This window comes from Pinus tabuliformis, chromosome 6, assembly GCF_031772625.1.
Source record: "Pinus tabuliformis cultivar Carrire ecotype Pingquan chromosome 6, CPIR1, whole genome shotgun sequence".
NCBI lineage: Eukaryota > Viridiplantae > Streptophyta > Pinopsida > Pinales > Pinaceae > Pinus > Pinus tabuliformis.
In genome coordinates, this window is record NC_142292.1 from 2,056,084,565 (window position 1) to 2,056,228,743 (window position 144,179).

Genomic DNA, 144,179 nt, shown 5'->3' on the forward strand with positions numbered 1-144,179 from the left:
AGAAGATTCCATGAGCATCCACTTAGCAAATTGTCTCGGACATTTGTCCATTCTCGTTCATCGCACCCCACAGAAGGCCTCTTTAGTATGCATCACACCTGGCTAGTGTAGGAGTCAGTGAGCATCGCACCCTAACAGTGGAGCAGTCAGTATAGTCTAGTTTTCGCCAGTTCTGAGTGGTTTTTCAGGTGGAACTTTTGGGGAATGATGTAATCAGTTGACCATGATCCTTTAGGGTATGAAACAACACTTTTAGGGGTTAAAGAGCCCTTGGTTTATCGACATATAGGATTGGGGTTGCAGTGCCCAAATATGTCTATAACAGTTGCCCCCTAAAGCATGAAGTCGTAAATCTTTTGATGTCGGGTGAAATGCTTTACCATGAGGATCTGAGGTATTCGAATTGGAAGGTGACCTATATAAGATACAATACAATACATCATCACAATATTATTTTCATGATCTAGCTAAGGCGGGCATTCCCATACTCAGCTTTATAATTCATTTTCATGTACATAGAATAGATAACCATTTGTAGTTGCAGACTGGTGATTCTTTATGTGTAGAGTCATCATCCCTAGCTTGGATGATCATCTGTGCAGCTTCTGTGTACATTTGATGTCTTTATATTCCTGAATATATCGCAGCCCAGATGGATGAAACTAGATCTGAGGTCTTCAAACTCATTCAATATTCGCCCGATGTACAATTCGATCAATGTGAAAAGATGTCCTGAAGTCGAACATGGAAAGACATCACCTGATTACCAGCCAATAATGTAAGTTGTTAACAGGCACAAGAGGAATCACCGATAATGATAATGACCCTCAAGGTACTATAGTACAATCCACGTGGTGTGAATATATGATCCGATGTCGAACACCATGCAAAATCTTTCGGTCGAAGGCCATTGATGTAAACCTATCACCAGAAGTGAGAAACTTGCCATTGAGGCATGCAAGCTTCAAAGTACTGAAAGGGTTGTTCCTAAGTCAACTTCTTGGATAATGAGCTGATGTCGATAAGAAGTGACCCGTTGTAGGAGGGCCTTAATGTATCCCACATATACGACACGAAACGAAGCAAATGATTTTCTTGAGGTGAAAACGATCTGATGATACAAGGTTTAGGAATGGCGGTCATGAAAAATGGAGGGTGAGGGTATTGTAGTGGATGAGGCATTAACAGGATGGTGAATTCTTTGAATGACTTCTCTTGAACATATCGGCGACACTGAGATGGATTGATAGCGTTAACCCCAAAAGATGGATGGTATGGAGGACCAATGGTGATATGACCGGTGAACGGAATAACCCAACCCGACTCAATGATGGTGATGGAGTGAAAGTGTCATGTTCAAGAGCGACCTGCTACCAATAAAATTCTTCAAGTTTTCTTCCCTTTTTTCCCAGTCATTTTTGACCAGTATCTCTTTATTTTTTTCAAGCTTAAGGAGGATAACATATGCTTGTTCTATAATTTGTCCTTTAGGCAAACCTGTCACTATGTTTTAGCGAGCCTGGCGAGAGTGAAACTCGTTCTTTTCTGGGTGGACAAGTTTGTCATTATTGTTTTAACAAGTTTAACGACAAGGATAACTCAGTCCTTTTCATGTTTAGAGAGCTTGAAAAGGGATGAAAAGGAAACTCCAGCAGTTCTTTTTCATAGCATAATCCCTTAAGTCCAAAAAAGGATAAAATAATACGAAAGGGATGAATTTTCCGATCACTTTAGTGAGCTGAAAAAGACAAGCACTCAAAATTTTTAGTGAGATAATCCCTCAAGTTCGAAAAAGATTAAAATATACAGGAGGGATGGCACTTCCAATCACTTTAACTAGCTGGAGAGGCCAATTTCTTGACAATCTTTTCATATTTAAAGAGTCTGAAAAGAGTTTAAAGGAGACTCATTTTTTAGGAACGAGTGGTGCTTTAGGGTAGCAACCAGTTCTAGGTAAGCTTGGAACTTCTCAAAACATGGTGATGTGAAGAGGGTGGCTAACAGGGCCACTCATCGTAGCTGTTCCTCAGAATGGTAAACAATCAAGTGGAAGTGTATGATCGGCCAAAAGAATGGAGGTGATGGAAGGAACACAACCAAGGCTCAAAAGGCTGATATAATGCAATCACGAAGGTTATTTACTGCAGGTGGGTTCATTTTTTAACGAGCTTGAACTCTGGGGGAACATATGCTCAGTGGTAGGTTTATTTTTTAATGAGCTTGAACCATACAATAACATTGCTCATAGTTTGGTTCATTTTTTAATGAGCTTGAACCATGCGACAACATATGCTTAATGCCTGGTTCATTTTTTAATGAGCTTGAACCATGTGACAACATATGCTCAGTGGTAGGTTACTGAGCTACTAACAGGGCATCTAGAATGCTTGTAAACCAGATGTTCAAATCATAAACTAAACAGGAGATTGACTGAAGCAACATTCATCTACTTTGCAATTGCAGAGCAAGAGCAGTTCGAAGGCTATATGGGTAACTTCAGGCTCCGTTTATAGTTTATAAAACAAAAAACAAAACAAACAAAACATCTATTCGATCCCCAATGAAGTCGCCATTTTCTTTCTGGGAAAACTAGTGTCTTTTCGATCTGCTAGTCCCACTAGGATTGGCAGCTATCCTAGAAACTAACAATCAAAGCAATTTGCAATTTCCTCTATGCATGATAGATAAGAGAGAAGCAAAGGGACCAACCTGGATCTTCCGCTTGACTCCTTGCTTGATTTCTCTCCCCCTTGATAGAGCTTGCAACTCCTCTCCTACTTGTCCCGATTAGAGAATACCTGTAGAAACAAAGTAACAAAACACCATCAAAGCATCTCTATCTATTATATCATAAACAATGCAAAATCAGAAATACATTGAACATACAATGGCATTCACAAATACAAGATTGTATGGAGGAAAACTCAAATAACTTTATTAAAATAGAAGGGAGAATTACAACCCAACTGTCTGATCCAACATCATCTTCCCAGCATCAAATCCCTCTTTACCAGATGAAAAGCAAGATCACCCAACAATACAATGCCCCTTATCAAATAAAACCTATCAACACTTCCTTACAAATTACAAAATTCCAGCCTCTAGATCTCTCAGATGAGGGATCCATTTATAGATGTCAACAAGGGTGTGAGTCATCTCTGGGTTTTTGATTAGTGTCATTCCACTTGTTGTTCTTGGTTCCACTTGGAGATTTCTTGGATCTCTTACTCTTCCCTAGTCGAGTTCAGAAAGGCAAGTGTCATAGGAGAAGTTTCTAGAAGATTCCATGAGCATCCACTTAGCAAACTTTCTCGGACATTTGTCCATTCTCGCTCATCGCACCCCACAGAAGGCCTCTTCAATATGCATCGCACCTAGCTAGTGTAGGAGTCAGTATGCATCGCGCCCTGGCAGTGCAGCAGTCAGTATGGTCCAGTTTTGGCCAGTTTTGAGTGGTTTTTCAGGTGGAACTTTTTGGGAACGATGTAATTAGTTTACCATGATCCTTTAGGGTATGAAACAACACTTTTAGGGGTTAAAGAGCCCTTGGTTTATCGACATATAAGATTGGGGTTGCAGTTGCAATGCCCAAATATGTCTATAAAAAATATATTAGTACCCGACCTTGTTAAAAAAAAAATGTTAATTTTCTTCATACTTCCTTCACTTATTTGACTTGGCTAATATTTTTCTTTTTTTTTTGTAGGCTAAGGTGTTGCTCTCTTTTTTCTATTACTTCAAATCAAAATACACAGCAAAATAAGGTTTCCTTCAACTCTCCCTCTTGGGGAAACCGAGTATTTACGCCACCTAAAGTTCTTAATAGCCGACCAAAAATAAAAGATACATAGTCTGGTTATCCAAGCTAAGTACACTAAACAGTCTTTCACTTGGCTCATATTTTTCATATAAGCATCTTTTCTAAATAATTTTCCTGCATCAAAAAAAGGACATGAATTAGTTTTAATATAGAATAAATAAAACCATAATAAATAAATATTCATCATAAATATACCATTTTTTATAAAATAATTTATTTACCTTTATAAAATGAATATTCATTTTTACCTCAAGTAAAATTTAGTAAACTATTTCCAGCTATATAAAAACATTGGGTTATAAAATATATCTAACGTGAATTTACTTTTCAAAACTTTTTGATGTTGTGTAAAATCAAGAATGCATTAAATTTTAAATTGTTTTTCTTTTAAAATATTGAATTCTTGCATTCCTATCAAATCTATAATAAAACCAATGATCAATTAGATTTCTCTTTAAATATTTAAAACTAGTTTAGATTTGATGGAAAAATGAATTGGATTTTGTAATGTGCGGGAAATAATTTAAAATTTATTTCATATATCTTTAGAATTATTGATCAATTCCCTTCAACACTCCTTGTCATAAATAATTTTTCTTATGCACTATTGGTCTATTCTACATTAAAAATTAAAAAACATTAAATTTAAAATAAATTAAATATAAATCAAATTTATTTCATATAACTTTAAAATTATTGATGAATTCCCTTCAACACTTCTTGTCATAAATATTTTTCTTGTATGCACAATCGGTCCATTCCAGCATTAGAAGTAAAAAAAAATCGAGTTTAAAATGAATTAAATATAAAATATATATCTGTTTTAAATTTTAAATATAAAATAAAAATTTACATATAAATTTCATATTTATATATTATTATAATTTTTAATTAATTTATTAAATATCTTAAAAGGTAAAATCTTAATAATATCTTAAATAATATAATATATATAAATATAAAATTTAAGTTTCCAATATATATAAGTTTATAATTTATATAGTTTATGTATATTATATAGTGAATACAGTTTCTATATATATATAAAAGCTCGCGATTTATATAATTTATATATATTGTACAGTGAATACAATTTATATATTAATGAATATATATATATTTCACGATTTATATATTTTATATATGTTATATAGTGAATACAATTCATATATATTTATATATGAACCTATAAAAAAACTTGAAATTCCCATTGGATGATTGGATGAGAGAGAAAACGCAGGTCAAGTCCGCTCTGATATGATCCTCGTAATTAAGAACAACTTGAGAAGGAATTCACCGAGGATTCTAAGAATCGTCCCACTTAAGGTAACAATGGTTGGTCTCGCTTTACCCCAAGGGGTATTTCTTGGTAGTAATGGTAAATAAAGAAATATTATGACTAAGCAAATAAATAAAGCTAGGCGAGTGACATGAAAAAATGAAAAGTTATTAAAAGTTTAATTTTTTGGATTTATGGAAAGGAACATATTTTCAAATAAAGGATCCATGATTAAGATAAATAATAAAGTACAAAATAAAAACAAATAACTCAAAACCATATTAAAAGTAATACAAATACAAGCAAGAAAATAAAATAAATAAAAATATCTTTATATCTTTATTATTGTGTTACTTATTTAAATGCAAACATGATTAATATTATGTATTAAATTATAATATAAATAATACATAAAATAAATAACTAACACATTTACTGAACTAATAATATATATTGGTAAATAAATGAGTTCAATTAGATATTACAATAGATCAATAAAGTTCATCCCTATTATCAACTTGTTAATAATTATCGAGGTAGAGATAAACCACAATAAATTATATAAGAACATAAAATAAACAAAATAAATAGAAACTCGTTTGAAAATTAATTAAACTAGATATGCAATTGAGACATGGATAACAAGTATTGTCATGACCTCAACCTACAACATTGCATTTAAATATGATTTTAAACTTTTTAAATCGCATGTATTTGAAAAGATCAAATCAATTTATGTGTACAAGATTATATGTATAATCAAGTTAGATAAAAAAATCTTATAGAATTAACGAGTAAACCCTAAGTAAAAAGAACATGTAAAAAAAAAGATAAAATGAATATTTTGATTAATATAATTGTCTTATGAATCATTGAAAGTAAATATTTAATGTCATGTATTATAAGATTTAATTTAAAATATAATAAATAAATGTCTCAACTTGATGGCTCCGTATGGTATGCATATTCTAAAGAGTAAACAAATCAAGTATTTACTAAGTAAAATACAAATTGATCAAACTATATTCATAAATCAACTTGATGGCTCCGTATGGTATGCATATTCTAAAGAGTAAACAAATCAAGTATTTACTAAGTAAAATACAAATTGATCAAACTATATTCATAAATCACCAAGTTAGATGAGAATATTCAAAATAAATCAAAAAGAACACATGCACTTAAATAAAGAAAATGAAAAATAATTATTTATTAAAAATTGTAAAAGTTTAGATTACAAACTCCTTATGAATCTAGTTTGTATAGCACATGTAGTCAATTCTCCAAAGCACAAATTATTTCCCCCAACAAATTATATGGAGTATTACCCTCACAAATGAGTTACGAGGGTTTTTTATACATAAATGTTCGATAATGAAAATATAATTGCTCGTATATTTAAAAACAAAAATACAAAAAATAGATTTAAATAAATATTCACCCTATGAATACCTCTCCTCATAAAATAATTTAGGTACCTTTATAAAATGAATATTTATTTTTGCCTTGAGTAAAACATAGTAAAATATTTCCAGCTATATAAAAACATTGTGTTATGAAAACTATTTAAAGTAAATTTACTGCTGCTAAAAATCCAAAAGGCATTAAATTTAAAATTGTTTTTCTTTTAAAATATTGAATTCTTACATTTCTATCGAATCTACAATAAAACCAATAATCAAATAAATATTTGTTTAAATATGTAAAACTAATTTAAATTTTATGAAAGAAACGAATTAAATTTTCTAATGTAATAGAAAAAGTTAAAATTTATTTCATATTTCTTTAAAATTATTGATCAATTCCCTTCAACACTCATATTTTTTTTTATAATATATTTATTCAGTCATTAAAAATAAAAAATTCTGAATTTAAAATAAAATATATTTTAATATTATATAAAGCCTTAATAACTTTTACATATATATATATATATATATATTAAATTTCAAATAACATTATAATTGTATATACAGTATATATTTATATATGAATTATAAAAAAACTGAAATTTTTTATGTCCGATGATTAGAGGAGAGAGAAAATGTAGGCGAAGTTAGGCCCTATACGATCCTAACCATTGATGCGTTGAGAATGTACATGGTCGAGTGGAAAGGTGATAGGTGCTTTAACCCAACTTGGACAGACCCGATGGTAGAGTGTAGAGTGTATTACTATTAAATAGGATGGGTGAGGTTATTTTAATTTATTGTATGTTTTTTATATTTTAATTTTAGTAGTTTTTAAATTTTTTTATTTTAAATTTTTTTATTTTAAATTTTTTTTTTAATATGTTTTATTCCATATTTTTCATTTAATTATTTTATCTTAATAATTTGTATTTTATTTTTACTTTTTATTTTATATTTTTTTTATTGAAAATTATAATTTATAATTTGGGCCTGTAGTATGTTTTAAAATTGTTTTTGTTTAGCTAAGAGCTCGTTTTCTCAGACGTAAGGAAACAGGTTAATGATCTAAGACCGAGATTCGGGCATCTGGTACCAGTGAAAGCCTACTCCCTTATGGACTACCAACAAGTTATTCAAAGTATCGTGGTTTTCCTTAAATAACGATAATGAGTCGACTTGCATTCACACATAATAGTGAGAGATGGTTATCCTTATTGTTGGTTTTCAATTGAGTTATGATAGGTTTTCCCACCCTCTGAAAAAAAAAAATATAACTTATAATTATAATGTTTTTTTATTGTTTCAACTACTACATCACTTAGGGTTTGGAAAAAAGTTCAAAAGAAAAAAGGCAAAAAATAAAAAACGAGTTTATATGTTTAAATGTAATTTTTATTTTTATTTTTTTGTAGCCTAGATACTATGAGTGCTTAAAGCATATACACTGGTCCCCGGGGACAATACCTGAATGCACGTGTGCATCTTCTCTATGTAAATTTTTACTTTTATTAATAGAAAGTTGTGATTTTTCCTCGGAAAAAAACTATAATGTTTTTTTATGAAAATATTGATTTAAGATTAGGATTTTAAAATTTTCATTTAATGCAATAATTATTTTTATAAGCTATGATGACCATTATAATGATAATCCTAATGCATGGCAAACATAAATATACTCTTCTGAAGATTTGAGGATGTGGTTTTGAACATAGGAATACAAAAATAGTCATATGATAAGGAAAATGTCCATGAAAACTTACAAAAATAGTCAGTCTCTAAGAGAGAGTCAATTCAAGCACCAAGAATGGCTAATTATGTTTCTCTTACATATGTATATTTTAAGTGTTTATATAAATATATTATGGATTTCATGTACTCAACTTAGTAGTATATTGTTCAAATATATTTATGGGGCATTTGGATTCTAGCGGAGATTCCTTATATGTTCACGCTAGATGTAGTGAAATAGAGGATTGTTAAAGAAGAAAATATGAAAAAAAATATAAAATTAATAAAGGAAACAATAAGCATAAGACATTAATTAGATGTACTTGCATAGTTTATGGCTTATATATAATATTGAAAAGTATGTAGCTATTTTATGAAAAATTTCATTAATAATTATAATTGTTACATACTATAATGTATTTTATTTTGTATAAAAAAACTTACAAAAAATATTACAACAGATCTAAAGAGTATAACAAAAGAAGTGAAGTGAGATGCCACCCTGATATGGGTTACTTGTATTCAATGTAGGAAGGAAAAGGTTCAAAAGGCCTTAGTCATAATATATTTGAACATTTTAATTAGCATAGGATTTATCTTATCATTTTGAGAGAAATTTAGAGTGATATTTAATCTACCATACTACCTTTTTCATGGAATTCTTTCGTAAATTGGGTTTATTTCTGTATAATTGATTAAAAAAAAACTTGTACAATTTTATGGCTATTGTTCTCCCACTAAGGAAACTAGATCAATAGCACACTGATATGTCATCACCCAAAAAAAAGTACTAAAATTTTGGTAATATTGTACTAATAAGTTGAGTCTATAACAGTTTAATGATATAGAGAATAAAGCAAAATAGAGGCTAACAATGAGGAAAGCTTTCCTAAAGTGTCTCTCAAATTATTGAAATGTCATAGAGAAGATCATCCTTAAGTTGTGGGAGTATCCACCTGGGTTGGAGATGTAACTTACTCCTCATCCTTGTTGTTAAGCTCCAAGTTGGCAAGCTTCCTAGATATGATAGAGACCTTGGTATAAAATTTGTTAAGATGTTGTTGTAAGGGAATGTAGACTAGAATTTATTTATGTTTCTTATTGTGCTCCATCAATACCTTCACTCAAATCAACTATCTACATATATTGGGTTTGGTGGACCTGACTACTCACTATATTAGCAATCGACTGATTCACATTTTCCACCACTTCCATGTTAGATATAAACATATACGCAACCCTAGCTTATTGACCAGTTGATTCAATTTCATCCTAATTTAATCATGAAGTGCATTTCCAATAACTACTAGCAGAGGTATTCATGTTAGCATGGGCCCTAGTACATGGATGAATCTTTTTTTTCTACCTCCGTAATTTAAACCTAAACAAACATGTCATAACTTAGAGGTCGTAAGGAGTGAAGGATGGAATAAGTTTGGGTCAAAAGAGAAGGATAAAGGGGGCCACTCAAATTAACTATCTAATAGTGGAGCAGAATGAAAATGAACACTATGAATACTATCATCACTCACTCATAGATGGTATACAAGCAGAAAATTCTCAAGACTAAGGATACTACATCATTCTTTTTATACAATTGATATGACTCTTTCCTAATAGACTCTATCCCCCTGTTGATGGGAGGCCTTTTTAATTAACACTCTAATTATAAATATGTATGATATTGATATGTAATTGTGTTGATGATCTGTTGGGGCATAAGTTGGTGAACGTATATAACCCTCTTTGTATATAGTGGGATGTATCTATAAACAACCATCCTCTCATGTCTTTTTTATAGTCATTGATATGTAATAGGACTTTGTAGCCCTATAGCTATGATCATTTTTTCTTTTTACTAGTCAGCTGTTAGTTAGAAAGCACTTTTTTGAATGCACTTGTGCATCTACAACATGTAGTTTTAACCATTATAATTGAAATTTTTTATTTTTCCTTAGGGAAAAAAAATGACACAAACTAATTTCAATCTAATAGAATAACAATGCTAAATAAATAATAACATTCAAAAAATGACACTAAAATGATACATTGATCCAGATTGGGTCATTCTATTATTTTTATTCTATCTTTATGCTTTCAAAGTGAAAAAAATTGGAGGAATATTATTACAAGGTCATTTTAATTGTGGGTCCGAGTTCAGAGAATTGAGGTTTCAAACCTTTTATAACCATTTTGAGCAATCAAATGGCTTTTTTAGGGTCAAACATTTCCCACTTTAGCATGAAGTGGATCCACACTTAAAGACCTTTCCAGTGGTGCAAGAATCACATTAATTAGAGTTTATATGAAAAAGTTGTGTCTCCCACATTTTAACCTACCGTGTTGACCATCATGGTACAAGAGGATGCCACATCAACCGCCATTACTCATGGAAATGGGGCTAGCCATATGTGGACTTTAAATGGGACCTTAGAAGGTCCAAAAGTGTAAGTCTAGTTGAGGGTTGATGGAGTCAATTCTTACCCATAATTGCCTATTGGGCTATGTTTAAATACAAAGATGCTATGAGGAGTAGGGATTCCATTCTATGTTATCATATTTGTTCTATAGTTGAGTAGATAAATTGGGAGTGGGAATCTAGAGAGAATAATAGAGAAGGTTACAGTTATATAGTAGCCTTTCTGATGTACGAGCATTAGGGCTTCCAAGCCATTAAGCCTTCAATGTGAAAAAGCTTAAAAATAGGGTCTTTATTTTTTAGAACAATTTGTATTATTCTATTTAAATACACTGTATTTTCCAAGTTGGTATATTTTATGAGTTTTAGAACTAATGAGTCATAGTTTCAGAAATTTTATGGATAAGAAACATTGTATGCATAAGGAAAAACAAAATCTTCCTTATAAAGCATGAGGGATTCTAGGGATAGATTGTGTGATTTTAGAATTTAGAAAATATGATTTATGGAGTGATTTTAGGATCTAGAAAAATCTATGATGTTTCTAAATTTTACTTATTGTAAGCTTATGGGAAATAAAAGAAGAGAGTACGTGTGAGGAAAGGAGAGAATTCCTAAATGAATTTAGAATGAGGCCAAGAGAGGAAGAAACTTTTTATTTGTGTGTGTGCAATTTTTAATTAGTGAAATAGAGTTTTCATATGTTTATCGTGTTCATGAATTGTCCATGTGTTTGTGTGAATGAAGAATTCTAGTTTGTCTATTCCATTTCAAATTCTAGCTAGATCGAGCTTGAATTTGGGTAGAATCCATAAAGATTCCAAATTTTGTAAAAGTGTTTATGACATAGAAGTGGAGCTTGCAAGAAAATTCAGAGTTTTCCTACATCAAAGTGGTATCAAAACATGATATTCTCTTTGGGAAACATATATCTAAGTGAGAAAGTTTTTTTACAGGAACATATCACATAAAAGCTTATGCAAAGGATGGAAGAGCATATTTATTGAGTATATTTAATGAGATCTGATAGGTTATTGGTTGTCTTTTCTACAATTAGTTAATGTTTAGGTAGTATCCATTACAATAATAAATTTATGACAAAGGGAGAAGGAGCATACAAAGCTCTCACATGAAGAAAATTGTGACAAAACCCTAGCCACAAATAAACATTATTGAAGAGGAAGAGGACAAGTGAATGTTCTCTATAAGTGAGTAAGGTATATGCAACAACCAAGAGAGAAAGGAGTGCTCAATAACAAGGTTCAAGTAAGGTTAACCATTGGCCAAGTTTGGAAGAGATAGCTTGGTGAGCTCTTGAATAGATTGCAGCTCAGAAGTGGACAAGGAGAGTTCATGAAAGAAGGAAGTGACAATGACTATTGATAGTCATGTCAGGGGTTTAGTGAGAAGTCACAATCAAATGAATGAAAATGCCAAAGTGATTGGCATGAGGAAGATGAGGGATGAGGAATTTGAGAAAGAGATGACTAAGATGAAGGCACAATTGAATGTGCTTATGGATATACTACAACAAAAAGATGAAGATCAAAGATGTAGGTGGACGTTATGGAAGAAAGTGAAATGGCACAAGTTGTAGGTGAAGCTAACACATAGGTTGAGCATTTAACATAGGGAAGAAGAGCACATTGTGGCAAAGATGGAGGTTTGGATTTGTGAACTAGAGAAAGGACAATTGCTTGGTGATAATGAAGATGAGGGATTTTCTGCAAGTCTCATGAACTACTTGGATAGTTCAGATCAACATCTAGCTGTGTTAATAGAGGAGATTAAAAAAAAAACTAATATTTTCTGTATGGTTGCGGGTTATTTTGTGGATGGTGATGGACAATCACTTAAAATTATCATGAATGTGAAGGAAGAAAAATAAATGCCTTCTCAATGAGTAGAAGGAAGGAAAACTCAGAATTTCATTCAAATAGAGGGTAAGCTAGCATTATGTCATGGAGAAAACCATGATGAAAACCATACATTAATGAAGAAATAGATTGTTGATAGATAGTTAAAGAAACCTATTGTTGTAGAGGACAAAGAAGAATTGGCTCATGGAGATAGTCAAAGGAAGCATAAAGAGGAAGAGAAACATTCAAACATGATGCTCACAAATTTTGAAGAAGAGCTAAGTATGTCGGAAGAACAGGTGATCAATCCAAGGATAGGTGGAGAATATTGCCTGAACATTGCAAACATAGAAGGAATGCTTCAGGCATGAAGAAAAGAGTAAGAATTTTGAATATATAAATGAAGGAATTTTATTTGATGACAATAATGAAGATGAAGTCAAAATTGACAAATATGAAGAAGGCAATACTTTATCATTTATGGAGCAGTAGGGTAGAAGAAATTCAAGTGTCCTAAACATATTGGAAAAGATGCATGATGATAAAGAGTGAGAGGAAAGACATTATGAAAATAATTAAATGACCACTGAGTTCATCAAATATTTTAAAATAGAGATTTAGTTACAAGTAAGTGGTTATAATATCATGTCCCAACAAAAGGAAAATTTGGACATGGAAATTGATACATTGAGAATACTAATGATGAAAGTGCATGAGAAATTGGACACTAATGTAAGAGGGGTAGCCAACTGCAGAAGTAAAATGAATGTCAAGAGTAAATCCATAAAGAGAGTGGACAACTATAACATAAAGTTTGGAAACATGGAAGGTTGAAGAAGACAATGACAATAAAAACAAAGAAATAACATAAGGAAGGAGGTGATCCATTATAGTACAATGTTTGGGATCCACAAGGATTTGAAAATTAATGACACATGACGAGGAGGTCATGAATTCTTTCTACTTTGGGTATCTGATGCGGGAGCATTAGAGCTTCCAATCCATTAAGTCTTCGATGGGATCTTGACTTTTTAGAAGAATTTATATTTTTCTATGTAAATAAATAATATTTTCCAAGTTGGTATATTTTATGAGTTTTATAACTAATGCGTCATAGTTTTAGAAAGGCTATTGATAGGAAATATTTTATCCAACAGTAAATCTTCCTTATAAAACATGAGGGATTTTAGGGATAGATTGAGTGATTTTAGAATTTAAAAAATATGATTTATGGAGTGATTTATGGAGTGATTTTAGGATCTAGAAAAACCTATGATGCTTCTAAATTTTATTTATTGTAAGCCTATGGGCAGTAAGAGAAGAGAGTAAGTGTGAGGAAAGGAGAGAATGACCAAATGAATATAGACTTGGGCCACGAGAGGAAGATATCTTTTGAATATTTGTGTATGTACATATTTTAATTAATGAAATATGGTTTTCATACATTTATTGTGTTCATGAATTTCCTATGTGTTTGTGTGAATGAAGAATTCTAGTTTGTGTGTGATATCTAGAATTAATATAACATGGAGTCTCTAAATGGGTGCATTTTTTAAACACAATTGAGTAGCATAGCTGTGTATAACTCCATTTGGAATTCCAATTAGATCAAGCTTGAATCTTGGTAGAATCCATAGAGATTCCAAATTTTGTAAAAGTATTTATGACATAGAAGTTGAGCTTGGAGGAAAAGTCATATTTTTCCTACATCACTTACAAGCCACATGTTTAATGGAACTTCGTAGAGTGTACCTCTTCCTTTGTACTTGAATACCTTCATACTAGATAAAGGAGAGTAGAGCAGCCTCACCTTTTAGCAAGGTTCTATCTCATAAGGGTTTCCCAAGGTAAAATTTATGTTTATTGTGGAAGGTGTGTGCATTTCATTTTGTTCTCTACTTCTTGCATTTTAATTATTTCATTCATTTAAGTAGAAAAACGTGTATTGAAGAATATGTGATCTAAAGGAAAAGTAATCATATTAGTATAGATTTTAGTTATTTTCTTAGATATGTTGTCATGAGATATTCCAATAAAATATCGACGATAGTTTGTAGATCATGCATAAATGAGGAATTATAATTCACAAAAGAAGGGAAAATGATGTAAAATTGTGTATTTCAATACTAATCAAATAAGCTACATTACTAAAAACAACGACTCATAATAACACTAATATTATAAATAATGAAAAAATATGTATTTGAGATAAAAATGATGCAATCATGACTCTACAAAATGTTTTTCAAAAAATTATTTTTGTAGCAAAAACACAAATTAAACAAATTCAAATTCTTTTATCATACTTTGCATTGTTCAGATGATGCCTAAAGGAGCATGAATCGAAAATAACACTCCACCATGCAAGTTTGCTAGAAAATGATGATGTCCCATGTGCATTGTGGTGTTGTATTTTGTGTTGTAAAAATTCTATTTTCTCACCAAAAAATTGCACAACGATGTAGTGTTAAATATAACATCACAACCCTATTTAAAGTAGTGTATGGATATTCTTAGGTTAATTGGAAGAAGTTATCCTAATTTCTAAGGATTTATTAGGTAGCTTATTCTATAATATCTCTCGTAGCTATATTTTATGCTCATATTGGGTGTATATTGCTACATTATGATTTATCATGTTATATGTATTACTTGATTCAAAATTCCATTTGCAAGTCATAATGATTTATTTGGATATATGCATACTTTGTTTTTTTTTTTTTATCAAGTAAGAGTAGGACCTTCTATTAAACTTAGCCAAAAATACATAATTTACAAGAAGCCTCACCTGCTCTGTGAGAGTTCAACAGTCAGCCGAGTAGGCCAAACCAAACCAATCACCCAAAACCGAGAGAAACCTAACCAGGAAAGCCGGGGATAACCGCCAGACAATTAAGGTACAAGGTCATTTGGTAGTGCTGCCATGCATCAAATGAGCCTAGAATTCCTTGGAGGGCTAGTCCATCAAACTGGAGGTCAAAAAAGGCCCCAAATGACTCACCGTGGGTCCACAATAGGTCCCACCACAAGCCAAGCTTAAAACTGTCAAACGGACTCAATGGAACTTAAAAGCATAACACTCAAATCGTTTATCGGGTCCGACCAACAACCACAAATAAATCGCCACCGTTGATCAACTGACTAAGATCCATTGGTCATCGTGAATATCGAAAGGACAAGAAGCGCGAGAGTTAACAGCTCGATGAGGGTGGTTTCCTCTCTCCTCGCTCCGCTACGTGTTGCTCGAAGAGTGGAATCGAAGCCAAATTCAGAAAAACCAGAAACCATTTGAATCCCACTTGATATACCACTTGTGGTATTTGAACGGTTGACTCGCGAAAAAAACAAACACGTCCATTCACCACGTGTTGTCCTTCAATTCCATCCAGCGGGTAGTTCTTGAGCCAATCTCGTCCACCTAGATTCTCTGTCAAACACCACCTAAGCCATATGAAGAAGGACACCTCATCCTATGGAGCTATCCGAGTCAATCCTTTCATCATTCAATCAAAAGGATTCCAGACTTTGGAAAATAGTCAAACCAAGGCGGGTTAGACTGTGTGGGGTTCTCCATCCTCCCGCCAGTCTTCTGGGTCCCTTTGATCCATTCTGTTAGTCCATAGTTCCATATCCTAGGTTTCCTGACAGAGACAGTCCTCCCACAATTTGCCTGGGGGTAACGAATCCCAAGCATACCTAGAATCCCTGTCCCTATTTGTGACTCCTTCATTCACCAATTAATCCACTAACATATTATCTTTCCTTTTCACATGAGCAAATCTGACAGTTTTAAGGGTTCGCAGGTGAGAATAGATGCGGTAAAACACCTACAAAATCTTCCAGTGTTTCGACACTTTATTTGGAGAGGTTCCAATTCTAATTTTCTTAGCCGCTCTAATAATTAATTCCGAATCTGCTTCAATTATAACATTGTGTGAACTTGAATTCACTAGGATTTCCAAGCATTGCTCTAATGCCATGAGCTCAACCATGTTATTAGTGGCCTTCCCCAAGTGGCCATGGAAGATTTTTTGTATTTGTCCCTGATCATCTCTTATGGCACCCCCAAAGCTCGTTAATCCTGGGTTTCCATTAGTTGATCCATCAATATTAACCTTTAAGAAACCATAACGAGGGGGCTTCCAAATGTTACACTCTTGTTTATAAGGCTCACTGCCTTTATTATTCCCAAAGGACTAATAGACTGGAGACCCAAGTGAAGTATAATTCTCTCCTCTTAGGCAGAGGAGGATCTTTAGGAAGGGTCCTCAACAAGCTTCTTACTGTATCTTTGAGCTGCCTTAGAATTTGCTCAATTATGTGTTGGGGCCTTCTTGTTTTGTTTTTTAAGATCCGACTGTTGTGTTCTTTCCACACATTCCAGATGACAAAACCTGGAACTAGAATCCAGGATTTATTAACTATCTCATTCCCTAAGAAGTTTTTCCTCCAGTTCTTTAGAGTGTTGGATATGTTGAGACTATCCCTATCAGTTTGTCTAAAAATAGAGGCCACCCAGTCCCACACCTTTGAAGTGAAAGGACAGAGGTTGAGAAGGTGTTCAGTCATCTCCTCATGAGCGCCACATTGGTAACACTTGGAAGGACTAGTGAAGCCCTTCTTAAGGAGATTCTCCCAAGTTAAGTTCTTCCTTTGATGCACTAGCCAGATGAATAACTTTATTTTCATCCAATGTGGACTTTGCCAAAGTTTCTTCCAAACTTGATGAGGATTCACAAAGTTAAATCCTGTGACTTCCTGTTTAGCCTCTTTGAGGTTCAAGTTACCTTCAGTGTTCTTTCCCCATCTTAATTGATCTGTTGAGGAAGAAACTAGAATTCTTCTATGCTCTAACTCCTGGGTAAGAGCTTTTGCCTTGGTCTTCAGCGGGTTTTCATCACTGTATCCTAGATCCTTCGACTTCCTCCATTTTCCATTATTCCTTCCCTGATCCCAGAAGTCTTTTACCAAAACCGTATCTTTGCTATCTATGTCACCTTTGAGAGCTGCAAGTTCATCCTTATAAAGGTTGGGTTCCTATTTCTAGTTGTCCTTCCAAAATCGAGCAAGGTACCCCGCTTGAATTTACCAAAAACAATGTTGTTGAACAATATTTTTATTATCCCAGGCAAGGTTCCAAATATGGGAGCCCTTGATTTACCCTAACATTCTAATTTGATCCTTCTCTTGCCAGTACTTGGCATACTTTTGTTTCCAAAGCTTAGCCCATGGGGCATTCTATTCCTTAATCCATCTCAACCAAAGCTTGGCTCCTGAAACTCTGCTGAGGGTCTCAGGATCATGAAGCACCAATCCACCATGGCTCTTGGGCTTGCAGAGCTTGTCCCAGGCTACTAAAGCCCACTTCTTTTTCTCTTCCCCTTTGCCAAACAGAAAGTCCCTTTGTATGCTTCTTATCTGCTGCTTAATACCTTGAGGAGCAGGAAGAGCTGAAAACATGAAAATGGGAATGGCCTGCAAGACCGCCTATGTGAGCACAAGGTGTCTTGCCAAATTTAATGACCTGCATGTCCATTTTCTGACCTTGTCTTGAAGTTTATTTAATATTGGCTCCCACACTTTCTTGCTTAGAGGTTTGTCAGTAAGAGGAATACCAAGATATTTGGAAGGTAGTTGTTCCCTTTGAAATCCAAGAATTCTGGTAATGTTTCGCTGAATAGCAATATTAGTGTTAAAGAAAAAAACTTTGGACTTGTTAAGGCTTACCTCTGTGCCTGCTGCCATAGCAAAGTCATTTAAGATGTTTTTGATTGCTCTAGCTTCCCTGACTGTGGGTATGCCCTACAACATTGTATCACGCACAAATTGTTGATGAGCGTTTGCCTCTCCATCCGTGGTAAGTTTGATACCCTGAATTCATCCTTCAGCATTTTCAATTTTAAATGCTCTACCTAGCCCTTCCATCATGAGGACGAAGAGGAATGGTGAGAGCGGATCTCATTGATTGAGCCCTCTGGAGGGTGTGAAGGTCCTTGATGGAGCTCCATTAAGCAATATGGAAAAACCGGTTGAGGTAACTAATGCCATGACCCACCTTATCCAATTTTGGTCAAAACCATAGGCTTTTAGAATTGCTCTTATGTAAGACCAGCTCAATTTGTCATAGGCTTTCGCTAGGTCCAACTGAATGATCATACCAGCTTGTTTGTTTCTTTTGAGAGAGTGTACCACCTCATGAGCTTGGATGATATTGTTGAGGATTTGTCTTCCCTCCACATAGCCTGTTTTCTCCTCCAAGATGAGAGAGGGTAGAAGTGGTTTGAGTCGATTGGCTATTACTTTGGAGATAATTTTATACACCACATTACATAAGGCTATGGGCCAAAAACCATCTGGAGTCATGGCATTTTCTTGCTTTGGAATCAGAGCTATGAAGGATGCATTCAGAGCCTTCAGTACCTTTTTGGATCTTCTTGAGTCTTCCACAACCTCGAGGATATCATGTTTGACAGTTTCCCAGCAGGCTTTGAAGAAGTCTACATTGAATCCATCCGGGCCTAGTGCTTTTCCATTCTGCATTTCATTAATCACTTCACTGACCTCCTCTTCTGATACTGGCCTGTTGAGATTGTGGTTGTCCTCTCTGGTAACCAGCTAAGGGATATACTGAGTGAAATGGTCAATGAACCTAGATCTATCCTCCAGTGGCTCCTTTGCAATATTGCAGAAGTGTTGTACAAGGACTGATTCCATATCATTGTGAGAGACAAGCTCAATACCTTGAGAATATTTGATCTTTGTGATTCTGTTGTGTGCCCTGTGAGCCATGGTAGATTTATGGAAGAATTTTGTGTTTCTTTCTCCCTCTCTAATCCATTGTATCCTTGATTTCTGCCTCCAGAAAATTTCTTCTTGTAAGCATCGATCCTCCCATTCTTCCTGCAGAGAGTCAGTTAGTTTTTGTCGCTCTTTGGTGAAGCCATCTGTGATGTTGATCTGATTGATCTCCTGGAGCTTCTGCTCAGTTTCTCTTTTGGCTTTGAAGATATCTCCAAATTCCTTTTTGTTCCAAGCTTTAAGACGAGATTTGATATGTTTAAGTTTCTGCTGGAGCATGTACATTTTTGTGCCCTAAATATTCAACTCCTCTCTCCACCATTTATCAATGTTATTAGTGAAATTAGGGTGTGAGAGCCAGGCATTTTCAAACCTGAAAGGTCTGTTTCTCGGTGTGCCCATAAAGGTGGCTTCTAGCTGTACAGGCCAGTGATCTGATCCTCCAAAGGGTAGAATGGAAGCTGTCATGGCGGTTGTTGTGACAAGGAGGTCCTCTGAAATAATGAATCTATCAAGTTTGGAAGCAACTTGATGAGCCCCTCCCCTTTTGTTGTTCCAAGTGTAGGTTCCATTAATTGTTTCAATATCCACTAGACCCATGTTCATAATGACATTCTAGAAGGCCATGGAGTCTCTGCCTAGCTGTCTAGTGCCTCCTTTTTTTTCTAAAAGAGATCTTCTCATATTGAAATCTCCTGCAACAATCCAGGGAAAAATGGGATGTCTTGCTCTTAGATCCTCCAAGGAGGTGAGAAGCTTGAGTTTGTCTGCTTGCTTTTGAGGTCCATAAACATTTGTAATCATGTATATCTCATTATCCCCTACAGGTTGACATATCAAGGAGAGATAGTTCCTGGATGCTTCAGCATCCAAAATTCCAAATTTTTGTGGGTCCCACAAAGTGAGAATCCCCCATCCCCCCCGCTGAGTTATTTTCCTTAACCTCTAAATACTCATATTTGAATAACCACTTATTATGAATATCTCTTATCTTTTCCATCGAACATTTTGTCTCCTAAAAAAAAATCATGTCTGGTTTTTCTTCTTTCATTCTATTACTAAGATTTCTTCATTTCCTCCTATTCCCTATGCCTCTAATGTTCCAGGTTGTGAGTTTCATTAAGAAAGGTTAGTAAAGGAATAATTGGTAAGATCTTTCATCTAACCTGAGTTGATCAACAGTTTTCCACATTCATTTAGCAATTCATTCTGTCTCTTTCTTCCCTTTTTCCTACCTGAGTTATTTGTAGATTGTGCCTGTGAATTCTCCATCATATTGACCCCACTTGGCTCCTGGCTTTCATGATTTCTTTTGACTCCAGCTCCCTTCACTTGTGACCTCCAAAGAAAGAGTTGTTGTACTCTGTCATAGTCCTCTTTTGGCAGGAAGTCCACTCCTATGTTTTTTCCTTGTTCCAGAAATTTCTCTAGATCTAGATTTTACCTATCCATAATCTCCTATGGTTCATGGTCCTCTGTTCTTGCTTCACTTGGAGTCATCTCCTGGTCCCTACTGATCTCCATCAAGCTTGGTAGATCATCCTTTTGTTAGTTGTTTATTGTGATATCCTCCATGTCAGCTACCTTATCGTGCTCCTTTGTTACATTCTCCATGTCCTGGAGTGTCTCCTTGTTCCCCTCTTCTTCCTCCAAGATCTTGAAGCTGTTGTGTCTTGTATGTCTTTCCTCATTTACCTTCTTGTGCAGAAGCTTTCCCCCTTTCCCTCTGCTCCCAACCTTAGTGAAACCCTCGTGATCTCTCTCCATAGTGGTTTTCTGGTTACCTCCCCTGTTGATTTTGGGGCAGTCTCTATATAGATGCCCATGTTCATGGCATTTGCGGCACCTAAATGGTATGTGCTCATAGTCCACAATCTGCACCCATTCTTCATCATATACTTCTAAAATTATCGCTTCTGGAAGGGCTCCAGATAGGTCCATTTCCACACATATTCGAGCAAAGGAGGTATACCTTCCTTTCAGAGTTTCCTCTCAGATCTTTAGAAAATGTCCCAGCTTGTTGCCTATGGTTTTCAAAGATTCTGGTAGCCAATAATGCAGAGGAAGGGAATATATTTTGATCCAAACCAGTACTAATGTGAATGTTTCACACTCCTGGATAAAGTTCATCATCCATGGCCGCATGTAGAGTTCTCTCACAACATAGAAATAGGGCCCCCCTTCAAACACTATGTTAGGTTCCTATACCAATAGGTGTCATATATCATGATTGACTTAGTTGTTTCTGAAATATGTACATACCTTTGCTTTTTGCAAATTTTTTCCATATTTGTAAAAAATTAAAAAATGTAAAGAGGGTATACCCTAAAAGAAGAATAAAAGATCGTCAAAAAATGAAAGAAAATGAACCCCAACAAAAGAAAGACCAGGAAAGTGTCCAAGTTTAAATGCCACTACTTTTTCACTTTGTGTAATAAACAATTGTGTGCAGCTTGTCACTATGCCACAATTCATGAATAGTCAAACCGTTTAAACTTGGCTAATTCATTTTTCAATTTTATGTTGTAGAAATAGAGAATAAATATCTGACCAAACAGTGTAATCTTGGCAGATAAGTAGATAGGTAGAGTAAATAAAAGGAGCTCAACAGTTTAATCTGAGCCCTTGGATGTAATAAGTGCAGACTTAGATAGGCTTTGCCATGTAAAGAAAAGGAAGATTTGATAAGGGTTTGCTAGTCTAAGTGCACCCTAATAAAGAAGAAAAAATGCTAGGTTAAAGTAGGTAGGGTAGGTAGTTGATGTTGCAGAATCATATGTGATGAATGATGTCTCTAAATGTGTTTATCTTTCACTTTCATCACAAGGCCAAGGCATACAGTACATTGAAAGCATCTCAAGTAAAGCAAAGTTAGAATAATTAACTCCCCTTCTCATTTTCCCTAATTATTCACTAATTTCCCCCAAGTACTAAGGTATTTGCTAAATTGGAGGGGCTCAAAGCATTTCTCTGACTTCTGGAGGGACCGAACCCTCGGCCCAATAATTTAGAAGCCTAAGTACTTTAAATCATTCATTCACTTTCATAACTCTTTTCCCAAGTAAAATACTATTTTACTTAGGAAAATTACATAATTTCTCATAAAACCCTTTTCACTTAAGCCTAAGTTAAATACACAAATCAACTATTTTATACTTAGCACTTTTCATTTCATTGTCATATTAATTTTTAACTTATATTATATAAATCCCTGATAATGTTTACCCTTTCCCGTATTATATAAATAGGAAAAACCCCAAATTTCTATATATCCCGCCCTTGGTTAATTATAGCCATAATACATCCTAAATGGGATTAATTAGTTAAACAGTAACTAATTAATAGCCCTTAATCCACCGCCGCATTAATAAGGGATTAATTAACCCTCACGGTTAATTAATAGCCTCCCCGTCCAGTCCCATCAACCCCGATATAATTAATTAATCCTTAAATATATCGGGCCTGCCTCCATTATATCCCCATCACTTCAAAGCCCCGATAGTCGTCTAATCAGGTCCCCGAGATCTAACGGTTAATATGAATTTCGCATGACCCTTTGTGACCATGCGTTAGCGCGTGATCACAAAGTAGTTTTTGCACAGTGCTCTGCCACGCGTCGAAAGATCTATGGAATCACTGGCTCTCGGCTTATACTGCCCCCCTCTAAAAGCGGTGTGATATATCCCGCTTACTGCTTGCCTGCTACACGACAAACCATCTACTGTTCAGTTCACGCCATATTTCAAAAGCTTGCCCGTTAAAGTTCAAACCCCAAGAACTAGGTTTTCTCACCCTATGCCCATTCTACTATGTAAAATTATGTAACCCATCTGTGCCACCTGCCTCTGTTAACCGATTCGAGCATGGTTTGCCTCCCGAAAAGTATTCTGGACTCACTCCATAGACCTTTCAAGCTCAAATGAAACCTTTTCGACCTCCCCTGCAAACCAATGCTTTCTTAACAATTTGTTTTGTTTTACAGGTGATCAGAATACCACATCCTTGGATAAACAGTCTTAATACTAGTCATAAGACCTGTTTACTCTGAGATTGTTATCAAAATATATTCAAACAGAAATGGAAAGTAAAAGGACACAGTAAAGAATAGTCAAAGTGTATCAGGGTTAAAGAGTATCAGATTGAATACCAAGTCAAGTAAATCAGCTAGCATGAAGATAAACAACAAAGAAGACAATTACAAATTCATGTCAAAGTGAAGACAGATGAAAAAACAGAGCGGTAAAAGTAAAAAGTAAACAGTAAAAAGTAAAAGTAAACATGAAGACATTAAGGGTTAAACCAAGATGAAAACACTTTCACCAGCTACAATGAAGTTTATCCAAAGTAAAAGTGGAAAATAGTCAAAAGAAGTTTAAGGTTAAAAGATGAAATTAGAGCAAAAATGGTACATTCTTCAGAAATTTCCTGTTTTAGTCATAGTTTTGCAGAAACTATTTTGGCCAATCCAAGAAGTATTTTGAGAAATGGGACAATTTTTTTGTTCCTAACAGGACAATACACAAAAACCTATCTCACTCTTTACAGAGGTATTACCAAGAGGGAGATAAGTGCATGTCTTCACAACCTATTTTTCAGTTTGTGCAATGTCCTGTTTTTGACATCCTTTTGCAGAGAATATTGTGAACAGCTGGAGATGAATTTTAGGAAAATGAGAGAGTTTTATCTCGGAAACATTCTTATCTACAAAAACCTCTTTCACTGTTTACATATCTATCACGGATTGAGATATACAAGCGTATCATTGGACCCTAAGTTTGCAGAATTTCTGGGGCAGAATGCACAAAGGAAGAATGTAGTTAGTGACTGGGATGCCTCATCATTAACTAAGAGTTGCTATCAAATTCGACTTTCTCTTCTTCATCACCATAAATCCAAGGAAATAGTGCCAAATAGATTCATTAGTTTTGAATGTCCTTTATTTAAGTTCTATTAATGTAAACAATTGGAGATATTTGTGAAACTAATCTTGATATTTTTTCAAGATATTTCAGCTTAAAATTAGTATAAATAGTACTTCATTTGAAGTATTTTGGGGGGATTCTTTGACATTGCTGTAAAACTGATTATTTTGGCATAAAAGGTGTTGTTGGACAAATTTTTCATGGCTAGCTGGATGAAGGATTGATGTAAAGGACTTTTCACAGGATTCATGTGTTGGGCATCAAACAAATAAGTATCTTATATCTCATGTGTGAATGTTTTCTGGTTTATTATATTCATTATGTTCCATATCTGAATATTAAAACAAAAAAGAATAATTCAGAAAGTGCTTAAGTGCAATCTGTCTTCAATTGTTTTTGTTCTCAATGTTTTCTTCTAAACTAGCATAAACAGTGAATTCTTAATTGCTCCTGTTTCCTAGTTTATTCATTTTAATCATTTAGTAAAGAATTATTAATTGTTCTTTATTAATGATTAGTCATGTTCTACTCTCTTAAAGCATGTTGAAGGATTCTTAGTTGCCTTTTAACCCTTTAAGTCCATCCCATCCTTTTAAGTCTCTATTTGCTCCCTGTTCAGCTATCTTGCCCTGTAAAGCCGTCCTTTATGGAGAAACCAAATCTAGTTGAGCCATTTTCCCTAACTCCATTAGCCCAATAGACTAAACTATTTAGTTCTACCCCTTTGCTATTGAACTTCACCAACAAATTCAAACAAAACCCCAAGCTCTAATAACTAGCCTAAAACCTTATCAAACAAAGCTAAAACTTAAAGAGAGAGCCCTCTCTGGATACAGATTGGCTAGATTATATATCTAAAAGATTGGTTTGTGGTTACCTCAGACCCCTTTCCCCTTCTTACAACTTCTGGGAAAATTTGAGTGATAACACACTCTATCTTTGTCCTCTAGGCTTGTGAACACTACTGTGAAAAAGCCCTTAGAACCCAGATGTAAATGTATTTCTCCCTTTGGCTTCCAATGGCTCCTTATCCAGACATGTAATGCCCTTTCCGTCGGCCATAACCCCATGAACTTGCATATGATTGTATGTTCCTTCATATGATCCCTATGTGCTTGTATCGCTAGGTCGCTCAATATGACCCACGGAATAATGCCTGACTTGGGCTTGCAGACCCTAGTTGTCTTTATGGAAGCCGGTCTTTCACTATTGCCTCCATTCTCATTTTCTTTGCTAGTTTCCTGTTGATTCCCTTCCTAATCCTGATCTCCGCTTCTTCCAGATGTCCCATGACTTCATGCTTCTGAAATCTTCTCCAGAGGTTTTTTGAAATGTTTCTTTCCCGTGTCCTTACTTCCTTCTATGACTTCTCGACTGTAGGAGGCCGCAACACTCCCCCTTACGCTCCCCGCCATGGTACCCTGAATAAAAAACCTTGTCTTCAACTCCAACCCTCACTTCTTCTTACCAGTTTCACTTGTCATTTTCCCTTAACCATGAATATTTATCCCTACCGATATATGCATAATTTGTTATTCAATAAATAGATGTGTTATTTTTTTTATAGATGTAATTGAGATATTTTGTTTGAAGAACTAGAATAGAATAAAATAAAAATAAATAAATTTAGGTTTTTAATAAATTTAAGGAGTTTGAAGAGTTTGTATAAAAATATATAGAGAAGAGGCTAAATATGTTAATGAGAAGTAATGGGGATTTTTTTGCTCAAAATAATTCTAGTGGTATACTATAGAAAGACAAATGGAAGCTTCATATACACCTCAATATAATGGAGTTTCAAATAGAATGAATTAGGTGTTTATATAAAATAGATAGAGAAGAACATAAAGTTGTTGATGACAAATATTGGTCAATTGTTTTACTCAAATTAATTCTAGTAATATACTATAGTAAGACAAATGAAAAATCCATATACACCTCAATATAATGGAGTTGCAATTAGAATGAATATGGAATTGATGGAAAAGGAAAGAAGTATGCTCAAGGGTGCAAGCTTATAGTAAGAATTATGCACAAAGGAATCAAGGAGTGTATGTTACTTAATTAATCAATCACCTACATACAATCTTATTAATAAAATGTGAAAATGAGGCATGTACTAGAATGCAAACCTCTATTGAGCATGTTAGGTTTTTTTGGTTTTGATGATTATATGCATGACCTAAAGGAAAATGTCTAAATTGAACTATAACATAAATCAACTTATGTTTATTGAATATAAAATTAGTGTACAAAGTTACAAGCTAAGCTATAGAACCAGAATATATATATTTTTTATAGGTATGATGTAATGTTGGGAGAGGTTAAGAAGCCTCCAATGTAGATAAAGCAACCAAGAGAGGTAAAACCATCAAAGTTTCATTTTGAGTTGGAAGATGATGAGCCACACTTAATAGAAGCACATGAATTAGATGAATAAGAAATTCAAACCCTAATATTCAGAAGATCAATTTGATAAAGAAGAAAAACATAAAGTTTTAGTCTACCTAGTTTTCATTTTTCTTTTGTTTCATATATTTTTTATGATAATCCTATAAATGTAAGGGATGTACATGATTCAGAGGAAAGTAAATATTGTGAAAATGGCACAAATAAAGAAATGGAGGCCTTAGACAAAATTGGGACATGGGATTTTGTTAAGTTATCCACTAAGAAAACCAATGGGTAGAAAATGGGTGTTCGAGAAAAAGTTAATCCAAAATGTAAGGTGAAGATGTACAAAGTTCTTTGGTAGAAAAGGGATTTTTCCATGTGAACTGAATTGATTTTGGTGATACTTTTTGTCATTTTTATAAGTTAATTTCTAATAAATTTCTTTTTGTGTTGTCATTTCTTTTGATCTTAGAACAAAACAAGTGGGTATGAATACAATTTTCCTATGTAGGGATATCAAAGGAAAAATATCTATGTCACATGAATAATGTTTTACAATTAAGGGAGGACCTCAGTTTCAAGGTGAAGAAGTACCTCTATGCTCTAAAATGATTGTCAAGGATATGGTGTTAAATGTTTGATATTTATGTATTGGGACTTTGATATCCATGAAGCAAGTATAATGATTCTATTGCAATATTATATATTGATAATATGTTTTTAATTGGATCCAATAAGGAAATTACTAAGTTTGTTAAGTTAATCATGGCCTTAGTTTGACATGAAGGATTTAGATGTGACACATTTTAGTTTTCCCATAGAAATTCAAGAAGTTCATTTAAATATGAAAATTTGGTTGAATCAAAGGAACTATGCAGAGACAATATTTCAATGACTTAGCATCGTAAACATGATAATAGTTATCTATAGAACAAATTTGTCAGACACAAGAAAATGTTGAGGACATGACTTAGATTGCTTGTCCACAAATTATTGTTGGGAGTCAAATGTATGATATTGTTTGTACAATTTCCGATGTAGTAGAATTTCTAAATAGATACATGCTTAAATAAAGGAAGGAACATTGAGATATTGTAAAGAGAGTTTTAATATGTTGCATGGCACTTCAATTTATACAATTTACGAAAAAAGTATTGAGCCAAAGAATATTGAATCTAGAAAATTTTGTTGATACAAACAAAGATAGAGTTTTTAATATAAAAAAATCTACGAGTGGTTACATGCTCAACCTGTTTAGAGAAACAATGACCGGAAGAAGATAAACTATAGTTACATATTATACAAGCTCATGATTACAAAAATTGTGTTTAAATATTAGTTTTCTAAAAGATAAATTTATATATTAAGGTAGCTAAAATATAATCTACAATGGAGCATATTAATGTCCAATATCATTTCGTTCAAACTCATATAAATATTGAAAAATTCTCTTGGTGCATGAATGAATGAGCATAGCTAAACCAAGACATTCATTTTATTTATATGTATGTCCCGTCAATGCAAAGTATTCACCAAATACCAAATTATTCTATATGCGTTGTACCTTTGCATGCACTTAACCTCTGTATTTCAACAAGTTAATACAATTGGGATTGTAAACTAGTGAGAATGAGAAGCAAAGACAATTTCAAAAAGGAGAACCCTAAAAACAAAAAAGTCTGATCTATCATGAATCCTTTTATAAACTTTGGGTTGTTTTCCACGCATAATTTCAAAATCACGATAATTTAGTATCACGTAGCATATTATGGTTGAATGACATCAAGATAATTTAATAGAATTTAATTGAATAATATTGCTAAATACATTTTATATATTTATTTATTTTTTAATATATTTCGTTGGTTAATACTTAAATGAAAAAAAATCAAGGAAAAAGGCATAAATTTCTTTGTATGTCTTCTTGAACTCTCTTCACTTTTCATAAAATCTGATAAAGTTTATTATTATATTAAATTTAATTATAGTAATAAAATAAATAAATATTTGTTTTAGTATAGTTTTTTTAAAAATAACTTTTCATAAAATTTGATAAAGTATATTATTATATTAAATTTAATTATACTAATAATAGAAATAAATATTTATTTTACTATAGTTTTTTAAAAATTAAAATAATATGATTCAATATTTATTTATTGATATGTTTATTAAAAAATGGTTTTTTAACATTTTAATTTAATTATTAATAATTTTTGGTGAATGGTAAAATTTATTTTTTTTGAAATATTTCTAATAATAATATTTATGATAAAAGGTTGATATTCAACTCAAAACTACTTTTGTCAATTTTTTTTCTTTTTATTTTTATATTGTCACCATAAAACTAAAAATACATCAATTAACTTATCCTAACGAGCCTTCTAACTTATACCAACAATTTATACAACCCCAAGTGAGTGGCATTTATCGTAGAGATAGTCTACTCTTTGGGGTAGCTAGACATGTCCATTGGAATTTAACACTAGGATGACAAAATGAATTATGCTCTTAACCATTCTAATTATTAACCTCATATATTTTTTTCTTCTCAACTTAATTTAAAAAAAATGTGTATGCACAAGTGTCATTAAACTCTTATTAGTACCTCTTAATCCCCTTCCAAAAGCACAAGTATAATAATCTATTCATCATTACTTTATATTACTTATTCTTCCATCATAAATACTTTCTTCTTCCATTATAAATACTTTCTATTTACTAATATGAAAATTATATAAATATTTTATTTTATTTTTGTCATATATTAAAAATAGAAAGAAAAAAAAAGAGAAAAAATTAAAAATTACAAAAAATAAAAGACAATAAATCAAAAAAGAAAAAACCGAAAAAAACTTGTGACTCACAGAAAAAGCTAAAAAGTTTTTTACTTTAAAACTCTTAATCTTGTAGAATTATTTTTAACAATATTATATACATTACTATATACCATATAAATATAATAATATTATATATCTTTATTATTAACTTCATATATGATATATACTTATTTTTATTTTTTATTAGTTATTAATATACTTATTTTACTTTTTATTAGTTACTAATATTAATAACTTTTAATATTAATAACTTTTTATATATAGGAGAGTATGAATATATTATCTTATAATACATTTGATTAACAAATTATATAAATTTCCAAAAAAAAGTTAAATTAAAATAAACTATACGAATTTTATAAAAATATTTTTCTGATTTTAATTAACGCTTTTTACGTGTCTATTTCATAATAAATTTAAATACCCATTATATATTTTGAAATTTTATAAAATAAAAAATAATACCGTTTACTATTTGTTATTTATCATTGTTTTATTATATTTTTTTAAATATATAATTCATTTCATAAGTATTAATATCTATTAATATCTATATTCATTTAATTTATATTTATAACGATTTAATTTGTATCCCTACATTTTTCAGATAGATAGATTACAGATGTACATTGATGGCTTGAAATTATGAGGAAATAGAAAATTAAACTTACAAAAAGATAAATAAATAAATGAAAACAAAATACTTTGCAAAATGTTTTCTTTTTTATGAACAAAATTACCAGTTTAATGACAATTGCACCAAGTTGTATTTTTTAGAGGACACAAAAATTCATGATTGTTATGATGGTTTTGAAAAGTGTTGATGCAGCATCAACTTTTCGGTACTTTTTTGACACCTTAAATTTTCTGAAGTATTAAGTATAAACATTTCTTTTTAAATCTTGGTGAGTTTCAAGCCGATTTTGAAAAGTGTTGATCTTGCATCAACTTTTTTTTGGCCTTGTTATTTTTTACATTTTAAAATTTCTTATGTATTTTCTTTAAATGAAATGAGTAGAGATTTTTATTATTAAAAAAAATCTCAATTACAAGGGTAGAACCATTAAAATTTCAATATTTCTTTAAGGTTTAACATTGAGCACAAAGTCATAATACAAACCCTCAAACAATTTCCCCGTGACACAAAAATTTCAATCCCTTACCAACTACATAGATTCCAAAAAACCCCAAAAATATAGACACATTTACATTCCATTTTTCACTATAATTTTATTTTGACCTAGTTTGACTTCTAGTTTTCCTTGCTTAATTTTTTTTCCCCTCTTCCCAACTTGAAGCCAATGCACATTTTCTGCAAATTATAGTGGATCATTCTCTAACATCCGAATGATAATATAAACTTTAAATCTTCCTCATCTTCTTGATGTGCCCAAGAAGTCTTCTTTTCAATGATATTCCTTGTGGTTTCTGGAGGAGATCCATTTTCCACAAGGGTTCGTTGCTTTTCTACTAACACTACAACTCGGGTATCCTTACTAGCGACCAAAGGATCCACATTAGCAAGCTATAAATAATTAATGAGTCCAATTAGCAAGCTTTAATAGTAGTGAGTCCCATTAATTAATGCTATAAATTAAATAATTTTATTTTTAAACTAAACATTTATTTTGGTTATTATATCTTTTTTACTCTACTCCTTGTTTGAATTTGACTTTGAATATTTTTTATTTCAAACCTTTATCTATTTCATAATTTTATTTAATATATTTGATGCTTTAAATTAATTAATATTTTTATAAACTAGTTGTTTATTATAGTCATTATTTGAATGAAGGGTCTCTACATTGATCTTTATTTAAGTGTGTGCCAAGATCTGCTTCTTCATCTTGTCCTGATGATGAACCACACTGGATGGTTCAACACACGTCGACAAAAATTCTTTGATGTGATTTCTACCGAAAAATTTGTTTTCTTAATTCAATATGGATCACAAAATCCTTAATTTAGAAATTGGTACCCTACATGGAAGGGACACTACTGCTAAAGTTCATCATTTTGAACGGTATCACTTAAGGTTTTCCAAGTTGAAGACAGATCTAGCATTTCTAAAGTGATCTAGAGATTCATCACTTATTCCTTCCTTCTCTTGGATTAAGCACCCTCTTAATAATTCTAGTTACCTTCGTATATTTTTTAATGCTAGTATGGGGCTTGTTCATTTGGAGATTGGCAGGATGAGAAAGGTTCTTGATTTTATTCTACGTGATTTACTTCCATTGCATTTGGAGCTTTCTAATGAGATAAATACTCCCCTTTTGTCTCGGATTGAGGCATGCTCAACATTAAAATCCAATCGCATGGAAGAAATCTGGAAATTGAAGCAGTCTAGGAAGTTTATCAAGCTCTCTGAGAAATATTTTTCACATCCTAGTGTCTCCAGCTTCTTTCATGGTTCTTCCATGAGAAAACTTAGTATTAATCAAATTTCTGCTCTCTGATCTTGTGATGGTTGTCCCTTAGTGATAAGAATGACGTTGGCATTGTCCCTTGTAGTGGTTGTAATAGCCCTGTGTTTTCCCTGATTCAGATTCCTCCCCTCTCCATTGTTGCACCCTTGTGTCCCGAACAACTTGTTGTTTCCGACAATTCCCAGGTTGAATCTACCGGTGTGACCTCTTATGGTAGGTTTTTGAGTGATTTAGTTGATCCTGGTTGTTCATTAGACTCGTGTTTTTGTCCTACTCCTTATTATGTTTTCCCCCATCAACTGTCATCTGCAGTCATTCATTAATGGTCGATATGATTTGGGTCTTCGTTGTTGTAAAAGACCTAGTGAAAATTCCATGTAATGAAAGTAAATAAAGGAAAAATAATAACCACAGATGATTGGACACTTATTCCAAGTTGAATATTAGGTAGAATCCTAGTGATGGGGATCACTTTTGATTGTTTATGTCTAACAAAATTGGGAAAGGCAATGGCTAAGGCTTTGGAAAGGAAAAATGGAATTTATAAAAATAATAGAAATTAGGAGAAAAGGGAGATGAAGAGTCACAGGTTGCATGCTAGGAGGAAATTGAAGGAAAATAATGGAAAATGAAGAAAATAGATGCCTTGTTCATAAAAAGGCTTCAGAGGATCAAATGGTAACCTTTTGTCAGTTCATTTTTGGAGCTCTCTCATATTCTCTCTCTCTCTCATACTCTTGGAGCAATTGGAATTCTTGGAGCAATTGGAATTTTGGAGCAAGGAGGCAAAGGAAGAGTAGGAAAGCGCAAGAAGGCATCGGGATCAACAACTACATCATATTTTCTTGCAAGTACCAAGTTGCATCTATGTTTCCTTCACTAGTTTTGGCATGCATGACACATGCATGTGGTTTCTTGGTTGCGATCTATCATTGGCATGGAAGATTACCTGGATTAACAGTTGATTTCCTAGCCTTGAGATTTCCTAGATAGCCATGGTGGTTGTGGGTTTACTTTCATTTCTTTTTCCTGGAAGCTAGAAGCCCTGGAAAGCTTGCATGGAGATTAATCTGATAATGTTTTTGTTATGTCCAACTGTGAGGTGGAATCAGTCTTTTATGGGTTGAGGTGGATGGCCTCTGGAAGCCCTGGATGAGTTTCGATTGATGTGTTTTATGAGATCCCACATTCATGCTTGGAATATGGCAGGGGGTGAATGGCTAAAGAGAGATTTCGCTCAGCCATTCAATCGTAGGGTGGAACATGTAAGTATCATCCTGGGTGTGGATTTTGCATCATTATTGAAATGAATTTATCCTTGTATTCCTATGAGAATTTTGATGGATTGTATGTGGTCTATATGGTTGTACTTTCATGAGTATTTTTACCCCTATTATGTTGGTTATGTATGTGTTTTATGACAGCAACCATGTGTGGTTATCATCATGCTTTTACTTTTAATTGAATGATCAATGTATCTATGACCTAATGGATGGAATGCCAGTTGATGTGTTGAGGCATCAATGGTTTTGAGTGATTCTCAGCTAAGTACGAAACCCCTATGCTCAGAACTGTTAATTACACATGTAGTTACACATTTGCAATATGTTTGACGATATGCCTATCATGGATGACAAGGGTCTAGTCAAGATCTTGAACAAGTATTTTCTTTAGAAATATTATTTCCATGGTAATTTACTGAACTAAAGAGATGGTTCAATTCTAGGCAGTAACCTGGGCTCTCATCCTGAAAAAGTGGCTCAAAACTCGGAGTCGTTGGCATAGCACTAATAGTTTTGGTCTCTAGTCATTGGCAGGCAAGCCTGTGAGAGTGACTTTGGGTTGTTGGTCGCAGTCATGCCTATAGCATGCGAGAGACTGAACCTTAAATTGTCCGAAACCTCAGTGGGACCTAAAGGCAAGTTGTCTAAAGTATTGGATTGGTTCCTAAGGGTCCTATAGCTAATGAATAATGTATGTATGGTGTGTTTCCATTAGTTCCACTTACTTAACGTCACTTAGGAGGTCGGGTCATATCATAGTGGCCTCTTGTCGCATGTTTACCCTGGTTGGATGGTTAATTAGGTAGATGTGGGAGGAGGGTGTTATAGAGTGGTATCAGAGCATGGTTCACCCAATGGACTAGATGGGATATGTGGTGGTCATGCATGCATGTCAGTTGCATGTGTGTCTCTCACACTTGCATTCCATGCACTTGTTGCATTTTCATGATGTTGTTCATGGTTGTAGTGATGTCATCATGTGAAATTTGAGGTGTTAATGTGGAATTCATCGTTGTGAGTGTAAGACTGGTTACGTGTTAATTTATGTCACTTACATGTATCATTGTAGTATTCTTGGTTACATTCTTGAATTCTTGGTTACATCCTCGTATGCTTAGTTGCATGTATCATTCTTGCAGCTTTGATTTCAAGTATTGTTCATTCATGCTTGGTATTATGTGTTTATGCATATGTGTAGATGGTTATGCATGGCTTATGCATGTTCATGGTTGCATGTGGTCAAGTGTGTAGTGACGTAATGATGGTGGTTGTCATGCATGAGGTCGTGGTGTGTGTTGTTATTAAGGTCATGCATTGATGACTGGGCCCTAGCTAGAATGACAGTTGCATGGTCATATGATTATGTTTTATGTTTCTATATGTTTTCATGATTATGTTCTACATGTATCACATTGATTTGTTGATCTTGCATACTATGTATCCTCCCCGAGTTATAATAAGGTATATTGGTTTATTTTGATTTGGTTTAGCTAACATGATATACCTTACAGGAAGAAATATCAAATGGCTAGCAAGATGGTTGACTATAAAGCCACCCCCCCATGAATCCGAAGATCAGTATGGTGTTGGGAACCCTTCCGATTTGGGAGTTACACTGTGAATCTTAATGAAAGAAATAAGGAGTTGTAAGCAAGAAAAGGAAAGAATCATACAAGCACAGGAGAGACGAGCAGAGGTAAATGCAGTAATACTTCAGAGTTTGTCAAATTTGCAATGACAAGGACCACATCAGATCAACGCTGAGTAGGAGGATAGAACTATTGGGGCATATGGTAATTGGTCATATGGCAGTCAGAGGTCAGATAGAGATAGCACAATTAGAGACAACAATTTTTTGGACACTCTGGATAGGAGAGGTGATAGACATAGGTATAATTATAGTTCTGATTTGAATAGGCATCATGATCGTCATCACTATCATCCTTACAGGAGGAGTGAGAGGGGATATTTTCTGGATGAGTTTAAGAAAGTGAAGCCACCAACATTTGACGAAGATATGAAGAAAACATAGGAGTCAAAGGCATGGTTGCTTGGCATGCAGAAACTCTTTAGGTTGCATGACTATTCAGAGAACATGAAAGCTAGAGTGGCTACATTCAGTCTCAAAGGTAAAGCAGACATTTGGTGGGAAGATGTGAAGAATGTCAGATGCATTCATGAGGAGGATTTGAATTGGAGTGAGTTTGAGTGACTATTCAAGAAGAAGTACCTTTTAGAGAGATACTTTGATGACAGGGAAAAATAATTTTATGGGCTAAAGATGGGTTCCATGACACATGATGAGTACACTGCAGGTTCTTGGAGTTATGGAGGTATGTACCTTATCTCACAAAGGAAAAGGCCAAGATTCAAAGGTTCATTAATGGGCTAGCAGTTGCATTTAAAGATAGAATTGAGTTTGATGAGACTCGATCATTGGAGGAGGCCATTGGAAGCTAAGGAATTTCTATGAACAATCGAAGCGCAAAATCAAGACTAAGTGAGACTGGAAAGGTAATGCAAAGAACAAAGGAAAATGGGGTAGAAAGAGAGCAAGACCTCAGAATACAGGTATCAAGGAGAATGTCAAACCACTTAAGAAGTTCAATACATCAGATAGAGGACATGGATTCCAAACAGGAGAACAGAACAAGGACATAGGTTGGAAGCCTATAGAGTGTTGGATTTGTGGCAAGGATCATCGCATCAGAGATTTCCCATAGAATCAAGGTGGTAGACCTCAGATATATAGTGCACAGGAGGCAGAGACTATTGGGGATGTTGGTCAGAGTATTCTGTGTATCTATGCAGCATTGGATAACAAACAGGGAGATCATCAGACATCTATCATTGAGATGGATGGTAATCTTTGTGCTCAAGTTATTTCTATTTTGATTGAACCTAGATCTAATTATAGCTATGTTATTCTAACTTGGTGGAAAAGTGTGGTTTGACTAGGGAATTGCATGCAAAGTCCTGGTTAGTACAATTTCCTACAGGTACAAAGAAATGAGTTCATCATTGGTTAAGATCTTGTTCATTTGATTTGAATGGTATGCCTACCGCAACACATTTGAATATATTACGGTTGGGTTCATACAGTATGTTGTTGGGCATGGACTAGTTATATCTTCATAGAAACAAGGTAGACTATTATGATAAATCCATTGAGTTTGTTGATGAAAATGGAGAACTAAGAGTCTTACAAGGTAAGAAGAAATATACATCAGATAGGATGGTGAAAGTTATGCAAGGAAAGCGTAGTTGTAGGAAAGGGTGCAAGTTATTTGCAGTGCACATTTCTAGTGATAAGGGTAAGGAAGTTGAGGGTACAGATGTGTTGAGTAGGTAACCAACTTTACAGCAGTTTAAGGATGTATTTCTTGAGGACATTATAGTGTTTCCACCCCACAGGGAGGTATAATTTTCTATTGAGTTAGTGCCAAGGGAAACTCTAGGATCAAAAGCACCTTACAAGATGAGCAAACCTCAGTTGGCTAAGCTAAAATTGCAGCTGAATGAAATGTTGGAAAAGGGATACATTAGGCCAAGTGTATCAGCACGGGGTGCACTGGTATTGTTCATAAAGAAGAAAGATGGAACACTCAGATTATGCATTGATTACACGGAGTTGAACAAAGTGACTATCGAGAGCATGTACCCTTTGCCGAGGATTGATGACCTATTCAATTAGTTGAAGGGAGCAGCAGTGTTCTTGAAGATCAACTTGAGATCCAGATACCATCAGGTACACATCAAAGAGGAGGACATTTACAATACTGCATTCTAGACTAGGTATGGGCATTATGAGTTTGTTGTTGTTCCATTTGGCTTCACTAATGCTTATTCATGTGCTTGATGAATAGTGTGTTGCGTCCATATTTGGATAAGTTCGTTATTGTGTTGATTGATGATATACTGGTATATTATAAAAATGAAGAAGAACATGTCGATCGTTTAGCAATAGTGTTGAGGGTGTTGAGATAGAATCAGTTGTATTATAAGCTCAGCAAGTGTAGCTTCTTTCAAACTGAGGTACACTACCTTGTCTCCAAGGAGGGAATTGCAGTAGATCCAGAGAAGATAAGGGCCATCATAGAGTGGGTAGCTCCTGAGAGTTTGGATGAGGTGAGAACTTTCATGGGTTTCACAGGTTACTATAGGAGGTTCATCAGGAACTTCTCACAGATTTCTTATCCTATCACAACATTGCAAAGGAAAAGTAGGAAGTTTGAATAGAACTAGGAGTGTGAGGCTATATTTGAGAAACATAAGAAGATGTTGATGCATGCATCAGTGCTACATATTTCATATCTGGAAAAATAATTTGTGGTATGCAGATATGCTTGCAAGAGAGGACTTGGTGGAGTCCTTATGTAGTATGGGCAAGTGGTATGATATGAGTCCCAGAAACTAAATGAGCACGAGAAAAAATACCCGACACACGATTTGAAGTTAGTAGCGATTGTACATGCATTGAATATGTGGAGACACTATCTTCTTGGAATAAGGTTTGTACTTATGAGTGATCACATTAGGTTGAGGTATTTGTTTGACCAGCTGAATCTCAACTCTAGGTAGGCCAGATGGTTGGCCATGATCAACGAGTATGATTTCTAAATTAGGTACATCAAAGGTAAAGCGAACAGGGTGGTAGATGCTCTCAGCAGATGGGTACAGGTACATCACTTGGCAGCTATGAGCTCCTATGGGACAAACTTACAAGATAGTATCTTGCAGGCAAGTTAACAAGATGTCAGGTATATGGAGATTGTGCGCAGGTTACAACAGGATGTTGGTACAGTCGCAGGTACATGTATAGGTATAGATGAAGATACATGTACATGTAGTGTTACATGTACATGTGGTAGTACAGGTACATTCACAGTTACAATTGTAGGTGCACAGGGTATGGATTATTGTCTTACAATAGATGGACTAGTCAAGTTATGAGATAGGATATATGTACCGGATAATAGTGAGCTCAAGAAGGTGATCTTGAGGGATTTTCTTGTGAAACCATATTCAGGTCACCCAAGTTATCAAAAGACATTGACAGCAGTGAATACATTTTATAATTGCTTGAATTTGAAGAGGGATGTATCAAAGTTTGTGGCTAGATGTTTTTATTGCCAACACATGAAAGAAGAATGTGAACATTTAGGTGGATTGCTACAACCATTTGCGATTACAGAGTGGAAATGGGAAGTCATTTCCATGGAATTCATCATAGGGTTTTTGAACATAGTTAGACAACATGATTCCATTACGGTTATTGTGGACAAGTTGATGAAGGTTGCACATTTCATTCCAGTTATGTTTACATTCTCAGTTAGCAATGTAGCACAGGTATTCATCTAAGATGTGGTTAGACTGCATGGTTTTCTAAAGAAGATTGTGTCAGATACGAATGTGAAGTTCACTTCCAAGTTTTGGAAGGAGTTATTTGTAGGTTTGGGCACAAATTTGGCCTTCAGCACAACTTATCATCCGCAGGCAGATGTATAGATAGAGAGGGTCAACAAGATATTAGAGGAAATGTTGAGGATGTATGTGATGCATCAGTAGAGGAAGTGGGAAGAGTATTCCCTTTGGTAGGGTTCACATACAACAATGGTTATTAGGAGTCATTAAGGATGAGTCCTTTTGAGGCATTGTATGGGTGGAGTTGCAACACTCCCATTGTAGAATTTTCTCTACAAATTAGCTAGCTCACTAATATCATGTAGAAATTTCACCTACAGATAAAAATGATGTATGCAATGTACTAAAGCATAATACTAGATCTACATAAACCATAAACTTTGTAGAAGCTTAATTGAACATGAGCAACATCAAGCATGAAGACATATAATTGATAAGAAGGAATCAATCATACATAACATAGAATATATCACTGGGGAAAGCACCAGCATAAAACCCCAACACTGTATTATCAATCAAGTGGAGATCCTCAACAACATACAAAAAGAATCAGCTCAAAAGCTATCCAGCTCTCTCTGTACTCTGATGATGAAAATCATGGACTACCTAGGCCTCAATATATAGGCTGTAAGTTGGCCTAATCATACCTACTGTCACCTCAGGTCCAACTATGTAGTCATAGAAGAAAATAGATTCCTTCCTCATGCAAGGAATACTTACTAGAAATATCCTAGCATCTGATAGTACACTGTCCCTCATCTGATCTTAATTGGGTCTTTGTCTAAACTGCAATGCATCAGTTATTCATGAGAGAGTACTCAGTTATCTAAAAATAATAGTTGTCACATGCATGCAAGCATCAACAAAATATATCTCATTAATTTAACAACTTAGTAAATTTATCTACTTCGACTTGACTAAGTTAAACTAAGTCAACTAATCCTCTCAATATAGAACTGAACCTTATCTCCTTTAATTAAGGGAGAAAATCCTAAATCAAGAGAGAAAATAATTTCATGATCTCACAAAGACTTCAAGTTTAATTTTCCATAACTAATTAACTCATGGAGATTAATTAATTAATATTTTAAACTACTGGTAAGACCAAATTCGTTTTTACTTCGTATAGTTAGATCAAGGACTGCTAAAAATAGGAAGGGACCCAGAAATGCTATTTTTAGAAGTTTCTATTTTTAGCAGTTTCACCTCTCAACCAAGGTGGCCAAAATGCTTATTGGCCAAACTACTATTTTTAGAAGTGCTATTTTTAGTAGTTCTATTTTTAGCACTTCCTAAATTTAGCATTTCTTGTTGCACATTTTTCAACACTCCCTCTCAACAAGAAAGGCTTCCTCTCGAACCCGATCCTGTAACTCTGGAATTTTCTGCATGCAACACATCTACCAAATGTGGTTGCTCCAGCAACACTCGGAACAAAAAAAACTCCCAACTGACCACTCTATTGGGCTAGAAAGATACTTTGATGTTGAAGCTCTACCTACTGCTGACAAGTGCTCCCTCTCTGACATCTGCGCTACTGCAACATCTCCACGCATCTCGCACCATTGCACACCTCTCTGTGCCACCTAGCACTGTGCAACACACTTGTGCCTCTCGCATTGCTGCAGCTTGCATGCTTTGCGCTGTCTTGGGATTCCCTGCATTGTAGCTCTCTCTGCCGCTCCATCCACATCTATCTCTACCCAATCAGTCATTTCCTACTACTCCACATCGGAGCTCCCATAGCAAGGTCTCATCCAAGAGGTTGGGTACCTTAAGGATCCTGCCCCTCCTCTTTGGGAAAATCACTCTATATTGCCCCACCTCCTACCTAGAGGTATGGTTGCATGTGATCCGTCTGCCCACCTGGCTTGAAGTTTCCCCCTAGTGGAGGTCTCTACATGAGTAGATGTCTCTACTCGATCTCCACTCAACTTCCCTTGTTGTGGCTGCTCCACAACCTCCCGAAGCTGCTGCACCAATTGTGGCTCCTCCACAATCATCTGAGACTTCTTCTGGTGCTAGATGTTGGGAGGTAATATACCCTCCCTCTCAACCACCAAGTCTCCATCAGTTGCCTTGTTTCTCAAGGCTTTGCATGCATCTTGAACCTCAAGAGCATACAGGTTCTTGACCCGTGAACCAATCTGCTTCACCTGTCTAGTGATGATGTGTCTAAGGTAAACCTTTCCCTTACTGAAGACAACATCATAGCCTCTGTCTTCCAACATTACAATTGACACCAAGTTTCTCTTTAGTCCTGGTACATACTTGACATCGGTCAAGATAAGGCGAGCTCCATACTCCCTCTTGAAAAATAATCGTGCCTACACCTGAGACACTATACTTCTCACCATTACCCATCGCTATGAGTATTTGGAGATCTTTCTCCTTCAAAGTACTGAACAAACTCTTGTCGCCAATAATGTGGAAAGAAGTTCCACTGTTAAGAAATCAACCACTTCCCACCATGGATGAAACCATGCATGCGAAGAGTGTGAAATCCAACTCAAACTGTGAAGCAAGTGCCTCACCTTCAGATCCTTCCCTGGATCCCTTCTTGGATTTCCTCTATGGACAATTTGTAGTGTAATGGACCACCTCATGACAATGAAAGCATCGCACTTTCGATTTGTCAACCTTCTTCCCACCATTGGAAGAACTGGATTCGGAAAGAGAAACCTTCTCCTTCCCCTTCTTTGCCTTACTCACTAAGGCACAGTTCTCCTCATCCTCCATGGATGAAGAACCGTCTCTGGTGCTCCGTCTAATATCCTCCTACATCAAATCTGACCATAGTCGTTCCCAATCTGGCAGTTTCTCCCTTCCATTAATCGAGTCCTGGTAGCTATGCCAGCTCTTAGGAAGGGCAAGGAGTGATAGATTCACCATATCATCATCAGCTGTCATGACCCCTACACTTGCAAGCTCATCCTTGCATGTGATGAGCTTGGTGAGATACATAGAGATCACCTCATCCTTTTCACACTTGATCTTTTGAAGTTTTTCCTTCAGTTGCAGCTTCCTTTGATCACTATTATTCTGATATAAATCTTTCAATGTTTTCCACATTGCATGCGGAGTCTCCTTCCCATGGAAGCTCGAGACAATGTGATCTCACAATCCCTCCAAGAGAATTCTCCTAGCTCTAGCCACACACTTCTTCCATTCCGCCAGTTGAGTAGCATTAGTAGGCTTAGGGACTTCTTGATCAATGAAGTCCTTAAGGCCATTATCTTCCAATACTACCTCCATGCAATCCTTCCAAGCTATATAGTTTGAGCTGCCATCAAGGGCATACTCAAGCCTCAAACCATAGAATGCCATCGGTGAAATAGATGTGATAAGAACTTGAGATCTATATCCCGAATAATAAACTTTGAATTCCTTCTTGTATACTATTCTTCCTTGATCACCTGTGCTCTGATATCATGTAGAATTTTCTCTACAAATCAGCTAGCTCACTAATATAGTGTAGAAATTTCACTTGCAGATCAAACTGATATATGCAATGTACTAAAGCATAATACTAGATCTACATCTACCATAAACTTTGTGGAAGCTTAATTGAACATGAGCAACATCAAGCATGAACACATATAACTGATAAGAAGGAATCAATCACACATAACACAAAATATATCACTAGGGAAAGCACCAACATAAAACCCCAACACTGTATTATCAATCAAGTGGAGATCCTCAACAACATACAAAAAGAATCAGCTCAAAAGCTATCCTGCTCTCTCTGTACTCTGATGATGAAAATCATGGACTACCTAGGCCTCAATATATAGGCTGTAAGTTGGCCTAATCATACCTGCTGTCACCTCAGGTCCAACTATGTAGTCATAGAAGAAAATAGATTCCTTCCTCATGCAAGGAATACTTACTAGAAATATCCTAGCATCTGATAGTACACTGTCCCTCATCTGATCTCAACTGGGTCTTTGTCTAAACTGCCATGCATCAGTTATTCATGAGAGAATACTCAATTATTTGAAAATAATAGTTGTCACATGCATGAAAGCATCAACAAACTATATCTCATTAACTTAACAACTTGTTAAATTAATCTAACTGGACTTGACTAAGTTAAACTAAGTCAACTAATCCTCTCAATATAGAACTGAACCTTATCTCCTTTAATCAAGGGGTAAATTCCTTATCAAGAGAGAAAATAATTGCATGATCTCACCAAGACTTCAAGTTTAATTTTCCATAGCTAATTAACTCATGGAGATTAATTAATTAATTTTTTAAACTGTTGTTAAGACCAAATTCGTTTTTACTTCCTATAGTTAGATCAGGGGCTACTAAAAATAGGAAGGGACCCAGAAATGCTATGTTTAGAAGTTTCTATTTTTAGCAGTTTCACCTCTCACCCAAGGTGGCCAAAATTCTCATTGGCCAAACTGCTATTTTTAGAAGTGTTATTTTTAGCAGTTCTATTTTTAGCACTTCCTAAATTTAGCATTTCTTGTTGCACATTTTTCAACACCCATCAGTTGGAGTGATCGGGTTAGCAGATATGTTGGTGGACATGGAACAAGAAATGCAGGTGATCAAGAAGAATATAAAGAAAACAAAAGATAGACATAAGAGTTATGTAGATAATAACATGTTGTTTATGGAGTTCCAGGTTGGGGAACATGTATACTTACACATCAAACCGAAGAAGATCTCCTTGCGGATTGGATCTTGTGTCAAGCTGGCACCATGGTTTTGTCAACCCTTCAGTATCATTGAGAGGATTAGGTCAGTAGCCTATCGACTTGTAGTTCCTCTGTCAGTGAAAGGCCATGATGTTTTCCATGTCTCTTTTCTTAAGAAGTATGTTAAGGATGTTGATCATGTGATTGACTAGTATGTATTGCAGGTGTAACCAGGTGGAGAATTCCAACTAGAGCCTCAGTGTATATTTCAGAAAAAGGTATGCATGCTCCGGAACCGAGAAATAAAGGAACTTGAGGTGTAGTGGAAATGATTTGGGCATGATGAAACTACATCAAAGATGGCATATCAGATGCGGGCTATGTATCCTTCCTTGTTTGTTGGTTGAGGCAAAGCAATTTTGGCTTGGTGTTTTGGTGTGATTTTGGTATATGTTGTGGTATATGTTTTGATGATGTTGGTTTATGTACATATAAATACGGATATAAATACCCCATGAGCTATGTTATAAAGCTACACTATGCGGGATGTTGTTATGATGTCATGTTATTATGCAGTTATGTTGGTTTTCTTTCCAACAAGGTGATCATTATAAATATTTCATCAAGCTAAGTTATAAATCTCCATCGGTAGTATATATCTTTCTTACAACTGTTTTATGGTTATAGGTATTATTGAACACCGAGGACAATGTTCCCCCAAGGGGGATGGTTTTGTAACAACCTTGGTGAAAATTCCATGCAATAAAAGTAAATAAAGGCAAAATAATAACCACGAATGATGGGACACTTATTCCAAGCTAAATGTTGTGCATAATCCTAATGATGTGGATCACTCGTGATTGTTTATGGCTAAGTAAATTAGCAAAGGAAATGGCTAAGGCTTTGGAAAGACAAAATGGAATTTTTGGCACAATTATTTATGAAAATAATGGAAATTAGGAGAGAAAGGAGGTGAGAGGTCACATGTTGCATGTGAGGAGGAAATTTAAGGAAAATAATGGAAAATGAAGAAAATATAAGCCTCATTCATAAAAAGGCTCCAGAGGATCATTTGGTAACCTTTTGTCAATTCTGTTTTGCAGCTCTCTCATTATTCTCTCTCTCTCTCTCATACTCTTGGAGACTTAGAGTTTTCCTGGATAACTCTTGTTGGGTGTGGCATACTTGGATTTTTTTAGCAAGAAGGCAGAGGAAGAGAAGGAAATCACAAGAAGGCATTGGGATCGGTAGCTACATCATATTTTCTTACCGATTCCGATGCCTTCTTGTGATTTCCTTCTCTGGTAGATGTGGGAGGAGGGTGTTACAATTGTCTCTGATTTCTCCTCAATGTTCTCTATGAATCGGTGATATTCCCTCCCCTATCCCCTTGGCGGTGGTTGGTCTTCCTTCCTCGTTGGTCAACGATGAGCTAGTGGTGCTACCCTCTTCTCTGTTCCATCGATCTACAAGTTCCATCTTCAATCTCATTTCACCATATGCGGCCTTGATGGACTCATCATTAAACACATTGTTGGTTTACTTTCAAGTGAAGGCACTCTGCCCTTCGACCCTCTCTTTGTCCTATTTTTCTAGTTATGGCTAAATTCTCTAAGCATGATCGCTTTTATGTGTAGGATTCGTTGACTCGGTCTCCAAGTTTGGTAATACTTAGCCAATGCATCTTAATAGGGCGAGTTCCATTGGGTCAGATATGATGAGAAGTGTGAAAAAATATGGTCACAACATTTTTTTTTTTTCTAAGTTATGCTAATTCTATTAAGGTAAGAAAACTATCATACACAGAGGCCGAAGCCTATACTTAGCTATGCCAAAGGAAAGGCATCAACCAGCAAAAAAGCTAGATTTGAACTGCCCAGAAGGGAAACCAGTTCTTAACTAAAGTTTCTCAAAAATATGATCTTGCTACCCACGCAAGGGAAACCAACAAATTAACAAGTTTTGCATCATTGTATCTGAGGAGACTAAAAAGGTAAACCCAATTGAAGAGCCTAAAATTTTAGTGTTCCACAAGAAAAAAACCATTAAAAAACAAAAATTGAAGAACAAAGTCCCAATGAACCTGAGATACGTGGCAGCTAAGTGGCAGTTTACTAGGCAGGCGTGTGGCACACTAAATGGTAGCAAGGTGGTAGACAAAGCGACGAACATATGGCATCGAGGCGGCGGCTAGGGATGTGGCAGTGACGGAGGATGCTCCTCCACAATGAAGCATCTATACTCATCCATGGCACCACTTGCTAGTGGCGTAGTCTCTGTGTTGCCCATCTCCAGCTCCGATTGCTATTCCTCGATGATGCAGCAATATTCATCGATGGCCCAATTCATTTGTGGAGCCATTTCCACTTCCTTCCCTGCGCGTCTGGTTGGTAGCTCTATGCTTCGCTCCCCTGCACCTTGAAGACTCGACTGTGCCAGTTCTATTTTGGCCTTGGGTTGGCTGCTCCCTGCAATGCTACATCCTCCCACAGCAATGCCTGAGAGCCTCAATGCTTCAATGCGGCCATCACCCATTGCTCTGTGTTCCTCAGCTACTGTGATTCGATGGCCAACCTCAGAGTCTTGTGCCTCCACATTTCACTTCTCCTCATGAAAACTAATGGTAATAGTGGCAGTGATGAGGGGCTGGTTTAGGGCAGAGCGAAAGGTAAATTGAGCGTTTTGGGAGTGTGGCTAAGGAGCTGGTGGAGTGCTTCTAGGAGAAGGGCCAGAAGTGGAGGGAGGCGTAGCAGAGGCCCCTGAGTGGAAACAACCTCTGCCACTACGTGTGTTGGGGTAGCAGCCAGTGTTCTACTCAGCCAGAGAGGATGTGGTCTTCGAAGCAGAAGAGTGCCTGGAGCGAGTCATGCTCCCTCGGTTCCCACCTTTGCAGCTACACATCCTATGGTGCACCATGCTTTCTGCAATTGGAGGTGAGTTTTGGTCTGAATTAGGCGTAGTGGGCTGCAGCGTTGTAGCAAGGCTAACAATTCTACAGAGGGATGAGCTACCAGAGCCGAGGGGATGAGAATTTGCAAATTCAAGCTGTGGGTGAAATGGATGCCCGAGTCAAAATCGATGCAGCAATAAAGATTACAATGTCTCCCAGTGGTTGTGTAGGAACTGGGCACCGCTAATACATGAGGGTAGAGGCATTGCAGGGGCTGAGGTTGCAGAGGAGGAATGGCAGGAGTAGAAGTGGTATTTTCCCAAGAGCCCATCGTTGCTTTGAGCTGAGGTTGAAGTCAGTTATCAGAGTGGTGGCAGTGTTCATTCAAGGCGCATTTATGGCGATGGTTAATGCCATATTTGGATCTCTGTGCCGCCCTGTGGGAGGCCATGTGCTCTCTCCACACACCAACCCAGTTGGCAGCCACCTCAGCGTCCGCTATTTCCACCCACATCCGAAAATGTTCACAACATTATTAAGAATGTTGGTAATATTAATATTATTCCTTTTATTAATACTAATAATATTAGAAATAATAATAAACGTTTTTATAATAATAATACTCATTATTTTAATAATAATAATAATAATAATTTGCAGAATCTGAGATGGAGGATTGGGAATACTTGTTACCAGACCCTGGAAATACCAGAGGTCGTATGTCCCTGTATAAACAGGCCTTACATGTGTATTGGGTCATGAAGCGATTGTTAGCTAAGGCTATGGAGCAGGTGGCCATGGAGATGGATGAACTAGCCTAAGGCATTCCTAATCTAAAGAAAGAGATAAACGACCTTCAGATAACCATTATGATGCAATATGGCAAGTTCGACGAGATACAGCAGCAGCTAAAGAAGTTCACTCAGGAGGTTAAAGAGGAGGAGCATCAGCCGAGCACAATGGAAGAATGATTCTGTCAAGATATGTCTATTTCTTCTTTAGTTAGGAAGTTGAAAAGTATGCCACCCTCTGTTATTTTTCATAATGCAGCTTATTAGTTTTTTTGAATGGTTAGTATATATAGCATGGACAAACAAACTAGTTAAATTTTGTTTTTGGATGGCCATTAAGAACTTCAGATGGCCAACAGACCCGGTTTCCCTTCGGGGTGGGTTGAGGCCATCGTATGTATGCACTGGTTTTAACCCGTTATAATAGAAATGGTTCCATCTTAGCTTAAAATAATAATAATAATTTGAATAATAATAATAATAATTTGAATAATAATAGTAATAATTCTAATAATATTATTAAGAAAATATTTAATAATTATAATAGTAACTTTAAAAAAGACGGTTCTCTTTGTAATGGTAATAATACTATGAGCAATAGTAATCGTGGGACTTTATGGTCATTTAATAATGTTAGTTCTAATTCCCCTCCCCCCCTAGTAATAGGGTTGTCAACCTCTCTAGCTTCTTGTTTGATCATCTAGTATCTCGCCTTTTGGAGAAAGGTTTAAATTTTTCCCTCACTCCTAGAAAGATCCCTATCGATGAAATTATTTGTGACATTGAGTATGGTATTAGAGACTTACCGAAGGTCACTAAATATATCATTAGACATGACTTTTTTGTTCCCCTTAGGAAGGCTAAGCCCCCCAAGAAAAAAATCAACAAGCTTGAGTTTGATGCTCTCAAGTCATTAAATAATAACAAGGATGTTGTTGTTCTCATGATCGACAAGGGTGATGTTGTGGTTATTTTTTATAAAGATGATTACCGAAAGAAGATATTAGACCACCTGTGCAATAGCACGAGCTATAGGAAACTTAATAAGGATCCTTTGAAGAAGATTTCCAAAATTTTGGCTCTTGCTATAAAATCCAATAGCTCATCCAACTTGTTTAGTCATAAGCATATTGAAAGTAGCCCTATTACCCCTAGAATCTATGACCTTCCTAAGATTCATAAGGAAGGGGCTTTGCTGAGATCCATTGTCAACACGATAGGGGGACCGACCTATCTTCTTGCTAAATATTTAGCATTGAAGCTTAGGCCCCTTATTGGCTGTACAGATTCCTTTGTCAAGAACTTCACATCCTTTGTCAATGAGTTAAAGAGTATTACTCTTGATCTTGATGACAAGCTTGTGAGTTTCAATGTGGTCACCCTCTACACTAACATCCCTATAAATGAATCCATTGAAGTCATTAAGCATATTACGGATCGTGACACGGATAGTTTAGTTGATATCTCTCTCACCTCTAATTTCTTGTCTTTTGATGGGGAATTCTATGAGAAAACTTGTGGAGTTGCCTTGGGTTGCCCCCTCTCCCTGTAGTGGCTAATATTTTTATGGAAGAATTTTAATCTAAAGCCTTAACCTCTTCTCGTCTTCTGCCTAAGATGTGGAAGAGGTCTGTGGATGATACTTGTGTCATCTGGTCCGATGGTAAGGAAGAGTTGGACCTCTTTTTCCTTCATCTTAATAATGAGTCCAATCCATAAATTTCACCATGGAATTCCAAAGAAATGGTAGTATGCCCCTCCTTGACCTCCTCCTATGAAGGAATGAGGATGACTCTTTTTCACATCAAGTCTTTCGGAAGAAAAATCACGTGGAGCAATATCATCATGCTAGTTCTTATCATTTCCTGGCTCAAAAGATTGGTGTTCTCAACACTTTGGAGATTAGAGCTTTAAGAGTTTCTGATGAAAACCATCTTAATGATGAGAAAGCGCACCTCGTGAGTGTTTTCTTGAATAATGGGTACAGTAGGCACCAATATTTTGAGGCTTTCCTTAAAGATGAAAAAGGTCCAAAGGATAATATTGGACCCAAGGATAGATTTTTAGGCATTCATCTCCCTTTTATCAAAGCGACCACTGATAGGATTGCAAAGATCCTAAGAAAAAATAAGGTTCCTTCAACCCTTAGACCTCTAAATACCCTCTGAAGCTCCCTAAGATCAGTAAAGGATCTCGTGGACCCTAAAAATATGAAAGGGGTTTACATTATCCCTTACTTTTGTGCGACTCCCTACATAGGTGAGACAGGTTGCTCTATTAATGAGAGGATTCGTGAACATACCCCTAACATCATACATGGTAGGACCCTCTCCTCTGCCCTCGCAAAACATTCACAAAAATCTAAGCATCACATTTGCATTGAAGAGGACCAAGCCATTGCCAAGATTAGTCATTTCCATCATTGAAAATTCATGGAGGCCTTAGAAATCGAGAAAAGGCCTACTAATTTAAATAGAGACGATGGTTGGAATATTAGAAGAAGTTGGGTTATGCTTTATCCTCTTGACCATTGTGAGCTCTTTTCATTATTTTTATTTTCTTTATGTATGTTTTCTTCATTATACTTTGGTTATTTTTCATTTTTCGGCTCCTTGATTTATTTATGGTGCCTTAACCCTTTAATTTGTAGTTGACAATGATTCTTTGTCTTTCTTAATTTGTTTTGATTTTTTTCATTAATTTATTTTGTGAATAATAGGGTATTGACTCCATTTTTTAGGTCTTGACTCCTTTGATTTTATTTTTTGCCACCGCTCCTTGCTTCTAATTGTTTTTTGTTAGTCCATATATATTTAGTAGCTAAAAGAAAATTAAGATATTATAAGGAGGTCATCAACCCCACCCTAGAAGATCAAAGTATCTCTCTTTTTTAACTAGCTCAAAGAAGAAAATTAATATAGCCAAGATTAGAATGAACTCTCATGATCTCCATAGTGAAACGGGTCGTTGGGAAATTTCTAAAACACCATGGATAGAAAGGATCTGCCATCTCTCTGAGAATATGAACATCGAGGATGAAAATCACTTTCTCTTAGAGTGCCCTATGTACAACCACATTAGATCTCATTTTCATAATCTTTGTTGCAATACTGACCTTCCTAGCCTCCTTTTATGATGTCAGAATTATAGTGAGCTCGGGAGTGTTACAAGGAAAAGTGTCTATTTAGAACTGCTCTATCCCACTAAGGTGTGACAGCTGCCTTAGAAACAAATAGAGAAAAGCTACTTTTGTTTTTCCTTTATGAATTATAGATAGAGAGGAATAGAAAGACCAACCTCTGTCTTGCGCTAATCCCTTGATTCAATCCTTCTCTTCTTTGATAGTCCTCAGCTACCTGCTCCCTTGCACGCCCAGCTTCACAAAGTATCTGTAAGATCACAGAAGCATAGCACTATACAAAGACATGGATCTATAATCATAAACAATCTAGGATCAGATGTAAATTGACCATACAAATGTAACAAGCATCAATGATACAAAAGCATGTAGGAAAACTCAAATAGCTTTTATTGATAAACAAGAAAAGAGCTAGTGGAGTTACAACCAGTTGTTCCGACCCAGCATCAACCTCCGAGCAAAGAAGCCCTTCTTCACCTGAAACAAAGCTTAGATCACCCAACAATTTGATGTTTGTCTTAAGAAACCAACAGCAATTCCTTACAATATGCAAAATTCCAGCCTCCGGATCTCTGGGATGAGGGATCCATATATAGATATCTGTAAGTGGGATGAGTCAGCTTGTGATTTGATTAGTGTCTTCTCTCTGATATTTCTTGCTTCCACTTGGAGACTGATGGCCTCTTACTCATCTTTGGTCGAATTCAGTGAGGCAAGTGTCACAGGAGAAGATTCTGGAAGCTTCCATTGCCTCTCCACCTCGCGGAATGACACTGCCATTTGTCATTTCTCGCCCATCGCACCCCACAGAAGGGACTTTTGAAATGAAACGCACCCTCATAGTGTATTTGGGTGAGATGCAACGCACTTAGCCAGTGGAGCAGCTGCAATGATCCTGTTTTGACCAATTCTGAGCAGTTTCTCATGGAGAACTTCTGGGAGAAGCTGTAATCTGTTGACCTTGTTCCTTTAGGGGTTAGAACAACACTTTTAGAGACTTAGGAGCCCTTTATTTATGGACATTTCATGCTTGGGGTTGTAGGGCCCAAAAATGTCTATAACAGTTGCCCCCTAAAGTATGAAGCCGTTAACCTTTTGGCGTCGGGTGAAATGCTTTATTATGAGGATCCGAAGTTCTTTCAATGCTGGGAGGAGACCTGTAATAAGATACAATACAATACATTATCTTCATACTATTTTCATGATCTAGCTGAGGCGGGCATTCCCATGCTTAGCTTTATAAATTCATTTTCATGTACATAGGACAAACAATCGTCTGAGTGTAGACTGATGATTCTAATAGAGCCATCATCCTTTTGAGTGGATGATTATCTGTGCAGCAATGATGTACATTTAATGTCTTTATTTCCCTGAATATATATCGCAGCTTGGATGGATGAAACTAGATCTGGGGTCTTCAATCTCATCCGATCTTCACTCGAAGTAGAAGTCGATCCATGTGAGAAGTGTTCTGAAGTCGAACATGGAAAGACATCGCTTGATTACCAGTCAATGATGTAAACTGTTAACAAGCACGAGAGGAATCACCGATAATGATAATGACCCTCAAGCTACTGCAGTACAATTCACGTGGTGTGAATAAAGGACTTGGCGTCGAACACCACGCAAAATATTTCGGTCGAAGGCCATTGATGTAAACTTGTCGCCGGAAGTGAGAAACTTGCCATTGAGGCATGCAAGCTTCAAAGTACTGAATGGGGTGTTCCTAGATCAACTTCTTGGATAATGAGCTGATGTCGACAAGAAGTGATCCATCACAGGAGGGCCTTAATGAATCCCACATCAATGACACGGAACGGAGCAAATGATTTTAATGGAGGTGAAAACGATCTGGTGATATAAGGTTCAGGGTGGCGGTCATGAAAGAATGGAGTATAATGTATGGTAGTGGGTGAGACACAGGTGAATTCTCTGAATGACTTCTCTTGAACATATCAGCGACACTGATGTGATGGATTGGTAGCATTAACCCCAAATGTGGATGGTATGGCGTGACCATGGTGATGTGACCGGTGAATGAAACAACCCAACCCGACTTGGACACGGAGTGGAAGTGTCATGTTCAAGAGCGACTTGCTACCAATAAAGTTTCTTTAAGTTTTCTTCCCAATTTTCCCCAGTCATTGCTGACCAGTACCTCTTTATTTTTGTCAAGCTTGAGGAGGATAACATATGCTTGTTCTATAATTTGCCCTTCGGGCAAACCCATCGCTATGTTTTAACGAGCCTAGCGATAATGAAACTCATTCTCATCTAGAGACAAGTTTGTCGCTATTAATCTTTTTAATGAGTTTAACGACAAAGATAACTCGGTCCTTTTCAATTTTATAGAGTCTGAAAAGGAACGTAAAGGTAACTCCAAAATTCCTTTTTCGTCATCTAATCCCTTAAGTCCGAAAAATTATAAAACAATACAGAAGGGATGAATTTTCGATACTTTTAACGAGCCGAACAAAACAAGCGCTCGATCTTTTTGTGTAATAATCCCTCAGGTCCAAAAAGATTAAAATCTAGAGGAGGGATAGCACTTCCTATCCCTTTAACAAGCTGGAGAGGCCAATGGCTCGGCAATCTTTTCATATTTTACGAGTCAGTTGAAAAGAGCTTAAAGGAGACTCGTCTTTTGAGGAACGAGTGATAAAACGGGTAGCAGCTGATTCCAGGTAAGGTTTGGAATTTTCCAATCATGGCAGTGTCACAAGGATGGCTAGTGAAATCACTCTTCACAGCTGTTCCTCAAAATGGGTAAACAATCAAATGGAGGTGAATGATCGGCCAATGAAAAAGTGGAGGTGACGGTGCAAACACGACCAAGGCTTTAACGGCTGAAGTACTACATTCACGATGGTTATTTACTGGGGAATAGTTCATTTTTTAACGAGCTTAAACGCGGGGGGAAACATTTGCTCGTGTTTATTTTTTAACGAGCTTGAACTATGTGCTAAAACTGCTCGATTAATCCAGTCTTGTGATAAGAATGTCTCATAAAAACGGCAACTTTTAGAGTTTTGCCCCATATCCTTTCTTTATGCAAGTTAGGAAACGACCAATCCTACGAGTTTAAAGGGTTAGAGGTCCTATAAATTTAAAAAATAAATAGTTGCTCTTCGCTTGCACGCCAAAAGGCTTGCATGCCCCCAGGTATAAAATAGAGTTTCAAGGTTACCTTCTATTCAAGCTGACAAAACATTTGTTTTATCAGGAAAGGTATACCTCTTTCAGGCTACCCAAAGATTGTTCTATTTAGCGCGTAAACAAAACACTTCTTTGGCAATGTCTACCGAAATAAACAAAGGTGGGCGGCGATGCCCGCCAACTCACATAACTTTGACAAGAGTATCTTATTCCAATCCAACTCCCTCTTCCAATCACGGACGGGAGTATGGAGGTCATATTCTCTCGCGGAAACCTACTCTATACCCGAAGTTTTCCTGCCGAAGCAGACCAGGGTGCATGCCCCCTGGGTTTCAGTCATGTCCCCCCGAATCACTCACGCTCATCGGGTGGACGGACTGGAGATTGAGACATTTCTTGCATGAAAAGACCATTTAGGGATGGTATATGACTATTTGCTATGCGTGATTCAGGAAATGAAAGCTGGTCTACGAGCTTGACCACTCTTCCTTTGTGCGGAAAACACATCACTCTAAAGAGTGATGAGACAATGGCTCTCATGCAATAAATATAGTCTCGTCCAAGGAGTAGATTGTAATCCAGGGGTCCTTGAACTACCATAACGTTCATCTGAACGGTTTTCCCTCTCAATGTTATGGGCACATTGGGAAGGATCCCTAACGGTCGACTGGTTCCTTTATCAAAACTTGTCAGATTTCTCATCTTAGGCAAAAGCGATGGCGAACCAAGTGCTCTCCAAGAAGTTGAGGAAAGGATACTCACAGAAGCCCCTTCATCTATGATGGTACCAGCCATAACCATTCTATATATTTGAACAATGATTCGGAATGGTACACTAGCTGGTAAACAGGGTCTGCCTAGTTGATTCCAGTCGAAGGAGACAACTAGGTTGCTTGGAGGTGGGACCAAATAGACGACCGGGTACGACTCTGACGAACTTCCTTCCTGCGGTAAAGGAACGGGTAAATTGCCCCCATGTTCGTCGAAGTCTGTGCTTATGAAAAGAATTTGGACGGTGTCATCCTTGTTCTCTTCAGTGACTGTATCATCTGAAGATGGAACCTCTGAAGGCAAGACCGGGTCAACTGCCACCTCGACCTTTTGACTTTCATCTGGTATGGATTCAGATGGTTTATCTTCAATGATAGGTGCTTCAGCCGACCACCTGAGCGGGCCAGCCGGATTTTCAACTAGTGACGGACTCAGCAAGAGTTTTTTATATCTAGGAGGAAGTCGTAACGGTGAAACTGGACGATCATCCAAAACTCTTTTAGCTTCGTCTAAGAAGGGACAACGGTGGACGACATGATTGCCTTTGCACAGTTTACAAGGAAATCTATATTTTCCTTTTTGTCCTGGGGCTTCACTACTAGTTGACGGTGTGTTTTCAACATGATCATCAGAGGTTGACGACACCGGGTTGTGCAAACGAGGAGACCAGTCCCTTAAGATCCGAGGGATGTAAGGACAATCTCTGTGATAGTGGTCTCCTTTGCAAATGACACATGGAGATTTAGGCCTCGTCAGTGCAGTGTGTGGATTTTCGCTACACGACACTCGTTTGCCCCCAGTCGCTTTTGGCTCCTTCTTCTTCTTCTCTTTCTTCTTCTTTTCCTTCTTCTCCTTAGGTACTTGACTTTTGGCTTTACCAGCCCCATCAAGCGAAGAGGAAGGAGGAGAGGAAGAATTAAAGGAAGTAGAAGGTTGGTAGGTAACTCTGGACTTGTCTAGTTGCTGATTCGATTGTTCAGGAATTGTGGTGTTCCGAACGACAGAGGCTGAGAAGAGCCATACAGGCAAACCAATTGTCAGTCCTGGAAGCGACATTGTGGCCATATGGGGTGCACCAACATCTCCCCAAGAGGAGAAAGGACTAGGATTTCCTTCAAGGGGAATTCCTTGGTTGGTGGATTCCATTTTCTCAACCCAAGATCAACGTAGGAAAGGGGTAATGAATATTCCGTTTAAAATAAATTTTAGACGCTTTGACATAACTTGTTTTTTCAGTTTTTAAGAGTCGAGAAAAAACAAAAGATGACTCTAGTCTCCTTCAATTTTTAATGAGCCTGAAGTGACAAGTGCTCAGATGGACCTTTTTCGTTAAGGAGTCTGAAAAGGAACGAAAGGGACTGCTCGGCAATTCTAGGTAGAGAGTTACCAAACCAATCGCAAAACTGCATAATACTTTTTACGGTATGACAGTCAATCTTCCCGAATGTTGTGTTCAGTGCATTGCGATTGATAGGGCGGCATACACGGCTTCCTATGGATAAAGGATTAAGCCTATTGGGGTCTCCCAAAATATACTCGACGGTACGTGGGAGCACAAGTCCGTACTAGCACTTATCGTCTCAAAGTGGAGGAATCACCCAACCATCAGTGAGAACAATAGTTACCAGGCTTTACGACGCCGGAATACGTCTCTAGCCTAGACTTCTAAATGTTGTGCGTTAAGTTCCAAAGCGTTGTTAGATTCATTGAATTTATTTTAAGTTGATATTTTTTATGAAGTTTGCCTTTCGGATTCACCACGAGATGTAGATGTAATTCCTAAAATGCAATCTAAGATGATAAACAAACTTTTTATCTCCTTTATGCAATGAAAATCCTAGCTACTAGGGAAAAGAAAGACAAAATCTTTTCACAAAGAGCAAAGAGCACACTCTAAATGCACTTTCCTAAATCAAGTCAATCAGACTGTCTATATGCAAATGCACATGCATGTATTTGTTTTCGACTTTCTTAGTATATGGATGCTAAAAAGAAAGTTGATGCACAAATCTGAATTTCTTTTCAAGTGACAAATATCAACAAGTTTCTTTTCAAAATCAAAAAATGGAGACGATCACAACACCTTACGATTTTGAAATGAATACTTGTTTTTGACACTAGAAAATTACAAATTCAAACCAAAAGCAATAGTAACAGGATAATCAACCATCAACAGCAATAAAACGTTTTCCTACGATTGAAATCGACACTCGCGACAGTTTCAAATCAAAGGACGACAGTACGATTACGCTACTTTTGCAAAGGAGAACTGTAAATGACTCAACAAACACACAAAAACATCTACAATTCTTTTGTACAAAGGAGGCGGAATAACAGTAAGGGAAAGGGGTTTCAAACAGACATACACTGATCACAGGCAGCAAAATTCAAGAATAGAATTGGAAAGAATGAGCCACAGAAGCCACAACTGCACAGAGCTAGTCTGATCAGCGCACCTGTAACACAGAGAATCTGAAATGCAGTGCAGGTTGTCCACTCGGGAAGTGCACTGAAATTCAGAATCTCTGAACAGTACCTGCGCTGGGCCAGAAACGAGACTCTGTTCGGGTTTCAGGTCACAGTTTGCAGTTCAGTTCTTGGGTTTTGGCCGAGCAAAAAGCAATCAGTAATGCAACAATCAGAGGTAGATCTAAGGAGGATCTAAGAGCCATCACAAGGGCAATCAGATAGTTTGTGAATCAGTTGTTTAAATCATAAACAGATCCAGTAGATGGATTGAAATAGCAGTTTTCTACTTTGCATTCGTTATGGCAAATGCAGTTCGAATGCTACTTATAAGTTTATGAAACAAACAACAAAGAATGATAAACAAACAAACTAATTACTTCCCCAGTGGAGTCGCCATTTTGTTACAGGGAAAAGTGTCTATTTAGAACTGCTCTATCCCACTAAGGTGTGACAGCTGCCTTAGAAACAAACAGAGAAAAGCTACTTTTGTTTTTCCTTTATGAATTATAGATAGAGAGGAATAGAAAGACCAACCTCTGTCTTGCGCTAATCCCTTGATTCGATCCTTCTCTTCTTTGATAGTCCTCAGCTACCTGCTCCCTTGCATGCCCAGCTTCACAAAGTACCTGTAAGATCACTGAAGCATAGCACTATACAAAGACATGGATCTATAATCATAAACAATCTAGGATTAGATGTAAATTGACCATACAAATGTAACAAGCATCAATGATACAAAAGCATGGAGGAAAACTCAAATAGCTTTTATTGATAAACAAGAAAAGAGCCAGGAGGAGTTACAACCAGTTGTTCCGACCCAGCATCAACCTCCCAGCAAAGAAGGCCTTCTTCACCTCAAACAAAGCTTAGATCACCCAACAATCTGATGTTTGTCTCAAGAAACCAACAGCAATTCCTTACAATATGCAAAATTCTAGCCTCCGGATCTCTGGGATGAGGGATCCATATATAGATATCTTTAAGGGGGATGAGTCAGCTTGTGATTTGATTAGTGTCTTCTCTCTGATAGTTCTTGCTTCCACTTGGAGACTGATGGCCTCTTACTCATCTTTGGTTGAATTCAGTGAGGCAAGTGTCACAGGAGAAGATTCTGGAAGCTTCCATTGCCTCTCCGCCTCGCGGAATAACACTGCCATTTGTCATTTCTCGCCCATCGCACCCCACAGAAAGGACTTTTGAAATGCAACGCACCCTCACAGTGTATTTGGGTGAGATGCAACGCACTTAGCCAGTGGAGCAGCTACAATGATCCTGTTTTGACCAATTCTGAGCAGTTTCTCATGGAGAATTTCTGGGAGAAGTTGTAATCTGTTGACCTTGTTCCTTTAGGGGTTAGAACAACACTTTTAGGGACTTAGGAGCCCTTGATTTATGGAATTTTCATGCTTGGGGTTGTAGGGCCCAAAAATGTCTATAACAGGAAGGTTTTTCTCCCATATTTTTGAGCATAGGAACAAAATCTTAAATCAAACTAAATAATTCATTTCTTTAGGTCCGATAGACCAAATTTTTGTCTCAATGGACGTTAACCATCATCATCATCATCATCATTTATCTTTTCATTTTATTCAACCTTAGTGAATCCCATTAATTATTGCTATAATTAAATAATTTTATTTTCAACTAACCATTTATTTTGGTTATTATATCTTAGTGAGTCCCATTAATTAGTGCTACAATTAAATAATTTTATTTTCTCTTTATTTTGGTTATTATATTTTTTACTTGCTCTTTGTTTGACTTTGACTTTGAGTATTCGTTATTTCCAACCTTTACCTATTTCATAATTCTATTTAATATATTTGATGCTTTAAATTAATTAATATTTTCATAAAGTAACCGTTATAGCTGTTATTTAAATGAAGGGTCTATTGATCTCTATTTAAAAGTGTGCCAAGATCTACCACACTAAATGGTTCAAAAAGCTTAGGCAAAAATTATTTGATGTGATTTCTACCTAAAAGATTGTTTTCTTAAGTAATAATAATATAATTTAATTAATTCCTAGGATATTTTTCAAGTTTAGCAAATTGAAATGTCTAATGAAATAAATGTTTTGATGTTTATTTGGATTGATGCCTACCATTACTAATATGTTTGTCCTAGTTTTTATGAGAAGGACTAATTTACAATGCAGCACTTAAACTTGATTTATCATGTTCTTTTAATTACACTCACTTATTCATATCACTGTTTAACCAATGAGAAAATTTATGATTACACAATTGTCAAGTGAGTAGTTGGGACAGTCATTACTAGCTGTTATCACTAACGCAGGTTGACTCATCATTATTATTCATGGAATATCAAGTCACTTCACATCAATGGTGGTGGATAAAGGATTAGGTTTTGGCTCCTGCTAAATACTTCTACATCTTGGGAAGTTAAACTATTTTTTAAATTGAAAAAAAACTCTTAACCAAACAAAAACAATTTTAAACAGCTTGTATATATATATATATAAATAAATTCATCCCTTTCCAAATCCCAAAAGAGAAATCAATACTTGAAGACCTCTATAATGGATCTGGAAAAACAACGACTATATAAAAGTCCACAGACCTCCGAGATACAACTGTGACTCTACCGTGGTGGGAATGGTTTCGAACAGCTCTTCGTTAGGCCTATGGAATAAACCACGATCAAGACAAATCAGTTATGAATTCAGAACGTCAATCGGTTTCAGTAGTGACCAACAAAACTATTCCTACTAACTTTATCAACAATTGAAAGTCACGGTATTTAAAAGAATTAAAACTATCCCTACTAAAAGTATTTTAAACAATTAAAACAATTGAAAGTCGCAGTGTATTTAAATGCATTCTAAACGATCAAAATTCACAAGAAAAAGTAAGATAGGTCCAAATATTGAATATTTTGATCATCATCCACAGCCTCTGATGTGCACAGATCAACAAACGGTTTTGTAGGGTTTTAATCGAGAAGCTTAAACCCCTTTCTCTTTATTTCTTTTCTGAAACCCCTTTCTCTTTATTTCTGACTCCGAAGTCTACAGACCTGTCTAAAATCTAGGTGATCATTCATGGAGATATTGTAATTAAAGATATGTATATGGGCAACAGCTACACCTTTGCAGAGATTTCTATTGATATTAAGAGCTAGCCTCAGTTCAGCCATTAATTCATAAAGGCGCAATGGTACTGGAAAAAATTATTACGGAAACTTCCGAGTCCCATTGAATTCGATCTTGCAAGCAGCTCTTCCCTATCGTACGGTTAGATTTCTCCAAAAGGCATGAAGTACAGAGTCCAGCAGATTCCCCTATCAATATATATATGTATGGAGTTATAGTTTTATTAATGCAATACATGTTATATATTGGATTTATCTTAGTATTAAATCTAATAATTGGTATATACTTTCAATTAATGAAGATATAGTTTTCCAAATATTTGTTGCCGGCAGATTTAGCAAACACTATTGAAATCAAAGTGCTAAGAAAGCTAGTTAACTAATTCTAAGGAGACCACAAATTCCCTCAGAAAATAGTGGAAATTTGGGCATGATTTTTGTCAAAATCTGGCAGAAATTTTGGGAAATCTAGTCACAGCCCTCAAACTTCAGCTTTTTGGATGGCTAAAGAGTTTGTGAGAGTGCTCCATAATTTCTACCATTAAAAAAACAATTCAAACTAAAAATTCACATGTATTCTATAGATATAACTTTTCAAACTAAAAACTATATAAAATATAAATAATATTATTAAAAATCAACCTATATAAATCTTAAATACCGATTCATGTAATTTTTTGTCATTTAAAAAAGAGTTTATATATTGAGAAATTTGATGCCAAAATTTGATAGATTGGAAATTAATTTAGATTTAAAATATGTAAATTAAATACCGATTCATGTAATTTTTTGTCATTTAAAAAAGAGTTTATATATTGAGAAATTTGATGCCAAAATTTGATAGATTGGAAATTAATTTAGATTTAAAATATGTAAATTAAAATATAAATGGGTGAAAAATAAAATAATATTTATGTTTTATGGATGCTATAAACATTTTGATTATTAATAAATACATAAATATTTTTATGAAGAAAATTTAATAGAAACTAATTAAAAAAAAAAACTAAAATATGGTTTCCTTCTTTGATGTGAAAAATTGGAATAAACAAATCAAACTCCTCAATTGAGGTGGAGAGCTAGACGGAGGAGGATGTTGGGGCGCAAGCCTGCCACCCCATTGCCTCATGCAACTTTTAAGATGGGTTAGTCTATTTGGTTATGGCAACTTCTTTTCTTCACCTACCTTTTCCTACCAAAAAGATGAGCTTGAGTGCTACCTCTTGTGAGGTAATTCCCTCTGTGGCACACGTGGATCTATATCAAGGGACTTACACCTTCAAATTTTTGTTGCAAGGATATTATACTTCTTTTCCTTCAAATCCTTCCCCACATTCTCGATGTTGTTTTAGGTTGTTGAAAATCAATACATTTCGATTGAGGAAATTTGTATTTTAAGCACTCGTGGGATTGTTCTTCCTATGGTTGAGACTTTACAAGGTAGGTGTAACGAGGGTCTTAGGAATGCAATCAGACCTCGGCCTGTTAGTGGCTTTGTTGCGACTTTGATTTTTTTTCTCACTACTGCAATGGTGTCCTAAGCCATCCCACAATGTGGCTGAGACTTTACAAGGTAGGTGTAACCAGGGTCTTAGGAATGCAATCATACCTCGGCTTGTTAGTGGCTTTGGTGGGACTTTGCTTCTTCTTCTCACCACTGTAGTGGTGTCCTTAGCCATTCCACAACCCTCAACCCGTAGGGCTAGGAAAGCAACTCGTCTAACTATATTCTTTAGGACCACCATCTCCACTCCTTTTCCATTTTGTAGCTTATTCTTTAGGGCCTTTTCTAAGATAGGTGTTCTATTATTGTTGAATTGCAGTTTTGTGAAGGCAGGCATGTTTCATAATAGTTTGAAGTTTTTCCTAGAAACCTCTCTCTTTTCTTTATCTGAAGCCCTGTCTTTAGTCCCTCTCTTCACAAAACTTTGTTTAATTTTTACTTCTATTTCTAGCCCTCTAGTTTTCCTATCATCATGTTGAATTACTAGTAGAATTCCATTACGAGCTCCCAACCTCGATAGAGTATGTACAGTTGTCAAGGAAAGTGGGGTGGACGTGAATGAGAGGGTAGCCATGACTCATAGATTAGAACCCATGCCCAAGCATAGAAACATAAGGTCACATATATTTACTACTTTGTTGTTTCACACAATAGTTGAATTGAGATTCAGTGCCTTGAATCTCTACTTGTCCATTAAGGTCTTGTATTTTCTAACTCATACATTATTGAAGATGTTTCTCACTCGGTTATTGACCCTTGTCACTCTAGGGGAAGACAAAAAAAAATATAGTAATTCAATCACTCTTGAAGGCGAAGCAAAAGGAATAATATGATATTTTTTTATGCCTTGAGTGACATCAAGCAAGCTTAAAGACATCAATGCTCATGCCTGGAATCTCTCAATGCCCTCTTAATGTCTAAGTGCGAGATTAAACTTCTTACTCCTTTAAGTTATAGTGCCAAATATCCTACACCAATGATTTCCTCTGACTCGTGCAATTTGTTTTATTATGTATTCTAATGACCTTTTCCTTTTCAGTGCTCTAGTTGATGCAATGATACGCTTTTGTGCTCTAGTTGATGGAATGATAGACTTTCTTAGTTAATTTTGTAGTGGTATGAATTTTTACTCATAAGGTTGTCAACATATCTAGTTTCTCTGCACTTGAAAGAAGGAGTTTTCTTTCGATAAACTTAGTAAATCATGGCTAGATTATAGATGTACATTGATGGCTTGAAATTATGAGACAATAGAAAATTAAATTTACAAATAATTAAATAATTAAATAAATAAAAATAAAATATTCTACAAAAGGTTTTTTTTTTATGAACAAAGTTACCAACTTAATGAGAATTGTACTAAGTTCTATTTTTTAGAGGTCACAAAAATTCATTAATTTTAGGACTATTTTGAAAAGTGTCAATGAAGCACCAACATTTTTTTTGGCCACATCTTTGACACCTTAAATTTTCTTATGTATTAAGTATGAACATTTTTTTTAAATGTTGGTGATTTTGATGTCGATTTTGAAAAGTGTTAGCATTAACCTTTTATTTGGGGGTTTATATTTTACATTTTAATTTTTTTTTTATATAATTTCTTTAAATGAAATGTGTAGAGATTTTATTATAAAAAAAATCTGTATTACAATGGTAGAACCTTTAAAATTTCAATCTTTCTTACACTTTTAATATTGAGCACAAAGGCTCAATCCAAACCCTCAAGCAAGTTCTTCATGACACAAAAAATTCAATCCCTTACCAGCTATGAAGTTTCCAAAAAAACCCCAAAAGTATGGATACATTTACATTCCATTTTTCACTATAATTTTATTTTGACCTAATTTGGCTTCTTGTTTTGCTTGCTGATTTTTTTTTCCTTTCTTCCCAACATGAAGCCAACCCTCATTTTCTGAAAATTACAATGGATCATTCTTTCACAAACAGATCATAATATAAATGTGAAATCTTGCTCATCTGCTTGATCTGCCCAAGAAATCTCCTTTTCAATGATATTCCTTGTGGTTTCCAAAGGGGATCCAATTTCCATAAGGGTTTGTTGTTTTTTCACTAACACTACATCTGGGGAATCCTTACTCGTGACCAAAGGATCCACATTAGCAAGTGATTTTTCCTGTTTAGATTTTGTTATTGTGGATGCAATTTCTTTAATTGTATTTTCTTCATTGTTGTCTTCTCGATCTTTCTGGTCCTAAATTTGTTCCTCTTTGAATATTATATTGTGATCGCCTTGTGCTCCTTCCCACCATTTGGGCATTCACATTTCTTTTCGGTCTTTGTTATTTTGAGAATTACCGAAGAAATTTGTAATCACATGTCCCATTTCATAGCATGCTCTAGACTGAAATGAAATATTGTCATAGTCAATATCTTGGACCCAAACTTTGTTCCGAGCCATCAAATTAATCTTCGTATGAAAACCCTTGTTGAAGTTCATCACCATACAAATGTGAAAATAAGTGGACTTGTAAACAAAAAATTCAAGACAATGACCATATAATTTTTCTTGTGCATTCACAATGGACGAAACCTACGTGTGATTCCATAAATTCAAGGGAAGGTTCAAAATCCTTACCCAAACTGGTTCTCTGGAGATTAATTTTGTTAGCAGGTCAAAAGTGGGAGTCTAGGGTTGCATGAAGAGGCTAGCACTCTCCGAAAACCACTACCCAACTTCACATATGGCCTTCTTGTCCTCAATATTATAACAAATAATACTGAAGAAACCTTGTGCCATAGGGTAAATATTTAAAGAGACTTCCATGATTTAGAGATCACTTTACGCACATGAATCAACTGCGACTAATATCCATTAAAACTGCAAACCAATCCATTCCGTGAAAAATATTTATCACAATAAAAACTTTCTCATCCACAAGAACGTTAAGGGAGGAAATTTCTTGTACCACCGAAATACCAAAATCAAATTTTAACTTGTACAAAACTGAAGAAGAGCAAGATTGACCTGCAATGATACGTGCAAAAGAAATAGATTTTTTCTCCAAATAACAAGGATTCAATCTTGAATGATGTACAAAAGATATCTATAGAAAATTCATGCAAACAAACCAAAAATTAATAACTTGTACAAAACTGAAGAAGAGCAAGATTGACCTGCAACGATATCTGCAAAAGAAATGGATTTTTTCTCCAAATAACAAGGATTCACCCTTGAACGATGTACAAAAGATATCGATAGAAAATTCATGCAAACAAACCAAAAATTAAATGATTAGAGTGAAACCCTAGCCACCATAAGGGTTTCGAGAGATCCTTCCCTCTCGCGAAATGGTTTTATTAATTAAAATTTTAATACTAAATTTTCTTGTATATTAAGTATGGATAAATTCGTTTAGATGTTGGTAACTTTGATGTTGATTTTCAAAAGTGTAGATGCAACACAAAGTTTTTTTTGGAGGGGGCATATTTTTGACATTTTAAATTTTCTTATCCTTTAAGTATGCATATTTTTTTAAATGTTGCATATTTAACTATTTTTCAAGTTGTCATTTTTTTTCTTCTTCTTTTTTCATGAGATGTTTGTTTTTTAAGGGTTTCCCAATTTTTTTATTTTTGTTTTTCTTTGCAATGTTTTTTTAATAAAATATTAATTTTTTTGCAAAGTTAAAAAAAATAAAAAAAAAATAATTTGAAGTTAGTTTTTTTTTTTTATATATATTTATGTATTGTTAATTAATACTTCAATACACATAAAATAATTGTCACCAAAATTAATAATTTTAAATACTTGACAAAATACACATGTTTGGGAGAGATTTTTCGGCGAAAATCACATGGAATATCATTTGTCGATGCGTTTCGAACCAACTAGTGTGGTTCATCGTCAGGACAAGTTGAAGAAACAGATCTAGCCTAGCAAATTAAATAGTCTGAGCAGAGCCTCCAACGGCTAACTTGACCAACGGCTAGTTTGACTCTAGGACCGGGATCAAAATTATTTTATTAATTTAATAATAATCTCTGGGATAAATATATAAAATTCTAATGGGTATTTAGTTAAAAATTATAAAAAATTTATAAGTTAATTAGTATTTAAAGGAAATCTAGTTAAATAAAGGACCTTATAATATATGAATAAATTGAATAAATGTAAAATAATTTTACTTAAAAGAATTATTATAATTTAATTAGTTATATAAAGGGCATTATAATATCATAATAAAATAAAATAATATCAAAAGGATGCTAGGTTAGTTAGAAAAATATTTAAAAAGTATAAGTTGATTAGAATTTAATTGGAAAATTAGTTATGTGAAGGACCTTATAATAAAATAAATATATAAAACTAATTGTAAAGGGGGGAATATTTATAAAATTAAAAGAAAGTTAGTACCAAAAGATCTATAACTTAAAAGAAATGAGAAAATTAACACTATTATATATATATAGTGATAAAAATAAAAATAAAATAAATAAATAAAAATAAAACTAAAAATAAAACAAAAATAAAGATAAAAATAAAAAATAAAATAAAAATAAATAAATAAATAAATAAGTAAATAAATGAGTAAAAAACAATCAAGGAGGAGAGCGGAAAAAACGACTAGGTAGGGAGTGCTAGGACCCAACACCTACTGATCACAGAAGCCTGAACTCTATAAAATACACATGTACCATATAAATATAATTACAAAATACACATTTCAGATCCTTTTAGCTAAAAATGACATAAATAAACAATTTTTAGGGAAAATTTTGAAAAAAAATATTTTCTTATGAATTTTATGTTTAAAGATTATAATATTTGAAGTTGTTTTTCAAAAATAATCACTTACATAGAATTTGAAGTTTTTTGCCAAAAATAATGATTTACATAAAATTTTAAGTAAAAATAACAAAAGAAAAATTATTGTTTAATTTTAAAAAAAAGGCTTTGATACAAAAAAATCAAATAGCAAAATAAAAATAAATTTTATATATATCTATATATATATATATATATATAAAAGTATTTAAAACAAAAGTTTGAAAAAAAAATAATTAAATAAAAAGTTAAAACATTATAAACTAGCTAAAATTAGATATTATTAAAAAAATGCAACAGGAAAAAAATACTCAACAATTATTAAAAAAAGGCCCTTCTTGATGTGAAGCCATAGGTTGAATTCTGTGCCCGATACGGGTTCTATATCGAACATGATGTAGTGCCACCCAAACTTACAAAAAAAACAAAACATTTTGAAAATGAAAAAAAAATATATAAAACATAATCAAAACATTACTACAAATTTTAAAATAAAAAAGAAAAAGAAACAAAGTAAAAAAAAATAAAAGTATTTAAAGCACAAAAGATTGAAAGAAAATGAAATAGTAAAAACAAAAATATTGTAAATAAAAAAGAAAGTATTAAAATATAAATTCCAAAAAACCTAAATTAAATATATATATTTTTATAAAAATATATTAAAAAAAATATTAAAAAAACAACAATAAAATAAAAAATAAGAAAAGGGTGTAGATCTTGGGTGTTGGGGCTAATGTTAGATCTATTCCTAGAATCGAACAATGCCCCATAGCTAATACATAGAAGTTGGTTGATTTTGCGAATCGACTCGCCTGAGGTCGTGTCACCCAAGGGGCGCCCACAGGGTGGTTGAAGCCTACAACTGTAGGATGGCTCCAGCCACTCTATAGGCATCCCTTAGGTGTCTTGACCAGGGGTGGTTCTATTCCAAAAATCAACCAATGCCCCACACATCGTCCATTGTAGCCACCATGTGGGAGGCTCTTTGGTGTCACAGCCAAGGGCAGGTTAATTCCTGAATCGACCAACCCCCAACACACGACCACTCTAGCCACCTTGCATACAGCCCTTGGGTAACTCACGGAATCAACCAACGTCACACAATTTGGTCGCTCCAACCACCCTGCATGTGGCCCTTGGGCATCACCACCGAGGTTAGGTCGATTCCTAGAATCGACCAACACCCCGCAACTAATGTGCAAGAGTTGGCCGATTCCAAAAATTGACTCAGCCTCTTACCTAAGCCACCAAAGCCCACCCCTTTTCTTTTTTTTAATATTTTTTTTTCATCTTTTTAAATTTATATTAATAGCTTCTTTTTTAAATTTTCTTTATTAATTTACATTTTATTTTATATTTTTTTTATAATTTATATTTCAATAATTTTTTAAATATTTTTTTACAAATTTCTATAATGTTTTTATTTTTTAATTAATTTTATTTTAATATTTTTATTTAAATTTATATATATTTTTGAAATTATATATATATATATATATATATATATATATATATATATATATATATTTACGTTTTGAATTTTTGGTTTTGTGCCTTATTTTTTTTTATCGTTTTATATTTGTATAGTTGTTTTTGTTTATGATTCTCTAATTCTTAAAAAAAAAAAAAAAAATGTTTTATTTTATTGTATCTTATTTTTTATTTATTTAGTTTTTTTAACTTTATTTTTTTTGGTTCATTTTATTTATTTATTTATTATATTTTTTGTGGTGTAGCAACCTAACTCTAGGTTGCCATAGACTATGATTTAAAAGATCTATACCTTTAACATTTGGTTTAATGACTCTTTTATTTAGGTATTCATTTTTAAGGTATTTTTTTTCGTCATGATATCTAGACTCTAAATATCTTTAAAATTTAATGTTTTCTAAATTGGTAATATTTGTTTTTAACTTCATGGCTGAAAAATGTTGAAATTTTAAGGTTTTTGGATTCGTAATGTTTTATCGTTAATGCCATGGTTGAAAAAGATTCTAAAGATTTTCATACTCATCATATTTATCTTTAACCCCATGGTTGGAATTTTTAGATTTTTTGAATGTTTGATATTTTATTTTAACATATGGTGGAAATCTATTTGAATTTTCATGTCATTGCTAAAATATGTTTGAATTTAAACCAAGAAAATAAAGAAAGGTTGATGAAGGATTAATGCTTTTTGAATTCCTAGAGTTTTTTCATGCTTTTTTGGGTATTGACCCATGTTATTGTATTGATAAAGTGGGGTAAAATCTCTATGGTTAAGAATCTTGTTACATGTCTTTATAAAATGTATATATCTTTTAGCCTTGATGGTTAGCTCACTTGGTTGAGTCCATGTGGTTAAAAGCACCTTTGCTATTGAAAGACCATGTGTTCAATTTTGTCTACACCTTAAGGGTTAAGCTTCATCTTTGAACTAGAAAGAAGCGAAGTGAAATGTCTAATGAAATAAATGTTTTGATGCTTATTATGGATTGATGTCCACCATTACTAATATTTTTGTATTATGTTCAATGCAACACTTAATATTGTTTTATTATGTTCTTTTTATTACACACAAGTATACATATAACTGTTTAAACAATGCCAAAATTTATCATATCACATTTGTCTAGTGAGTAGTTAGAATAGTCATTATTAGTTGTTATCACAATGTAAGTTGACCCATCAATACTATTCATGGACAATTAGGCCACTTCACTTGTGGTCGGTAAAATAATAAGTTTTGGTACATGCAGTTAACTGAGAAATAACACTAAACCAATCAAAAATAGTTTTAAACACTATATGTATTTCTTTTATTTAAATAAAGTCCTCACTTTCCAAATCCCAAAAGAGGAACCAATACTTGGAGATGACCTCTATAATGGATCTTGGAAAACAACGACTATATAATCATTTACAGACCTCCAAGATACAACGGTGACTCTACTGTGGGGAATGGCTTCGTACAACTCTTCGTTAGGCTTGTTGAATAATCCACAACCTAGGCAAATGAGTTATGAATTGAGAACGTCAATTGGTTTTGGTAGCGACCAACAAAACTATTCCTACCAACTTTTTATCAAAATTCCATAAAGAAATCTATATTTTATTAATGAGATATGAAATTACATATATATGAGTATTGTCACAAGATAGGGAAACTATATTGGACACACAAACTATTGGTTGAGAGAATATCTGAACCGCAAACCAAACTAGGGAAACCACTCCTATAGAATAGGAACCGACTCTTTACATCGAAAGTTATAACTGAGACAAGTAGGAATTAATATTCCAACACACCCCCTTAATGAGTACTTGTCTCGATATCAATCTGCAAAGTCTAGTTGTGGTCAAACATAAAATAATATGTTGATGTCCATATAAAGGAGCAACCATCCACCAGAATGCATGGGTACTAACCGCTACAACCACCAGTCTTGTAGGATGTCCTTCGCATACATGGTTCTTTCAACCATTATAATTGCACACATGTACCTGTACCTGTAAATCCCCCTCCAATATCATCATGGGTTTTATCGGATTACCCGTAACCATGCTCTGGGTTTTATTGGATCACCCTCAACCATGCCACCAAGGGCTCTCAGCCACCAAGGCTAAACACAACCACTAAGGCTCAACTCAGCCATGAAGGCTCAACACAGCCACGAAGGCTCAACTCAGCCACGAAGGCTCAACAAAGCCACGAAGGCTCAACTCAGCCACGAAGGCTCAACACAGCCACGAAGGCGCAACACAGTGACGAAGGCTCACCACTACCACTCTGGGCTACAAATTTGCCACTAAGGCAGTCGAGCCACTCTAGGCCACAAACCTGCCATTAGGGCACTCTAGCCATTGTGGGCTACAAACCTACAACTAGGGCTCTCCAACCACTAAGGCTCACCAAAGACCCAACTCAACCAGACCAAGGGTTTTCTCGGCTAACCCTAAACCATGCCAACAGGAATCTCTATCCCACTTCACTCTTACATGTCATTTCTGGTTTACCACAAATCGACACTGCAAATACAAAGTGGTTTTTAGATTACCATGAATTGTATGGGGATACACATGCCTTACAAGGCTTACAACACAACTCCAACTCTTGGAGTTACCAGGTACATACATTACAAAGACCACTACAAAACATCCTAGACTTGCTTACATTACAACATAATAGAGTCTATTCCACAAACTCACACTTTCACCTCACTGTCCATCATCGTTTAATCGTTGTTTCTACTCATTTCACATCTTGGGCATCTTTTTCTTTGTCAATTAAATCTTGGAACTCCATGCTTAACCTGTCATCATTTGTTAGAGTTGTGAATTCTAACAAAATAACTTTACCTAAATTGAGTTAGCTAGGCTCAATAAGGCACAATAATTTTATCATGACTCCAAGAAATAAAAAATAAACTTTCAGATTAATAATTGATCAAATTTCTCTATCTCTGCCCAACATGACTTTAGATCACTATTTGAAAAACAGTCACAACACAGTTAGCTCTCCACTTAGATGAATCTATGCGCTCACCACACCAAAGTCAGCGCTCCATCGTCAGTCGATCGAGGTCGCATGGCCAACGCAGAGTGCTTGGGTGTTCAGTCAGACTCCACGCATAGAACAAAAAGTTGAGGGAGAAACAGACAAGTGGGTCTCAAACTAAGGTCATGTGATCACTGACCCAATTGCCATCTGGGTATCTGGCACACAAGCCCAAACAACCGGATTTCATCACCGCAAAACAGAGAGAGTGATATAAAGGAATCCTTCGCTTTCCTTCTCTGGCTTTGCTTCTCTTGAATATTGAAGATTCTAAAAGGCCTCGAACAGCGATAGAATTCCCTCCATCCTGCGATCTTGAAACACTCTTGATAGTAGCTACATGAAACGAAATCATAACACCATATATTGGCACCAATACTGCATCATTTTTCGTATCAACCTGAATCATAAGATCCCTTGTAGAAGGATATCATCTACATTTTTGTAGGAAATCATCTCACTAGATGGCTTAGAAGAACTATGCCCATTCCCTGAACCAATACCCCTTGTATCCAATCTCTTTGTAGTCTCCTCATTCTTTTGCCGTGCGAGTTCTGCTTGGTGTTGCCGCCTGGTAAGTTCCGTCTGGAGGTTAAAGTAGAAAGGACACGTCGACAGCTTTGCCTGGTAATCGACACGGGCATAGGAGTTTAGTATGGCGCGGCAAGACCTCCAAAGGAGAGGGTCGTATGGGAGAAGTGGGATTGGGAGTGGGTGTGGTTGAGTCTCCTCTGCCTACACCACCATCAGGGCTCTATAGTGGGTGTGGTTGAGTCTCCTCTGCCTGCACCACCATCAGGGGCGTGCACAGGACACCCAACGGGATCACCATTCGTGCTGCTTCAATCCGGGAGGTTGGCCATGTGTTCCATGCCCACTTGTCCATCCCCTCTAGCTCATTGAAATCCATGAGTCCCCTGCTTATAGAGATCAAACTAGATTTAACAACAATAACAAATTCCCTCTTTTCTACCTATTTGTCTCCTCTCCTCCCCGAATAGATTTCATTGGATTCACCACTCTTGTGTTCTGCCCCATTTTAAACAATTGAATTCGAACCCTAAATTACAAAGCAGATATTCTTGGACAAACAAGCGAAGGGAAAAAACAAACAAAACACTAATCAAATTCTTTATTTCCTTCTGCCCAGGTGTTACAGGGAAAACTGTGTATTTAGAACTGCTCTATCCCACTAAGGTGTGACAGCTGCCTTAGAAACAAACAGAGAAAAACTACTTTTGTTTTTCCTTTATGAATTATAGATAGAGAGGAACAGAAAGACCAACCTCTGTCTTGTGCTAATCCTTCGATTCGATCCCTCTCTTCTTTGATAGTCCTCAGCTACCTGCTCCCTTGCACGCCCAGCTTCACAATGTACCTGTAAGATCACAAAAGCATAGCACTATACAAAGACATGGATCTATAATCATAAACAATCTAGGATCAGATGTAAATTGACCATACAAATGTAACAAACATCAATGATACAAAAGCATGGAGGAAAACTCAAATAGCTTTTATTGATAAACAAGAAAAGATCTAGGAGGAGTTACAACTAGTTGTTCCGACCCAGCATCAACCTCCCAGCAAAGAAGCCCCTCTTCACCTCAAACAAAGCTTAGATCACCCAACAATCTGATGTTTGTCTCTAGAAACCAACAGCAATTCCTTACAATATGCAAAATTCCAGCCTCTGGATCTCTAGGATGAGGGATCCATATATAGATATCTGTAAGTGGGATGAGTCAGCTTGTGATTTGATTAGTGTCTTCTCTCTGACAGTTCTTTCTTCCACTTGGAGACTGAGGGCCTCTTACTCATCCTTGGTCGAATTCAGTGAGGCAAGTGTCACAGGAGAAGATTCTGGAAGCTTCCATTGCCTCTCCACCTCGCATAATGACACTGCCATTTGTCATTTCTCACCCATCGCACCCCACAGAAGGGACTTTTGAAATGCAATGCACCCTCACAGTGTATTTAGGTGAGATGCAATGCACTTAGCCAGTGGAGCAGCTGCAATGATCCTGTTTTGACCAATTCTGAGTAGTTTCTCATGGAGAACTTCTGGGAGAAGCTGTAATCTGTTGACCTTGTTCCTTTAGGGGTTAGAACAACACTTTTAGGGACTTAGGAGCCCTTGGTTTATGGACATTTCATGCTTGGGGTTGTAGGGCACAAAAATGTCTATAACACCAGGGCAGATCAAGCTTACTCAGCCGAGGACGGACCAAGCCCATGAAGGGAATTTCATAAAGAAATCTATGTTTTATTAATCAGATATGTAATTACATATATACACGAGTATTGTCTCAAGATAGGGAAACTATCTTGGACACACAATCTGTTGGGAGAATATCTCAACAACACACCAAGCTAGCGAAACCACTCCTATAGAATAGGAATAGACTCTTTACATAAAAAGCTATAACTGAGACAAGTGGGAATTAATATTCCAACAAATTTTTCAACATATTTAAATATATTTTAAACAATTAAAACAACTAAAAATCAGTGTATTTAAATGCATTCTAAAATATTAAAATTCACAAGAAAAAATAAGATATGTCAAAAAATTGAATATTTTGATCGTCATCCACAGCCTCTGATGGGCTAATTGTGTTGCAATGGGTATCCTTTTTCAGATCAACAAATGGTTTTGTAGGGTTTTAATCGAGAAGCTCGATGCTCGTAAATACAACCGATTTCTTGTCTGAAAACTCTCTCTTTATTTCTGACTCTGAAGTCTGCAAATCTGTTTAAAATCTAGGTGATCGTTCATGGAGATATTGTAATTAAAGATATGTAGATGGGAAATAGCTGCACCATTTTGCAAAGATTTCTATTGATATTAAGAGCTAGGGGAGGGACGCCATTACTTGTGCACCCTCCCCTCCACCTTGCCTACACCCACATGAACAGCAGTTTTCGTCATACGACACGTGTCCAACGTGGACTGCCACATGTTGGGCAGCGTGTCAAGGTTTCAAAACTTGTTTGGGCACCTTTCGCAGTGTTGTTTCCGCCTCATTTCCGTGATGTGTGGTTTGCCTCTTGTTTTTCTGTTTGGGTCCAGTTGTTGGGTGAAGCCCTTCGCCAATGATGGCACGAGACGGCTCCAGTATCTCTGTGCTTTGTCTACCATGGTTGAGCTGATATCCGCCATTGTTTGCCGATACGCATCGATGGTTGGAACAGGGTTTCTGTTGTTCTTGTGGTTTTCCGCCTACAATTGTTGGTCATTCTGGACCATCTGTGGTTTAGGGTTTCCTTGGTGGTTGTTTAATTCACACTATTTTTTGTTTGGAGAGGAGCCAGTACCAATTTCAGCCAGTTCGAGGTCGAAGGTTGCATTTACAGGTAATTGCAGTTTTTTGTGGTTTTTGTTTGGTTTTTTTGGTTTTTTGTTCTCCATTTGCTAATTTCCAACTTGTTGCAGTGGTGGTGAGCTCTGGAGAAGGTCTGGGGAAGGTGTGGCGAGCTCTGGACTTGGACATGGCTTCTATCTGGTAGGATTTTAATCCTACCAGCCGTTTCTATTGTATTTTCAACACAAAACACCTTATTGGAATTTTTGTTAATTTTGCACTTGGAGTTAATTGCAGGGTTTGGGTTTTATAGGTTAGGGGTTTTGTTTTGAGGGTTTAGGGTTCTACAGGTTAGGGGTTTAGGGTTCTGCAGGTTAGGGGTTTAGGGTTTTGCAGGTTTCCCATCACGTCTCGTCACTCTCATTTACACACTCTACATTTCCAAGTGAGCTCTGCAACCCTCTTTGTTTCCTGATTTGCCTTCCACTTTTCATGCTCTAAGCATTGGTCTCTATTTGAGTAGGCTTTTAGATTTATGATTGTTTCCAAGTATTTTACACAGGTAAAGTTTACCTCAATTTTATTTTGTTCACCTCAGAACCTTTCCAGTAAGTTTTATTTTAACAATCTCTATTTTGGGGGTCTTTAGGTTCGAATCTTTATCTTTCGAAGTGTTCTCTCGATAAGGGTTCATTTAGCAAGGAGGGTTTCTTTTCCATTTTCGATCTCGGTTAGCATTCAGGTTTTTGTTCATTATCATCTACTATTTAAAGCAAAGACACTCCATCTTACAATGCTTTAAGATGGATTTTTTTCGGAAAAGCATCCCTAGTTTGGAGGGTTCTTACGTGGAGCCATCATTTCTGAATATCAACGTAATGAAACTTTACTATGGTTATTGTTAATTATCTACCGGTTTCTATCTAAATGTTGTTATTCTTAATTTTCTACCGGTTTTTATATGAATGTTGTTATAATATAAAGGAGTTTTTATCATGAGGGTGAAAGATGTTCTTTCTTGGGATTTGAAATTAAGCGACTGAAATCCAGTGGAGTGGATAACACTTTATTGTGAATTCACATATCTCGGTTAGCATTCAGCTTTTTGTTCATTCTCTTCTACTATTTACGGGTTCTTTTGAAAACAGATATGTGAATTCTTGCACTTCTAGTCACAACTAGGTTAATAACACTTCTAGATGGTGTGGGATTAAATTATATCTATAGTTATATACAACCTTACAACCTTATCACCTTATGGAGTCAGGGTTATCACCTTATGGATGTGTTTGATAGTTAAGATATTTTATAGAAGTATGTGCTTGTAGGTAAGCTTACTTAGATCTAGGTTATTCTTTCAAAGTTGAAAAACTGCTTACAGTGTCCTGCTTTCTATCATCCTTCTTGACTGCAATGAATAATTAGATTTGAAGCATATTGCTATTGTGACTTAATAAATACCATAAGACAATAATAATAAGCCTAAGACCATTGCACATTGACCATAAGAGGCTAATAAAGTCATATGTTTTTCTGTTGGTGACTTTCCAATTGTTTTACTAAGGTCTGGTATATGTTTTCTGATATCTGAAATATTCTTTTCGAGATCTGGTGTACTTGTTTCAGTAGGAAGAAATCAATTTGCTAAGGTTTAATATCCATAAGAAATCACTTATCAGTCTTGGGAGCATCATTTTGAAGCTAATGGTGAAGTATTAATTGATTTATTTTGTGAAATATTGTTCATCTTTGCAGTGGAAAAAGAAGCCCCAAGACATAATATGAGTTGACATAACAATTTCAAAAGGGGAATAAGTATCTAAGTTATCATTGTAGCATCTTTTGTGGACTCATGTCATCTCTCTTAAATCTTTCAGAGGTTGTTGTATCTTTTGAGCCATTGGTTTCAGGTCTAACTATTATGTTTGCATCCATTGGGTGGAAGACTTCATTGGTTTCTCTTTTTGTCTTTCTTATTCGAGCATTGCATGTTTGCATCTCATCTCATTGCAAAACATTACATTGACATTCTGATTTGTATTTTTCATATAACACAACATGTTCTAGCTACTCTTCGGGAATATTAACTCTTGCATAATATATCCTTCCTATACTTATCATCGTTCCTTACAAAATTGTTGCATTATTAAAGTAGAGAAGGAATCTTATAGAAGTCAGATCTAAAATTAACATAAAGGTGACTTTTGTGCATGGCTTTTAGTTTCTAAATTAGCTACTTTCAGTTGAGGGTTGCTAACATTTACTTTTCCTTCCACACCATCGTCTTGGAGATAGGCTTGTGGATGTGAATGAACTTAGTAAGCATGTCGATTAGTGATTTTGAGATTGTGTGGATGTGGATGATTGCTTCAGATTTCCTCATCATTTGAAAATTTTTATAGATCCCAAGCAGTTCAGTAGGTATTTGTCCTCTTTAATCTGTCTTTTGTCAGGGCAGAGTTCAATTATAGTAAGGGACCTAGCAGGATATGAGACATGGAACCTAACTGGATGGTTTCTTCTTGTTGATGATTACTTCCTCATCATCTAAAATAACTGCTAGATCCGAAGCATTTCAGGCATCATCCTACTCTCAGGCATCGTCACTCCTAGCTTCCTTTTCAGTTTCCCTTGATGTTTTTGCAATGGGCCATGGCACTATCCATGTGTATGAAGGATCACATCCACATATCCTCCCTCTCATTCTCTTAGCTCTAGATGGTGAATTTATTATGCCATGTCCTTCCTCAAAGCAATAAAATAGCCTAGGTTAAATCATTTCTTCCACTTTAATAAATAGTCTTTCAATGTTAATAATCAATTTTTTATAAACATTTGTGCTTAGCTCGCAAATAAAACTGCTTTACAACCAACCAAGCTATTGTTGGCTTTTCAATGTAGTGAATGCATAGAACCATAATGTTGTTAGCGTTTCAAAGCAATAAAACAACCTAGGTTGTAAGCCAAAATGTTTCTGTGACAAGAAAAAGACATAATCCATCCAAAATCCACATCATAATGTGGTTACAACCAAAAACATATGACACCCCTATTCTTTATGACCCTGAGAATCTTGTAAAATTTCTATGTTATAATAGACTATAGATGTTCCTTCTAAAATGGATTTTGGCTACAATGTCACACACATTATGAAATAAAACAACCTATGTTGTAAGCCAAAATGTTTCTGTGACAAGAAAAAGATACAATCCATCCAAAATCCACATCATAATGTGGTTACAACCAAAAACATATGACACCCCTATTCTTTATGGCCTTGAGAATTTTGAGTGCCAAAACTCCCCAAGTTACCTTCTTGAGCTAGGTAGGTTGGCCTACTGTCAGGCGGAAAGAGTCAATAGTGCGGACACAACCAACCTCCCTAGGAGCCTAAGACTCTCTAGTGATAAACAAGACAAACAAGAGCAATCCTTCTCTAAACATGCATTTACTATATAAGAAATCAAGTGTTTAGATCCTACCTGTAATCCAACGCTGTTGTAGCAGTCTAGCCTCACTGATCTGGATGAGCTCCTCCTTCACTTTGAAACCTGCATCCACTAACAATCAAACGATTAAATAGCACTTGATAATTTCATAGAATAAAACATATTTAACACATAGACCAAGGAGTACATGAAACAACTCATAAATAACAAGTTATTGAGAAGAATGGACTCATTTGCATTAATAGGAAACAAAAGGAACAATTACAACCTGAGCCTTGGTGTTGTGCAAGTCCCTCCCAGGGTCCATCAAGAGTTCTCCTGTACTTTGACAAAGCTCACCCACTTCCAAAATAGAACAAGCAAAGATGACAATCTCTCCTCACAAGCTTCTAAATGGGAGTTCTAATTCCTGCAGCATCTACCCTTAGAAATGTTTATCTTTCCACCTCTCCTCCTTCTGGCCCAATGCCTGTATTTATAGTGCTCAAGAGGAAGTTAATCAGGTCCACCATCAATGGGATAATCCCCTCTTTGGATGGGATAGCTCCTCTCTTGATGGGATAAGTTCCTCTTCCATAGGGGTACATGAACCATCCGGAGGCGCTCAATACACATCGAACAACCTTCTAGAATGTTCTAGAAATGACCACAAGTAACTTTTTAAAGATGAAACTTGCGCATTTTGACCTTTACAGGGGTACGCACCTGCCCCTTTACATACAGAGCGTACAAGTACGCAGCTTTTGTGAACATTAGGTGCGTATCCGCAGGTAAGGTTGAGAGAACCTGCGTACCCAGAGATAAATACATTTATAAAGACTTTCTCTCTTTTTGGAGTTTGACATGGAGAGCAGAGGCATAAGACTTGCCTAAGAGGATAGCATGACTGTTGATAGAGCCATACTAACTGTAAATAGTCATGGTGACATTCTTTAGTGTAACAGATTGCCCCCTAAAGTGCGAAGCCTGTAATAGATTAGGGTTTTGTTTTATCTAGGAAGGGTGAAGCGCTTTATCATTTCAAGGATTATCTCGTGGAGAGCCTGGTCAGACCCTGCAATTTTCAACACAAAATACATGTATAAGATTATATCGTCGCTGAGGTAGGCATTCCCATACTGAGATCAAAACTTTAACTAACAGACTAACTATTCTGATACAGGAATCATCTTGCAGTACATCATAATCATAGACTTTTGTAGACACAGTATGGACACAGCCATCTGTTTATAATTGGTCTACTATATAATGAATACAAAACTCCTCGTAGCCTGGATGGTGGGAACTAGATCCAGGGTCTTCATTTCTACTTCCCGAATTGGTACGATTCTAGCCATGCGAATAAATGAGTTGATGTCGAACATGGTAGAAACCACTTGATTACCAGTCGATGATGTAAACTGTTAACAAGTGTGAGAGAGACCACCAGTAATGTCAATGGTTCTCAAAGTACCCAGTACAATCCATGAGATGTGAATGAATGAGTTGATGTCGAACATTTCACGGAATCCTTCGATCGAAAGTCAATGATGTAAACTGTCGTCCAAGGCGAGAAACCTGCCATTGATGCATGCAGATTTCAAGGTACTGACGATTTCTAAGTCATCTCTCTAGATAATGTGCTGATGTCGATAGAAAGCGACCTGTTGCAGGCAGGCCCACAACACGAAATCATAGTTCAAGTTGAAGAAATATTGCTGTAAGGACTGACTCAGGGATGGTCAAAATGGATGACAAGTATTTTGCAGATGAAAGTTTTATTTGCAGACCTCTTGAACACATAACGACACAACAGATGGCTTGGTAACGAATGACTCAAAGTTAATCCCCGGAACCCGGCTGAAGACTTTCAATGTGGTTTGATCAACTGTGAGGCAAAGGATTTCCCAACCCAGGTGAATGAAAAGTGTCGTGTTCAAGAGTGGTAATAAGGTTTCTTCTAAGACAAAGGATAACAAATAGGCTCATTCTTCTCTCTTTTCCCCCACCATTTCTGGCAAGTACCTCTTTATTTTTTACAAGCTTGAGGAGGATAACATATGCTTGATTATAAGCTCATCCTTTAGATGAGTCCAACCTAGTTTTGATTCGAACCCTAGGAAGGAGTGGTTCGTTCCTGTTTGTAATTGAACAGGCCCTTTACTGTGAAATTTTAACGAGCCCAGTATAAGAGAAACTCGGCGTTTTTCAATTTTAGAGAGTCTGAAAAACTTAAGAAGACTCCAAGGTTGAACTTTTTCGTAAATTTGTGTCTCCCAAGCCCGAAAAAGTATAAAATAATACTTGACAGAACCGCTTGGTTTTTTACGACCAAGGAGTACTTTCATAATTAGTGTCTCTGACCTGAAAAGTAAAAAGCGACCAAAGACACGTCGTTTTATTACCAATATCGAATTTGAAACGACAAAAATCCGGCAATCTTTTCGTGTTTTTACGGTCAGAAAAGGGCTATAAGAGGACCGTCTTTTAATTCCGTTTTAACGAGTGTAAAAGAAACACTCGGCAATCTTTTCATGTTTTAGGAGTCAGAAAAGGGCTTAAAAGAGAACTCTAAGCTTTCACTTTTTCGTAAGTTTTAACGAGTTCGAAAAAATGATAAAAATGTACTCATGGTTTTCAATTTTTCATAAGTTTTAATGAGTTCGAAAAAATGATAAAAAATGTACTCATTTGGCCGACTTTCAATCTAATTTACGAGCAGGAAAAGACGGAAAGAACTCGGCATTTTCATTTTTTTTACGAGAATGAAAGATAGCAAAATAATCTCGGGATTTTCATGAGTTTAACGAGTCTTGAAAATGACTGAAATTGACTCGAGATAGGTTTCATTTTTACGAAAGCTTGAAACAGAGAAAAACTATGCTTCAAAGTAGTTTCATTTTTGCACAAGCTTGAAACAGAGAGAAAACTGTGCTTGATGCCCCCTAAGCATACTAGAGCGCATGCCCCCCAGCTTCATTTCATTCAACTAAGTACAAGCTGGATGGAATGAAGGTTCATGTACGAGATCATTTGAAAGACTCGACCTAAAACTGTAAGAAAATTATGCAAAACACTGAAAAAAACTAACCTAGATATACAACTAAACATTTATGAGATCTAGTCAAACTCTCGACTCAAGTAGAGGAGGATTTGTTTCATTTTTTAACGAGCTTGACACAGGAAAAGAACTATGCTCGGATTCGGTTTCATGTTTACGCAAGCTTGAAACGAAAAACTATGCTTGTTATAAGTTCGCATGCCCCCAACATAATGACGCAAATCGAGGTACATGCCCCCCAAGCTTCATTGCATTCAATGAGGTGGATGGAATGAAGCTTTACTTTCAAGATCTTGGAAAGACTTGTGGGAGTTGTTTCATTTTTTAGTGAGGTTGACACAGGAAAATAACTATCCTCAAACGCTTGTTTCATTTTTTAAATGAGCTTGACACAAGATAAGGAACTATGCTCGTAACTACTCTCTACCTAACCAAAAAACTTTACTCTAAAAACCTTGATTCATTTTTTAACGAGCTTGACACAAGACAAGGAACTATGCTCTAAAATCCTTGATTCATTTTTTAATGAGCTTGACACAAGACAAGGAACTATGCTCTAAAATCCTTGATTCATTTTTTAATGAGTTGGACACAAGACAAGGAACTATGCTCATGACTACTCTCTATAATCTACCTACTTAACCTACCCTTGTTTCATTTTTTAACGAGCTTGACACAAGACAATGAACTATGCCCAAAAAGTTCGCATGCCCCCAGTATAATGACGCAAAACGAGGTACATGCCCCCTAGGCTTCATTACATTCAACCAGATGGATGGAATGAAGGTTTACTTTCAATATTTAACTTGAAAAGGGAGTTGTTTCATTTTTAAGGAGGTTGACACAAGAAAAGAACTATCCTCATACCCGAATCATTTTTTAACGAGGTTGACTCAGTAACAGGAAATGTCCTCGCAAAATCCTATTTTCTACAATCTACCTACATATCCTAAAATCTACCTGATTCATTTTTTAATGAGGTTGACTCAGTAAAAGAACTATCCTCATGCTAGCCTGTTTCATTTTTTAACGAGGTTGATACAGGAAAAAACTATCCTCGTCACACTCACTGATCATGGGTTCCAATTGGAAGAAAGACATGTCAATGGACACACCTTGATCATGGCTTCCAAGTGGTCTTCATCAGAAGGAAGAATACTTCTCTGGAAGGAACACATGTCAAGGGACTCAAAAGGGATAAGAACATCGTGTTCAAGTAATCCCATAGAGTTTTCCATGTCAATTACCGGATCTAAATCAAAGGAAGATGAGCAAATAGTGAGAGGCTCACTTACATCGGTAACTGAAAATATGGGACCAGTTGCCACATAATTAACCCGTGGCAGGGTAGATACCACTTTAGAATCAGGAACATTTAGGGGTGTCATATTATTGGTAGTTGAAACAAGACTAGGGAACGAAAGCTGGTCTACAGTCACAATACTGCCATTGTGAGGGAAAGACATCACGCGAAAGAGTGTCGATACGACAGCTTTCATTGCATAAACATAGTCTCGCCCAAGGAGTAAATTGAAATCTAAGGGACCTCGAACTACCATAAGATCAATACAGACAGTTTTACCTTCCAAGGTAATAGAAAACTTAGGAAGGATCCCTAAAGGTTCGCTAATGGTTCTGTTTAAAGCTTTCAGATTCTGCGTAATAGGCGCAAGCTGAGGGGAACCCAAAGCTTTCCAAACAGTTGAGGATAAAATACTAACAGAAGCACCTTCATCTACCTGAGTACGATGTATGTCCCTACCACCAGCCTTGACAATGACTTAGAAAGGGATGGAGGAAGGAAGACGAGGTTCTGTCAGTCTACTCCAATCAAAGGAAAACACCTCAGTACTTGGAGGGGGTTCTGTAGATACAGGTGAAATGCCCCCCGGCATAGAAGAATCTGATGTAACAAGAAGAACCTGAGCGGTATGAAGTTCACTCTCTAAAGAGAAAGTGGGATCGACCGAATGTGAAATTGAATTGACCACTTGATCAACTAATGGATCATCAACCTGAGTGACATGAGTTTCACTCTCCAATCGAAGAGTGTGATCGACTGTACTTGAAATTAGAGCAATCACTCCGTCAGTTGATGGTAGGTTGGGAGAAAGTTTACGGTAACCAGCTGGAAATTCTTGTTGTGGAACAGTAAGGTTTTCCAACAATGTTGAGGCTTCATCCATGTGAGGGCAAATGTGAGTTTGATGACTCCCTTTGCATAACTTACAAGGAAACCTAACTTTACCCTTTTTCCCAGGAACCTGACTATCACTAGTTGATGGATCAATGGAAAGTTGATGAGATTTTTCTGACCATACTTCCAAGACCTTTGGAATACCAGGACAATTGACAAGGAAGTGGTCACCCTTACAAAGCCTGCAAGGGTATTTGGGTTTACGATGCATGTTGGAGTTTTCCTCAACACAACCAACACTTACAGTCGTGGTTGGTTGGTTGACTTCTTTCTTATCTTGCTTCTTCTTCTTCTTCTTCTTCTTCCCTTTCTTCTTCTTCTTAGCCTCCTGGTTACTAGCATCAAGGCTTTTACCAGGCGAATAGGAAGAAATGGAGGAAGAAAAATTAGGCGAAGAAGGTAAAGGGTCAACAGAAGGTTGGTGATGTTGAGATGGTGAACTCTGTTGAGGTGAAGCATCCGGTTGAGATGGAACAATTGGAGAATTTTGGGCCAACGAAGTTGAAAATAACCATATCGGTAAACCTATTGTAAATCCAGGTAATGACAAAGTAGCCATATAAGGAGGACCAACATTTCCAAAGTAAGGAAAAGTACTAGGATTCTCATTAGGAGGGGTTCCTAGGTTGGTAAATTCTGGAACATTTGCCATTATATTCAACTTCAGTGAATTTTATTAACAATTTAAAACTAAAATTAACAATTCACAATTCACACTTAACAATTAAAATTCACAATTCACACCTATGGTCTCTAAAAGTAAAAACAAGCAAATTAACATGTGCTATCAAATCTAGGAGTCAAACCATACACAAACAGTAACCTTCCGGACTGAAAACACTAGTTGGTGATGAAATCCAACATCGCAGAATTCAGTACAAAAGTGGCGGGTGGAACAGTTACCCCGGCAACCTGCTTAATGAATAGACTGGACCGAGTTCCTCCACTTTAACCGTCTCGAGTGAAGTGAACCCCCCAGAAAATCCAAGTGAGTCTAGCCGACGTCTGCTCCAGGTACAGTGGGATCTTCCCTCCACCGTCACCTTGGGTAGAACCCTAAAGATAATGGTCACTAAGGTTACCAACAGTAACAAATATACCTGGGGGAACAGTCTACGACCCGATAGCACGCAAGGGCAGAGTAACAAGCTCAATTCCCTTGTCGGCTCCTTGACAATAATCCAAGGTTTACCGACAAGTGACCCCAGGCTCCTCGACAATAATCTAAGGTTTACCGTTTGTAGTACGTGCGTATCTGGCATCTTTCCCAATGAAGGAGGATTGATCCCCTCACTGGTTCGGACACGGTCTCGTGCTTCTCCTTTAAGAGGAGCTTTCCCAGAGTACAAATGAAACAGTTGGATTTATCCTACCACAAGATGAGCTACTTGTTTGGTTTTGCTATCTTGGAGAGTTAATTACTCTCCTACTCCAAGACACTAGCCTGATCTATATTGGTGTTTCAGAGCCCTAGAAATGTAAAAATTACTAGATGAATTTTAATTAAGCGCTGTGTTATTAAGGCTGTTATTACTCAAATGGGTAAATGGATATGAAACCAATGGTGTTATGACCCGACTCAACTGAATGCAATCGAATATGATAATGTAATCTTTTCAATTCGATGAATCCTAACTAAAGTAAGGAGAGAGTTTCCATTCACTTCCAACAATGAAAAAAATTGATCACGAAGAGAAAATATAACAAATTCTTTAATGCACTAATTTCATCAAGAAAAACTAATGCAAATCAATTCCAAACCATTTATTTTTATTTTTATTTTTTGTGTAAATTCAAATCAAAGAAAGCTGATCTAAATCTACGATTGATTTTTCAGAATGTAAACTGTGCAATGGTAATCTAAGCATAATTCACTTGAAAAGTATGCAAATGTAATCTATGCGCATTTTCCATTCATAATCTGAAAATGAGAATTCTAATTATGCAAATGTGATCTATGCAAGAGAATTCTCAAACACAAGATGATTCTAATGTAATCTAAGAACCAATCAAGTGCAAGTCGAGAAAATTGGGTGAGAGTTCCAAAGATAAAAAAATAAAAACACTCAAAGGCGATTAACACTCATACACAATTTAGCCCCCCCTGGCGAATGAGGGGGAATTTTTTTTGCAAAAACAAAAGCAAAAAGATGCAAAATTGTGAAAGGACTGAGAGAAACCTCCAAGTAATGACCAAAGGAAATCAAATCAAGAATTTCTCAAAAAAGAGACTCAAAACACCCAATTGATGAAAGCTTAGAGCAGAAATGCCAGTGAAACAAGCTTAGGTGAAGATTTCTGATAGTAAACCAATGGATCTGGGTAGTAAAAACAAATTAAAAACAAAAACTAAAGAGCAAAAAAGCAAAAATTAAAATTTTCTCAAAATTGACAGGGGTACGCAGGTCATCTGTTCACACAGGCACGGGTACGCACTGTGCACAAAGACGCAGTGCGTACAAGTCCGCACTGTGTTAAACCCAGAGACTGCGTACTTCTGGCAAAGCTAAGAAAAATAAAAAACTAAATTGACTCTAAGCTAACCCACCCAAATACACAGCTAGACAACCAAAAATCATAAAACAAGCAATTTTTCTCAGACCAAAATATCAAATCAAAAAGAATTCAAACACATTCATGGAGTCCCCAGCGGAGTCGCCATTTTGTCAGGCGGAAAGAGTCGATAGTGCGGACACAACCAACCTCCCTAGGAGCCTAAGACTCTCTAGTGACAAACAAGACAAACAAGAGCAATCCTTCTCTAAACATGCATTTACTATATAAGAAATCAAGTGTTTAGATCCTACCTGTAATCCAACGTTGTTGTAGCAGTCTAGCCTCACTGATCCGGATGAGCTCCTCCTTCACTTTGAAACCTGCATCCACTAACAATCAAACGATTAAATAGCACTTGATAATCTCATAGAATAAAACATATTTAACACATAGACCAAGGAGTACATGAAACAACTCATAAATAACAAGTTATTGAGAAGAATGGACTCATTTGCATTAATAGGAAACAAAAGGAACAATTACAACCTGAGCCTTGGTGTTGTGCAAGTCCCTCCCAGGGTCCATCAAGAGTTCTCCTTTACTTTGACAAAGCTCACCCACTTCCAAAATAGAACAAGCAAAGATGACAATCTCTCCTCATAAGCTTCTAAATGGGAGTTCTAATTCCTGCAGCATCTACCCTTAGAAATGTTTAGCTTTCAACCTCTCCTCCTTCTGGCCCAATGCCTGTATTTATAGTGCTCAAGAGGAAGTTAATCAGGTCCACCATCAATGGGATAATCCCCTCTTTGGATGGGATAGCTCCTCTCTTGATGGGATAAGTTCCTCTTCCATAGGGGTACATGAACCATCTGGAGGCGCTCAATACACATCGAACAACCTTCTAGAATGTTCTAGAAATGACCACAAGTAACTTTTTAAAGATGAAACTTGCACATTTTGACCTTTACAGGGGTACGCACCTGTCCCTTTACATACAGAGCGTACAAGTACGCAGCTTTTGTGAACATTAGGTGCGTATCCGCAAGTAAGGTTGAGAGAACCTACGTACCCAGAGATAAATACATTTATAAAGACTTTCTCTCTTTTTGGAGTTTGACATGGAGAGCAGAGGCATAAGACTTGCCTAAGAGGATAACATGACTGTTGATAGAGCCATACTAACTGTAAATAGTCATGGTGACATTTTTTAGTGTAACACCTACCTATCAAGGGTTGATTAGGAAATGGTTGATTGCTGCCATATGATTGACTCCAATTTGCAGCTTCCAACCATGGAGGTATTGAGTACCCATATCTCACATTTGCACTACTGACCCCTGCATTAAGTGGAGGTGTGTAATGAGCATACATAGAATTGACACCAACTCTGGTAGGAATAAGGCAAGTGGGTAAACCCTCAGTTTGATAGTGAGGCACTTGAATGTTTATGAGATCTTGGAATAATGGTGTATTATCTGCAATGGAGTCTAATGAGTTTGAAATAATCCTGGTTTTATCAGCTATTCTTATATCATTGTCAACCATATTGATCATCCCTTGTTCCTTTTCAAGCATTTGTTGTGCCTTTCTTTTTTCCTTTTCCTATCTTGCCATTTGTTTTTGTTGGTCCTTAACTTGCCTTGCTTTATCTCTTTCAATCCTTTCATCTGCTCGACATTGCGCTGCAACAATCCTTGCTGCCTTCTTCTCCTTGACTAGATCCTTCTTTTTCTGTTTTAATTCTTGCATTTCAAATTTCCTTTTTTTTAGACTCAACTAATAGGGTTATATAGTCCTCTGAGGTGAGTAACTTTGAGCTTCGGCCCAGACGAATACTACCCGGTGCACCTTGCTTTTTTTTCGTTGATACTCTCTCTACTGGTAGCTTTAGGAACCGTCCAAGTGTCTTCTCCACCCCTCCCACCTGCATGTCATTGCTTGGTATTTCCCTTTCAGTATCTAATGGAACTAATTGAACTATATCATTATCTTCATTTGATGCCTCATTATGTGCTTCATCTTCTTCCATTGATCTATTATCCACAAGAAAAGGAACAATTTCACTGTTCAATTTTTCTAGTTGTGAGGGCATGTTCATGCTTTCTTCATTGGTTGTTGAGACACTATGTGCATTCATATTAATCATTGCTTCTGCTAGCCATGAAGGTGGGCTTACTTGGCTTGGAAATGTCAATTGGTCATTGTCAACTACATGTTCAACAATGTTATTAACGATATTAGCAATAGGAGTTTCATGTTCTTGAGTTGGTGGAATGATCTCCATGTTATTGCGAATTTGTTCATGGTTATATTGTGTTTCACATATAGTTTCATCATCTTCAGCATATAAGTGTCCTTGAGATAGGGAAATCATATTACTAGCTTCAACAACATCATCTTGGTCATCTACTTCTTGCACTTCAACACCTGTTTGGGCATTCCCTTCTTCCTGACCATCCACATGAAACACTAGGCTACAACCAGTATCATGCATAAGAGCATCATAGTTCAATGGCCAGATTCTTTTCCGCCTAAAGCCAGCCTTGATATTTGATGGTGTCAAAGCCCTTTTAAAAGATTTACTTGCAAGCTCTGCTAGCTTGGACCTTTTCACCTCAACCCCTGGATTCTTTGCCATCCATGCAGCGCGCTCCAACTTGAAATAGTTCTCGAAAGGGCCAAACACACTAACATCAAGAGGTTGCAGTCTATGAGTGGCATGAGCGGGCAATGTTAACAGGTCGATGCCTAAATTGTTTGCTTCCTCAATTCTTTGTATAGCCATGTGGCTCCCATGGCCATCTAATATCAATAGGTATCTGTTATTAGGCAAGACGCCACCTGGTGCCGATGCAACAAAGTGAAAAAGCCAACTTAAAAAAAGTTCTTTAGTCATCCATGCATGGGGATGTGTAGCCATTCATGCACCTGGTTCATAGTTGTGTATATAGTTTTTCAGTCGATTTTTACCTTTGAATAGATAAAATCCTGGGATTGAAGTACCAATTACATTGACACAACATAAAATAGTTATCCACTCCCTACTCTTAGGCAAAATCTTTGGCACATTTCGGCTCCCTCTCTTGGCAATTACCCGCATGCCACAATTCCTCCCTACCTGTAAACTTGTTTCATCACAGTTCCATATATGGTTTGCTCCATAAGAATGTTTATCATAAGCACTAGAAAGTGTGTCATAGAACTTTGCACAACTGCAGGGCACAAATTTAATGCTCTGTCTCTGTCAAGGCCCTCAACAGTATGCAATACAAGTTCTGGATGCCTTTTTTTAAACCCAAACCACCATGATTTACCAGGAAACCCATCTTTGAATGGGTTTGGCCTCCCTTGACAGATTTGAGCAACTGTGGATTTGAGTTGTATCAACTCTAGCCCATGTCCCAATTGGGCCATCTCTTTACACCACTCAACCACCTCGACCTCCTCCTCCTCAATCATAACTGTAAGAGGCCCTCTACATTTTGTATGAGTCAGTCCATTTATCCAATAATGTATTTATGAGGGAGGAATACCATGTTTTTTTGCAGATGCCCGAACTGAGTATCCATTAAACTCTATGTTGTCAATTGCAACTAACATTTGTTCTTTTGTCCATCCTCTTATAGCAGTGATCTTTTTAGTTGAACTTTCCCCTTGGACTGTTGTTGATGGTGGTTCTGTGGTTGATGGTGTGTTAACATCAGCTGTCGTCACATGGTCATCCTCAACAATGTTCCCTGGGGCATTGTTGACATTGACATCAGTTGTCCTGTCCTCATCAGACGATGTGCATCGCAACTACGCACCCCTTGTCACTCTCCTGCCACTTCTCCTTGTACGAGTAGCATAACTTCCTTTTGCCATAGATGCAACAACCTGTAAAATTATTGCATGCATTTAGACATTAGAATATTTGTAAATTATGCTTTCATACAAGGCAAAAATACTTCTGCTTTATTACAGGAAATTATCAACATGTATGTTAGTATCCTTGAAAAATCAAATATACAGAATCATTTTGTTGTATGTCTTCAAAATTATCAGTGATTTTTGTTTTGATAACTTGTCTTTACACTTAAAATACCATGACTGTATTGATTGGTTTTGTTATGCATTTCCCAACAGAGCTCTTGTTCGGTTTGACTACTTAAAATATTGTTTTGTTGTTTTGTTGTTTTCTGTAAGGATGCACTTCTCCAGAAATGGATCTCTGGCTATCAAGGAGTTATCATTGGCCAAACCAAGCATGGTATTTAATTTGACCAAGGCTCCAACTCGAGACCCCCTGAAGCACTCTTGATCACAACTTTGCCACCATAACAAATTTTTTCCTCATGTCACTTACAGTTGAAGTTTCTAGTCATGTAAACATTCATTTCAACTACAACTCTTATTTGCATCCTATCTACATATATAAGAGGCTAGTTGTGCCTTCTTTGTGATCCTTCATTCTAATAGGTTTCCCCTTGTGTACAACAACCTTCCAATAGGGCCCTTCCACTGCTTCTTTTTTATGCTACCATTAGTCTTGATGATGTTTATTGCTGGCCTCATACAAGGTTTTCGGTTATAGAAACAAGCCCGAGATTTGCTTGGTAACTTCAATTTTATTTTCCTGATCGACATATTTATGGGATCTCGCTAAGTAGTAGTCATTTGATTATGCTTTTCAAGTAATCTCTCTTAGGAATTGAAGGAGGGATAGACCTATAACTATCAATGAATGGAATGAATGAAGCACATCTATGCTATGTACACTGCTATCATGGGATGGATGGAAGGAGGGAGATACTATCACTATAAACGAATGAGGGATATACGAATGGTTACACAGCTACAGAGTGGGGATGGATTCTCACCCCCTCCCGAACAAATGAGAGGATACATTGTTGGTGGTCACAACTCCTATGAGTGGAGGTCCATATCTGTGTGTTGGGATACTAATTCGTATGCAAGGAATGCATTTCATAGTGATAGCCCGAGTGATAGCTGCATCTGATGAGGTGAGGGGCCTCGATTCTTATTGATTATGATCATTCATAATACCAATCATAGATTCTGATGACTAGTGCGTCGGGATGGATCATCATTATAAATGTTGTTCTGGGGACTCTATTTTGAATTAGAACATAGTAATGTACCTCAATTATAGCAAGGAAATACTTACACCACTAATTTTACTTTACCCATAATGTAAAATTCAATTCACATACCTTACGCAACTTATGCATACAACAGTATTTTCGTTACTGTATGTTTTCATCTTATAATTCGGTTCCCCTTAACAGTCTTTTCGTTACTGTCTATTTTTGTCATATCCTTGTGGTTATATCTCGGTGCTCCTTAATAGTATTTTCCTTACAGTTTGTTTTCATCTGATCCTCCTAGTTATATGTCAGCTCTTCTTAAGTAGTAGTCATTTGATTATGCTTTTCAATAAAATCTTGTCGGGCACATCAATACGTCTATAAGTCTGAACATAGAAATAGAAATAGGTGAATTGTGAAATAGAATTGTAGGCTGTGTGTTTATTTTTGTTGGACACCTAATCCTCAATGGGTTAGTGTGGAAGTCGAATGGACAAAAGGAGTCCAAGAGACCTTGGGATGTGAAACCCAACGGTCACATAATGTACTATAAATGTATATCTCTTGTTAATAAAAATTGTACTCTCATGATTTATCATTCATATTGTTCTTGCTCCCATGTGTGTTTAACATGGTATCAGAGCAGGTGTATTCCTGCCCTACATAACTAATTTGAGCCATTGGTTTTATGGCCTTTCTGTGCAGTTTATTTCCACCATGAAATTCATGAATATTTTCTCATGAATATTTCTTCAGCTCAATTTTAGCTGCAACCTGATTATACTGCTGCTGGTGTCTGCTCTCCATATAGAAGCGCCTCCATACCCCTGACAATGCCTGCGCTGCTCCTCCATATAATTAGCTGCTCCTAACACTGCATGTGCTCTGTCCTGGCCTCTGCCTCTGCCTTATTCCCCTCTGTCCTGAAATAACCTACCTCTGCCAGCACTGCACATCTGTCCATACTGTCAATTTTTATAGCACTGTCATTTCCTGTTTTAGCACTGAGGCTGACATGGAATCAAAGTAAAGCAGAGATACGCCACCATCGATGAAGGTCCAGCTCCTGGTATGCGGTATTGAATCATATTAACACTTGGAATCATGTGTTGAATGCATTTTGAATATTAACGCTGTGGTATTGAATGCGTTATTGAATAACTGTTGAAATGCTGTGCGCTGTGGAATATTAACGCTGTGCGTTAGAATAGTATATGCGTTGAAACTGACTTTGGTATATGCGTTGTTCAAATGTCATGTTGAATGCATTTGAATTGTTGTGTGGTATCAACATTTTAACACAACGTTTGAATATGTTGAATGCGGTATGTATAGAATGGTATTAACGCTGTGTTTCCTACCATGGTAACTGTTGAATGTGGTATGGAAGTGGTATCGACATTTGAATGGTGTTGAACTATACAACGCATGCGTTGAACTATACAACGCTCTGTTGGTGTTGAATAATATTAACGTTGTGCGTTATATCAGAGTTTGTCTTTGCGTTGAACTACAATGGTATATGCGTTGAATGGTCTAGCGTATATATTGAATGGTATATATTGAATGGTTTCCATTTGAATGCGTTGAATGGTCCAGTGTATATATTGAATATGAACTGAGTTTGTAGAATGGTCTAGCGTATATATTGAATGATGTCTCTGCGTCCGATTGGTATATGGTACTTAAATCATATTTAAATCTCAATTTTAAATTCATCCTACAGCAGCTCTGCAGTTTTATTTTGGTATACACCACTTTTGTATATGCGTTGAACTGACATGGCGCCCACTTGATATATGTTATCTCATATGTATATGCAATCTTTGTTAGCTTCCATCTAAATACCAGGAGGAAGGACCGCTCATCGTGCACCAGTCTACAGTCCTCCTCAGCGAGTTGTGCATGCTCCTCCTCTAGCACTCACTTGATGTGAAATATCTCGAATATGAAACATAAGCATTGCATGTCCTATGGTCTTTATGTGCATTCGCTTACTTTTGTTCGAGTATTGGATTCCTACGTTGGTTTGAAAAATGGTCGAAGGGAAAACAGTTGGTGTTGTATTAAACTGATGCTGGAACGTGTGTTTGAAATCATGTTTTCAATGCAACGTAGAAGAATTGAAAGCAAATGTGTTGTTTTGGTCTCCGTTCACAGAGGAAGGTACCTTTCCTTGTTCATTTGATTCTTTGATTTTGGCGGTGTTCTGCCTCTGAAGAGTGAAGCAATTGCGTCCAACTGATCAGGACTCCATTTGAGTTACAAATCAAAGTTGCATATTTTTTCTCCGACTTTAAGACTTCAGCTTCTTGTTCTATTTCTGCCAAGCAGAGGAAACCGTGATATTTTGCGGCATTTGCATCGGTTAAATTCTCTGAAACCCAATTTGTTTTTGAAAAAAAAATTCATCTGGGCATTCAAGGTCGCATGGTCTGGAATATGTGAAAGATGCCCAACGTGCAAAAAATATGCAAATCATTCCTTTTTCCAACTATTATTCAGCTTTCTGAAGAAATTTAAAACACCGAGCTGCCTGCAATTTTTTGTTTGTATTTTAAATATGATTTAAAACATCCATGCCCTATAAGAAGGTGTGTGAATCTTCAGCAGTTCGTTTGTCTCCTGACTTGGATATATCTGAAGAAGTGTTGGTGTAGGTACTTCAAATAATTATTTTATTAATTTCGATACTTGCATTCGAAAGGAAGATAATCCACAAGGGTATTGCCTTTTGATAGCCATCATTTCTACTTTGAAAGTGATTATGCTGGGGGATTTTTGGGAATGACAGAGTTCAATGTTCATAAGAATTGGGGACTGTTTATATTCTTTAAAGTTGCAGCAATTTGGCATTATTTAGGAGTTCAGTGGAAATTGTTTCAAGCCAAGACTATCCTTTGTAGATCGAATTGGTGTATTTTCTTAAAGGTTGTTCATATCAGAGATTGTTATTGAACTAGATTGAAGTTGTTGCCAGGACAAGTTCCCTTGGATTCAACGCTGGTACAGGAAAATATATTTTTGAGGCCTAACTTGCTTGTATCTTTGTTGGAAGTTAAATTCTCAGGTGAATTGAAGAAAAATCATTTTTTGAATGAAGAGTCTGTTTTCCAGATATCACCATTCTTTGTGTGTTGAATCTATTGCAAGCTGATTGATTTGAAGTTGTTGCCATAAGTTTATATAAAAGAGCAATTGGTGTCCATCTTTTCCTCATTGTTTTACTATTTTTTGAGGTTAAAAATGGCTCCAATTGGTGCAATATTAGAGTTAGTGGAAAATCTAATACTCTCTACTATGGATAATACAGTCAAAATCAGCAAGGATTTTCTCTCAGAAATTCAGACATGTCTACAAAATGCACAGGAAAAGATTGATTTTTTGCAGCTTGAATCTCAGCTACAACAAGAAGAATTACAACAGTGGAGTCATCATTCTGAATCTGTTTCTGTTCAGAACATTGAGACAACCACCCATCAGCAGCAAGTCAATAATGTTACTGTTCAATCAAATAAAGTAGCAGTTGTATATGCAGATGCAGAAACTCAGTCTGCTCTTCCCAAGCCCATCATCAAACCTTGGGAACAGCTTGTCCACAACAAGCACAGAACTGGTCTTGGATATGACAAGGACTTGTCCTTTCATATTCCAGACTACTCCAAGCCCATTCAGTTTCAGAGTGTTGGATTTATTCATGACAGTTCACCTGCTCCTCATGACAGTTCACCTCCAGCTGTTCCAGATTCTACTCCTCTTCCACCACCACAACAATAACAAATTGTAAAATGCCAACATTGTGACCGAGTTGGCCATCTAAAAGATCACTGTTTTGATCTTCATCCATGTAAGCACTGTCATAAAACTAGTCATTCTTCACATAGATGCTTCAGAAATAAACGTCCTGCAAGAACAAAAATTCATCTTGGATGGATCGCCTCTTGGCAATGGGCATCAACAGCCAAGAAGATATTCTAGTCACATGTCAGAACTTGTTCCAGAGTATTGAACAGTCTTGCAATTGAGTTTTCTCCATCATCTCACCTTGTATCTGACAGGGGGGGAAATGATGGTCATATACAAGCTTCAAAGCCACATTAAGCGAGCCTGAGCCACAACCTGCCACACCAGTTTCAGAGTTGTAGCCAGAAGCAAAGATGCCCCTAAACATGCCTTCAGTTGGAAATCTGGGACACTTCCTCTAGCAGAAGACTCCAGCTTCTTGCTAGTTTTGGAAGAGTTCCAGGAATTGCATTAAGCATTCCAGAGTTGTTGGTCATCCTTAAACCATCACAGGTTGAGACTTCCCTTTTCAGGTTGAAGTTTTCCTTTTTATGTGGGGTGAGACCTCCCTCTATTGGTTGAAGGTCTCCCTCTTCAAATCAATAGGAGCACTTCCTCTAGCAGAAGACTTCAGTTTCTTGCCAGTTTTGGAAGAGTTCCGGGAACTGCACTAAGCATTTCAGTGTTGGTGGTTATCCTTAAACCACCGCCCTTTATACCAACATTTTAGAGAGCACATTCAGCCTAGTGCTGCCATGCATATTTTCACATTTTGTATTACAGCTCTCTTCTTGGACTCATACATAACCCTTCGGATTAAGGGGGGGAATGTTGGACACCTAATTCTCAATGGGTTAGTGTGGAAGCCGAATGGACAAAAGGATTCCAAGAGACCTTGGGATGTGAAACCCAACGGTCACATAATGTACTATAAATGTATATCTCTTGTTAATAAAAATTGTACTCTCATGATTTATCATTCATATTGTTCTTGCTCCCATGTGTGTTTAGCAATTTTCATGAAAGTGAAACTGAATTTGTAAGAAGGTGAATTGTGAAATAGAACTATAGGTTGTGTGTTGATTTTCATGAAAGTGAAACTGAATCTGTAAGAACTGAAACTGTAAGAACTCTGATAAATGAAAACATAACTTTAAGAAAAATGTGTTGTAATTGATATAACTAACCTAGATAAACTGGCAACTATTTTGTGATGTTCTGTCTTCAAAGTTGCTGAATAGTTTGAAAGCATAACATGCAACTTCAACAGTGGTTGAACTTCTTTTATAGTTTTTGGCACTTGAATTTAATTGGTAGACATGGATGGACTTGGATTGTAATGGCTTCATTTTGAATGTGTGGTCTGGATTTAATTTGATGTGATCTAATGGTTGGAAATTTGTTATTTGTTGATCCATGTGCTTTGATTTGTTTTAATGAGAAATATAGTGAGTTGGGTGTCATTTATTGCAGTTATTGGGTTGGGTGTCATTTATTGAACAAAGTGGGTTAAAATATTATTGGGTTGGATGTCATTTATTGAACATAGGGGGTTTAGTTGTTGAACAACACGGCAGTTATGGCTGACATACATTCCCTTTTATTATGTGCAGGTATGGATATTTATTTGGGATACAGAGCTTCAGTTTTGATGAGTGGGGGTTGAAGTGACTGTTACTTTGTACTTCTGGAATAGACCATTTTGGAAGCATTTATGGTTTTATCTGTTTTCTAGTTGGGTCAATATGGTTTGCACTCTTAAGTATTAAGATACTATTTATGGACAATTGTGGGCCCACTCAATGTATTGGGAAATTTTGGACATAAATTAATACTTATTTATACTTAATGTTATTTATCTTTGTTTAAATATTGGTTGCAAAAGTCTCAATTTCTGGTGGTTTGGTGAGACCAGTACTATATCAATTACTAATCCCTGCACAACATTAGGAATCTCTCCCTACCTCAGTTTAGCCTTTAATTCATAAATGTGCAATGGTACAGGAAAAAATATTAATGATAGTCCCGTTGAATTTGGTCTTGCAAGCAGCGCTTGCCTATCATACTGTTAGATTTCTCTAAAAGTTAGATTTCATCAGATTTTGTGATCAATATATATGGAGCTAAAGTTGTATTTAGTATTAATGAAAGGAGGCAGTATATGTTATTGGTTTAATAGAGTTAGATTTTTCCAAAAATTCATCAGATTTTGTGATTAATATATATGGTGTTATAGTTGTTATATTAATACAAGGGTAGTATATGTCATTTATTCAATTTAAGTAAGTATGAAATTTAATTGGTGGCATATATTGCCCTTTTGCATTAATGGAGTTATAGTTTGAGAAATATTTATTGTCAATAGATTCAGTGTGTCATTGAAATCAAAGTGCTTGAAAAAGCTAGTTAACTAATTTTACCTAGGTTACAAATTCTGCATGATTTTTGCCAAAATCTAATAGAAATTTTGGAAAATCTAAACTACAACAGTCAATTTTCAAAAATTTTGAACAACTAAATTTTTTGATGACACTGAATTATTTCTACTATAAAAAATAATTCAAACACTCCTATATCAATTTTTTTTTTTAAATATTACCCACAAAAATTTCGTCCTCTGGAAAGAGACTCCGTCCTCCCACTTCTATAAACCTAAAATCAGTGAGTGAGTCCTCTCGTTCCGGACACGAAACCTCAACTGCAGATCCTCGACTGTCAGCATCAGCGGAATATAAATATATATGTCCTTTCAAACGACAATGAAGTGAACGGTAACTCAATTTTATTTCTTTGCCATTATGGACCTATAAAACCCTGAAGTATGGGGGCGAATGTTGTGGTACATTGAGTATATTAAAGTTTATAAAGGGATAGATGTTACATTTTATGAACTGCTTAAAACTTTTTTAGCAGCAAGTCCAAATTATATATATCTATATATATAAAAGAAATTAAATTATAGAGCATTTAAAGGAAAAATATCCATTATATTTTTTATTATTAAGGTTTGGGTTTTTTTTTTTTTTTTCAAAAGGTGGAAAAACCTATCAAACTCAGTTTGTCCCATCTCTGGCTGCTATCCGCGAATGTCAGTTGGCACATCACTTTATCAAGGAAAACCACGCCACCTCAAATAACCCGCTGGTGGTCCGTAAGGGAGCAGGCTTTCACTCCTGCCAGATGCCTCTGGGTCTTGGGCCGTTAACCTGTTTCCTTACGTCCGAGGAAGACGAGCTCTTAGCCAAGCAGAAGCAGTTTTAGGGCATAATTTATTATTAAGGTTTTAATAAAATAAAAATATTTTTATAGTCAAATAGAAATATTTTTATAATAAAATAAAATATTTTTATAAATAGAAATATAATAGTTTAGACTATTTCCTGTCATGAAATTTGGTTAGTTGATATTTTTGAATATTTTTTTTTTTAAATAAAAATAAAAAAATACAAAATAAAAATTATTGGTTTGTTTAATTAAAATTTATTCATTAAAAATTTAGAGATAGTAAATTAAACGTTTATATAAAATATAAATATCATTATTAAGAATCCATATATATATCTGTCTTTACCATAGGTGTTTCAAACTTATATAGGAATTAAATTTCTCCCTATAAAAATTTCTTTTTTTTCTTTTAATTTAAAAAAAAAATTACATATAAAGAAATTTGATGTTATTAAAACTTGATTTAATTCTACATCTATAAATTAAAATATAATGGATGACAAAATTTAAGGAAAAAAATTATATATGGAGAAACTTGATCTTATTAAAACTTGATATATTTGGAATTAATTTAATTCTACATATATGAATTAAAATATAATGGATGACAAATAAAATAATAATGATATTTCATTTCTACTATAAATATTTTAAATATTTTGACTGTTGATAAATATATCAATATTTTTATAAAAGAAATTTAATGAAAAATAATTTAAAAAAACAAAAAAAAATCTTCCTTATATTAAAAATAAATAAAAGACCCTGCAAAATGGAATGCTTTTTCTAGTGAGGAGTGGAATTCCTTTTCTACTTAATTTTTTCTTAAACAATCAATAATTTGATAGTTAATTATTAATAAAATGATTTAATTGAAACTATTATTTCCAACTTTAAACATGTAGGCCAATTCAAAAAAAATGTTAAGTCAAAATTGAAGGTGTGTTGGTAAAGGTATGGTGCAAACAATGTGAAGCACATTCATCACATTAACGATAAGGGTTGATATAGCTAAATAGAACTTGCAAGTGGGAATAAAAGTATTTGAGTAGTTATAGTATAAGTTATTGTTAGGGTCAGGAAACTGAGAACAGTGGTGGTCTCTAAAGAATGTAATAGTCAATTGAGCAGCAAGAAGCCAAGCAAAAATCTCAAACCAGTTCAAGCACAAAGAAGGCAAGCCAAGAATGCCAAGAAGGAAGAGAAGGAAGATCAAGCTAAAGGCCAAGGAAGCCAAGAGGGCCAAGGAAGTCGAGGAGAACGAGAAGGCCAACAAGAAGGTAAGACCCCAATCATCACCCTTGGTCCCTAAGGTCGAGCAACCAAGGGCACAAAGACTAAGAGCCCATCAGACCTTGAGAACACTGACCTTATTGCGAAGGCACTAAGAACCTCTAACATCCTAATATCCCAAATTCCCATGTTTATGTGGCAGGATAGAATGTGTGAATGGTGTGGAAGCTAGATAATAGAACAAATGACGTAGGTGCATGAGGTGGTGTCGTGTGGCAAGCAAAAATGACACTTTTAGACATCCAAATAAATAAATAGAAGGTGACATGTGGCAATACAGGTCAATGCTAGGACACAGGGAAAAATTTGAATGGATACAATTGATAATGTGGCAAGCATAATGGCGATTGATGTGGTGGATGATGTGACCAAGTGGGTCTCATATTGGCACATCAGGTCTTTAAAGAAATGGGGTGTCAAAAATGGAATGATAGTGGATCAACCAGGGCGATGAAGCCCTGTCAAGTATAATTTGTCTAATGGGCCAATATAGAAAGGTAATGATTCCACCTGTCAAGGTTTCAACAAAGGATTTGAACGTCCAATAAGAACCTCGGTCTTGAAATTTCGATTCAATGGTATATTAGTGTGGAGGAAGCAAGGAGTGAACATAATGTACCCTATATTTAATTCTTTGGTTAGTGCACAATCATGACATAAGGTCATAGGGGATTTGTTTAACGCTTAATGGCTTCAATAAATATTGGGTCTCGAGACTTCAATCTTGGTATGTTTCTGTATTGGTGTGTAACAAGTAAGAAGGGAACCTGATTTATGAGATATCTAATAAATTATTTAAAAGCATGGTCCCATCACACGGTAATGGTCGAGCCCCTAGATTTGGATTCATGGACATGAATCCTATATTTGTTGAACCAATTTTAAACATGGCCATGAGTGGTCAAGGGTTTAGACTATGGTCCCTAGGAACCATGAAACTAGAAAATTTATCAAGGTCATCTAGATTGGATACCCATGGCATGCAACTCTAACCAAGTGTATGGTATGAATATCTTAAGCTAGATATTTTGATGGGGTGTGAACAATAGATATGTTGGAAATAATACTGAGGGGGGGGTGAATCAGTATTATCAAATTCTTTTTCAATATATTTATACTTTGAATTATTGTATGTCAGTACCATAAAATAATGAGCATGAACAAGAAAAACAGATAGTCACACCAAAGAACACCAGATATAAGGTGGAAACCCAATGTGGGTGAAAACCACCTACTGCAATATGTCTATATCTTCTTTCAATTAGAAACTCCTTTTACAATGATTTTGTACTGGTGCAGTCCTTTACCAGTACATAGGCTGCAACCTGCAGAGAGCTACAACTCTCTCTCGTTTTCCAATCTCTCCTGGAAGGGAGTTATAACCCCCTACTTCTTTTCTTTCAAGGACCACTTTTCATTAATTTTCAGACTGGATCCCAGAACATCAAATAAACATCAAGTACATGTGAATAAACCAATTTCCTTATACAATCAATCCAATGAGCCACCCAAACTTCTCAGAATGCTGTAAATAGAAAAACAACACCAGTAACCTAAACCTAGAACACAGTAGCAAATAGAAAATAGGCAGCCAACAAATATTTCAAAACAGGTCCGCAAATTCACTAATATACACCTGTGGATACCCGCACTTCACCTTCAGCTGCGCTGCGTATACCTGCACTACGCCTTCTTCTGTACTGCGTACCCCGCACTGCGCCTTCAGTTGCGCTGCGTATACTCGCATTGTGCCTTCCTCTGTACTGCATACCCCGCACTACGCCTTCAACTGCGCTGCGTATACCCGCACTGTGCCTTCCTCTGTACTGCGTACCCCCGCACTGCGCCTTCAGCTGCGCTGCGTTTACCCGCACTGTGCTTTCCTTTGTACTGCGTACCCCCGCACTGCGCCTTCAGATCGCCTACGAACCTCTGATTAGGGCCAAATTAACAGTCCTCCAATGTACCACAGACAGTCAGATCCACAGATCTGATCATGCGCCCGAGAGATCACGACTTAGCAATAGATTCGCCTTTAAATTTTACCTTGATTTAGATCTGGCTTTTAAAACTGATAACCCAAAATTCAGTTCTTATGATATTCAAATTTCAAAGATGTCTAAGCCAAGTGATCTCCTTCCCTATTTATAGTCAAGCCCTTATTCACACCATGGGACAAAACCATCAATAACCAATACAAGGGATCCAAACCAGGGCTAAATTAGATCCTATACCACAGGCCAAAACCATAGGATCATGAACAACGGGCTAAATACCACGGGCCAAACATAAGAAACCCCACGAGAGCGCACTTCTCTGCCTTGAAGTGAGTGAACTAGGGGACCGCACTTTCTGAACGGATAAACTGCGGGTATGACCGCACTTCCAGGAAGGAGAACCTGTGGGTCCGCACCTCTTGAACCATTCACCTGCGAACCTCTTAATTTCCATCATTTTGAGAGCCTGAACAGAGTTTTGCCACTTGAGTGAGTTGCCATCAAGTACAACACCTGTATCATAGAGCCATACCAGAATCATAATGCCAACAGTGCAATTGAACAAAGAGAAGAAGAAATAAGAAATATGAGTTCTATGGAGCCACATGTGAAATTATTCTTAGGATTTAGTCCAGAGAAGACATGTGACTTAGAGAAGGAATCTATTCAATTTGAGTGTGCATAAACATTGTGAAGTCTATACGTGTGATATTGTTTGAAATATGCAAGAATTTTGTTTGAATTATGTGTTGGGAAGAACAAGAATAGAGTGTAGTGTCCAAGAGATGAAAGTTAGTACCATGTGCAAGATTGTGCAGTGTAGTTAACACATAATTTTATCTTGCCTTGTAACATTCAAGGGATTGTTGCCTCCTTCTGTTAAGTGCTACAAAATAATTTCAGGGGATTTGTGTCTCTTTTTGGTTGGTTCCAGTAAATTATTTAATGATATTGGTGTTTCCTTCTTGTTGGTGTCATTAAATTAATGTAATAATAAGTTGGTTCCTATAAGAACATTCATATAAACATGTTTTGTTGTTTTTTCCATTAAGTTTTTCAATGTATACTTGGTGTATTCTCATGTTATTGATGTGAATGACATTTTATATGCATTCAAATGTTTTAATCATTAAACTTAGCCATTGTACTAATTCACCCTCCCCCCCTTAGTATAATTATAATTCCAACAATTTGTATCAGAGTATATTCCTTCAGAAAGCAATCTGACCACTGAAAGGTAGATCACAAGGGATCATCCTCAATCAAATATCCACTATTTGATGGATCAAATTATGCATTTTGGAAAGTAAGAATGAGCACCTATATTATGTCTCTAGGTATTATTATATAGTTGTTTGCTGAAAATGGTTATCAATTTCCAACAACTCCTCCGATTGATCCAAAAATTTCTCTATTCAAATAATTCAAAGGAAAAAAATGTCATATTATATGAACTATGAAATATAGATTATGTCAAAGTGATGCACTACAAATTTTCGAGAGAGATTTGGGACAAACTTCAAAATATATAGAAGGAGATGAAAAAGTAAAAAAGGCTAAGCTACAAACTCATAAAGGATTGTTTTAAAGTATAAGAATGGATGAAGATGAAAATGTTGTAGTATTCTTTATTTGTGTAGATGAGATAGTAAATATTATGAGGGGTCTTGGTGAGACAGTTAACAAATATTAACTTTTTCACAAAATACTAAGATCGCTTCCCTTGATATTGAATCCAAAACTTCGAGGTATTGAATAAATGTTAGATCTTTAAAACATAATGATGCATGTTCTTCATGGAATTGTCAATGCATGTGGAATGACAACATAACAGGAGAAGTCAAGATGAAGGAAGGCAACATTTAAAGCAACAAAAGAAGAAAACAAACAAAAGGTCCATGAATATTCAAGTCATAAATCAGATGAATAAGAAACTGAATTGATGAGAAATATAAGAAGGGGAACTAAAAAATTCAAAGGTAAGCTTCCATTCAAGTGCTTTGAGTGCGGTAGATTAAATCACTATGCATCTAACTATCATTCTGCAAAATTAAAAGATGATAATAAAGAATGATTTAAACCTCATAATCATAAAAAAAAGGATATATCAAAAGGAAAATATTTTATACCAAAGAAAATAGTGATGATCAAAGTGATGAATATATGTCCACTGATGAGAGAGGAGAAATCATATTCATATCTAGGAACTATAACAACCCAAGTGAAAATTCCATGTAATAAAAGTTAATAAGGAAAAAACAATAACCACAGTTGATGGGACACTTATTCCAAGTTGAATGTTGGGCAAAACATTCTTGTGGGTGTTCATTTTGGTTATTTTGGCTAAGGAAATTGGCAAAGGAAATGTCTAAGGCTTTGGAAAGGCAAAATGGAATTTTTGGCACATTTATTTATGAAATAATGGAAATGAGGAGAAAACAGAGGTGAAAGGTCACCTATTGCATGTGAGGAGGAAAATAAACGAAAATAATGGAAAATGAAGAAAATAGAGGCCTAATTGATAGAAAGGCTTATGAGGATCAGTTTGTACCTTTTCTCAGTATATTTTTTAGCTCTATCATTATTCTGTCTCTCTCTCTCTCTCACTCTTGGACGCTTGATTTTTTTTGGAGCACTTTGGCATTGAATCAAGAAAGGAAAAGAGGGCAAGACGAAGGAAGGAGAAAGAAAGGAACATTAGGATCAAGTAACTACAACAAGATTCTTTATAGGTATCGATTTGCATGTGTGTTTTCCTTGCTAGATTTAGCATGCATGGTATTTCATGTGGTTATTTGTTGTTATGGCATGGGTTTTTCCAAGTGTGATAGTGTTTTCAGCCTATCCTTTCCATTTTCGGATAGCATGGTGTGATGCAGTTCTCAAGTTTTTGTTGAATTGGATTTCCAGATGGATTCGAAGCTGAGTGAGGTAGATCTTCGAATGATAGAACACATGGCCTAGTAACCCTAGAATCATACTATGGGTTTCGGTAAGCCTAAGAATCCTTGACTCGTGAATGGTGGGATATACAATAAGCCTAGAGGTGGCTTCCCTTGTTTAGGCGTAGGAATCCTTGTCGGTGAATGGAAGGATATACGGTAAAGCCTAGAGGATGGTGTCTCGATTTATGACATATTGATCCTTAGATCGGAATGTGGATTATGGTAAATTCTAGGAGACTAGGAGGGAGGAATATTCCTCACAATGTAGGTGGAGAAATTCAGTGGCATCCATGTTTGTTTTGAACTAGTGATCTGGTGGAGATCATGGTAAAGCATGTTATTACATTTTTATTGTGTTGGCCTAGTGATCCGATGTGGATTATGGTAAATCCTAGTTTCTATTGATGAGGGTGAGGTGGTTTAGGCTCAATATGCCCTAGTTGGTTCTTTTGGTTTGAGTCCCACATTAATGTTTGGAATATGGCACAAGGGTGAATGGATGAAGAGAGAATTGGATTAGCCATTCTATATTTGGGCGGAATGTGGTAGTCCCATCCCGAGTTGGATTTTGCATTCAATAATAAGAGGTTCTTTCCTTGATATCTTATGTATAAATCCACTAGTTTATATGTGGATTCTATGGCTGATGTATTCTTGATATTTCTATTGTTATTATGTTGGTTATAAGCATGTATTGTGACAGTGATGATGTATGTCTCTCCTCATGTTTTGACTATCTATGACCTAATAGATGATAATGCAGCTAATGATATAAGGGAATAATGCTTCTTAGAAATTCTCAAATAAGTATGAGACCCTATGCTCAGATATGTTGTTTACTCCAGTAGATTACATATTTGTGATATGTTTAACGAAATGAGTCCTGTCATGGATACTAGGGGTCCAGTCAAGGGCTTGTTCAAATAATTGAAATTATATCATCATTCCACTACTATCTTTCTATTTTGAAGGTATAATTTAGTTCTGGGCAGTGATTTGGGCTCTGGGCCTGAAAAAGTGGCTTAAATCCTAGGGACGCACGCAAAAAACTAGATAGAAAAGTCCTTGGATGATGGCATACCATGCTCTGGGAGAATCCAGAGCCCTCTCGATGCATGCATGCCCATATCAAGGGACCGTCCTAGAGTTTAATGGCCTAAAACCTTAGTTGGTCACAAGAGCTGGCTAATTGAGTGGTTGTGATGGTTCTTGGGAGTTCTATTGCTCATGCAGAAGGTATTTGTAGTGTGCTTCCGTCGATTCCACTTCTTTATGGTCACCTAGGAGGTTGAATCCCATCATAGTAGCCTCTCATCACATGTTTACCCTAGTTGGTTGGTTACTTAAGTAGATGTGGGAGGAGGATGTTATAGAGTGGTATGAGAGCATGGTTCATGTTATGAAACCAGCTCAAGAAAAGATAGAAAAGATAGATCAATGCCTTAGAATTCAGCCTCTTCGAGGGGGCAACCTCCTTTACATTACATAAATGAACAATTCTTTGACAATTCAAATGACAAAACCTCCTTTCTATATATAGGAGTCTAAGGAGTCACAATATAATCTAGCCGACCTAACAATAATAATATAAAGCCACAAAAATAACAATAGAGGGATTCTATGGGGCACAGAAATAACAATATGGGGGTAATAGGGGCACAACAATATAAATAAGGGGTATAACTACAATAGTAATGGGGTAATCACTAGTATTATAGGGACCCAACATGCCCCTCTCCTTCAAAAAAGTGTTGTCCTCAACGCTTGAGTAGTTCTGGATACTTCTGCATAAAATTCTCATCCTCCCATGTGGAATCTTCAGCGGATAAGTTCTTCCACTTGATAAGATACTCTGAAATTGATCGATTTCGTAGCTGTCGAGTTCTTGTTTCTGTGACTGCTTCCGGTTCCAATATAATTTTTCCTTCCTCATCAAGTTCTGGCAATATTGTTTGAATTGGGAGCTTGTCACCTATAACCTTCTTTAAACATGAAACATGGAAAACTGGGTGCAATCGAGAAGCTGCAGGAAGCTCCAATTTGTATGCCATAGTACCAATCTTTTGCAACACCTTGTACGGACCATAATACTTTGGTGATAATTTATTATCCTTCTTAGCTTGCTTTAGGGACATTTGCTTATATGGTTGTAGCCGTAGGAATACCCAATCACCTACATCAAAACTTCTTTCACTGCGATGTTGATCTGCCTGTTGTTTCATTCTATTTTGTGCCAACACGAGGTTATCCTTTAAGAGTTGGAGGACTTGTTGTTGATGTTCGATGTGATGTTCCACTGCCTGAACCTTAGAATTTTCTCTTAAATATGATGTGATGGATGGTGGTTGATACCCATAAAGTGCCATAAATGGGGTCATTTTTGTTGCTGTATGGAAGGAAGTGTTATACCACCATTCAGCCAGAGGCAACCATTTGACCCATTGTGTCTGTTTATCAGATACAAAGCAACGAAGATATCCTTCCAAACATTTGTTTACTATCTCAGTTTGCCCATCAGATTGAGGATGATAAGATGAGCTATGAGCTAACTGAGTACCAAGACAAGAAAATAATTCTGTCCAAAAATTTCCAGTGAAAATGGGATCTCTGTCACTTACAATAATCTTTGGGTTTCCATGTAGCTTTTGAACTGTTTCCATAAATGCAGTAGAAACTGTACTGGCTTTAAATGGATGTGATAATGCACAAAAGTGTGCATACTTGGTAAGTCTGTCAACTACCACCATGATGACACTCTTTCCCTCAGACTTGGGTAAACCTGTGATAAAATCCATTGAAACCTCCTCCCAACGTTGGCTTGGAATGGATAAAGGTTGTAATAGACCCGGTGTCTTAATTGTTTCAACTTTATTTTGTTGGCAAACCAAACATTCCGCCACAAACTTTTGAATATCTGATTTAAGGCCATCCCAAAAAAATTCCTTCTTAACCCTGTGGTAAGTTTTTAAAAATCCTGAGTGCCCTCCTAAGGGAGAAGTGTGCAATTCCATAAGAATCTTTTGTTTTAGCTGGGAATTCTTACAGAGGTATAAGCGATCTTTGTACCATAACGAATCATTTTGCCAGCTAAATGTATCAGAAGTACTGGAATCTTGTTGTAGCTTTCGAATAAGTGCCCACACTTCTTCGTCATTCTTCCATTCCTCCCTTGCTTCGTTTATCCAATCTGGTTGGATAATAGAAATGGCACACAACAATGCTTCCACATCCTCATCCTTTCTTGAGAGTGCATCTGCCACCACATTTTGCTTCCCTTTTTTGTAGATGATTTCAAAGTCATAACCCAACATCTTTGTGACCCACTTTTGTTGCTCTTCAGAGGATAATCTTTGTTCTAAAAAGTATTTAAGGCTATCATGATCCGTTTTTACCTTGAAGTGTCTTCCCATTAGGTAGGGTCGCCATTTCTTAAGTGCATGGAGTATTGCCAACATTTCCTTCTCATAAATAGCTTTGCTTAAAAACTTTCCCTTGATTGGACGACTTTCAAAAGCAATGGGTCTTTCATCTTGCATTAGAACAGCACCAATTCCATTTCCTGAAGCATCACATTCCACAATAAAGGTTTTTGTGAAGTCCGGTGTAGCTAAGACCGGTGCTTGGCACATTGCCTCTTTAAGATGTTCAAAGGCCTTTGTTGCTTCCGGAGTCCATGAAAATGAATCTTTCTTCAATAATGTTGTTAGAGGTGCTGCTATTCTCCCATAATTCTTAACAAACTTGCGATAATACCCTGTCAACCCAAGAAATCCTCGCAGATGCTTTATGGATGTGGGGATTTTCCATTCCTTAATGGCTTTAATTTTGCTAGGGTCTACCTTAACTCCTTCATGAGATACAATATGACCCAAATATTCCACCTCCTGGACTCCAAAGAAACATTTGGATCTTTTTGCATATAATTGTTTCTCCTCCAATAGTTGTAGCACCCTGTCAACATGTTCAACATGATCCTTCCAAGACTTGTTGTAGATTAGTATATCATCAAAAAATACTAACACAAATTTTCTAAGGAATGGTTTGAAAATTGAATTCATCAAACCTTGAAATGTTGAAGGTGCATTGGTAAGGCCAAAAGGCATGACCAAAAATTCATAATGACCCTCATGAGTTCTAAATGCCGTTTTCGGAATGTCTTCAATCTTCATTCTGATTTGATGATATCCCGAACGAAGATCCAACTTGGTGAAGTAAATTGATCCATGCAATTCATCCAGTAATTCATCAATGACAGGAATGGGGAACTTATCTTTAATAGTGAGCTTGTTGAGCTCCCTATAATCCGGACACATGCGCCATGATCCATCCTTCTTGTGCACCAATACTACTGGAGCTGAGAAAGAACTTTGACTCGGTTGAATTATACCAGCCTCTAGCATTTCTGCAACCATACGTTCAATTTCACTTTTTTGGACATAGGGATATCTGTACGGCCTGATGTTTGGAGGAACACTTCCTGGAATCAGATGAATAGCATGATCATGATCACGCATAGGTGGGAGACCTTTGGGAGTCTCAAATACCTTGGAATGATTGTCCAGGACTTTTTGGAGATCTGGAGAAATAGATGATTCCAATGTGGAAACATCTAGCGAACATAATTGTGCAATTACACCTCTTTGCTCCTTTTTTAGAAGCTTTGTCATGCCATTAGAGCTGATTATCTTTCCTGGTTTCCCTGCAATACCCCTTAATTCAACTTCCTTTCCTTCCGTAGAAAATTTGATGAAAAGTTCTTGAAAATTAAAAGCTATTGTACCCAAGGATTGTAGCCATTGGACTCCTAGTACAACATCAGCACCTCCCATTGGAATGGAAAGCATTGGGCTAGTCAATACATATTCTCCCATGGATAGCTTGATATTATGGCACTTTCCAGAGCAATTTATTGTTCCTCCATTTGCAATCATCACTTGACACTCTGGTGCTGGATATAGGAAGCAATTCAATTCTTTTGCTACCCTACAATGAATAAAATTGTGGGTGCTTCCTGAATCAATCAACACTATTACCTTTTTCTTCTTGATTTGTCCTTCTATCTTGATGGTTTGAGGAGTGGTAATTCCTGCCAATGCATTACAAGATATGGTCGGATTTATTTGTTCTTCATCTAGGCTTTGTTTCTGGAATATATCCTCTTCTTTTGACCTTTCTTGCTCCTTTTCTTCTTCCTCTTCACAATCTATGTAGAATAATTTCTTCTCAGCACACTTATGACCTTTTGTGTATTTGCTATCACAATTGTAACAAAGCCCTTTTGCTCTTTTTTCTTCCAATTGTTGTGGTGTCAACCTTGTAGGTTGTGGAAGACTAGGGGCAACAACACTTCCGTCTTTATAGTTGTGAGTGGTATGCTTCCTAGTTGCCATAATTTTGCTTTCCATTTTTCTTGCTAACCTGAATGCCTTCTCTAATGAATCAGGTTCCCAAAGGCGAACATCATGTTGGATATTATCCTTTAAAGACCCTATGAACACATCAATCCTATGCTCCTCTGGAATATCTTTTACCCTTATGTTCAATTTTTGGAACTCCTCAATGTGCTCCATTATTGAACCCTTTTGTTTGAGACTTATCAATTGGCTAAAAAAAGTGTTGCTTTTTGTATCCTCATAATGTGCTATCAATTCTTCCGTAAAAATTGCCCAAGTGATAAATTGTTTACGAGAACAAAGCCATTGATACCATACAAACTGATTTGGTTCCAAATATACAGTTGCCATACGTACCTTTTGTGCGTTTTGCACATTATTGAGATCGAAGAATTGCTCCATCTGTAATATCCATGTGGTGGGATCCTTGCCATCAAACTTCCTCATATCGATTTTTGGAATATGGTGATTCTTCGATCCAACATTAGCATCTATGGAATCATGATTAACATTTCTTTTGTTCTCATCATGAGTTTCCTTTAGTACCTTTTCACCATTAGTAAGTATTTCTTGTAGAAAATTTGTCAAATCTATCTTCAAATCTGCCATGCCCGTCTTCAAATTTGTGTTCAAATCTATCTTCAAATTGTCCATCTTAGCTTCCACGCCATTTATCTTAGCATCTGTTAACTTTTGTGAGCGTGACATTTGTTGCACTTGTTCTTGTAATTTTGATATATCATGTAGCATTTCTTCCTCTTCTTCATGAGTCATGCTAGAGCTTTCAGGTTCCTTACTAGGTGTTTGCATTTTCTTTCCTCGGGGCATCAGTTACCGATAATAATGCTCTACTATGCCCTTTGAATTCCTTCAAAATAAATTTTCAAACCAAGCTTAAGCAAAAATTTAAAAAAATCTACACACCTTTTTTCACTTTGTAGGAGCTCGATATTGCCTCTGATGTATCTCTGTACTTTCCAATCATATAGTTCTGAATTTGTGACCTATAGTAGCTCTCTATGTCGTCTTTCCAATGCCACCAGTCTAATCCAAATTGGATTCTCCAAGAAAGAGTTATGCACATTCTCCCAAGATGACCTGATTATAGACCTTTCTAGAAGAGTGAAGTTGTATGAAGTGCCACGTGTACAATTTTCGATATTTGGTTCTGAAAAAGATATACAAGAAACTACAGTCCGTTCTCTTTCTGTACCTTCTTACGAAATTTCAATCTGATTCCCAAAGAGAAAGTTATGAAAATTTTCCCTAGGTCACCTGTTTTGAATGTAATTCAGGAGTCTGCAAAAAGACCAACTTCCTCAGATCATATCTCCGAAAATGTCGCGCGAAAAGCTCTGAAATTCGGACCCAAGGTTCAATGCAATTTCTTCTCAAATGATTTTTTTTTGCGACTTCTGAAACGTCACAGAAAAAAATTTATAGCGAAAATGCCACGATGACCTTTTTAGAGCAGCGAAACCCTAGAATCCAAAGCTCTGATACCAAATGTTATGAAACCAGCTCAAGAAAAGATAGAAAATATAGATCAACACCTTAGAATTCAGCCTCTTCGAGGGGGAAACCTCCTTTACATTACATAAATGAACAATTCTTTGATGATTCAAATGACAAAACCTCCTTTCTATATATAGGAGTCTAAGGAGTCACAATATAATCCAGCTGACCTAACAATAATAATATAAAGCCACAAAAATAACAATAGAGGGATTCTATGGGGCACAGAAATAACAATATGTGGGTAATAGGGGCACAACAATATAAATAAGGGGTATAACTATAATAGTAATGGGGTAATCACTAGTATTATAGGGACCCAACAGTTCACCCGTCAGACTAGATGAGAAGTGTGTGTTGGCCATGCATTCATGTCGGCTGCATGTGTGTTAATCATCCTTGTTGTCTATACACTTGTTACATATGCATGGTGTTGGTCATGGTTGTAGTGATGTCGCCATGTGAATGAGGAAGTTGTTTTTTTGAAGTGTGTCGTCATCAATGTATGATTGGCTACATTTTGTTTATGCTTGCGTATTGTCAGTGTACATCGATATGGTTGTTTTTTTCATGCATGAGGTCATGGTATGTGTAGTTCAAAGGGTCATGCATTGATGACTGGACTTTAGCTAGAATGATGGTTATATGGTTATGAGATTATGTATTATATGTCTATATGTTGTCACAACTATGGTATACATGTATTATGCTTATTGGGATGATCTTGTAGATGACATATCCTCCCTGAATTTTGCTAAGGTACGTTGGTTTATTGTGTTTTGGTTTAGCTAACATAGTATGCTTTACACGAAAGAGATCAAAATAGTATGCCTTGTAGGAAAGAGATCAAAATGGCTAGCAAGATGTTAGACTACAAAGATTCTCCCTATGAATATGATGAGAAGCATGGTGTTGGGAACTCTCCTGATTTAGAAGACACGCTGAGAAGATTGAATGAAGAAGTAAGGAGTTGTAAGGAGGAAAATGTAAAAATCATGTAAGCACAAGAGAAACATGCAGAGGTTAATGAAATAGTCCTTCAGAGTTTGTCAGAATTTTAGCAATAGGGGCCACTTCAGATCAGCCATGGACATGAGGACAAAACTAATGGGGCATATGGCAGCAGGTCTCATGGTGGTAACAGGTCGGATAAAGATGACACAGTGAGAGATGACAGATTGTTGGATACTCCAGATAGGAGAGGTGATGGACACATGTACTAGTATACTTCTAGTTCTGATAGCAATTATGATCGTCATCATTATCATCCTTACATGAGGAGTGATAGGGGATATGTTCCAAATGAATTTAAGAAAGTAATGCCACCTAATTTTGATGGAGATGTGAAGAATCCGGAAGATGCAGAGGCTTGAATACTTTAGATGAACAAGTTCTTTGAGTTGCATGAGTACACAAAAAACATGAAGGCCAAAATTTCTATATTTAGCTTGAAAGGTAAAGCAGATATCCAATGGGAAGCTGTGAAGTGGGTCAGATACATTAGGATGGAGGACTTGAGTTGGCATGTGCTCAAGTGTCTTTTTAGCAAGAAGTATTTGTCAGAAAGGTATTATGATAGTAGGCCAAAGAATTCTATGAGTTAAAGATGGGATCAATGATAGATGAGGTACATATGACCAAGTTCTTGTTGAAAATGCAACAAGATGATGGAGCTTAGTGAAAAGAAGTCACCTTCACTAAGTGGGCCCACAGGCTAGTTTTGGCGCAAAGTCTATTTTTAGACATATGGATCATGGTCTATGAGTTGCAGGATGCTATTTGTGGATGATTGGTCATGTTGGTAAAAAATAGATGGACTTCTATTTTTAGACATATGGGAAGAGTCTATTTTTAGACTACCAATCTAAAAATAGAACAGTCGAATATTATTAGCTCTTAATAATATTTGGACTATAAACATTATCTTATCCTCTTGGAGCACTTCAGTTCGAGCTACGGATGTGGCACATGCAACTGCCAGAAGGAAATACGCTTTTCTTATGGGTTAGTTGAGCTATTGCATGATGGACTTCAGTTAGAACTCAAGTGATTGAGTTTGGTGGAGTTGATTGAGGAGTTGATGGAGTTGTATTTAGTTTGACTTAGTTGAACTAGTTGTATTTAGTCTAACTGCCAAATACACTAGTGATGAGTGGTATGAATTAATTATTAATTAATTCACTAATTATTAACTCATAAATCAACTAAAGAATACATCAGTTAACTCAGTGCATGGACAACTCAGTGGAGACAGGTGTTAGAGGTGGAGACTACTATCAGTTGTGACTATAGATGTGCATGAGATTTGCACAATCAATGATGGAGATTGCCAATGAGGATTGCGCAGTACAAGCCAAGGGAAAACAAGCTTGGATCATTCCTATTCTCATCTTGGATTGCGCAGTAGAGGCAGGAAAATAGTGGAGGAGATTTGAACCTGTGACTTGATTCAGATCTGAGCTAGTTTGTGTGTAGCAGGTGGAGATAGTACTGAGTACTTGTGAGGAGTATTGTACTATGTATTGTTACATGTTCTCTATCATTATAATATACAGATAGTTGGGATTTTTCAGCTGTATGCTTTCCCCATTACATACTGTGTTAATGTGTGCATGAGATTGATGTTTCATTATTTTTAATTCCGCAAAATTGATGATCAACGTAGAGGAGGTTATGTATTATGCATGCTTTCCACAAATAGTGTATAATTAGGATAATCTCTATGAATAAGTGTTATATTATTCAAAATTTCTACATGGTATTGGAGCAGAGTTGATCATCAGATCTATTATTCAGAAAGTGATTACATTTTATTTCTTCAGGAAGAGTTTGTAATTGGGCCAGGTAGCCTCTGGATTCATCCTTCTTTTGGAAGGTGAGATATCCGGTGAATGCCCATACAGTCAATATTTGTACGAGAAATACTTTGTTCTCACAAATTTTAGATCAGAAGCGGTTGAGTTTTGAGCTGGTGGAATTTGAATTTGCAGCAGTGTTTTCTTGGTGTCAAAGTTGAAATGTCTTTCAACGGATTACGATTGGAGTATGCCCTTGAAGGTAGCTTGAATTATATTGCATGGAAAGACAGGATGGAGGTGGTGTTAGATGACAATGGGTTGAAGGAGTTCATAGAGGCTGACGTCTCAAAGCCTACTGATGCTACTCACGTTGAGGCTTGGCAAAAGAAGACAACAAAGTGTCAAAGGATTCTGTTGGAGGGCGTAAAGGATCACATTGTATCCAGCCTACATGGAAAGGCTTCTCCATACTTGATGTGGAAAGCATTGACAGATTTATTCCAAAGCAAGAGCGACTAGAGGAAGTTGGCTCTCAAGGATAAACTCACAAACATTAAGTGTGAGAATGGAGACAGTATGCCCAAGTATCTCATGAAGTTCACCCAATGTCGGGATGAGCTGGGAAGTGTGAGGGTGACTGTCGATGATGAGGACTTGGTGAGCTTGGCTCTCCTTGGTCTTCTGAAGAGTGGGCATTCCTATCAGGAGTCTATCAATGATCAGGAGAAATTGCTAGGATGGGAGAGACTTTGGTCGGATCTTGTGCAAGAGGAGATCAGGCAGAATACCGGGGACGGATCTTCATCAAAGGCATTTGATGAAGAAAATTGTGCTTTGGCTACCAAAGCAAAGAAGGGGAAGGAGAAGGGTTCTCTTTTCGAATCCAGTTCTTCCAATGATGGGAAGAAGGTTGACAAATAGAAAGTGCGATGCTTTCGTTGTCATGAGGTGGGCCATTATGCTGCAAATTGTCCATGGAGGAAATCCAAGAAGGGATCCAGGGAAGGATCTGAAGGTGAGGCACTTGCTTCACAGTTTGAGTTGGATTTCACACTCTTTGCATGCATGGTTTCATCCATGGTGGGAAGTGGTTGGTTTCTTGACAGTGGAGCTTCTTTACACATGACCGGTGACAAGAGTTTGTTCAGTACTTTGGAGGAGAAAGATCTCCAGATACTCATAGCGATGGGTAATGATGAGAAGCATAGTGTCTCAGGTGTAGGCACGGTTATTTTCCAGAGGGAGCATGGAGCTCACCTTACCTTGATCGATGTCAAGTATGTACCAGGACTGAAGAGAAACTTGGTGTCGATCGCGATGCTGGAAAACAGAGGCTATGATGTAGTCTTCAGTAAGGGAAAGGTTTTCCTTGGACACATCATCACTAGACAGGTGAAGCAGATTGGTTCACGAGTCAAGAACCTATATGCTCTTGAGGTTCAAGATGCATGCAAAGCCTTGAGCAGCGAGGCAACTGATGGAGACTTGGTGGTTGAGAGGGAACATATATTACCTCTCAACATGCAGCACCAGAAGAAGTCTCAGACGACTGTGGAGGAGCCACGATTGGTGCAGCAGCTTCAGGAGGTTGTGGAGCAGCCACAACAAGGGAAGCTGAGAGGAGACCAAGTAGAGACATCTATTCATGTAGAGACCTCCAGTAGGGGGAAACTTCGAGCTAGGTGGGCTGAGGGATAACATGCAGCCATACCTCCAGAAAGGAGGTGGGGCGATATAGAGTGATCGTCCCAAGGAGGAGGGGCAGGATCCTTGAGGTACCCAACCTCTTGGATGAGACCTTGCTACAAGAGCCCCGATGTGGAGTAGCAGGAACTGACTGATTGGGTAGAGACAGATGCGGATGGAGCGGCAGAGAAAGTGATAGTGCAGGGAATCCTAGGATAGCGCATAGCTAGCGGGCTGCAGCAATGTGAGAGCCACAAGTGTTTTGCACAGTGCTAGGTGGCACAGAGAAGTGTGCAATGGTGTGAGATGCATGGAGATGTTGCAGTAGCACAGATGTCAGAGAGGGAGCACTTGTCAGCAGCAGGTAGAGCTTCAGCATTAAAGTATGTTCCTAGCCCAATAGAGTGGTCAGTTGGGAGTGTTTTTGTTCCAAGTGTTGTTGGAGCAAGTGGACCGGGCAAATGTGTTGCATGTAGAACATTCCAGAGTTGCAGGATAGGGGTTGCAGATAATCCATATCTTGTTGAGAGGGAGTGTTGAAAATGCAACAAGATGATGGAGCTCAGTGAAAAGAATTCGCCTTCACTAAGTGGGCCCGCAGGCTATTTTTGGCGCAAAGTCTATTTTTAGACATATGGATCATGGTCTATGAGTTGCAGGATGCTATTTGTGGATGATTGGTCATGTTGGTAAAAAATAGGTGGACTTCTATTTTTAGACATTTGGGCGGAGTCTATTTTTAGACTGCCAGTCTAAAAATAGAACAGTCAAATATTATTAGCTCTTAATAATATTTGGACTATAAACATTATCTTATCCTCTTGGAGCACTTCAGTTCAAGCTACGGATGTGGCACATGCAACTGCCAGAAGGAAATACTTTTTTCTTATGGGTTAGTTGAGCTATTGCATGATGGACTTCAGTTAGAACTCAAGTGATTGAGTTTGGTGGAGTTGATTTAGGAGTTGATGGAGTTGTGTTCAGTTTGACTTAGTTGAACTAGTTGTGTTTAGTCTAACTGCCAAATACACTAGTGATGAGTGGTGTGAATTAAGTATTAATTAATTCACTAATTATTAACTCATAAATCAACTAAAGAATACATCAGTTAACTCAGTGTATGGACAGTTCAATGGAGACAGGTGTTAGAGGTGGAGACTACTATCAGTTGTGACTATCGTTGTGCATGAGATTTGCACAATCAATGATGGAGATTGCCAATGAGGATTGTGCAATACAAGCCAAGGGAAAACAAGCTTGGATCATTCCTATTCTCATCTTGTATTGCACAGTAGAGGCAGGAAAACAGTGGAGGAGATTTGAACCTGTGACTTGATTCAGATCTGAGCTAGTTTGTGTGTAGCAGGTGGAGATAGTACTGAGTACTTGTGATGAGTATTGTACTATGTATTGTTACATGTTCTCTATCATTATAATATATAGATAGTTGGGGGTTTTTAGTTGTATGCTTTCCCCATTACATACAGTGTTAATGTGCGCATGCGATTGATGTTTCATTGTTTTTAATTCCTCAAAATTGATGATCAACGTAGAGGAGGTTATGTATTATGCATGCATTCTGCAAATAGTGTATAATCAGGATAATCTCCATGAATAAGTGTTATATTATTCAAAATTTCTACATTTCCTCGAGTTATTAAGATATTTACTGTATCATAAATATGAGAGGCTAAAGTTTAGTGATTGTCAATGGCTTTCCATTTGAGTTTAGAGATTGGATTGAGTATGATGAGCATTGGTCACTTGAGGAATTTATTCTAAAATTGAAGCATTGCAATGAACAATGAAAGCATAAGAATGAATCTCAGCAAGGATGGAAAGGGAAAGATAAGGATAAAGGTAAGGGTAAATGGCAGTCGAAAAGAGCAATGCGTCAGGATGAAAAAGAGAAAGAAAATGTCGCACCACAAAAGAAATTCATTGTAGCTAGAGAGGGACATGGATCACAACAGCATCATAGAGGTGATGGTACTGGATGGTTGGAGTGTTGGACATGTAATAAGGAACACCATAAGAGAGATTGTCCATAGAATCAAGGTGGTAGGCCTCAGATATATAGTGCACAGAAGGTGCATACTATTGGAGATGTTGGTCATAGTGTTCCTCATATCTATGCAGCATTGGATAACAGACAGACCGAACATTAGGCATCAATCATTGAGATGGACGGTAAGCTTTATGATCAAGTTATTTCTATTATGGTTGACCTTGGATCTAATTATAATTATGTTAGTCCTGAGTTAGTGGATAAGTGTAGTTTTAATAAAGAAGTGCATGCAAAAGCTTGGTTAGTGCAGTTGGATATAGGTAGAAAGAAGCGAGTCCATCATTGGGTAAGAACTTGTGCATTTGATTTGAATGGTGTGCCTACCACAACACATTTGAATGTAGGTTTTAACCTCGTACAAAAATTACCTACATACGAATTCTAAAACACAGAAAATAAACAATGCGAGAGCATAACACATAAAACACATATACACAAAGATTTTCCCCTGGATCCCAGAACCGGGACTACTATTCCTTTCAATGTTACAATACATATTTATACATGCTGAAGCATCCAATACCATGGAAAGAAAACAATCGCATCCAAAACCATGGACCGAAAACCATCGCGTCCAAAACCATGTGTGAAAACCATGCACAAAACCATAGGTGGGTCCGCCCAACCTAATATAGGGTCCAAAAAAAATTTCCCCGGGGCATTGCCTCAGACCCCGTAGAGGGGGGCTACCTGCCGCCCCTCAAACCCCCCAAATAGTGGGGGCTGTTGCCCCCCTTGTGACCCCCCTGTTGCACAATCAATGGAACAAAGGGGGGGCTCTACCCCCCCTCTAACCCCCCAATTCACTACGTAGGCTAGTCATGTAAAGAATATAACACAACCAAACATTCTCCCACTTGTTGTTTTCTTTCCACAGGGGGCCACAAGAGAGCTTAGTCATTTATCCAACCCTAAAACACCCATTGTTTCTCTACACAAAGAGAAATTCTCAGAGCTCATAGATTTTGTCAATGCATCTGCGGTATTCTTCAAAGTGTCCACCTTTACCAGCAACACCTTTTTGTCTTCTATCATATCCCTCACAAAGTGATAATAAACATCAATGTGCTTTGTCTTTGAATGATAAGCAAGGTTCTTTGCTAAGAAAATTTCACTTTGGCTGTCACAATCTAACCTTATAGCTCCCTATACTAACCCGATACCTAAACAAAATCTCTGCAACCAAGCTACTTCCTTGCTTGCATGAGTGGCTTCCATGTATTCTGCCTCTGTAGTTGATAGTGCCACTACAGATTGTTTCTTACTCATCCAACTGACTACACCTCCAAATAGGTTAAATACATGGCCACTTATAGATCTTCTCTGATCTAGATCTCCAGCCTAGTCTGCATCAACAAAGCAAAAAATATCGAAAAATCTGTCCAATCCTGGTCTTCCTTGGTAGCACAAACCGTAATTACTAGTGCCACGCAAATACCTAACAACCCGCTTCATTACTGTCCAGTGCATCTTCCCTGGTTTTGACATAAACCTACTCAATACTCCCACTGCATGTGCAATGTTTGGTCTAGTATAGAACATTGCATACATCAGGTTACCAACTGTCCTTGCATATGGAACACGGGACATGTCCTCTTCTTCTTCTTGTGCCTTGGGACACCGTTCAACAAATAACTTCACACCTACATGAATAAGAACCTTCACCGGTTTACTATCCTGTATATTAAACCTCTACAGTATTGTCTCAACATACTTTCTTTGGTTTAACCAGAGCTTCCTCTTTCCCCGACCTCTTTTAATTTCCATGCCCAAAATATAGTTTGCAGCACCAATATATTTCATGTCAAATTTAGAGGACAATTGGGTATTCAAACCTTGGATAATTTCTTTGTCATTTCCAACTAGCAACATATCATCCACATACAAGACCAGATAAATAACACGGTCACCAATTAATTTAAAATATACACAGTGATCTGCTTTGCTTCTGATGAAGTCAAGTCCCCGTATAAATGTATCAAATTTCTGATACCACATCCTTGGTGACTGTTTTAACCCATACAGAGACTTTTTTGACTTGTATACCAGTTCTTTCTTACCCTTCACCGCAAAGCCTTTAGGTTGCTTCATGTAGATCTCCTCTTCCAAATCCCCATGAATAAATGCTATCTTCACATCCATCTATTCTACCTCAAAATCAAAAGCAGTAGCAAGAGATAAAAGTAATCTAATAGAAGCTACCTTGGCAAGAGGAGAAAAAATATCACCAAAATCAATTCCCGGCACCTGGGAATAACATTTTTCTACCAACCGAACTTTGTATTTCTCCACCTTTGTTAGGTCCCTATACTACTAGTGTAACCCCTTATTGTTATTAGTGCATCCCCCTTATTATATTGTTGTTCTCATGTAGGCCCCATATTGTTATTATTGTGCCCCATAGAAGCCCACTATTGTTATTATTGTTCCGTTACATTATTATTGTTATGTCGGCTCTATTTATATTATGACCCCTTAGACTCTTATATATAGAAAGGAGGTATTTTCATTTGTATCATCCAAGAATTGTTCATTTGTGTAATTGTCAAGAGGAAAGAGTCAATTTTGCGGACAAAACCGACCTCCCTAGAAGCTAAGGCTTTCTAGTGACAAACAAGACAATTAAACACTATCTTTCCCTAAATATGCATTTAGAATACAAGTAGTCAGGTGTTTAAAACATACCTTTAGTCCCACGCTGTTTGTAGCAGTTTAGCCTCTCCGATCCGGATGAGCTCCTCCTTCTCTTCGAAACTTGCATTCACTAACAAGAAAACAATTACATAGCACCTGAATAACTCATAAAATAAAACATATTCATCATAAAGACCAAGGAGTATATGAAACAAATTATGAATAACAACTTGTTGAGAAAAATGAGCTTAATTGTATTAAGTGGAAACAAAAGAAACCATTACAACCAGTGCCTTGGTGTTGTGCAGGTCCCTCCCAGGGTCCAGCAAGAGTTCTCCTTTACTTTGATCATCTCACCCACTTCCAAATAAAGCTAAAAAAGGATGGGAATCTCTCCTCTCAAGCTCTATAAGGGAGTCCTAATCTCAGCAGCATCTATCCTTAGGAATGTTCAGCTTTCAACCTCTCCTCCCTCTGGCCCAATGCCTGTATTTATAGTGCTTTGGAGAAAGTTAATCAGGTCCACCATGAATGGGATAAGCCCCTCTTTCAATGGGATAGCTCCCCTCTTCATGGGATAAGTTCCTCTTTCATTGGGATGCATGAACCATCTGGAGGCGCTCAATCCACGTCAAACCATCTTCTAGAATGCTCTAGAAATTACCACAAGTAACGTTTTTTAAGTGAAACTTGCGCCTTTTGACCTTTACAGGAGTATGCACCCACCCCTTTATATACAGAGCGTACAAGTACGCAGGTTTTATGAACTGGAGGTGCGTACACGCAGGTAAGGCTAAGAGAAACTGCGTAACCAGAGTTAATTGACTTTTTAAGGACTTTCTCTCTTTCTTGGAGTTTGACATGAGGAGCAGAGGTGTAAGACTTGCCAAGGAGGATAGTATGACTATTGACGGAGCCATACTGACTGCAAATAGTCATGGTGACAAATTTTAGTGTAACAGATTGCCCCCTAAAGTGCGAAGCCTGTAGTAGATTAGGGTTTCATATCATCTAGGAAGGGTGAAGTACTTTATCATTTCAAGGATTATCTTGTGGAGAGCCCGGTTGGAACCTGCAAGTATTCAACACAAAATACATGTATGAGATCATATCATCGCTGAGGTAGGCATTCCCATACTCAGATAAAAAACTTTAACTAATGTGGAGCGATAAAAAGGGTCTTTTCCACCTCTAATTACCTTCACATTAATTATCAACCCAGGGACAACTTTTTATTTCAAGAGTGTACTCAGTCTGAGGCGGCTATTTACTTAAGAGTAATGTTTTGCAGTATAGTGCTTAAAAGCTACAAAAGTAAATGAAAACTGGAAACAAAATCTAATTGGAACAGCAAGAAACTGAAATGTTCTAAACTAAATCATTCATTCAAACAACCATCAATCGAGGATACAGTAGCAATAACTCATTCCTCTAGAAATTGATGGAAAGGAAATTAGAGCATGGACCAAAGATCTGGGAGCTAAGCAGTGACTTGCTGACTCACTACAGCCTTAGACCTTCTCTCACACCAAAGCAGCAATTGCAGGTAAATGGAATGGAAGCAAGTAAAATGAAATAGCAAAAGGAAATAGAACAGCAGTAAATGAAACAACAATCAAAAGAACTAAATCTCGCGAGTCAAAACCAACTTACTCACACTCTGCTATGAAATAACACTCTTCACTCCTCAAGCAAACTGGATGGAATATACTTTATGGAACGACACTCATTGATGAATTATGGAATGGCAATAATCGATCATATATGCACACCTCACACTAATATAGTAATCTGACAATTAAGGATAATACGGCTATGTTTCCAAATAGAATAACATTACTTTCGGATCCCCATAATCAGGATTTCAAATGAATCAAATGACAGTAATATTCAATACAGACGCTCTGTAACGGAAATAACTGGTTGAGACTAAAAGCATGCGATCAACTCTGAAAAGATTCAATTATTCAATGCAGAGTCATTACACAGATTTCTTGAGAAAAACCATTAGTGCATTGATCATAACAGAGCATAACATAGCATATGAAAGATATATCAGATTACCGAGTAATAAAGATAAGCAAACCACGCATAAATCACAGTATAATGATACAGCAACAATTGTAAAGATATGATACACAACAGCAGCAGCGTACTCCACTAGAGGCTGGGCCCTTAGCCGCCAGCGGACGCTGCTAGGTTACTTCAGAAGGAAAAGAGTGAACAGCAACGCCAAATCATGTATTAATCATTAAATAGTGAAATCATTACAATAGTTGAAGCTTTGAGACTTACAGCATAAAACAATCATTCCTTCCTCCTATCCTATCATGAATCCTTGCTTCTGAATCTCTAATTCAAATCATCAATTCGCCATCATTCGAATCCCCAAAGTCATCCTGAAGTCTCTCCCTCTCTGATCTTTGTTTTCATTTAAATAGAGAAAGATCAGAGAGCAGTTATAACATAGATAATTACAACATGATTTCTTTTACAAATTTGGGTTGATTCTAACTAGATGATCAACAAGAAAATATATTTCCTTTCATCTCTCAACAAAAGCAAGACGAATTTGGGTTTGCAGCTGAGATTTGGAGGATGGCCGCAACAGCAAATCTGAGAAAATCGTGCTCAAAGAACCCTACGTTTCTCTCTGTACAAGCCGAATTTGGGCAAACCGTTCTTTACAAAAGTTAATTGGGCCCGTTCTGGACAAAACCCATGTTTCATATTTCTCAAATTCATCTTCATTTGCTCAGAATCTCAACCGCAAAACTATCACTCCTTAAACTAGCGAATTTCTGAGTTGGCAGATTTAAAAATCAAATCTTCAATCTGGAAGTTACCTTGGAGGCTAAAAATGGTGAATAATGTTATAACCAACTTATTAGAACTATCATTGATAAAATAATGCATAATCATCAATTTATTAGAAATAAAGGAGAATAGATAATATTCATTCATAAGAGCATAAATCATTTATAAAATGGATTTAAATGATAAATTATAACAAATGATATGATGAAGAATAGTGGAAATGGGTGGGATAAGTGTTCAAAAGTGATAATAATAATGGCATATTAACGGCCCAACATACCCCCACACTCAATATGTTGCATGTCTTCATGCAACGAAAACTAAATATATTGCATGTCCTCATGCAACCCAAAGACAAAAACCCATGTGTTAACCAAGCAATAAAATAAATATGTTCATCTGAGCACATGAAATGGATAGAACAAATGAATTCTTCCTCAATTAATGAATATTCAATTTTAGGAATCTTGATGAAGGCATAACAATTAAGTTGCAGCAAAATATAATATAAATAACAACAACCTTTATTAACCATTTTCCCAAAAACTACAACCCAGCTTTTGTTGAAATTTGGCAAGTAAATTTATAATATATGAATGCCTTTATGATCCAAAAATCGGATTGTTTTGATGCACGGATCATGAGATATAAACAAAATGGTTGTAGGTGAGAGTGCATGATTTCTGAAATTTTATGAACCAATATTTCTTGAAATTGTGTGGGTTTGTATTAATGATACGTATGTGTTTTCCAAAAATTACAAGAATTGAGTTCATAGTTTTAAAAATATGTGGAAATCAATTTCTGCACTGTGTAAAAATGAAATTGTATGCCCTAAATAAGGAAGAAAGTAGAAAACATCCATCATGCATAGCAATTCTACCCCCACACTCAATATGTTCCATGTCCTCATGCAACCCAAAGACAAAAACCCATGTGTTAACCAAGCAATAAAATAAATATGTTCATCTGAGCACATGAAATGGATAGAACAAATGAATTCTTCCTCAATTAATGAATATTCAATTTTAGGAATCTTGATGAATGCATAACAATTAAGTTGCAGCAAAATATAATATAAATAACAACAACCTTTATTAACCATTTTCCCAAAAACTACAACCCAGCTTTTGTTGAAATTTGGCAAGTAAATTTATAATATATGAATGCCTTTATGATCCAAAAATCGGATTGTTTTGATGCACGGATCATGAGATATAAACAAAATGGTTGTAGGTGAGAGTGCATGATTTCTGAAATTTTATGAACCAATATTTCTTGAAATTGTGTGGGTTTGTATTAATGATACGTATGTGTTTTCCAAAAATTACAAGAATTGAATTCATAGTTTTAAAAATATGTGGAAATCAATTTCTGCACTGTGTAAAAATGAAATTGTATGCCCTAAATAAGGAAGAAAGTAGAAAACATCCATCATGCATAGCAATTCCTCCCCCTCTCTGAAAAATTAGCATGTCCTCGTGCAATGCTAGAAAACAAAGAGAGGTGGTTGCTACCAGCTGTTGAATTCTATGCTTGGTGTAAAACAACATGAAATAAGGGAGGTGTTGAGAATGAATAAGAATAGCAATGGATGATAAAGAATATGAATGGCGTGGTCATAAGAAAGAAATGAATGAAAAGAACACTCCCCCACACTCGAAAATGATATGTTGCTGAAAAAGGGGAAGTGGTAAAGATGTGGAATGAAGGATGACAAATAATGCTCAAAATGGATTTTCATTAGATTCTCCTAAATTTATAATAAATTAGAAAACTATGCAATTTTACCTCAAGTTTTACCTCCAAAAATGTGGAATGACATATATGGACTGGCAGTTGTTGAAGCTGATGTAGGCAAAGTTGGTGCTGAAAGTGATGCAAAAGGTGGAATCCAGGTAAGCACATAATGTCGGAAGAGTTGTTCATGTTCGCAAGTTGCTCGAGCCGCGTCTGTTAGTTGCAATAGTGTGGTCATGCTGTGAATAGAAGTTCCCCTGCATACTGGTTGTTCTCCTGTAAACAAATCACACTTGTGCATACAATGTTCTTGAAGCCATAGTGTTGGGTTTGAATAGCAACAGATAAAATGCATGCAAAAATTTCAATTAGAAAAACTTATCAAATCAACAAGTTATGGCAGAGTGTAGTAATCATATCACATGCAATCCCATAATGCATACATTCCCCCCCTCCAATTGGAAAATGGGTTCCATAACCATAAAGCATATGAGAGGGGTGGTGCGGATGGCAAGGCAATGGAATGAACAATATATCAGTAAGTGAAGCAGAGTACACTTATCAATAAGAGAGCAAAGTGTGTAAAGATAGTTATGAATAAGAGATAGAACGCTTTGGATTGATGATAGTTTATACAAAATGAAAAAGGACAACAATATGCTAAAAAGATGCTTTACTGATAGTATGCTAGCTGAAAATGATGCGATTGATCATAAAACAATTTCTCATGCATAAAGGTTCAAAACAGGGAAAAAGTTAAGGAAATAACTTCTCTGATAAAAAGAAAAATAAGAAAAGGGTATTATAATAATAATTGACGATAAGATATAACTTCAATACCATAAGCAGAGCCGCTGCTGCCAGCAGGCATCCATAGCCTCGGCAGGGTTTCTTTTTAACCCATATGAGCCAGAATCCTCAATTTATAACTAGAGAGTTTCAGTGTTGTTCTACAGAAGAGATCAATGTGCTGGCATGGTAACCAGATAACCACACTGCCATTCACTAGGATGTAGCAAAAGTGATCAGGCCGGCTCGTGATGAGACCTCCTGTTCCATAGATAATTTGGCTATCCAATGGATCATAACCCTGGTGTGGTGGCCATAATGGGAATGTCACTTTGTTACAGCCTTATGAACATGGTAGGCTGGCTCGTAATGAGACCCCCTATCCTCGATCTGCGAACAAAATTTTGTTATTATTACACATTTTTATGATAAAAAGAGGGAGGCTCAGTACTCCTTAAGAGCAAGGATGGCGGAAGAAGTTGAAGATGTCAATAGAAAAAAAAATATACCCATAATCTCATTTATTACAGACAGAGAAGATTATAACCAGGGATGATGGAACCAGCATGGTATTAAGATGATCAATCAATATCATGTTCAACGGAAAACAATGCAGTAAAGTAGTATATAAATAATTGTGTCCCTTTTGAAAAAATCTATCATCAAGGAGCTATCCTGTTAAAGATCATAACGTGAATGATATTAACTCGCTTCAATAGAATCCATAATTCTTGTCCTCATAAAAGTAGTGTACTTCATGCCATAAAAGAGAATCAGTAAAATGTGGTTGAGATGAATTAGGAATAATCCCACAAAAGGAAGAAAGGGTTGCTCTCGAAAATGATCCCAAAGTGTTGCTTTTTTGAATGAACAGCAAAAACAGTCAAAAAGTGGTGTTCCTTGTAGGGAACAACAAAGGAAATGCACACAAAAAAACAAAAATACACACAAAAAAGTGTGAAAATGCAAATGTCGTTCCTTTGAAAAAAAGGAACAACAAAGACAGCAAAAATGAAAAGTGTCGAAGTGCTGTCCCTTTCGAAAAGGAATAACAAAACGTGAAAGTGCAGAAGTGCTGTTCCATTTCGAAAAAGAACAGCAAAACGTGAAAGTGCAGAAGTGCTGTTCCATTTCGAAAAGGAACAGCAAAAACATGAAAGTGCAGAAGTGTTGTTCCATTTCGAAAAGGAACAGCAAAAACGTGAAAGTGCAGAAGTGCTGTTCCATTTCGAAAAGGAACAGCAAAAACGTGAAAGTGCAGAAGTGTTGTTCCATTTCGAAAAGGAATAGCAAAAACGTGAAAGTGCAGAAGTGCTGTTCCATTTCGAAAAGGAATAGCAAAACGTGAAAGTGCAGAAGTGCTGTTCCATTTCGAAAAGTAAGAGCAAAACGTGAAAGTGCAGAAGTGCTGTTCCATTCGAAAAGGAACAGCAAAACGTGAAAGTGCAGAAGTGTTGTTCCATTTCGAAAAGGAACAGCAAAACGTGAAAGTGCAGAAGTGCTGTTCCATTTCGAAAAGGAACAGCAAAACGTGAAAAAAAAGAACAGCAAAATGGACAATCATAAAATGCAAACATGCAAAAAAAACAGATTAGCTGTTCACGGCATTGATGCTGAGGATGAGTTATACTTTGAGTGAAGCAACACCTGAAATACAAAATATAAGAAAAATTAGAAAAGAAACAACAAAAAACAGTATGTAAAAACATAGATTAAGTTACAACAGCTATGATGTGATGTCAAAAAAATGATTTATTCAAAAAATGTTTTGGTAGCAAAGACATGACATGAATCTTCAAATCGAAATCAATTCTTCATTTCTTCTATTATGAATCTGTTGGGTAATGAGTTGGATGAAATTCCTTTGTTTTATTAAAATTTGTTTCAAAAATCACTCGTCCATAAATTGACCTTCTTTATTTTCCCAAGACCTGCAAAAAACGAGTGCCTACCTGTAATAAAACATTAAATCATGGAGAAAGAGAGGTGATCGGGCTCCCCTAATCCAAGAATTATGCAAAAAACAACAAGTAGTTACTCTTTATAACAAATCCATGGAGAAAATAACAAAGTAAAACTTATTTGTTACTTGCGGGAGAGCAGTGGCCAATCATGCTAACCTGCAGTGTTTTAATCACAACTTCTTTGTTTTTCGTCGAAATTGAGTGATTCCAAAGCAAAATGAGAGCTAATTCAAAGGGTTATCTCTAGTAGAAACAGGTTTTAAAAATTCAATGATATGATATTTCAGTTTTAGTTAGAACAACCTGTCTAACAGAGTCATTTTCGATTACCCATCTTAGACCAACAGTTGATATTTCAAGCATAAAGTTTTCATTGGATGTCGGATTCAAATGATTCAAATTGGAAATGAAAGTAGATTCATTTATTTATTTCCAATAGAAATAGGTTTTAAATAGAAGAAGAACTGATAGGTCAAACACTGTAAGGAACAGCCAGAAAGACATAGTTTTAAGGGTGCTGATTTACGATAGACAGTCAGTATTTTAATCATAACTTCCCCATACGATATCGAAAATGAGTGATTCCAATTGAATTGTAAACTAGATTCATAGGGGAATCTACCATAGAAACAGGTTTTAAAAATTCAAACATTTAGGCCTCCGAAAACTGACTGTCCCAACTCTGTTCCTGAGCTGCCCACTAGACACCCTGTCAATGTTTTGTTTCTAACTTTTTCGTTTCAAATCCAAATTGAGTGGTTCAAATTGGGTTAGAAAGTAGACATCAAGGGCTACCTAGGGTAGAAACAGGTTTTAAAAATATTCACTTTTGGTCCCTCAAAACATGACTGTCCCGACTGTTTTTCCAGAAAGTTCATCAAGCCCGCAAGCCAAAAAAATGATATTCAAGCATTTTTTCAAATTGGTGATAAAAATGAAAATGAGTGTTTGTAGAACTTATTATTTATATTATGATTCATCTACATACACAAATAGATTGAAATATTTATCACCGATGTTGGTGTCGATAGCGTGTTGCAACAAAAGAAACAACTAGTTTTACAAAAATAAAAAAAATGTGTTTGTTTTATTTCTTTATTTATTTTATTTTCTACATTAACCTATTTTGATTTGAAAAATGAATATTACTACGTATATGAGTACTTCCAGTGAATCCATTTTCGAAGTAAGGCTTCACGTATGCACATACCCAAATTTGAAAAATGCATGTTAATGGATATTAGGGTATGAGAAGCCAACTTCCCTTCAAAAAATGGTATCAAAAATTGTTGAAGCATGGAGTGATGTTGCAAACAAATGATGGAGTGAAACCAATCTTCAATGTATCCTTTATTTTCTTGATTTCCCATATCCATCATATCATGAAGTTCTTGAACTTTTAAAATAGTTTGTTGATGCATAGTAAAAGAAACCTCATCTTCTTCCATAGCTTCTACAATTTTTGCATTGGAAACATTCTGAATCTCATTGTAGGTTTTCTCTAATAACACATGTGAGATAGAATGGGTGGGAAAGGTGGGTAAATTTGCCAGTTCAACATTGTAAGTATGTTGTACTGGTTTATTATGGTGAGGGTGTGGAATTAGTTGAGCAGGAAAATGTGTAAGGAATGGAGCATTTTGATGATATGGTTGATTGGGTTGTGTGAATGGTTTTGATGGGCAAGCAAGATATTGTGGAAGAGCTGGTGGAGAATATGGAGAATGTGCTTGTGCTACAAGATGGGGGAGAGTAGTCATGCAATCATAAGGTGAACCATGCCAAGCTTGTAGAGAAAATTGCTGGTGGTTATATTGAGATTGACATGGCTGCCCTAACACATTAGTATTCCATAATGGATTATGCAAGTAAGAAAGTGGAGAGGGAGTGTTTTGAACCATACCTGTAGGCCATGATTTCCGTGGTTTTGACCTTGTTGCAGCTTCCTTACCTCTTTGATATGCTACTTCCATCCTAGATAAGGAAGAGTGAGTATCTATGAGATGCTCCTTTCGGTCCTGAGGGTAAAACACTTCATCCAATTCTTGATTTTTATGAACCTGCAAAACATCCAATTTTGCATTTAGAGAGCTAATAAAATCAACTTTAAAATTTTCAAATAAAGCATTGATTTCAGCTCTTATGTCCCCTATTCTTGTAGCAGATTTGGAAAACAAAGAAAAAACATCTCTAGGATTCTTACCAGCCTTGGAGATTCCTCTTGAATACCTTATGCACAATTCACAAACATCATCATATGACAACTGAAAAACATCACCTTTTCCTATCAGATTTAAGAGTTCTAAAAATTTATCTTTGATTCCTTTAAGAATGAGTGTTTTTAAGATATCTTTTTCCAAATGCTTATATTTTGATTTTTGAAGGTTGTATTGAAATCGATCTACGTAGTCCTCCAAACTTTCATCTTCCCCTTGTATCATACCGAAAATATCTTCATTGGATTTGCAATAGTCTTGGTACTTCTTCAAGAATATGTTCTTCATGTCCTCCCATGATTGGATGCAATTCCCACCTAGGCTCATGAACCATTGGAGAGCTGCTCCTTTTAGACTAAGAGGAAACATTTTCAATCTTTGATCATTAGTACAATAATCATATCCTCTACAAAGTATTTCGAACTCAAATAAGAATGTATCTGGATCTTCATTTGCTAAACCATGAAAATTTGGTAAAGATGGGGGAATTATGTGCATTTGTGTCACTCCTCCTAGATCTTTGATAGGAAATTCAAATGTAGAAACGTGAGCCATTTCTTACCATAATATAAGATGTTCTTCATGTGTTTCTTCGAGGCTCCTTCTTCAAATGTTCTTGTCAATTAGTTAGTGAAATGGGTGGTGCTTACATCACCACTTGCGTGAGATCATGTGATTCATTTTTTTAAAAATTTCTATCTTTTTCTTAATCATTCACACAAAAATTCAAACATCTATTTCTACCCTAGGTTCTTTAACAGCCCTGCTGGAAAGCGGATGGGGGAGCAGGCTTTTATATGCTCCGTACGCAAGATCTTACCTTCCGTTTTTAAGATCCAACCCTTCCCTAGCAGGCACTCATCAGATTCACACTACTCTTTAGAAATGGCTACACTCTTCCCCGGCAACGGCGCCAAAATGTGGAGCGATAAAAAGGGTCTTTTCCACCTCTAATTACCTTCACATTAATTATCAACCCAGGGACGACTTTTTATTTCAAGAGTGTACTCAGTCTGAGGCGGCTATTTACTTAAGAGTAATGTTTTGTAGTATAGTGCTTAAAAGCTACAAAAGTAAATGAAAGCTGGAAACAAAATCTAATTGGAACAGCAAGAAACTGAAATGTTCTAAACTAAATCATTCATTCAAACAACCATTAATCGAGGATACAGTAGCAATAACTCATTCCTCTAGAAATTGATGGAAAGGAAATTAGAGCATGGACCAAAGATCTGGGAGCTAAGCAGTGACTTGCTGACTCACTACAGCCTTAGACCTTCTCTCACACCAAAGTAGCAATTGCAAGTAAATCGAATGGCAGCAAGTAAAATGAAATAGCAAAAGGAAATAGAACAGCAGTAAATGAAACAGCAATCAAAAGAACTAAATCTCGCGAGTCAAAACCAACTTACTCACACTCTGCTATGAAATAACACTCTTCACTCCTCAAGCAAACTGGATGGAATATACTTTATGGAATGGCACTCATTGATGAATTATGGAACGGCAATAATCGGTCATATATGCACACCTCACACTAATATAGTAATCTGACAATTAAGGATAATACGGCTATGTTTCCAAATAGAATAACATTACTTTCAGATCCCCATAATCAGGATTTCAAATGAATCAAATGACAGTAATATTCAATACAGACGCTCTATAACGAAAATAACTGGTTGAGACTAAAAGCATGCGATCAACTCTGAAAAGATTCAATTATACAATGCAGAGTCATTACACAGATTTCCTGAGAAAAACCATTAGTGCATTGATCATAATAGAGCATAACATAGCATATGAAAGATATATCAGATTACCGAGTAATAAAGATAAGCAAACCACACATAAATCACAGTATAATGATACAGCAGCAATTGTAAAGATATGATACACAACAGCAGCAGCGTACTCCACCAGAGGCTGGGCCCTTAGCCGCCAGCGGACGCTGCTAGGTTACTTCAGAAGGAAAAGAGTGAACAACAACGCCAAATCATGTATTAATCATTAAATAGTGAAATCATTACAATAGTTGAAGCTTTGAGACTTACAACATAAAACAATCCTTCCTTCCTCCTATCCTATCATGAATCCTTGCTTCTGAATCTCTAATTCAAATCATCAATTCGCCATCATTCGAATCCCCAAAGTCATCCTGAAGTCTCTCCCTCTCTGATCTTTGTTTTCATTTAAATAGAGAAAGATCAGAGAGCAGTTATAACATAGATAATTACAACATGATTTCTTTTACAAATTTGGGTTGATTCTAACCAGATGATCAACAAGAAAATATATTTCCTTTCATCTCTCAACAAAAGCAAGACGAATTTGGGTTTGCAGCTGAGATTTGGAGGATGGCTGCAACAGCAAATCTGAGAAAATTGTGCTCAAAGAACCCTACGTTTCTCTCTGTACAAGCCGAATTTGGGCAAACCGTTCTTTAAAAAAGTTAATTGGGCCCGTTTTGGAAAAAACCCATGTTCCAGATTTCTCAAATTCGTCTTCATTTGCTTAGAATCTCAACCACAAAACTGTCACTCCTTAAACCAGCGAATTTCTGATTTGGCAGATTTAAAAATCAAATCTTCAATCTGGAAGTTACCTTGGAGGCTAAAAATGGTGAATAATGTTATAACCAACTTATTAGAACTATCATTGATAAAATAATGCATAATCATCAATTTATTAGAAATAAAGGAGAATAGATAATATTCATTCATAAGAGCATAAATCATTTATAAAATGGATTTAAATGATAAATTATAACAAATGATATGATGAAGAATAGTGGAAATGGGTGGGATAAGTGTTCAAAAGTGATAATAATAATGGCATATTAACGGCCCAACAACTAACAAACTAACTACTGCTCTGATACAGGAATGATTTCGCAGTACATCATAATCATAGACTCATGTAGACACAGTATGGACGCAGCCATCTGTTTATAATTAATCTACTATACAATGAATACAAAACTCCTCGCAGCCTGGATGGTGGAATCTAGATCCAGGGTCTTCATTTCTACTTCTCGAAATAGTACGATTCTATCCATGCGAATAAATGAGTTGATGTCGAGCATGGTAGAAACCACTTGATTACCAGTCAATGATGTAAACTGTTAACAAGTGTGAGAGAGACCACCAGTGATGTCAACGGTTCTCAAAGTACCCAGTACAATCCATGAGATGTGAATGAATGTGCTGATGTCGAACATGTCACGGAATCCTTTGATCGAAAGTCAATGATGTAAACTGTCGTCGACGGCTAGAAATCTGCCATTGATGCATGCAGATTTCAAGGTACTGACGATTTCTAGATCATCTTTCTAGATAATGTGCTGATGTCGATAGAAAGCGATCCGTCGTAGGCAAGCCCACAACACGAAATCATAAATCAAGTTGAAGAAATGTAGCTGTAAGGACTGACTCAGGGATGGTCAAGATGGATGACATGTATTTTGCAGATGAATGGTTTATTTGCAGCGACCTCTTGAACACATAATGACACAACAGATGGCTTGGTGACATTTGACCCAAAGTTAATACCCGGCTGAAGACTTTCAATGTGGTTCAATCAACTGTGAGGCAAAGGATTTCCCAACCCAGGTGAATGAAAAGTGTCGTGTTCAAGAGTGGTGATACGGTTTCTTCTTAGACAAAGGATAACAAATAGGCTCATTTTTCTCTCTTTTCCCCCACCATTTCTGGCAAGTACCTCTTTATTTTTTACAAGCTTGAGGAGGATAACATATGCTTGATTATAAGCTCATCCTTCGGATGAGTCCAACTTAGTTTAGATTCGAACCCTAAGAAGGAGTGGTTCGTTCATAAATCAAGTTGAAGAAATGTAGCTGTAAGGACTGACTCAGGGATGGTCAAGATGGATGACAGGTATTTTGCAGATGAATGGTTTATTTGCATCGACCTCTTGAACACATAACGACACAACAGATGGCTTGGTGACATTTGACCCAAAGTTAATACCCGGCTGAAGACTTTCAATGTGGTTCAATCAACTATGAGGCAAAGGATTTCCCAACCCAGGTGAATGAAAAGTGTCGTGTTCAAGAGTGGTGATACGGTTTCTTCTTAGACAAAGGATAACAAATAGGCTCATTTTTCTCTCTTTTCCCCCACCATTTTTGGCAAGTACATCTTTATTTTTTACAAGCTTGAGGAGGATAACATATGCTTGATTATAAGCTCATCCTTCGGATGAGTCCAACTTAGTTTAGATTCGAACCCTAAGAAGGAGTGGTTCGTTCCTGTTTGTAATCGAACAGGTTCTTTACTGTGAAATTTTAACGAGTCCAGTATAGGAGAAACTCAGCGTTTTTCAATTTTAGAGAGTCTGAAAAAACTTAAGAAGACTCCAGGGTTGAACTTTTTTGTAAATTTGTGTCTCCCAAGCCCGAAAAAGTATAAAATAATACTTGAGAGAACCGCTTGATCTTTTACGACCAAGGAGTACTTTCATAGTTAGTGTCTTTTACCTGAAAAGTAAAAAGCGATCAAGGACACGTCGTTTTATTTCCAGTATCAAATTTGAAACGACAAAAATCCGGCAATCTTTTCTTGTTTTTACGGTCAGAAAAGGGCTATAAGGGGACCGTCTTTTAATTCCATTTTAACGAGTGTAAAAGAAACGCTCGGCAATCTTTTCATGTTTTAGGAGTCAGAAAAGGGCTTAAAAGATGACTCTGATGTTTTTGTTTGTGAAAAATGACAATTTTCCCTGAAAATCCTTTATCCTGCACAAAAACCAACACATTACTCATACCTATTTAAAGATAGATAAAAATACTTTGAAAAATACCTTTTCACGGTGGAAAATAAACAAATTTCATTTATTTACTCAGAAAACCTATAAAAAGGGCTTTTACCATTTCATTTTTACCATTTTACTGTTGAGGAGAGAAAAAGGGCTTTTGGCAAGAAACTTCCCGTGGATATTGCGGAGAATCCGACCGTCGAAATTGAACGCCGTCTCATCAGGTATTCTACAACATCCTCCTCTTCATTTCCATCCATTTAGAATTTGTTTTTAGGCCCTAGTTTCATTTTTTGGAGGCTTTGGGGTTTCAAGGTCTGCTTTTCAGGGTACGCAGGTGCTCCACTGGTGACCTGCGTACCCCGACATTTTCTTAGTTGGGAAAATGTCGAGCGTACACAGCTTGCCTTAAGAGAACCTGCGTACATACGCTCTATCTCTAAAGGCGGGCTGCGTACACCGCGGAGAGGATTTTCAAGCCCCCATTTCTCCAAAATGAACCAAAAAATTTTAATTTTATGGACTCTAATAGATGTTTTATGGTGTGTAGATTGCCCACCATGCTTGATTGGCGCGAGAGAGAACACGAAGATGTTGATTTGGCCGCCATTAATCACCAACCTTCCATTGATTATTTGAAGGCATGCGGTCTTTACAAATACTGGGCCATAGCTGGCATGAAGGCCCAGGTGCGCTTTCTAGAGTGGCTGGTTGAAAGGTGGAATGTTTAGGATCAGTGCTTTTACATTGGAGGGCACCAGCTCGAGATAGAGCCCTCAGACATTTATTTTCTCACTGGTTTGCCCAAGAGGGGCGAACAATTGACTCTGTACGGGACTAGGCCAGGTGGCCAGTCCATCATTAGTCTCCGTCTAGAGTGGTGCAATAATCAAAACCAGGAGAGGGGGATAGAGATCAAAACTATATCCTGACCTGAACTTATGGTAATTGCCTTTACAGTTACCAGACTTTGCGGGGCTGCCGCTTTGCACATTGCCACTGGATCCCAAATGCGGATGGCGATTGACTGCTATCGAGGCACCATTTTCAACTGGTGTGATGCTGTGTTAGCCAATTTAAAGGGCCAACTGACTAGGGGGAAAAATGGGCAGCTAAAGACTGTTGGTTATGGGCCTTTAGTTGTGAGTTTTGCTCTAGAGAGGGTTCCGATGCTAATCCCTCAGCATCTCACTGTTGAGGTTGGGCTTCCTCGAGAGCCTAAGTTGATGCGATGGGTTGCGGTGATGGCCCGTCATCCTGACAAGGGCACGGAGGTTGTCTGATTTAGACCGGAGTACTTTCACTGGTTAGAGGACCAGGTCTTTTCGATACAGGATTTTCCTTATGCCGGAGTTGATTTTTGTGGAGATCCGGACATGGTTCTTCCACCGAGAGAACAATGGGATGACACAGGTAATTCATTTTTCACAAGTTTTTAAATTATCTACTTTTTTTTGTTTTTATATCGTCTCAAAACTGACAGTAATAATTCTCCAAATGTAGATGTAGGCCCACGGCGTCCAGCGAATCTCCGGCCTTTCGAGAGGAGACAACCAGTTGCACCAGCACCGGTCCCACAGGATGAGGCTACAGAGACCTTAGCTGAGTTGGAACAAGACCTAGAGCGTCTGACGGCAGATATACCAGAGACTACTATAGGTGATATTCCTATCAGGCTTCAACGCTATGTAGTCGAAGTCCCAGGACCTTTTAGAAGGTTCTTGTGTAGGGTAGCTCGTGCAGTGGTGTCATATAGAGATCATCACCAGTGATTTAGATGGTCATTTTTGTAGACACATGTGACATTTTGGTTTTTTGTACTTATCATTTTTGCCGATCATAAGGTGTTTTTCAACCTATGATCGAAGACGATGTATTTTTTGACACACTCCTATCTATATATATATCATTATTACCAGCTTATCTTGTTAAACATGTATGATAAAATGTTTTTAAATTTACATGTATGATTATTGCAAATGTCTATTTAACATTCGAGAAGCAATTGCATCTGCTAATGTATTTAAAGACCTTGGAATATGTTGATATTCAATGTAATCAAAGTCACGTTCCAAGAGACGCACTCTCAAAAATAACCTTAATAACACTGGATTTCTAATGGCATACAGTCTATTAAGCTGTAATACAACGAGTTCAGAATCTAACCTCACTATCAAACTCCGAATCCCAAATGAAATAGATTCAGACAATAACTCAATCACTGCACTATATTCTGCAATGTTGTTTGTTGTTTGACCGAGGCTTACCCCATGCATAGAAACTAACTCGTCAGAGGGCGAATAAATAACCCAAGCTGCGGAAGAGATATTCCGTGTACTACGACAAGCACCATCAGCAAAACCAATGTATGTCTGGAGAGGCATCGACATCTGCATCATTAAGTGTAAAACCAAGATAAGCCAGAATAACGACGAAAACACACTTTCTAAGCTAAGCACACTGTCTAAATTAACAAACACACCAGCTAGAAAGAAAAACCTAACCTAACTAAAATCTCCATACCCATCTTTTAAGCATAATACCTCTTTAGGTAAAGTCCATTTCTGGGTTTACCCAAAGAGTCCCCGTCAAAGTCTACCAGCTCATAGGCTCCTTTGGCAAGCTTTTGCTTGACAATATAGGGCCCATGCCACATAGGAACGAATTTTCCAGCACCTAATTTATCATTAGCTTGATCATATAATAACACTAGGTCTCCTTCCGAAAAATTTCGAGGGGTCACATTTCGATCATACTGAGCTTTCATTCGTTTTGCGTGAGTCTCGATTGCCAATGCGGCATCACGTCGATTCTCATCTAATTGAGCTAAGTATAATAAACGCTTCTCCTCTTCAGAAGTAGCTGGAAGTAACTCGATGGCCATTTGCAGTGACGGGATTTTGCATTCAATGGGTAGCACAACTTCTAAACCATAAACTAGTTGGAAATGAGTGAACCCTGTAGATGTTTTCACTGAGGTTCGGTATGCCCAAAGCGCTGAAAATAACATGTTGTGCCAATTCGACCGATGAATACCAATGATTCGTCGGATCATGATAACTAAAACTTTATTGATAGACTCAACCAGACCATTTGCTTGTGGATAATAAGGAGTTGAACTATCGTGACGCAAACCAAGCTGGCCTGTAAGTTCTGTCATCATAACGTTTCGAAAATGGCGCCCATGGTCAGTGATTATCGCTTGTGGGACACCAAACCTAGCAATTATATGATTGAATATGAAAATTGCAGCTGTCTTTCCATCAGCGTCGAATGTAGGCATCGCCTCGGCCCACTTAGTAAAATAATCAACCGCAAGGATGATATACGCATGCCCCCCGGCCGAGTGAGGGTTACATGTAATAAAATCGATACCCCATTTGGCAAAAGGACCAACGACAATTATAGGGTGGAGAGGAGCGAGTGGAGCACGCATCTTTCGATCAAACACTTGACAGTTGTGGCATTTTCGGACCACAATAATACAATCTTTAAACATGGATGGCCAGAAGTAGCCAGCACGCAACACCTTCTGGGCTGTGGCATACCCAGACATATGACCGCCACACGCTCCAGAGTGACAGTCATTTAGAACCCTTTCTGCCTCTTCGTGAGTTAAGCAACGTCGAAAAATAGAGTCTGCCCCCCGTCAATAAAGAGTATCTCCAATAATTTTGTATTGTTGGGACTGGAATCGAATTTTCCGACGTTCCGACTTTGAAACTTCGGGCCGAAAGGATTGGGTCTGGAGATAGACGATTATATCCCCATACCACGGATCTAAAGTTTTGATGAGAAACAAAGATTCGTCCGCAATGGGTTCCTCTGCCACAGTTTCTGTGTCAGCACGCGGGAAGTCACACATTAACTCGACAAAAACTAAAGATTTCTTAGACTTAGATTTTTCAAACTCCAAGTCGAACTCTTGCAGGATAACGATCCATTTAGAGTACTTGCCCCCTATCAATTGTTTAGTCAAAATGTAGAGCATGGGGTTGCAATCCGAAATGATTGTAGTTTTACGGAGTAAAATGTAGTGACGAAAATGTTGGACAGCTTGAACGGCTGCCAAGGCCAATTTCTCCACATGCGAGTATTTTAGCTCAGTGGGATTTAACGTCCTACTAAGATAATATATCACATGTTCCGTTCCGAGTTCATCTTCCTGAACTAACACCATTCCAATAGTGGAATGGGAGGCGGCGAGGTACAAAAAGTAATCCTGGTTGTAGTTGGGAGGATGCAACAACAGTGCATGGGTCAACGCGTGCTTGAGTGCATCAAAAGATTTATGAGCTATCTCATCCCAAGAGAATTGAGTGTTCTGTTTTAACAACCATGTAAAACCTTTTGTAACCTCGGTGTAGTTAGGAATGAATCGTCGTAAAAATTTGCTTTCCCCCTGCAAACTTTGGAGTTGGCAAAGACTCGAAGGAGGAGGCAATTTGATGATAGCTTCTACATTCAAGGGATCGACGCGGATGCCGGCTTTTGAAACTACAAATCCTAGTAATCGTCCCACTTCTATATAGAAAACACATTTGTGTGGGTTCAACCGAATACGATAATGCCTACACCTCATGAAGATTGCTCGTCAATGGACAAGGTGATCAGCTCGATGAGCGGGCAAATCATCGAGATATGGTTGCACAATGTGTTTGATGTCATGAAACGCATAAGGCATCGCCCTTTGAAAAGTTGCTCCGGCGTTCTTAAGCCCAAAAGGTAATTTGCAGTAAGAAAATGTCCCCCATGGACAAATGAAAGCCGTTTTTGGTTGATCGGCAGGTAGAATATTGATTTGATTGTAACCGGAAAAACCGTTCATAAAGGAAAATATTTCGCTGCCGGCACAATCATCAATGATTTGATCGATATAGGGTGTTGGATAGTTGTCCTTTGGACAAGCTCGATTAATATCCCTATAATCAATGCATATTCTTATTGTTCCCTATTTTTTGTTAACCGGAACAATATTCGATACCCAATCCGTTAACGGGATCGGATAAATGAAACCTGCTTTCAACAGTTTCTCAACTTCTGCTTTAATTGCAACAGCTTTTCGTGGGTGAATCTGACGCAAACGTTGCCGGACGGGTTTAGCATCCGGGTAAGTCTTAATCTCATGAACAACAATTGCGGGATCAATTCCTGGCATTTCCTCATAGGACCAGGCAAACATGTCGCGGAATTCTTGAAATAGGGCCTTGTATGTCTGAATTTCGTCATTTGTACACGAGGCACCTATATGAATGTTTTCAATGATTCCGGGCTTTACTGAAATGTCAATGGGAAGAGTTCGAGAAATATTTCCCAAATTCAACTCTGAATCAGGATGTTTCATGGGATTCTGAGCCTCTTTGACATATTCAGCTGTAAAAACGGATGAGAAATCATTGTCAAAACGATCATCCTCAGGTAAAAACGAAGATCTATGATGGAGATCCTCCCATGGTAAATCGTCTACACACAGGACTTCACGAAGTTGTTCGTCAGATGACACAACTTCGGGAAACGCTATTAACTCCGAGGTTGATGTGAAAAATGATTCCTCACGGACCACATTCATTTGGTCGACCTTGGTTGAACACGGGTCGGTAAAAGACTGCACGGCTTCATAAGCAATTTCATACGGACTCAACGGCATAGAATTACCAAACGAGTCGATTTCAGATTCAGAAGGAACGATCCATGGATCGTCATAATAAATAGTATCTGATGTAATCATATGAATAGTTGCGAATGGAGACGACGCGTTGAGCGGAGGAAAAGGAAAAGTTCCCAGTAAACCGGCATCTTTAACTAATCCTACACCAACATCCTTATATGGGATAGTCGTTTTACCGACATGTTGGATACTCTCTGAAGAGGTTGGGTCGGATGAAAAGTAAGTCAGCTGGTCTATTGTTACGATCTTGCCATTATGTGGAAACTTTATTACTCGGAAGACCGATGAAACGACCGCTGTCATAGCATAAGTCCAACTTCGACCCAAGAGAAGGTTGTAGTCTAGAGGGGCATCAACCACTTCCACATCTAGACTAACGGTTTTTCCTTCAACCCCTATAGGCAAATCCTGTAAAATGCCAAAAGGACGGAACCCACGGCCATCAAAGGCCTTAAGAATTGTCGGGGATTGATTTAGTGAAGGAGAACCAAGTGATCTCCAACACTGCATCGACATAATACACCTGGAAGCTCCCTCATCAATTACAGTCCAGTGAATAGGCCTGTTTTTGACTATCACTGGGATCTGGAAAGCCATCTGATGAGGCAAACGCAATGTACTATTTTCTAGATCAAAGATTATTAGGTTTGGGTCCTGAACATCAACAGCTCCTATAGCCGACAAAAGTAATTTTCGTTGTGCTGGGCATGATTGCAGTACTTCCAAAGCCGACATTGCTGAGGGTGAAACAGCTAAATCCTCAACAATGTTGTAATTCTGGGCCGCTCTCGCATGTGGATTGAAAGCAGACCTTCGAAGTACACCCTTAGCGGGCGGTTTGATTACTAAGTCAGGGTTAGGTTTCTCGATCTGTAGTGGATCAGAACCGGGAGCTGTGGTTGATGGATTTGACTGAGAAGATTCTGCTTCTTTCGATCCATCAACAGGACTTTTACTACCATAATCGTGTGACTGAGTCGCAATCCTTACATGAGACATCATCAATATGGGTTCTTCAGTGGCACTCGAGGAAGAACCTATCATTTTTCTATCTTTCAGAAATGGGTCCTTCAAGACAGCAGGAATTTGGGAACCCTTGACGATTTTCACAACCTCTGCTCGATGAGGGCAGTCTCTTGTAAAGTGTTCTTCTTCACAAATAAGACACGGATAACGAGGCTTGCGTTTTTCATCATTGGATTCCGCTTTTTCATTTTTCTCCTTTGGAGTTTTGTCTGCTTTATTCTTCTTCTTGCCTTTCTTCTTTCCACCGGTTTTTGATTTAGCCGTAGATGACTCTACAGCGTGAATGTCGGCGGAAAGTTCAGCAGAAGAATCTCCTGTCGGGGAATCGGGTAAGGTTATAATAGGAGAAGAATTCTTTGAAGATTTCTTCTTGCTTTTAGTATTCACCGTACCAATCATGCCATCGGCAGCATGAGATCCCGAAGGAGCAGCAGCGATTTGATTTGACTTTGGAAGATCTGGGATCTTTTCGTGTAACGTACCTGACTGAGTGTAAACTAAGTCAAGGTACTGCGCTTGAGCAATCACTTGCTCCTCAGTAACTACTCCGGCCTTAGCCACGTCTTCAGTAATCTTCGATAATAATGATTTAACAAACCATTCAGCTAAGATTTGGTCCGGGATAAAAACTTTCACTAACCGCCTTCGACGTCTCCATTCATGAATATGATAGGAAATATAAGTGGACGTCGATTGTTTTAATGAAGTTACTAACTCCGTGCCATTATCATATCTGACCGGAAACTGAAAATGAGTTAGGAACGAGGTAGCTAACTGGCTAAAATTATAAAAAGAGGCCCGTGGTAACTCAATGTACCACTTGGCCGCGAGACCAATGAGAGTACGCTGGAAGAGACGTAAGCGGATCGAATCATCCGAGATGGAATTTGAGGCACACCAGAGGTGGTAAGTCATCACATGATTCGACGGGTCCTCTCCAGACTTACCCTCGAACTTGGGAATGTCACTGGGCAACTTATTCGGCATTGGCGGCCAAAACGGAAGATAATTGATCGGATCGTTCGTTAGGCGCGTCAAGTCTGGTAAATCCAAAGTTGCGATAAACGGCAATTGCCGATTAGGATCCCTAAAACTCTGGGTCACGAGACCAGTCCCAGGAGGAGGATATCCAGGATAACTTGGAATAGGAATCGCATTCGGGATATTGTATCCTCCTGGAAAACCAGGATTAACCGGACCGTACTGGGGTTGCTGTGGTTGTTGATAAGTGTACCCAGGATACGGTTGATACTGGTAAACTGGCTGCTGGACAGCAGGCCCGAATTGATACTGCCCCTGGTACGGTTGATAAGCGAATTGTGGTTGACTAGTGACAACCGTACTTAAACCAGGCTGTCCTACAGGTATCTGAACCGTAGTTTGAATCGTGGATCCAGACAATGGTAAAGATGTCTGAGGAGTAGTTGCAGAGACAGTAGAAACTGGAGCTGTCGATACTCCAGAAGTAAGTGTGGTGGATGGAACAGATGTTGCGGTAGTTGCAGCAGTCGTTTGAGATGGTGTACTAGGGGCAATAGGCCCAGACTGAGAAACTACCGAAGGTACAGAAGTTTGAACATTAGACTGGACTGGTTGCTGGGGTGAACCAGAAACTAAAGGTTGTCCAGTTTGAGATGACAACTGTACACTTGGCTGCAATACCTGTTGAATTTGCGATGGATCCCACACTATGTTCATTCCGGGGTATTGACCCATAACAGGTTGAGGATATTGAGATCCATAACCGGATTGAGGATAGGATTGATAATTGAAAGGTACATTTCCCGTACCTTGAACATAAGATTGACCTTGGGGTGGTTGATAACCTTGACTCGAGTACTGACCTTGGGGTAGATACCCTTGAGGTAAGTACTGATACTGGGGTTGACCTTGAGGTATAAACTGATACTGAGGTTGACCTTGGGGTACATATTGAGGCTGGGGTTGACCTTGAGGAATGTATTGTACCATGGGTACATACTGTCCTTGAGGTTGCCCCCCAGACGCAATTTGTGTACCTTGAGGTTGCCCCCCAGGGGTTAATTGAGGCTGCCCCCCAGGCGGTAATTGGCCACCTTGAGGTTGAGAACTGGGAATTGAACCTGACATCATGTAAATGTCTCCTACGCCCAACGGTTTATTACCATTGTTTCCAGTTAATAACCCATGTTCAATGGGTTGAGGAGATGCTCCCGCAAAAGTACCAGAAAGTGACTGATACCCAGCGGGAACAGAAGGACCGCCGTACAAGAAAGATTCAGGAGATTGAGTAAACATAGACGACTGACCAGACATATTTACAGGAGTATAAATACCTCCGGGTGGATAAGGAGTACGAGGTGGAGAAAAACTTGACCCTGAGTTGTCCAAATAATTAGTTAACGAAAAATACCAAGTAGTACTTCTAGGTGGACTGTAAAGAATGGATTCACGCTCCCTTAGATCAATAGTAGGTTGATCTTCAGGGATAGGGACGCCTATTTCTTCTTCTGGAGCAAGTTCTTCAATAGCTATCAAACCAGAAGGAATATTTTCGGTGATGACTCTTTCTACCCTAGGTGAATCAGGAACACTAGAAGTTGGAGTAACAGGTTTAGATATCTCAAGTTCTTTGCCTATATCACTAGTAGATGAAAAACTACCAGCAAGCTCAGAAACTGCAATAGCTTCAGGATTATAACCTATTTCTAGACTTTGGTAATCAGGATGAACTACCAATGAAGACTCTCCTTCTTCAGGTGAACCTACTTTACTACCACTAGGAGTTACAAGGACCTTCAAACCTTCGCAATGACCCAGGACGTCTTCAGGAGGTTGGCCCCGAAGTCTACGGGACTTCCTCAACAAATCGGCCATGGTTACAATCTCAAGAGACTGGCCCTGAAGTCTATGGGACTGTCTTGGTAATTTAGCCACAGTTAAAAACTTTTAACTACTGCACACGCAAACAAAGTAAAATCTCAAAGCAAACTGCCTAAAGTCTCTAAAGAATCAAACAAATTCGAATCACACGCCTAAAGAATCTAGGGCATCAAACCAAACACAAACAGTAACCTTCCGGACCGAAAGCACTAGTTGGTGATGAAATCCAACATCGCCGGATTCAGTACAGAAGTGGCGAGTGGAACAGTTACCCCGGCAACCTACTTAATGAATAGACTGGACCAAGTTCCTCCACTTTAACCGTCTCAAGTGAAGTGGACCCCCCAGAAAATCCAAGTGAGTCTAGCCGACGTCTGCTCCAGGTACAGTGGGATCTTCCCTCCACCGTCACCTTGGGTAGAATCCTAAAGATAATGGTCACTAAGGTTACCAACAGCAACAAATATACCTGGGGGAACAGTCTACGACCCGATAGCACGCAAGGGCAGAGTAACAAGCTCAATCCCCTTGCCGGCTCCTTGACAATAATCCAAGGTTTACCGAAAAGTGACCCCAGGCTCCTCGACAATAATCTGAGGTTTACCGTTTGTAGTACGTGCGTATCTGGTGTCTTTCCCAATGAAGGAGGATTGATCCTGTTATCACTTAGAACTAAAAATTTGATGCATATGATTTTCTATCCTAGCCCAATGACAAAGGTCTGTGTTAGTTTACTTTAGTTTTAATTTTCTTCCCTTAGGATTTGGAGTTTTAAAGAGTTTTTAACTCAAGTCATTCTCAACTCCCATTGGTTCTCCTCTACCCATCATTGTTTTGTAGCCACCTCTGTGTCTTATGTAAGCCACCGTGTCTTTTAGTAATTTCGCAGCACAATTCCAATTCACCAGTTTCGCAGCGCAATCATGATTAAGCAGTTTCGCAGCGCAATCATGATTAAGCAGTTTCGCAGCGCATCATGATTAGG